Here is a 144,179-nt window from a genome sequence, read left to right on the forward strand (position 1 = left end):
ATATTCATACAATGGTTCGACGACATTGCGATTGTGGCTCGATCAAGAATCGGCGGCATGCGAGCTGCATGCTAGTGTTGACATACAGATGGATGGATGGATGATTGAGGCTCAACCCTTCGAATCGGGCGGCGGCGCGCGCCACCTAGCCTTGAGTGGTACGCGCGTTGTCAGCATAGAACAGTTTACACCCTTTGGAGTGCCCCTTCTGATAACGCGCGTGCCGTTCGTCACTGGAAAGTTCCGGGCTTGCAGCGATAAAGAAAGGAAACGCATCAAGGCAGATGACGATTATTGTTGCGTGGCAGAAGGGGCAAGCCAAAGGGTGTCAACTGTTCTTAGTGTGTATGTATTAGGCAGTTATGTTAGGCATTTAGAGTTATGCATACCGAAGATACTGGGCAGTTTTAGCACCGCCGTGTGGTAAACACGGTAACTTTACGGTAACTGCAAACGTATGTTGAATGTCGCTAAGCAAGCCTATACTCCATTTCATACCTCAGGTGCAACGCTGTGGAAGATACGCAAGAAGTCCGGCCACCAAAATTTATTACTCCGCGCGTTTCCGTCTATGCTTCACAGCGTGCCAGCGACGTTTGCTCGCGCGAGCATGCACGTGAAGCTGCCGCGATGGGCTGCAATTAAAAAATACCGAAACGCAAGTTCATTTAAAACAACATGTTAGCAGCCGTATAAGTACACAGATTGTTTCTATGGGTAAATTCTTTTTTTCTCATTCATAACTGAGTTTATATAACGAAAATTTTCACAAAATTCGGATCAAGAAACACCGAATTCTTTCTAGGTGCGAATGCAGCCACTGCAAGAAGTACCTCTAGCCTCCACAGCATTGCACCTGATGTATGAAATGCTAGCAACAAAGCGTTTGCGCATTTGTCTTAAGGCTATCCGGCTACGCTAAAACTGTGTTACCAGACGTTCATGGCTGAAAAATGTTCGCATTTCTCGAGTGCATCAATGTGGGCCTAATCGGGCTTTCATTAAACTAGGGGCACCTGCATGTGCTGCATATTGGTGGAAGATGAAGAGAACTGCTTGGGTGCTGCCAGGAGGTGCAAGAGATTAGGAATACACAGAAGCGCACGCACTGCGTAACAAGTTCAAGACTATTCAGGACTGTGTGCCTCAGCAGGGCAGTACTGGAAGTAGCACTTGCCCAGAAAGGAGTCGAACCAGCTGGACAAGGCAAGAAGTTTACAAACAGGTGTGAAAATTATATAGCCAATGGAAAAAGAGTGAGGCAAAAGCAACTGGTGGTATGCAGCATACCACCAGTTTGTCTGGCTAGTATGGAAACGGTTAGGAAAGAACAACCGTCGAATTCTGCCAAGCTGTGTACTTGAATTGTTCGGAAGAAGTACCCCTCCAGAACTGGCTCATATACAGGCTTCAAACATTTCTGCAATTCCATTCAGGCGAGTGCACATAGATGTGCTAATGTATTAATGAAATGTTCTACAAAATGCAGCAAGTTAGTTTTTCTCTATTTGAATTGTTTTGTGTGTTTCCAAAGAGCATTTCATGAGCTTTTTTTCCATTTCCATTATGTATTCATCAGAGTACAACTCTTTCTTTTGCTGTACTTAAATCTCCCAGATATGAAATTATTTCTTGAAGCTTAAAATTATTCAGTGCTTTGTAGGAGTATGTGTCATAACAGCAGCTGAAAGGTTTCTCCCTTCAACACCCACAGTGTGACTACCATGTAAAAAGATCAACTTTACTTGCACTAATGCACTATGTAGTTATGCTTTTTTAAATAAAAGTGAGGAATAACATTGTTACTATGCAAACATCAATATGAAGCATTTGCTAAACTCAGTGTAAATTGTCAAGTAAAATTGCAGCTTGAAACATTATAACAGTAAGCATCATTCAGCTTTGGTAGGTGCCCACAAAGTTACTTATGTTGCTTGATATTTTGTCTTTACTGTCTGATTACAGATAGTACCTGGAAGAGATGCCTCAAATTAGAGGAATTTTGCAGAGGTCTGTCAGGATTCTCAGGACTGTAATTGTCGTCGAAATCAGAAGCAGGTTCACTGTCACTTAGGCTGTCACTCTCATAACATGGCTCTGCCACTTTCATCACCTGAGTGCAACATCTACCATGAAGTTGCCAACCTGGACAACTGAAAAGAAAAAAAAAACAATTCTTGAAACATTCATGCAATTATTTCATAGCCCACTATTATCCCACCATCATTCTCATAAGGTCTACAGAATGTCCGGGAACACATTCATTTCAAATTAATTTGCAACTCAGGCTATTACTGAAAAACTATGCTGCACATTCTTATTCATAAAATTATCTGCATGAAAACATGAATTGCTTCAATGTGCACAAAGAAGCAGACTAATGTCAGGTGATCTTACCGACTGAAACACTCCGAGGCTTTGTCTGTATGTCTGCTTGTGACACCATGCAAGATGTGACTGGTTGTATCAGAACTTGAAGGCTCTGGTCTGCAGTTTCGGGGCAATTCTGTTCAACACCAGCTGCCTGTGCCACAATGGCTGCCTCAAACTCTTCAACATTATCTGCCTGTGTCACACTGGCTGCTTCAAAATCTTCGACAGGTTCATCAAGGGCTCGGTTCTCAAGGAGCTCTGCTAGTACCTGAGAGTGCACGGCATGGATGTCATGAATTTCAGCATATCAGCATACATGACAGCTGTTGGATTACTTACAATTGAAATAATTTTTCAGTAATTTATGTGATGGATTAGTTGTCTAGTGATTTAGTAATGTGAATTATTTTGTAATATCATGGCTAAAGTAATTTATTAATTACATTAAATAAGCACCAGTAAGCTGTGTACGGCGCCAGAACATTGGTAGTGTGGTAAGGTGTCGTGGAGAAACATGGGGGGAGGGCATGAAATGTTGGCAAGTATGTTACCTTGAAGAAACGTTGGCGTCCCTTTATACTTTGCTTTTTGCATGCATGAAAACTTTTTGGAAGCAATCGTAAAGTAATACCATTACCTTTTTTAAAGCGGTAATTGGTAATGTAATTCAAATCAATGAGCATAATAAGACAGTAATGAGTAATGTAATATAATTACTTTCAAATAATAATTTTGCCATGCATTATGCATTGCTAGTTCTCTAGGCACAAGGGCAAGAAAACATTTTTTGTCCAGCAGCGATGCCTGTATAGGGCTAGACCACGTCGAACGCTGACAAAGTTCAATACCTCACAATGTTACTTCGTTATTTGAGCCCGTTCGCCTTGCCATGGGCGCGGCTGTGCCGACGCTCATTTTTGCGGCATTTCGCTGCTGGTAGCAAGCTGTGAGTGCGAAATCTATGGAATGAAGTTTTTACACGCCGAGTTCAATTACTCTAACGTGAGCATGAAAATGTTACCGTAACGCCTCATGTCGTGCGATTTGAACACGAATGCTGAAAAGCTAAGCCTGCAGACACTGCGTGGTAGGACGAATAACAAACATTGCTGAATGCGCAAGCGTACCCCCGGCCAGTTATTTCACCGTATCAAAACAGCGCCGAACAAATAGATGCAGTACAATGTCCCATGACAAAGCGGAGTGGCAAAACAGTATGAACACTGCAAGCACTTTGCACGCATGTGCATACTCCCGGCTGTGTCTCCACCTCGCTTCGTCATAGGCCGCTGTAAGGCCGTTTGTTCGACACTCAGGTGATCACCTGTTAAAAAAATTGCCCGTGTGCACATTAAACCCTTACCTCACGCTTTCTTCTCTTGGCGAAGGCCGCTCTTGGAGGTGGCGAGGTGTTTCTATTGTGGGAGAATATAGACGGAACAACGCCGGCCTTCAGTCGCGCCGATTTAATTGGAATACCAATTGCCCGCATTGTTGTGAACCTCCAATGATAATCACTGTAGCGGAAATGGTCCGAACATAGCACAGTTGATTTCGTCGGCAGGAAATTATCTCTCCTCACCACACGGACCCACTGCGCTGCAAGTTTCTTGTCCTTCGGGAACATGTGAAACACCACATCGTCTCAGCCGCCTGTGTTCGAGTAGCCGAATGCTGCACAGAACGAGGGCATGTTGGGCGCCTTTGGCTTTAGACACTCACGCAGCACAGAAAGGAGAAGAACAGTTTACGAAAATCGCAAAAGAAAACAAACGTGAGCGGCGGCAGATCTCTCGTAGCGTCGTTTAGTAAAGCGCAGGACAGAAAGAAACATGCCAGGACGCCGGTCCGGCAGCACGATCCCCGGGAATGACGTCACTGTCGCCGGTTCTCTCCGCCGGCTGCCTCCTCACCCGGCGCTCGGGGAAGCGACAGGGGTGTCTCTGCGAGGGGGGATTTAGAAAGCGATTTCCGCCCCTTATATAACCAAACGAAGAAAAAAAATTCATAATCGTAAATTTTGAGGTCTTATGGAATAATGTATTATGGAATACTTTTGCATTGGAAACAAATGCCACCACCTCGTGACGTCGGCCACAAGCACGGAGTAAGACATTTAGGAGGTGAAACTCCCGTCAGCGCGAGCAAGCGCGGGCGACCAGATAAGGTCACAATTGTTGTATGCGCCGACGGGACCGTATACAGTGGCGGCGCAAAGTAGAAGCCGCACCGGGAAAAAAAAAAAAAAAAGATTGCAGCGCCCGGGCAGGCGGCTTCGGCGCGCTCTCAACGGCGGTAATTTCTTTCCAGGTCGCCAGCACGATAACAGCTCCGCGGGCTTGTGACCTTTTCTGGTCGCCGCAAACAGCGGAGTTTCCACTCCTATACGTTTCTCGCTCCGTGGCCACAAGGTAGCCAGAACTGTAATGGCAATGACCATGTGCTAACAATCTGGTGGTGCTAAAGTGTTAGCAGCAAAATTGTTTTTATCACATTGTAGTTGGAGAAATCATAAGATGGCGCTACCGGTGCTGTTGCCATTTCTGGTGCTCCAGAATTCCGCAACATGCAATGTGTTTACGGAGACCATAAAGCCGTTTAATGTGTACTGATGCATGCATTCCCTGACAAGGTGTGTTGCCCGAGATTTCGTATCACTCTGAGAAACAAGCAACAGGACGAAGCTGTTCCCAGTATCACCTTTTGTTTACATAGTGAATTGAAGCGATTCACTAAGGCATGCAGTTAATGAAAGTTGTGCTGATTTCTCCAATCTTTCCAATTCTTCAATTCACCAAAAGTCGCTCTTGCCTGTGTCAATGCATGTTGCGGAAGAGACAGAAGGCCGGTGTAGAAAATGGAATTGAATTAAGTTTTACGTGCCAAAACCACGAGTTATGAAGCCACCCGTACTGGGGGACTCCAGATTAATTTTGACCAGCAGGGGATCTTTAACGTGCCCTCAAGGCACAGGACATGGGCGCATTGTGGAAAAAGGATGTGACACAAGAGTCCCTGGACATGTTTATTGGATACACTACAACAGACACAAGCCAATCTTGTGGCACAAGGAGGAACACGCAGTTATTCAGAGCAGCTTGTATCATCGTGCCTCTGTGGGCTTTTTCAACACAGCGAGTTCTTCCCAACAGTGGGATTTTTTTACTTTTTTCAAAGTTCCTGAATGGGCATAATGCCATCTGTGCGATATTCTCTTCTCTTTGGTGACTGTCGTGACGGCTAATTGGAACATATTCTTCTAGCTGCCAGTCAATTCATGAAAGTTTCGCACCGAGATGTCAAAGAAAAGGAAAAAAAGTGGCACAGTGTACACCAATGACAGTGACCCCCGCATGCCACCTTCAGGGCATGCAGGATGTTTGTAAAGAATTTAACAATCAACATTCCAGTATGAAAACATAGTAGGCAATATAAATAAATAACTTTTAGCTGACAAAAAGGATTCATTTGATCAAACAGCAAAAGTCTAAAACTTAGAAAGTCACTAACTCTAAGGGCAAATAAATGGCTTTGTAGAGAAAGCATGTAGAAACAATCCACGATTTGTTCTATGAGCAGCAGAAAAAGCGCCACTACTACTACTGTGAGTTACAATAATGGCAATAATAACGATAACATTAAAAAAAAAGTTATGCACAATGGAAGATGCTTCTGAACAGCATTAAAAAATGCAAGAACATAAAGATAAGGACACAGAAGGAACTCTCTCAGATTGCTGGCCACCAATTGGTAGTGCGACGACATAACCACACGCACACGAACCTGGCAATCGCCACATGTCTTGCACTGTGTTAAGCTGCACAAACACCCGGTGGCACTGAATTCCCGTACGACACGCATCCGCAAGGCATGAAAGTTTATATAGGGCACCACAGCTTTCTCCCAACGACTTTTCACCACACACTTTTGACGAGCACACAGTAAAACGAAGATCCTATTCCTCTCTCGGCGTAACACACTTATGTCACAACCTCGTTTTCTTTAAGTATGTCGGTGCGTAAGGGTCGAGGATGCTATGGGTCGGCCGCTGTACGGAGCCGGCGAAAGAGAAAACCACTACGTGATGATATGTCCCTAAGAAGAAGCTCTCGGAGGCCGTGACATGCAACCCATGATTATGTGTTGGCTAACTGGCGAGTGTCTCCAACAGACCACGGAGAAGCCCGATTCCTCCACGGTCAAAGCCGAGGAGGGGGGGGGGGGGTAGTTGTGTCGCACAAAGTGCAACAAAGGGATGCAACCTCGAGAGAAGACTTCGTCGTGGTCAGCTGCCACACGCAGCAGCGCCCGAACACTACAGCTCTAAGTCACATGCACAGTTTATGTACAAAAGACCGCAGGCCAGCTCGTTAGAAACTGTCTCCTCTTTTCTACTTTTTTCTTCCTCGATAATTGAAACGAGCGGGTGCAGAAACGCAAAGTTAGCGGGGAGCACACGCAAGTCGGTAAAGCTGTCAAGGTGTCTCCGCCCGCTCTTGGCGTGACGCAAACTAACGCCGCTGCTTCTGGTAAAAATAGCTACCTGGTCGCAACTTACAAAGGGCTTCTCTGTTAATGTAACAGAATTGCGCACACATACAAACCAGCTTCAGACGCAAAAGTACAAACACAGCTTCTCTCTTTCTCCCCTGCACACCACAGGCATGCTTCGCAAAGATACAAGCGGGGCTTATACCACAGTTTCGTGCATATAACCCACCCTTTCCATGCAATGCCACTAACACACAAATTCCTTCAACTTCTAACCACAAAAAAAAAAAAAAAAAAAAAAAAGAATGGATTGACGAGTGGGGGTCGGGAATGCTTACATACTTCTGCAAATAACTGCATACAATGATTTAATCTTTGTCAAAAACAACTAACAACACAAAGCAATGCTCCAGAAACAATATATTTTTATAACGCTCAGTTATCACGACATTAATGGTACCCAGCATTAAAGAAAGAACCAGCTTTGCATTGCTTTAATGCCACACCACGAGGATAAATTCACATACTACTCACACTGCCACTTTGTACTCAAGCTTTTGGAATTTCTGGTGTGGGTAATACGCACGAAAATGTGGTACGCTGTGCTAAACGAAAAGGTTGGGCCAAAAAACGCACACACCTATATGTTCACAACGCAGATGCTAAAAAGAGCTGCAACAGACATAGCAAACAAGTAAAATGAAGTCATCTACCACATCTACAGTACGCAGAAAAAAATGTGCATTCACATGGATCTGCACTCTGTGCAGGCCATAAAAGTTCATTCTCATAGAAGACTGCTGCAAAAGGCAACACAAGAGAGAAAAAGTGGTAAGATGTATAAATAAGAAGAGAAATAAAACACTTGTAAGGGGGCGTTAGCCTCACAGTAGGAAAAAATTTGCTCGTCATAACTATTCTGTCCACGCATACACAGTTACAGCAAGCAGGCTGCCTAAATTGAAACAGTGACCTAAGTAAAAAAAAAAAAAAAAAAAAATATGAGAGTGCACAATTCATTACAAACAAGACTTGCAAAAGTGCAGGCCGCTGCCATATCTGCATGTGACGTGGCGCCATCTGTTAGGCATTCAGCAAAACAATGGTTTCACGCCAGCAGCACCATGTTATGTAACTTGGCCAGAGAGACACTTCGAGCTAGTCCTTAGAGATTAAGTTTTACAGCACCTGGTTGTTACGGTGAAATACAGTCGCTTGTGAGGCATGTCATCACGAAATACGGCAGCTCAGAGCCTTTTTTTTTAATTATACTTTCAACAGACGGCACCACATCTACTATCAGACACTGCAACGGCGTGCCCTGATCAATATTGGTTAGAACTGCTCAACAATCCAGGCCTTTGTTTACCGATTTTCTGTCCGCCCTCAATGTTTCGTGGAAGTCAACGTGCACTGCAAAGTGATCCAGGGTTTGCAGAGTGCTCGTCAGCTCGTGACCATTCTCCTTTCCACCATCGAAAAAATCGAAACGTCCTTCCCACGGCAACAGTTCTTCTTGACCACGCGTGACACAGGTGCACATGACTATGTACAGAAAATCATACTGAGAGACACTCCCACGCTCTCAACACAATATAAACATATACCAGTGTGAGTGTGTGATGCGGTATGATACAATGAAAGATGATGACGTTAAAAAAAAAAGCCTATTGAACATTATATTAGCTTGGCGCCTTGCCGCATGGCTGCGGTTTGTGCTGCGCAGGCTCCACATGGAGGAACCGTGTGCTGATAAAAATAAAGGCGTCAATGTGGATGCTGAAGGAACGCCGCGGAAAGAAGTAGACGCAGGGAGGCGAAGAAGAACGGTCAAACTTGAACAGAAGTCTAAAACGCTTACTTTCTGCGCCTTAGCTGACGGGGTTGCTGAAGAAATCTCACTGCTATTGCCTTGATGAATATCTGAGCAACAAGGGAGGGAAGTAGGGGAGGGAGGAAAGAAATAGAAAGGAAGAAAGAAAAGCATTGGCTTGCAGAGGATGCAAATTAAGGTGACGTTGCCTTGAGGTAGGGACGTCAGGAGGGGGCTCTCGCATTTTTTCCATAACACGCCAGCAGCTTTGGACCGCGCCCCCCTCGCACCATTTTGCTCCGACCAGCTTGAGCGCTGCGCATGTGTAAAACATTTGCAGAGGGGCATTAAAGGGAGAAAGATGAGTCCTACTGGAGGGCTGTTTTCCCTCAGTTTCTTCCAGCCTCTCTTCCCTTGAAATGCAGAAAGTGGTTAACCTGAGTGACTAGGAAGCCAGACGACACCGCTCGTCTTCTATTACTCACAGATTGCCGCCTTCTTTGACCATTTTGGATGCATTTTTTCCCCTCTTTCGCTTTAGCCTGTGACACAGCACTACACCTGACAGTGCTGGGCCACTCTTTCCCACGATGCTTCTTTTGCTAGTGAACACAGTGGTGTCGCAAATATCCAATGTTGCGTGTTAAGCGATTCCGTTAGTGCCTTTTGGGTGTGGGCACAGGCGCAACGACAGCAAGGCAGGCTTTAAAGAAATGAGATCGTACTAGTGGGTGCTCTAAGAATGGCAGCAGTTGAAATACTATTGAATTTAGGAATGACACGTATGCTTCCCAGGCATGAAACTGAAATGGATGCTCAAAATACCACACCAGGCAACATGTTCCACCTCGCTTCAGGACAAATCCGAATATGAGCTTGTCAACATAACCCCACTGAAACATATTGTATGCCTCCCAGCCATATGTACGTTTTCCATGTTCTTCTTACGGAAACGATGTGGAAGCGATGCGGAATCCACAATTTCTGTGTGAATGAAGCAGAAATTTGTGCGGAACAAGCGGAACGTGAACGGAGACGTCTCAACAAGGAAACTAAACGTGAAACTAGAATCTCGCGAAGGAGCAAGTTGTTGATTCAGTGTGTGCGCGGTGTGAAGAGGCATGACCCCTGAACTGCGCCAGCACTTTTCCACAGCACATCCAGCACGCACTTTTTTTTGTCCACACGGCAGTACGTGCCGAGAGTGCACGGGAAAGCATGGGGAGGATCATTTAGGTATGCGGGCCTTGGAAATCCGCAAGGAGCTCAGCTTGTTTGCAAGGCTCTCCGGTTCAATTTGCATAGTGGTCAAAGCTGCTCATGTACTCCAGTGCAGCTCTGTAACAGAACTGGTACTGATCCTGCAAAGAGAAAAGAAACATCCTGTTCAGTCAAGTGATACCATTTAGGATGAGTTGAGGGCTACAGAGCATATGTAATACTTCCATTCAGACAAACATAATAAGGCTCAAAATTTTAATTGATGATATTAGCTTTGTTGCAAGTCCAATCTTACTCCCTCATAAATGTCTTATCAGTCAGTGCAGCTGACTATAACTACAGTAATTTAGTGAGAAACAAGGAGAGGTGCCCGACCATATAACTCGTATTATATGCGGACAAAACTTTTTTTTTTCTCATTTCCCAATCTAACCTCGTACTATATGCGGTTTGCATTATACATGGGTTTTTACGGTAGTACATGTTAGAAATCTATCAAAGAAAACGAAAGGCATTTTCTGCCTTTTTATTGTGTGTGTGTGGTGAAATATACGACACACATGTGGTTTCAGACAAGATTACACGAACCAGTGCAAAAACACGAGTATAAGACGGTATCACAAGTAAAAAAAAAAAAAACAAGAAAAGAAAACAGCATTGCATATAGACAAGCAGAATTGACATGAAATACAAGGTAAACCAAAGCTAAAAGGCACATTGCTGTCATGCTGGGAAAGCGGTTAAGCCACGAAAGGAAACGTGACATTAAAAGTCTGCACAATGAACACATGTGGTGACACAAGTTAAAGTATGGAACTGCGACTACAAGTTCGGGACACTGACCTCACTCTGGACCATGCCCGGGCGCTGGGTACGAAGGGTGCGCACTGTCTGGAATATGTCTAGGACGCCCTCACTTTGTAGGCGCTCCAGTACAATGCTCAGCGTGATGAACACGCCTGTCCGGCCGACACCCGCACTGGAATGGGGAGGTCGGAAAAATACATGTAGGAAGACGGGAATGAATGCTTTCAGAGCTCTTCCAATTAACCAAAAATGAAATTAAAGAAAAAAGCAATAAAGAAAGGAAAAGAAACTGGTGAAGAAAGGAAAATGCCTACTTGCCCCCCCCTCCCCCCCCATCACAGGCTGGCACGATGCCAAGCCTTTGTTACTGCCAAGTCCCGGCCCCACGCTGTAATGAGTGTTAGGAGATGAATCGAATTTAAGGAAAAGAACATAGCTCCAGGAACGCCTGCTACGAAGTACCACACTTCTGTATACGCAAGCCTGTATGCTCAAATCTTGATACAGTAAGCTATCGTCAATCCGATCCCAGCCGAAGGTTCCGGCCTGTGCTCATATATTTCTATGAGCTCAAACTTTCATTACTTCGATCCTAACATTGGCCTTTGCCGGATTTTTCAAACTTCACCTCATCTGTGACCTCAATAGTGAGCAGTGTCGGTCCCGGCTGAGCTTACAGGACAGTGACACACGTCACTCTCTCCCGTAGGAAAAAAGAAAAAATGTATATTTGACCTGTCCTAGGAAGGTTTTCAAGTAATAACAGCAGCTCCCGATGTTCGATTACAGAATTTGCCCTATTCTCAAGTGCAGCTTTTTTTTTTCCCCAAGTAAGTTAGGCTGAAAACCATGTTAGCGGCATTCATATATCTTGCCTCATAACACAGCCGTACTGTGACGAAACTGCCTAAAAAAAAAAAAAAAAAACGCCACCATTGTGCAACACATATTAGACCCTTGTCCACATTTCTTGCTAAAAAGTTGGGTGCCTGCTGGATTTCTGGTTTGTTTGGGAGCTTTATTGTCATTTCTGTGTTAGTTTTCTACCTCGGACAAATACTGCCAAATGAATCAGTAGTGTGTTTTAACGTTTTTTCTGCATCTTATATAAATCATTTTATTTTGTTACAGTTCCTAATGTATTCCTATATTATTTGCATTGTACACATTGCACTTACGCTTGGCCTTTTTCTTCCCCCCTATGTAACGCCCGAACGGGCCGTTAGGGTACTCAATAGATAGATAGATAGATAGATAGATAGATAGATAGATAGATAGATAGATAGATAGATAGATAGATAGATAGATAAATCGGCCCACCAGATAATTCAATCGATTTCGTCAGTCCTGTCAGAGTCAATTTAACGGAAGTAAACTGTAGAACCAACAGATACGTTGAATTATCAGATGCATAAAGGAAATCCAAAACATTTCTCGCCAATATCAGGATGTAACGAATGCATGCTTCTAATGACCACTAGGCATAGTGAAGGTACTTTCATATTGGATCTGACTTCGTTCAATTGTAATGTCAAGCCAGGTGAAGGAATGGGGAAGCGATCACAACGCCCAATCGCTCACCTGCAATGCACCGTGATCGGTCCCTCCTGTCCAAACTGCTCCTTGGTCTTGTGCACCTGGCCGAGGAACTCGAGGTACCCCTCGGATGTCTTCGGAACACCCTGCTCGGGCCAGTCGGTGAAGTGGAATTGCCGGATGGTTCGCGATTGGCCGTCCTGCATTGTAAAGGCCGCAATGAGACCAGCACGAAGGAGCCGCCACCGTTCGAACCTGCCAGCTTTAACATTTGAAAAATTCGTACCGTCGAAACCAAAAGGTACTAAAATTTGGTGATAAATAACTAAGGCTTGTTTCATTGGTTGGGATGATGACTGTTTATGAGATATTTTGCAGACTGTTCTGTAGGGATGCTGTGAACAGGTTCGCGACAAGAATATTCGCAACAAGGAGCATCAGCACCACTAACAGAAATGTTCATGCAATTCATTAATGAAATATTCATGTAATGGCGACTGAAATTGTCGTTCGATCATACATTGGTTTTACACATTTGTGCTGCTGCTGCACAGGTGCGTCTGTATAATCAACAGACCCGAAAAAATGAGTCTATAAAAAATTGGTAGGTGACTGTGTTTGTATATTTTGGAATAAGTTATGCCCTAAAACAGATGCAAATGAAATATCGTTAAATTATTCGTGCAAATACGACAAAAATTGGGCATTTTACAAAAGAATGGTAAAAATTGGCAAATATTACTGCAGTACTGGCATCCTGTGCAATCCGTCTGTTTCAAAAGATTCTGAAGCATTCAGAAGTCAACACTGTCACCTTCTCAACTTTCACTTCTGCATGAATGCCAACATAAGAATGACTTCAGTGGACAGTATGGTTCATACTTAGAAGGAAACAATAATTAGTATTCAAGTCACTTCTTCAAATCAAACTTCATAAAGCTCAACCAAACCAATAGTAACTTCATTGCACACTATGATTCAGTCTTAAAGAGAAGCAAGAATTATCCAAGACAGCATAGACATTTTTTTTTTCAACTTCACTGAGCTAAATGGATGTCATCTCTTTAGTAGAGACACAATGGTAAAATATATTTCGCCAGGCCTTCACGTAAGATCTTACCTGCTACGGGGTTCAAATATTAGTACGAACAACACCCAATGTTTCGGACTCCCTAGGGACTACGAAAACTTTCAAAAAATAGGGCAGTCAGGAAAAACGAATGCATGCCTTTACTGTCCTGTAGCTCTGATCGCTACAGCCAGAAAGTAGTCTGAAGGCCTGCAGTGCGCTTCCAAAGCTGGTTGTCCTTTGTGCCATCTATTACTGTTTGAGATTCCAGACACCGTGAAACTTTTGACAAGAGCCTCAAACGAAACTGCATGCCCCGTGTTCAACATTTGTGCACATGTCGCTTGCAGCAATGCCCACTCAATGAGCCCACAAGCACAATGCAGCTAAACCTGCTAAACAGCACGCCTCAGCACGACTGATACCATTTAGGCATGCTGTATCTATGCTATGCAATTGAGATCTAGTGGGATACGATGATGATGACGATGCCATCATTGGCGAGAGAGTTTAAGTAACCAAAATATGGGCGCGGCCTCTAAGATTGCCGGAGAAATCTTGTAAGCCATACACGCGGGTATGCGCGTGGCACTTAGTGAAACACTTTTTCCAAACACAGTTCAACATCGATATAACAAACTTCAATATAGCAAAATTCTCAATATAACGAAGTGTATCTGCATGTGATTTAGATACAGTCAAACATCGATATATCGGACATGGAGATATCGAATTATTGCATATATGAAACACTTTCTATATCACCTGGAAAATCGCATGCATATAATTTTTTTCATTACGAACAGGGTCGGTCGTAAAATGGATATATCGAACTCCGACATCCCTGACCATGTGTGCCCTGTGGACAGGTGGTGAGCTTTTCCGCAACGCCCTCGAAAATAGCGGTGGGCATTCCCGACTGCTGCACACTGCAGCTGCACACATCGATCGCGCCGAGGGCACCGTTTGAACGTAGTGGCGTACGCGGGGTGGCTTGGCTTGGCTAGTTCGACAACACCAACGCAATGCATTCGCCACGCTGACTCCACTTCGGTGCCGCGCCTCGCGAGAACTGGCGGTTTGCATCCGCAAAGACACGCGATAGTGCGCGCTCACTGGGCTCACTCATAGACGCTTTGACAGATGCCACTTGTTACTGACAGTGTTTCAAAATGCTTCGATTGATGGATGTGGAGATTGCAGCCGAAGTAGCGGCAAAACAAAGACGCTGCCGAGGTTGATCGCGCGAGCGCCGATGTTGCCCCACTCCCAACTTCAACTAAGGCTGTAGCTGCTTTGGCCCTTCTATGCCGCTACTATGGCGCAATAGAGGGCGCCGGCCTATCGCTTGTGGATCATTAAGACTATGTGGAGGACACTGTGTTTAAGCAGGCGGCTGCCAATAAGAAGCAGGCTAAACTACTGCAGTACTTTCAGCCAAACAAATAAATACTTTGTGTGAAGCATCGAGTATTTACTGCACCAGGATTGGGGCACGATCGGGGGTCGTTGTTCGGAGCATGCAATTGGCGTAGACTGCATCGACTTTGCACGGAAAGTCAGAGCGGCCTATGATAATTGCGCGCGGCGCAATCGAACGCATGCTCCTGACAAAGTCCGCGCAGCCTACGCTAATTGCGCGCGGTGCAATCGAACGCGCGCTCCTAACAACGATCCCCAATTGCGCTTTCGTTTCATTGATTTGCAGAAGTTTTTGACGCGTTTTTTACGTGACCTTATATATAGAATTCTGGCTATATTGAATTATTTCGCAATCACTGCGCTGTTCGATACATCGAAGCTCGACTGTATAACGAAATCTCACTGCTGCCGCATATTAATATCAAGCCACTAAACGGAAGCTTCTGTGGACGCAGATGGTCAAAGGATTGAATTAGAAGCGAGTGCTCGCAAACGCACCTCTCAAATCTCGCACTGCCACGACAAGAGAAACCGCAACATGTTTTGTAAAAAGGCCTATAAGATCCCATCGTGCCCCACACGCTGTCTCTTTTAGATGCGATTGATAGCAGGCGAGGGTGAGACAAGAAAGGCGGTGGCTTCATGAGTGCCACCTTCCTGCACGAGCAAAGGGAAAGAGGAGAGGGGAGCGAGCTTGTGGCAACACAAGTGCGCACGAGGGACGGGGAGAGGGGAGGGGGGGGGATAGGTTGGCGCATGTCTCGGCTTCTGGTGTGCGTCTCGGCCATGGCTGCCGAGAGGCATAGCTGTGCTGTAACTGTGGCTGTAGCTGTGCGTATGCGCTCAGCCGTGCCTACAGCACGGCTGAGCTCATACGCACAGCTACAGCCGTGCCTACAGCACAGCTCAGCCAGCTCAGCCGTGCCTACAGCACGGCTGAGCGCATATGCAGCCGCGCACCCTGCTTTAGAGGTGATCTGCAGAGTGTTCAAAGAAGAGTGGGTTTGCCGAAACGGCGTGCCATCATGCAAGCTATCTCCCCTGAGTTTAGGTTTTAGGTTGCGTAATCACGAGTTTTGGTGACCTGTTGGAGCGAAAGGCAGACGAAGCATTCGCTCTCCCGTGCCGTCGCTTTTCATAAAAGCGTCGTCCCAGTGCGGGCAACGCTATCAGCTGTTTGGGCGGATAGCATGCGAAGGAGTGGCTGGCTTCACTTAATTTGTACCGCTGATGTGAAGACATCGTCAACGTGGCATGAAATTCGTTGCCGACTCCCAAATTCATCAAAACAAATTGTTTTCTCATTTAAATTTGCTTTTCTTCGATTGTCCAATTTGGAAGATTCTGCAATTCCCTTCCGTGTAAGGAAAATCAATCGGCGACTCTATTTATTTGCATAAAGGGTAGAATTTCTGTACAATGACATTTCTATATTGTGGGGATGCGCGACTCTCGCGCGTCCCCTGATATGCTTTTCCCGCATGGCGCGTCTCCTGTAATCCGGCTTCGGCGCGTGGCCTGCGTGATGGCCGCGGCGGTTGTGTGGTTGGGGCGCAGTGCGAGAGATGGCGCGAGGGTTGCGCTGCTAACGCCGCCTCACGGCAGGGTTACTTGGGGGCGCAGGGCAGAACGGGCTGCCTCTTCCCCGGCGGGTCGGCTGAGAGCGTGGACGTTCCACGCACGCGGCGACCGATGCTTCTGCGAGACCGCCTCGCGTGGCCGCCTTCGAACGCGCCACGATTCGCGTGACCATACACGCGAAGGACCAGGCGTTGGGATCCAGCATGGGGCGAACATATTCGCTCGCTTCCGGTCGCGGTGAGTCAGACTTCTAGATTTGTCGCGCGCCCATCGGCATGTTTTGTGGATAGCAACTCGGCTAGCAGGCACTGATCTATGAAAGGTGCAATAAATGCCCTTGTGATTGTTTGCACTACTGTGTTGTCGTTCCTTTGTCCCAAGAGTATGGGTGTGAGAGACCCCACAATATAACGAAGCAAATTGCCGATTTTACCGACTTCGTTACATTGAGCTTTAACTGTATTCACACTCCAAAGTGGGGGCGCAGGCCTTACACGAGGGCAGGCCTCAGACGAGTAAATACGGTACAAATCCAGTGCTTCCTTTACGAGTGGACAACAGTGTATGTAACAGTTTCCCATGGGGCCTGCACAGGCAATATTCTTAGCCCTCTGCCAATGACAAACGCAACACGGGAGTGCAGCCGCTAGAAGAACCAGAGTGAGCGCTACGTTGGATTTCAATGCGTTAAGACAACCACAAGTTATACAGACTGGCTCAGACTTTGCCCAACTCTAGCTGTCCCTCACATACTCCACTTTATAGGCAGCAGGCAAGGTCAGAAACCTAGACATACTTCGCTTACTGCTGGCATTTGCACTCTGAAAACAATGCATTACCTGTGGCCGAAGGCTAAAGGCGTGCTATTTGGCATAACATTACCTCTCATTCTTTTTTTGGCATCATAAATATGAACCTATTTAACAGCAAATGAGTGGAGTGGCATGCTTCCGGTACAGCAGCTACAGTGCACCGTTTGCGCTTGTGACCAAAACATGGTATGTCGCGCACTGGATGCGCAGGTACACAGATGATACAGTAGACATCTGTTAATTAGAGCCCGGTTAATTTGATCCCAACCGAAGGTCTGAGCTGGCCCCGATGCATTTCAATGGGTGCAAACATTTGTTATTTCGATCCTAAAATTATCCTTTGCGAGATAATTTGAACTTGCACAGTGAGCACACACACACACGTCAGATTCCTATTGCAACTTCAAGAGTAACCCCCAGTAGCGACCCCTTTAGCGACCGCATGTCTCGGCGGAGCTTAGAGGACAGTGAATGTGTTGAACACACGATATCTCCTGTCGAACAAGGCTGCTAGCAACCTGTCTTAGGAAGATTTTCAAGCAATAATTGTAGTTCACAATGTCTGATTACAGTATTTACCCAGTGCTAATGCGAGTCTTTTTCTTTTTTCTTTCACAGAAATTGAACTATAAACTGTGACTGTGACGTTTGTGCGCTTTACCGCATAACTCGCTGTATTGCGGCAAAGCCGACTTCAACTGCCTTGCGGCAAAGCTGACTTTAGAAAATGAACTGCCACTGTGAGACACATATTAGAACCTTGCCTATTTTTCTTGCTATAAGATCAGGCATGCTAGATTCCTACTTTGCTTAGGAGCTTTAATGTTATCTCTACATTCGTTTTCTATTTTTACACATAGAAAGCAGACACACGTTTGATTCGGGGGCGTGTTAAAATTGGGCAAATACTTTAATTAAGTGAATCAGCGGTGTGTGTTGACATGTTTTCTGCACCTTGTTTAATTTGAACCGACAGATAATTAGACCAATTTCATCGGTCCCGCCAGGGTCAAACTAACAGAACTCGGCTGCATGCGACTTGAGGTAACCTTACTTCCAAATGCCGTTGTTGTAGTATGCAGAGTTGTTATTCGATAGGAAATGTTGCACATAAAAAACAATGCAGAGCCAAAGATGCTGAGTGAGACAAGTGTGATGGCACTACATGTGTAGCTTGCACACTGTTGCTTGGTAAGTTTAAAACAGAGTATAGCGTGTTTCTAGGCTTCTAGACTTATTAGCAGCTTATTTTCGGGCGGAGCAGAATGCAGGGGAATCACCTTGGCGTCGGTGACTTTGAACTCCCTCAGGATGTACTGAGGCATGTTGTACTCTGTTATCGGGTCAACCACGTAGTAGAGATACCGTTGGGAGTGCTCCGACGGCCAGTACTGGTGGCACTTTTCCTGGGGAAAAAAAAAAAAAAAAACCCAAGAAGAAAATAGAGTCAAGTACGGCCAATCAAGAAAAGAAACAACCACATCAATCCCACAAAGCTTAAACACCGTTCCACATCAAGGGAAAAAGAAATTGTGCGGAACCCACACATGTGGAATTCGGCGCAAGCAAAGCTTTCGTGAGCCAGAGAGGCAAAATGGTGCATCAGGACAAGGGATGCGCTGCAGGTTTCAGTGACAAATTCCCGTAACTTCTAGTACCTTCATAGTCAGCTAGAAGGGCACATGTTCTATTTTTATGAGCAAATTGTTGCTATGCGACGCACCTAATGTGCCAAGTGTCTTGAAGTGGTGGCTTGCACAAGGGAAATTCGTAAAGGTGTTTTATTCTGCATCTTAGACATGTATCTGTGACCTAATGGTTAGAGCATTGGGCGTCTGTGCCAAGGGAAATGGGCTCGAAACCAACCATTGGAAATGTTTCTTTACACACGCACACACACATGCACACACGCGCGCACACACAGACACACACACGCACGCGCGCACACACACATGCACGCACACACACCACAGGCATGTGTCAAGGTCACCCGCAAGGTTACATACGGCCAGGCAGCCAGATACAAACCACAAAGTTGAGGGGAAGGGCTAAATAAAAATATAGCTTTCATTAGAACAAGTTGTTCACCTTCATTTTTGGCCGTGGAAGTACATTCCCAATAAAAAACATGATTTAATGTAAATCGAGTAAACATAATCAGTACAGTAATTAACTAATTAGCAAAATGCTATATGATGCTATATGGCCTTTGCGTTAAGTTTCCCAGGTTTAAATCAGCAAACTCGGCATACCAGAAATTATACACTGGGCTTTGCAGGGTAAAAGAATGTTTCTTTTAATACTGCTCAGCTGATTTCACTGCCAGACTATACATTTTTGAATGCATAGTTGGTGCGTGAACAAGTGGCTCGCGATATGTCCAGGGTGCCGGCTTAGTGTGACAGCTGGAGGACACATGCAATGAAGCTCTTGACATTCATGCAAAACGTGTACAGAACCAGGCCACTATCAGTTTGCGCACGCGATTTTCAGGGGCTACAAGTCCTGTTGAGCACTTGGCTGCGAGAAAGAGAAACCACAAATTGGAAATAAGTTTGAAGCTAGGTACTCACCAGTATGAATTTATAAATCCTGGTTTCACCCCATGATTAGCTACATATAAATACTACAATTGTATTTTTGAGGTGAAGCGACAATTTTACTTTCAAAACACATACATACACTCAGACAGGCACGTACACAGGCTTGTTTGAAAGCTGGAACTTTGATACCAATACTTACACCTGTTTAGACTGACCTAGCATTTAGAGGTCAGTTAGTCAGTCAGTTTCCGATGTTAGGTTTGTTTAGACTGACCAAGCATTTCCTATGCTATGTCTGTTTAGGGTGAGCTAGAATTTCCAATGCTAGGCCAGTCGAAACATTTCACATTTGGGCCGCTGTCATGCAGTAAAACCTTTTGAATCTTAGTCTCTGGCTTCTTTAGAATATTATCTTGTCCATCATTACAGACAAATATATTAACTAGGCCCCTCCCTGCAAAAAGACGCCATTATTATTTGTAACATAATAGCACGGTGGTAGAGGAACATCAAGAAAGTGTCTCTACCTGCCTTTCATTTTTACATCTCTTGTGGCCTATGAAGCTTCATCATGTGGTAAGGGTGGCTTTCTTGGTATTGCAGTAGAGTAATTTACTAATATAGCTCAACCTCTAGTGTCTAGGGTTAAATCGGTCCTGTAGCTATCACCGAGGGCATGCTGCAATGACTTACCCGGCCCATCTCCTTGAGCTTGGTAAGCATGACAATGATGTTGGAGTTGTGTTCCCAGACCATCCGCCAGAAGTCGTCTGCGGTCTCTGCCATCGGCCCCTGCGTTGCTATGTATGCATTGCGGTACCGGTAGCCCTGAAATCAAAATAAAGACTGTGAGGATACCGAGCCCACGCCAGGTGGCAGAGCCAGCCTCATGCACGTGCAGAAGGCAGGCAACCATGGTGTAAACGGGTGGCATGCACTGGAAGCCGGTGGTGCATGGGCCGGGACAGAAGATGGTGCAGCTCATGAGTGAAGACTGTTCGCAAGGAAGTGGCCTTGGTGAAGTGAGGTAGGTGGTGCGGCAGAACGGGACCCGGACTATGTGTGTCGGTAAACCTCGGGATCACGCCAGACTAAATAAAATGTATGTGACAAGATAGTTGAAGGGCAAAGTGTTGTTGCAAGCAAGGGAGCCAAGCCAAGCCACACAAAGTGAGGCGATTTACACTTTATTGCAAACACACCATTTGTACTTGGTTGAGCTGTGAAAAGGGGGTTAGGGGTTGCCCAGCTGTGCAATTAAAAAATTCAGTGCCCTTCCACTTTGCAAAAAATGATGACCAGCGAAGCTGTGCATGTGGGCTTCTCAATGCCGAACTGCACCTTTGCCACAGGTCGGCCCGGTAATGCACTATTTTGGTATCGGCACACTTATAGACAGTGCTTAAAGCCTGCTTCGCCTCCGCCGGGGGTCGGCCCGGTAGCGCACTTTTGTCACATGGTAGTGACGGTCGAGAAAACAGTAGAAATAGCCAATGAATGTTGGTGTACGCAGCTGCTTGGACAGTCCTGAGCCAGTCCGAGATGACAAATGGAAGAGCGCCCGATGCGAACTACATATGGAGGACATACAGGGTGATGGACGTGAACGTTTAAGGTGGTGGCAGCAGTAGCTTGCAATGTCTGCAAGCAGCTGTGTTGACGAGGCAGCAGCAGCCGCCGCCATATTGCGGTAAGAAGCGGTGGCGCGGAAGGCGGCTGTCGGCGGTGCCACCGATTCCTTGACCGTATCCTTGTGCAAGCTCCTGCTGGCGCTCATGACGAGTGCATTCCATCTATTGAAACGGCGCGCCACACAGAAACACCTGCCCATAGCCTCTCCTCCTCGAGCCCTGCGCAGCCTGTCATTGGTCACCTCCTCCTTCTCCTTCACCGCCACTTCTCTCCTTCAGGAGAGAGAGCACTTTCCTGGGTCTGCCCATCTTATCGGTGGATCGGACACTGATCCCACTGGTGCATGCCGTGTTTCTCATCTAGGAGTGCACGTCAGAGCACAGGTCATCGCTAGGTGCAGTCAATCCCCTACTGTGCTCCTCCTCACCAAAACACCTGCGCCACGATGCGCGCTCCTAGCTGTTGCCTCTCTATGTCTCGCCTGGCCTTTCCTCCTCTCTACTTCACTTCGCATAGCAGCGCCGAGCTTTGAGCGGACGCCGGGCACAGCTGGAACACAAGTTTAAACAGCTCCGCTGTTAATAGCTGCTGCAAGACGCCTTCGTTGGAACAAGATCCCCATAACAGAACTCAGACACGTTTACCATAGAGGTGTGTGATGCAACATTATCCTCCGGTACCAGAACTCCCACTCCCAAGAATGAAGACCCTTAACAAAACAGCGGGACATGGACCCATTATGAAACTGTAACTAACGCACTCTGTTTTCATGTTAAGGATACAAGAAAGATACAAGAAACGAGCGTGACCTGAAGAACCCTATACACTAAAGAAAGGAAGCAAACAAACTAATACAGTCAACTTACATTATTTTAACACTGACGAGATCGAAAAAAATTGATCAAATTATTTGGCGGGTTGAATTAAACAAAATTCTGCAAAGAACATCAAAACACATAGCTGATTCACTTAGCAGTATTTGCCCAATTCTAATGTGCCTCCAAATCAAATGCGTGCCTGCTTTCGATGTGTCAGAAGTGGAAAACTAACGTAGAGATAACATTAAAGCTCCTAAAAAAATTTGAAATCAAGCAAACCCAATTTTCTTAGGACGAAAAATGGGCAAGGGCCTAATATGTGCTGCACAGTGGCAGCCAATTTTCTAAAGTTGGCTTCGCCGCGATACAGGCGTGTTATACGCTGCAGATGCGGGTTTTGGCCCCATATTCTATGAGGGGGGGGGGGGGGGGGGTAGAAGGAAAAAAAAGGTGCACGTTAGAATCGGGTAAATACCACAATCAGACAATGTGTGCTACCGTTATTGGTTGAAAAGTTTCCTAGGGCAGGCTGAAAAAAGGCATTTTTGATGGGAGATGATGTGTGTTCCATGAATTCACTGTTGCCAAAGCTCTGCCAAGGCAGACGCTTCCAGGTGTATGCATGCTCAGTGGTCAAGTTTGAATTATCTAGCGAAGGCCAAGTTTAGGATCGAAATGATGAAAGGTCGGGGCCATAGCAATAAATGGGCACAGGATGGGACCTTCGGTTGGGATTAAATTACCTGGAGTAAAATCAACAGAAGTTTATCATACTTGAAGGAAGGGTAATCACAGAAGGGATTCAAGGATCAAGGCCGTCAACAAGTTGGACATCCTTCAACTTACATCAATGAAGCTTGCATTGATGTAATCTGACCCGTCCACACCCCTTATAGGCTGTAGACAGACCCGGGTTGATTCATCTGCAATGTACATGAAAAACAAATCAATTGTGAGAACTGCCACAAAGAAAAGGTTTTACTTGGAAACAAAGAAAGCCCCCTGTAGTCTACTAAACCCCTTCGAAAGCAATAATTTCTAATTTACAGTCATCAACAAAAGGAACATCTAGCTCGTAATAAAGATAATATAATTGGAACACTTCTATTTCATTAAAAGATAGAAAAAAGGCTAATACAGTGCATATTAGGCTTATATCTATGCATTAAAAATAATAATCTGACTTCCTTCTGTCATAAAAAGCTATACAATTGGGTCCAAAGTGATATTTGAGTGTTCCCTTATCAAGTGAGCCATACTGTATAGCACAATGCTTAAAACATGGTGCAATCAAAAAGCTTAAAGCAGTCCTTCAGTTGTCATGGTCTTTGAAGAAGGACAAATATGAAGTTGAATCAAAACATGAGAGCCCACCCACGTTTATGTATTTTAGGCTATTGAGGTCACAAGTGCAAATGACATTCAATTTTTTATGAAATTTTGATGTCTTATTGCCGAATCAGTAAATTAAGTAGTGCTGCCTATGCACCGCAACCCAAACGTCGGCGATCACGTTACATTTCCGATTAGAGTACCCGATTTTTTCAACTAGTGCATGCAAACTAAAAACCAGCATATAAAAGAAATTTTTTGTTTGAGATCAACCATCCATTATACAGGAGCACCTTAGCCATTTTAGGATTGCAAGACAACAAGCAGAATCACGGGAACTTACAAGGCAGTATGTTCATCAGCCGGTTCTTGAATTTGTTCACGGGGAGGTTTGCACTGACAAACTTGTTGGCTTGCGTCTTCATGTTGGCCAACTTCTGTAATGACAAAACACAAAACACAGTCAGAGAGACATGGAAGACTGTAATGACAAAACATGAAACACAGTGAGAGATACATGGAAGAAATGCGGCGGTGCAAAATGATTGAAGACGAGGGCAGCAGAACAGAGCACTACCCACAAGTAATAGATGTCGGTCTCCTATAGGTCACCTCACCAGGTTCTCGCATTGCAAATAGCCAATCACGGTGCATGAATCATGCAGTGACGATCAGTGTCTCACCATGAGGGTCACAACCAGTGTACCTTCTAGAAACAGCTGATAATTATAATGAAAGCCCGCAGATTCTTTTCATCGAAGGAGCCAATTTGGTGGCGAGCGAGATTATGTCATATTCAGGAATGTCGCTCAAAGTGACTTGGAGAGAGGCTCCTCGAAGGGAGGTTAGCTTGCCACCTCGTACCACTACTCTATGATATTTTCTTACTTTTATCTTGGCTACTACTAGACCACTTTTAAAATGATTGTAACAGAACACATTCGCATTTATTCGAATATAGGCCGATACTCTTTTCTTCAAATAATCATATACCAAACTCTAGGGTCGGGTTAGATTCAAGAAATTTTAAAAAATATGCACCAGTTTGTAATTGAAAATGATAAATATGGTGCACAGCTAGTGTCATCTAGAAAAGTCAGTATCGTAGGTGCTACTAGCCACGTCAGTAGCCAACCAAAGTACACAAGCGACGCCGCCATTTTGACCTGTGTCGTATCGGTATGGTGGCTAAGTACTGGCGTGCAGCGTGGCGTTATCATAATGGCACCCAACAGGCGATACCTCAAACTTGTACTAGCCGTAGAGGCACTGTCAAATGTTCAAGCTGGGCGGGACATCAGCATCGATGAGAAAAACGTCCGTCGTATGAGGGGGGCAATGGGAGACGCCTGAACGGGAGCGGCTGTTGTACGCAATCTATGCTATCTGGGGTCAACATCTCCCTCCGGGCCGTAACAATGTTGCCAGCCGTCGAAAACAACTTTTCACTTGGTACGCTCATTGCTGGAATGCCTATGTACTTCATGGCCATCTTGCACAGTCCTGGGAAGTGTGGCTTGCCTGTTTCTTTCCAGAATGCTAGAGGGTATCGGTCCTTACTACAAGTGGTCTCTCGAAGGTACTGCTGAAACTCCTCAATGTTGGCTGTTTAGGGGGAGTGTCTTCTTTCTGATGACGCTTCCAGCTTCTCAATGCCGTCCCAGGCACTGCCGATGCGCTCCTTGTGAGCTGTAGATGTTGATGCTTCAGTACAGACACTTGATGCTTCTCCTGGAAAGCTCTGCAACTCAGTTCTTGCAAGCTCCAAGAGCCTTGTTTCCTGGAACGTTTGAGCACAAAATAGGTTTTTAAATCTTGGGTCACAGGCTGTTGCTAACACACTCCTTTTGCTCGTCCTGCCCTTGAAACCAAGTCCTCATGCTTTTCAGCAAGTTTCCTGCAAGCTCTGAGGTGTTATCCTCGGCTGCAATGCAAGCTTTCAGGACCATTTGTGTTCCACAGAGAAATGGTACTAGTGACGACAAAGTTGCATGCTTCTGGCCACTAAGATCTTTGGTCGCCAATGCGATTGGTTTAATAGCTTTGACGAGCCCAGCCACTGCTTTTCACTCCTGTGGCGTCGGGTTGGGCACAGTTGTCTCAGAGGTGGCAAGCTCTAAACAGACGACTTCTTTCAGCTGCCCAAGTTGTGAGAGCGTGTCATGCTCACTGTTCCATCTTGTTTCCACGTCTTGAATAAGTTCCAAAACCGAGAGCACCATCCGTCGCTGACAATCCTGCAGTCTTGCCGCAGCTTGGGCACTGTGTTTGTAATGACCAAAAATTGCGCGACACTTCTTGAGAATGGGAGGAACTACTGCTGTTTCTTCCTTGGCATCTTTTATAGCTAGTTGCAGTGTATGGCCCTTACACTGTATTGGGACCAAGAAATGCCCCTAAGGGCCGCACGAAAGTATTGTACAGTGTGCGACACCACACAGACTGGCACTTTCTGCAGTGGCAGCTCCCAGTTATCCATCATTGCTTGCAGGTGCTCTAGGATGTTGCAAGCAGTGTGGCTCTCGGTCACACTCCGATTGTCCAAAGCAACGCTTCTCATCTTGAAGATGGAGGTTAAGTAGTAGCAGGTGAGGCTCATGCAACTTTGGTCAGACCTCGATGTCCACATGCCACTAGTAAATGAGATCGACTCTATGCCTTCCTGGAAGTCCGTATGCATTCTCTCCTTGACAGCCATGACTGTGTCTTTTGTTAGGAATGGCCTGCTGAGGTGGCAACATGCAAGTTTTCGCTGCCAGCTGCAGCTGCGAGCGTGGCGAGCTTTCCCGAAGATATTATGGAAGCCTTCAACAACCGCCGCGGTGCCTTTTCACGGGCCTTTGAAGACGCCAGACAATGGACAGCGGCGGAGGCCACTGTGCGAGGTCCGCTCTGGAATTTAGAGGCGCTGGCTAGTGTTAGGCGTGACCACCTGGCTACGGGGATGCGCTCAACACGGGTTCTGGGAATCCAAAGTGCGTGAGCCCTCCTCCTCCAAAAAGGTGGGTCATCTACGCTGACGTCGAGTGGAGTGTTTATAAGCAGCTGTTTGTTGCTGCTACAGTGTGCTCGAGTGCTCGTCAGCGTGCTCGTCAATGCACTCGTGATCGTACTCGTGAGCTGTGTGCTGTATGTTCGTCTTGCGGGCTCTCTTTGGGAGTCACGCTAGACTGTCGAATGTCTCTCTTGTTTAAAATGTAAATACTGTAAATAAATCCTGCTCTCCTAAGTCCCGACGAAGAGTCAAAATCTTCCCTACAGCTACGACCGCCAACCCTAATACTCTGTGCAACTCTCAGGGATGACTGTTTTCGAAAATGTTGTCCGGCTGGGTATCTTGTACAATGGCTCCGTGTGGTTCATCAGCTCATTGAAACCTCGATTTTCGACCGACACACATGTAAGGCTAAAGGTCGAGCGCCAGCATTCGGGCAATCCTAGTGGTTATCGCCATTCTCTCGCACTGCTATAGATCCTTGCCGGATTTCAGCACACTTTTGATGAGTGGCTGTGCATCGCCTGGTCTTCCTTGCTCCCTGCTGTCTCAAAAACACACTGTGCAAAGAAAAATGCTTGTTCTTGAGATGGTTCGAAAGATGGTTCGATGGCGTTCAAAGTTTCATTTTACAGCTTTTGCACGCTGCCTCTTGGGCCGAGTTCTTTACAAAGTGTATCCGAATGCACTTTTCGTTCGTTCAGTCATGTCGCCCCTGACCGAGAGCAGGATCGTTGGACTACGTTTTCCAACAGGTAACGCAGATGAAATTCTGGAGCAGAACGCGTCGACTAGGTTTCCGACAGCGTCCAGGGACTTGGTGGTTTCGAATAGCCCGGCGAAACGATGCCAACGAGGCAGAGCACGCCAGGAAAACGAGGGAAGAGCTACTGGCACCACCTCTGTCCCGCTTTCAAAAGTAGGAGGGATATTGGTTGGCTCTGCAGCCGAGAGATGGCACAGGTGCTGCCCGCACTGGCCATGCACCGACGCGACACAGCCAACGCAGCACGCTGTGGTGGCTGTGGGGCCGCAGTGCGCACTTTCACTGTTCGCAATGGTGCGCTTTCGTTTTGTGCTCGCAAATTGCAGTCTCCGATTCCTCTCAAATGTATCTACAACTTTTGCTTCTGAAGGAAATGAGACATGGTGCAGCCTGTGCGAACGGCGCAGGCAAAAGGCTGCTTTAGCTGAGTTTCACGGTTTGGCTGTGTCATGACCACAATTAAATCTACATGCTATCAGGTTTGTGGCATTCAAACTTCGCGTATTTAGAGCCTGTGCGCTAGACCATGATGGAACAGTAAAACTGAACAGTAAAACACGCCGAATACATAGAATATTCGAGTAACCAACTACTAAAGATTTAATTTGCAAATTGAACAATTCGAGAAGTTACAATTAGATTTGTATTCGCATATGCGTGTATTTGCACACCCCTAAGAAAAAGTGTTGCACAAGGGCGGATGGTTTTTTGAAGTCAGCTTTGCCAGGTAATTTTTTAAAAGCCACCTTCGCCACAATACACTTGTGTTAAGCAGAAAAGCATGCAAACGTGGCGAACATGGTTTTGGTTTTGTATGGCAGGCAATCTTCGGCCCAATGAAATAAATTTAAAGAGAGAGAGAAAAGAAAAAAGAAATAAACAGAGAAGAAAAGAAAATGAAAGAGAGGTGTACATTAGAATTGGTTATATGCCGTAATGAAAGATTAGGAGCTACGGTTATTGCTTGAAAACTTTCCTAGGCTGCGCTAAAAATAGGTGTTTCTGGCGAGGAATGGCATGGGTTCAATGCATTCACTGTCCTCTAAGCTCTGCCGAGACAGAACCTGCCACTAGAGGGGCCGCTATTGGGGTGACCATAGGGGTCAGGTGCGTGCGTGCTAACTGCTACAGTTAAAATTATCTGGCGAAAGCTAATTTTAGGATCGAAATAATGCAAATGTGGGCCCATGCAAATGCACGGGCAACAGTCGGCATCTTCCGCTGGGATTTAATTAAGTGAAAAATCAAATAAGCCGGAGCTGAATTAATGAAAGTTTACTGCACTCTATTTTCCCCATTAACTCAAACTGCACCCGGCGTCCGCAAGACCGCGTCACGCACCTTAAACTCGAGCTCCATGCCCGTGCAGGCCTCTCCGGGCACCAGCTGCAGCAGGGACTGGAGGTGGGTCGCCAGGGCACGGGCGGGAACCTCCGTGTTGCCTGCCAGCACGGCCTCCAGCAGCGCGTCGTGGATGAACAGGTACTGGTCCTCCGTCTGGACCATGTAGTTGCGCTGCGCCCGCAGGCACGTCACGTGCCCGTAGATGTCCACTGTGCCCTCGTGCCGCATACGCTCCAGCATCGAGTCGATCACCACGAAGCAGCCCGTCCGGCCTACACCGGCACTGTTGGAAGCATGGAGATGGCGAGAACTGAGCCGTTGTCCTTCTGACGCACCACCCCTTGTCGTCAACGTTATCAATTGTTGATTGATTGACAGATGCAGTTCGACCACTCAAAGCAACACCAGGGCTGACGAGCGACATTGTTCAGGATTGATTTTGACCACCCAGATTTCCTTAACTACTCATTAACTAAGTATGCAAGCATTGTATTGGTTATGCCCTCAATGTAACGCGGTTGATACAGCCAGGACTCGAAACTGCGACCTCATGCCCAGCTGCATCATTAATGATGCAGCTAGATACAATGAAGAACAAAGGCATTTCTTTCTTGTCGATTTGGTGCCACACATCACCACTATGCCTGCAAATGGCTTTAGGTACCTGACATGTTCGCAGTTTCCCACCATTTAAGTAGGATGAAAAGCTTGCTGATCGTGACTCTCATGATTGAGCTGCTTCTGGACCGTCGTGCAGAAAGATCTGTGGGAGATTATCGCTATACGAAGCTGCTACGGGCACAAACAGGAGAAGTGCATGTAGTGTCATCACATTACCTGCAATGAACGATGAGGGGACCAGCCTCTGGCGGGTTCATCGTCCTCACGCGCTTCAGGAACATCAGGAACGGTGTTGGGTGGTCAGGAACGCCGTGATCGGGCCATGCTGTAAACTGGAACTGCCGCACTTCACGGCGCTCGAGGTAACCGGACTGGTGGGATCGAGATGAGAACGACCAGTGAGAAAAGCAGCCAGCGAGTAATGTGGGGTGAAAGCAAGAAAAGGCTTTGAAATGCTCAGCAGTACACAATTGAGAGCTCTCAATTGTCAAACTCAATTGTCAGACTGAAGGCTGAGAGGAAGGTACCGATCATCCTCTACGGCTCTTGAGCATCTGAATGTTTTCAGCGACACAGATGACGCACTGAATGCATGGGTGTTAGTGACAGTGCCGACTTCCCAAAACATAACATCCAGCCCTCTCACAAGCTCTATTACATGCCATACTAATGGAAACTATCTACAGCATGACCCATGCTACCCACTTGATGTCCACCACTGTCCACAACCAACAATAGCATAGAACAATTGTTTTACCCTAGATATAAGACTCACAATACATCCTAAGCGGCCTATACACCAATTTAGAAGGCTAGAGAAATGACAAAGGTTATTAAAAACATCATTACCAGGTGCCAGCCAGCACTCTGGACACAAACGTAAGTAACTAATGGGAGAGCGGGAACAAGCTTAATGTAACTGCAAAGCATCCAAAATATCTATTAGTTTACTAGCAGTAGGAGAATACAGCACATGTGTACATAAGGGGTAATCACTAAGGGCGTGCGAATATCAAATATCATCGAATCGAATGGAATAGCAAACGTTCGAAAAAATCTACTTGCGAATTGTATCTACTATTTGATTTTTTGAATATTCAATATATTCGGTTTAGAGGCCTGCGCAGTACCGTATGTCGCATGAGCCACTGATCCCCTCATGTTCGGTGCAGCCGAAGCGAGCGTCTCACTTATTTTTCGGCACAAAAAGAGCGCCAAGGGCGCCGTGGACAGGTCGCCCCGGCTGACACAATAGCGGACTTCGTCACTGTGGATGCTCCCCAACGTCGGCCAAATGCGGGGATCACACACCCAGTGCCCGAATGGTGCAATTTGAAGAACGGCACTGCATCGGCCGGGGCCGCCTCTGGTGGTACAAGCTCCGTCTGGGTCGACAGGACCGATTGAAATGATAACGTGACACGGAAAGAGGGCACGGCACCAAAAGCAGCACGTGTTTTTTTGAAGTGCGAAGATTGGGTCAATTACAACAGGCACGCAGATTGTGCTGGATACATGACGATGAACTTCGCATCACTTCAACAGCCGTCAATCTAACCTACACGCATGAACCTTGGGACCGATGACATGGTGAGCCACCAGTATAAACATACTAGCAGCAAGCATTCTGTGACAGCTTGTGGCCCGTTCCCACATCGGCTGGCAGCGAATTTTTGTCACAGCCACACCACGGACGACTCAAATCGGTTGCGAAGCTTCGAGCAAAAACTCCAGAATCAATGTTAACAAACAATGTTAAGAAAAACTTCTTTTTAATGAAAAACAGGACCAGAACTTGAATTTATTCAATGAAAATAAAATTACAATAAATTTTGTATGATGTGGCGAGCAAGGAAAATTATTTTTCTTCCTTTATAATTATGAATGAACGCCTGTTTTCTATTCTAGCAGCTGCTGAAAAAAGAAGATATCTATATATATATATATATATATATATATATATATATATATATATATAGAGAGAGAGAGAGAGAGAGAGAGAGAGAGAGATGTTCCAATGCAATTCAGCTGGTGTAGTACGCAGAAAGGTGCACTCGTAGAGTTCACTGCTATGTGCTTCCTTCACATGTTGTTTTGATTGTCAACGTTTGTCTGAGTTCTGGTGGCGTTTTGCTTGCACGTTGTGTTTCATCGTGGTAATGTGTTTAGTCACAAGTACTCAGTGATGGTCGCAATATAATTTTTCACTTAGCTACCTTCATGCAGCTCCGCTGGCCGATGTGCTTGGCACCTGACGATGTGATAAGTACTGAGCTCCGAAAAACTTTCTTCTGTCCACAATGAAACAATGCTCCTTGCATGGTTGTAATTGTGACACCTGTATGGGTGGTGTTTTCCTGTATTATTATTTGCCGCGCTAGACCCTCAAAACGGCCGTCGTGTTGGATTGTGAGACATTTGAAAATGCTGCCCTAACCGCAGGCCACGAAAATAAATGCACCACCTTTGACAACTAAAATGACGTCACATCCTTTTTTAATGGACATGGCACATCCTTAATTTTTTTTCTCACACCGTATGTGTTCCCTTGTCGCACAGATGGCACTACGCCCCATGGACTACCACTGAACCGTGGCGGTTTTGAACATATGGGCTTCTATGGAAGCTTTGCTAAAGTCACGATTTAGCTTGGCTACGCTGGCTTGGCCACGCTGGCTTGGCCATTAGGCCTAATCAGTGCTTCTGTATTGGGCGTCGTCGATTAAAGTTACAGTTTGGTGCATAATCCACACAAATTTATTCACGACAGTCGCATGACACTCGGAAACCTGACAAACCGCCTCGCAAACGAAAGCGTGGGCACAGGATGGGAACAAAGTTGTTCAGGGCCGTCATCTTCGTGAGACATCTCTTGTTAGCAACGCCAATTCTGCGCCACTTCTGCGTTGTGTGCTAAACAGGGGCCACATTATGAAATAATGACATTCAGCGATAATACCGTATTTACTCGCATAATGACCCCACTTTTTTGTCAAAAGAAATTGACGCATATTCAGTGGTGCAATCATAACGCGAGTTAAATTTCCTGCAAAAAAGAAAATTTTTTTTTTCGCCATGCATTTGCTGCGGGATGACAACAGTTCAACAAACAGGCGGCTGCCGCTGTGTGTAGTGCGGGGCACCAAAACAAAAATGGCGGCCGGCGGAGCAAGCCGAACACAATTTTTTTTCTTCTCGTGAGTAGATTGCGTACCTTGAAACTGTTTCTTCCGTATCAGTAATTAATAATATCATTAATATTGGCAAGTTTGCACCCATAACGTAGCCATGTCCACTTTGAGGGGTCAGAAGCAGATGGGCGCACTTAGCTGCCAGTGACATAGGAACACATGGCGGGCATGCCGCGGAAACCGCGGCATTTGTCTTCACTACTATACTAACACAGCACGTTTCCGCTAAAGGTGGGCGAATATCTTAGCTGTGTTACAAGCGTCGGCGTATGAATAGGGTACACTTTTAATGTATCAGTGCAAACGTGGCTACTATTGTTGCCACTCGCGATTTGTTGCGTGCCCACGAGTGCAGACGAGAAGAGTCGAAAGGCGCCTTTTTTGTTGTTGTTGACCACAACCATTATAAAAGCTACACATAATAAAGGCAAGTTTGGTTATAGGTTTCTTTTTTTTTGTCATGGAAGTGCGGAAAGTTTCATTTCATTCCTTTCGTCACTTTCCGCACTTCCATGAAAAAAAAAAAGAAGTTATAACCAAACTTGCCTTTATTATGTGTAGCCTTTATAATGGTTGTGGTCAACAACAACAAAAAAAGGCGCCTTTCGATTCTTCTCGTCTGCACTCGTGGGCATGCAACAAATCGCGAGCGGCAACAATAGTAGCACTGATACATTAAAAGTGTACCCTAGTCATATGCCGACGCTTGTACCACAGCTAAGATATTCGCCCACCCTTAGCGGAAATGTGCTGTGTTAGTATAGTAGTGAAGACAAATGCCGCGGTTTCCGCAGCATGCCCGCCATGTGTTTCTATGTCACTGGCAGCTAGGCGCGCCCATCTGTTTCTGTCCCATCAAAGTGGACATGGCTACGTTATTGCCGCAAACTTGCCGATATTAATGATATTATTAATTACTGATACGGAAGAAACAGTTTCAAGGTACGTAATGTACTCACGAGAAGAACAAAAATCGCGTTCAGTGCGTTCGGCTTGCTCCGCTGGCCGCCATCTTTGTTTTGGTGTCCCGCACTACATACAAAGGCAGCCGCCTATTTGTTGACCTGTTACCATCCCGCAGCAAATTCGCGATGTTTTTTTTTTTATTTCAGGAAATTTAACCCGCCTAATGATCGCACCCCTGAATTTGCGTCAACTTTTTTTGACAAAAAAGTGTGATCATTACGTGAGTAAATACGGTACTCTAACTGAGCTGTAATCAGTGCCGACATACTAATTCAGTGTTCGTTTGAACAAGCATAGACCGTACAACATATCTTGATTTCTGTGTACTTATGTTACTCATAACATGCTACATTCTTGCTATGCCATTGCTAGGAAACTCCGGAGCACATGTAGCGCTGTATTTTCTTGTCCAAAATTAGTAAGCATGAAATTTTGTGAAAAATTTTCTCATTTTTGATATCTGATTTGATATAGGGCTTTTTTTCTTGATATGATTCGATATTCTTTTCAAAACGTACTATTCGGTATTCAAACACCCCCTAGGTATCACGACCAGTAATCATGTAGATGGATTGGGGGGGGGGGGGGGGGGGGCAGAAAAAAAAAAAGATAGCCAATGAAGACACTCACTCTTTTTAGGCTGAATGTCCGAATACAGTATGTTGCCAGCTCCTGAACGTCCTCTAGGGTCACTTCCATGAGGCCATAGGCTTCAGAACCTCTAGACGGCCAGTACTGGTCACACTGCAACGAAATGTTTTGGGCATGCAAACACACGTACGGAAAAACGCTTTGCAAGCAATGCAAATGAATTTGGGAATTTCTCAGTCATCTCAGTTGCCCCTGAATGGTGCAGACACAAATGTTAAGTACCGTTATCTGCCCTTGTTTCCTGTGCTTGCAAACTTCCATGGCTAAGAAGCGTGACGAATCCGCACTGTTTTTATGGCTATGCTTGACAGGTGAAGTGGGATGACTTATTAACTGCCACTCAGGTTAGAAGAATGCGTGAAGTAACATGAAGTCACCTTCATGGCACAAACAAAAAAAGAAGGGGGGGGGGGAACACTGCTCAAGCAAGACAATGATGTAGGCAATGCATTAGAACAAACTTACTACCACCCTTTAGATATATATATATATTTTTTTTGTAAGCCTGTCATAGTCCTTGACAGGACTAAAGAAAACTGATTGCCAAGAAATTTTTGTCAAGGTCTAGCAGTAGGTCCAGACATAGGCATGTCTTATGGCTTTAGGAAAGCACAATGGCTTCTGAAATCGTACCTGCCAACCTGTGAACATCAAAATTCGTAGACATCCCGTGCACATACAAAAAAATAAAATAAAATAAAATAAAACAGGAAGAGGGGGACAAACCAAAGATGTCTTTTTCCCCCTGATCACACACCTTTTGTGGGACATAAAGGCACTTTATTAAGAATTATTTACCTCTAGACACAGCACTAAAGAATCCACAAACTTGGAACAGCAGTGACTCGCAAGCAAGATGTTCACTTTTTCAACGACTGCACTGTAGCCAATGTGCCTGCTTCAAGAGGAGGAGGAGGAGGAGGAGGAGGAGGAGGAGGAGGAGGAGGAGGAAGAACTTTATTATTACAGAAGTCGTTGCGTGGTTTATTCCCGGGTGGTTCCCTCTGACAAAGCTCCACTGGCGATCGCGGCTCGCCGGGCCTGGTCGAGGGTCGCCAGTTGGCTTCCCAGGTCCAGTTCGGAGAGTCTCACCTGCCAAGACCATGTAGTGAGTGCGTGTGCTTTGACTCGTGGCGAAATTGCATCACCCGGACGGTCGGTGCATTCGCGTGTTATGTGCGCGAGTGTCGCTGTGTGGTTGCTACACCAGGGACATGTCCGGGACGTATATCTGTCTGGGGAGATTGCGTGTAGATGAGACAAGTGTGGGTATGTGTTCGTTTGCAGGCGGCGCCAGTCCCTTGCGTGGAGTTTATTGAGAGCTTTGTGCGGAGGAGCGTATTGTCTTCTTTCGAGAACTTGTCAGAATCAACTAGCCCGAAGGAAGTGCCCCACTGTATCTTTTGCAGCGACAACAGGGCAGCGCCATTACCACCGCAATGTGTTTCTTGCATGCATATACGCCTTTTCGTCTTTTAAAACCCAACTTTTTGAGAACAGCAATTATTTTTTGTAAAACTTGACCCAACATTCCCAAAATCATGGAATGAGCTGAACTTCGTAAACATTACGAAAGAAGTTTGGGAGAGTTGGCAAGTACGTGAAAAACTTGCACTTTCAACTGGAACTGGAACGTCTTGTGCCTTTGGCGTTCGTGAATGGTTAAGACTCCGCTCACCTTGACCCTCGTTCGTTCCTCCAGCTTGGTCATCATGACTATGGTGACACTGTGCTGCTCCCAGACCATGCGCCAGAAGTCGCTGCAGGTCTCGGGCAGCGGGCCCTGGGTGGCAATGTAGGCGTTTCGGCGGCGGTAGCCATCGCAGTAGTTTGCGTTTATGTAGTCCGAGCCGGGGATGCCCTCGATGGGCTGCAGCACCACGCGGCTGTGGTCATAGGCGACCACGTTGGCATACCGGTTCTTCGGCTTGTTCGACTCCAGGTTTGAGTGCTCCCAGGTGAACTGCTGGCCCGGGTCGATAGACTGCACGTGTGCAAAGAGTGAAACGTAAGCAAGAACAAGGGATTCTAAGTGTGTTAGCAAGTAACGTTACTAGAATCTGATGCCAGCACATTCTCACTTTAATTTTGTTCTTTCATGACTCAATGTGTGGCTGGAAAACGCGCGACAGCTGAACTATACTAAGCCGAGGCAACAATACTCCTCCCGTGTTAGCAATTGCACAAGTTCACACTACTCCCAGACGACAACGTATTGACGACAGTACTGTCTCTAGAATAAAGTGATCACTTTCGTTCGATAACACCCTACATGGTTACTCGAGAACTGAGCAAACAAAAGGGGCGAAGGACCAAACACTACTTGCACAGCATTACGTTCCTCGCATATTTGTGCAATGAGGGGCTGCTTAAAATTGTCCAAGCTGGCAATTTTTAACAGGTGCCTGACGTGCCTCATTATCTCTAGCTCAGGAATCAGTAAGCAACGTTAGTGAAGTAGCGATTAGCTTAAATTGACAGCCTTCGCCGCCCTCCATTTAGTGGAGCTCAGCAGTTGTGATGTGCTGATGTAGTACATTTACAAATACAGCCGACAGACTCAACAAATGTGTATGACATCACTTTTTCCTTTCTTTTGCTAAACCTGTAGCGAGAGTGGCACAAAAAAAGTATTTAAAAACTTTGACTAAATTTTAACATTTCCCGCGTCCCTTAGAAACAAACAGCTTTCTCGCACCTCGTACTCCTGGGAGAAGCGCAGGTTGTCGTTTGCCTTCAGCGTCTCGATGTGCCCTGCCAGCTGGCTCACAGGAATGGGCGGGTGGCCGACCATCGCGGGCGTCTGGTAGTTGAGGCGCCGCAGCTCCACGGGGTCCGCACCCGCTCCCCCGACTCCGCCGGGGTGGGAGGATGCCAGGTCCCCCGAGTTCATCAGCAGCTTCATGGTCGTCTCCCCCGCAGGCGCCTTGGCCTGCTGTCGTCTCCTGCATGGCGGTCAGTTGACTGACTAATTCGCGGGGCTTAACATATTTAACGTAATGCGGTGGAGTGCTCTGGATTTCGATCGCCTGTTTCTTTACTGTGCACCACAAGAGTTTTTTACTTTCTCCCTAATCGAAATTCAAGTGCCACGGCTGGGGAACAAATCCCCAACCTTACACTCGGTAGAAGAACGGCACAGCGAATGGGCTACTACAGCGGGCGAGAGCCTGGAGTCCTGTGCCGAGGGTAGTAGCCACATGCAAAGTTTAGCAAGTGGACTTTTATAATGGCACCAATGGCACATGCAATCCACGTGATTTGTCTCTGAAATGGCCCCTCACTAGGCCCTATCGAAAGTTTTGCTTCTTCACTGGAACTTGTAAATGGTCCTCTAGGGAGCGTTTTGCCACCAGAACTTTTCAAACTGGCTTCAGGTCTGATTCTGATTACCCAATTTCAATTTTGCCTCTCATTGCTTCCAAGAGGCAGGCTCCACTGTAAACATAGACGCTCCCTGCCTTTATCTAGACAACCGTCCGGAAATGACCGGAGTTGAAGGAGGGTGTCAACCATACGTCACAAGTACTCTTCTCCTTTTTCTATTTCTTCTCTTTGATTTTTTTTTTTTTTTTGCTGCGCGGCACACTTCCGGTGGCAGGGTTGCACATTCTGCATTGGATGGTTTACCAAAGTAACACGCCACAATCGGTGACGTTGTAGGCAGCGCAGTGCAGTGCTTCTGAATTTTTAAGAGGCGTCTTTGCGTGTGAACTCAGTTCTGACCTTTTCATGAGGATGAAAAAGAGCGTGAGGAAGAGGGCCATGAAGACAATGAGCAGCACGGGGCCGACGATCCAGCCCACGTCGGTGCGGGCACGCTCGATGTGTGACACGTTGGGCACGTCATCGGCCGAGGGAAGCCGAACCTGGGGCAGCATCTCCAGGCTCAGCTCGTCCGAGAATGGGCTCGTTGTGAACAGGTTCTGGGAAAGCCAGAGAGAGATAGTTCATACGATCACGTGTGAGATGATGTTGCTCCTCTGATGCAGACAATCAGTTCTGAATGGTTCAATTCACAATGTGCTCACGTTAGTTCAGACTTGTAAGGATGGCAGAATTTTGTTTGAATTATAGGAAGAATGCATTATTCGACATTAGATAAGATACCCTTTTAAATATAATGACTTGTTAAATACATAGGTATCACACTCAGTCGTATTTTACGACATGTAGGGAAAGAACTGCACAAGGTGCATGACTCAGTTACTGGTTGCTGACCTGATCACCAATGGCGACAGACATCGCTGGTGACCCAGTTAATGACCAAAGACTCATTGACTGACCAGTCACTGGGTCCCACAGTGGCCATCAATTACGTGGTCAATGGAGTCATCTAGCAGCCCACAACAACATACATGTATACAAGGAAACCTGAATGTTAACATGTTCTCGCTATTTATTCTGAACGAATGTTTGATCATGGCCTGTACTTGCCTAAGTTGTTCTGCCTTAAGGAGGGACACGCAGCTTTCACATCGCAAACCCCCTGAACCCCAAAAAAACAATGTAAATGTACTTCAGTAACTCTTTTTCTATCTTATTCCGAAATACCTCCTCTGAAAACTACGTAGAAGTGCTTGTATCAGCTAAGGTGGCGAAAACTCCTATGGAAATTGTGAAAGAACGGCGCCTTTCAGACGTTGATATCTTCGGAATGGTGCAACGGAGCGCTGCCATCTAAATCTCGCCAGAAAGCATGTTTCCCTGTGTTCAAATTTGCAGCTTCGGCTATCCCCTCCATACAGACACAAGCGCACAAAAAGCAAATGAATGAAAGCCTGCTCTGGAGTCTCCAACTGGCCGTGCCCGCCACGTCACTCCAGCCTGTTTCGCTATTGGTCTGGTGCTTGCTCTGTAAGGGCATTGTCTGCGCTTTGCACCACGTGAGCTCTCGACGTCTCAACCAGCGTGATCTCAATTAGCGCCGAAATGGGTGTAGCGCAGCTGATCCCTCCGTTTCTGAATGTCTCAGATTTGTGCCCAAGTGTTCCGATCACTGGTGATGCCGCAGTTAAGCATTTCGAGAATGTGTGCTTTGAAAACCGCGTCCAAGTACATTGCGCATGCAATTCTCGGATCCGCGGCTAAGCCTATCGAGTATCGGTGCTTTGGTTGTCGTGCACGTTGTGGTTGAGATCTAGTTTTCCCGCATGGCTCGTCTCCTGCAGGGCGGCTTCGCCCGCCGCGTGGCCTGGCGCCCGCGGCGGTTGGAGTGGTACAAGCGCGGTGCGAGAGATGGCGCGAGCGTCGCGCCGCTGCGGGGTTACTCGGGCGCCGGGAGACAAGGCGCTCGGGCTGTTGGGTTCGAGACAGCAAGCGGGACGGTCGTGCCGCACGTGCAGCGACCCTCTTGCCCGGCGGGTCGGCGCACGGCGGGGACGTCTCCCGCGTGCGCGCCGACCCATGCTTCTGCGAGACCGCCTCGCGTGGCCGCCCTCGAACGCGCCACGATTCGCGTGACCATACACGCGAAGGACCAGGCGTTGGGATCCAGCATGGGGCGAACATATTCGCTCGCTTCCGGTCGCGGTGAGTCAGACTTCTAGATTTGTCGCGCGCCCATCGGCATGTTTTGTGGATAGCAACTCGGCTAGCAGGCACTGATCTATGAAAGCTGCAATAAATGCCCTTGTGATTGTTTGCACTACTGTGTTGTTCCTTTGTCCCAAGAATACGGGTGTGAGAGACCCCACATCTGGCTGCCCAACGTGGGACTCTTGGGGCATCGGACGATAGTTTTAACAGTTTTGCTTCGTTCAAGACCTTTGTTTGAACCGAAGCGTAGGCCTAGCGTGAATTTTGATCGCTAGCGTCGGCGGCGTGCTTTCTTGAGCGAGGTGATGGTGGCGGTAGTGTGTTTGAACATGTCAACATGCTAAGCCTTTTCGCAAGTGTTTTTTTTAATGGCATTCGTCGGTACGAGAGCCACGTGGTCTGCATCCTGGGAGAGCGAGGCTCAGCGCCCGCGGAGCAGTGGCAAGCCTGAAGCGAGTGAGTACGGAAGCCTCGTGGGTGGTCCGAATTTCTCATGTAAATAGCTTCTCCTATCTCTTTGACTCTGATGAAGTTGCGGCTCTGGGAGCCGGGTGGCCGCGGGCCACGGGTGCCACTACGGGCTGACTGGTATTGCGGCCTGGCACCGGGCGCTCCGACACCGTCTGGGACGGTGGGCGCCGTCAACTCGGATGCTTTGTGCACCGAGCGGAGTAGGACCACCTCACAAAGCTGACGTCTCCTCGCGGCTGCCTGTTTTAAAATTGCGCTCATTTTGGGTGTTGTTTTTGGATGCCGGTTGTTGTCAGGGTAGCGACGCTTTAGGCCTAAGGCTTTACGAAGCTGCCTGTCGCACGTGAAGGGACACAACCTGGTGGACCGTGGCGTTGAGGTGTTGCAATTTGCTTCCCTCATTCTATAACCTCGCACGAATTGAAATTACTCGTTCGACTCAAGGAAGCGAGCTTCGTTCACGTGAACTTAGCATCTGAGTAGCTGCCCGATCTTTTGCTAGCCGAGTTGAACATCAAACCACGTGGGCGATACGCATGCAGAATTCCTCTCCCTCGCACTACGTTAGTGTTTGCCGAGTGTGTTGAGTGTACGCAGTGTGAACGGAGTCACCCCTGGTTTTGGTTTGCCGTCACCTGCACATCATCTGCGCTGCTGCCCCGGACTACGATCGAGCCACCCCGGGCGATGGTGATGCTGTGGCCAGTTCGGCGCAGCGACTTCGGCGGCCTCCTGCATCCAGCTCACAACCCTCGGCGGCGGACAAAAGGGCCGGCGGTCACTGACAGCTACGGCGGCTCTTCCCAGCAGGGCGCGTCGGCGCGAACGACGCTTGTTCGTACCGACTACTGCGTCGTCGTCTCCGGAGTCCTGGCCTGGCATCGTGCCGTCGAGTCTGCAAAGCTGCCGCTGTGACCGGCGGACGCCAGCGGTGCACCCAAGGACAATGTCGGCTCGCATGTTATGGACAGCGTGCGGACATTTCTTCGGCGCGACCACTGTTTAATGTTCTACCTTGTTTGCGAAGCACAGTTTGATGTTAGACCGTGTCACATGTCTCGCCGGAATATGTAGTGATTTAAGGTTGGGGGGATGTGGGGATGCGTGACTCTCACGCCTCCCCTGAGATCTAGTTTTCCCGCATGGCTCGTCTCCTGCAGGGCGGCTTCGCCCGCCGCGTGGCCTGGCGCCCGCGGCGGTTGGAGTGGTACAAGCGCGGTGCAAGAGATGGCGCGAGCGTCGCGCCGCTGCGGGGTTACTCGGGCGCCGGGAGACAAGGCGCTCGGGCTGTTGGGTTCGAGACAGCAAGCGGGACGGTCGTGCCGCACGTGCAGCGACCCTCTTGCCCGGCGGGGACGTCTCCCGCGTGCGCGCCGACCCATGCTTCTGCGAGACCGCCTCGCGTGGCCGCCCTCGAACGCGCCACGATTCGCGTGACCATACACACGAACGACCAGGCCTTGGGATCCAGCATGGGGCGAACATATTCGCTCGCTTCCAGTCGCGGTGAGTCAGACTTCTAGATTTGTCGCGCGCCCATCGGCATGTTTTGTGGATAGCAACTCGGCTAGCAGGCACTGATCTATGAAAGGTGCAATAAATGCCCTTGTGATTGTTTGCACTACTGTGTTGTCGTTCCTTTGTCCCAAGAGCACGGGTGTGAGAGACCCCACAACGTACTCTTTAGACCCGCAGCTAGGCACTTTGAGCATCAGCGCTTTGGCCTCGGCGATCGAGCACACCGTGGATTAAAGCCGGGTTTTAATTTAAATTTATTTATTTATTTTTCTTGGTCACGGTTTCTTGAGCTACAGTGCAGGTCAGGACATTTTCGCTTTTTTGGCCTGGTTATTTCAGTTATTTTGCACCCAAAGCGTGTATCTGATGCAAAGGTGCCAAGAAAAATGGAAAGTGCAAATTTGAAAAAAATAATGGAGAGGAGGGGAGGGGACCAAGAACGTTGCATTTAGCTATGCTCACAATATTCAACAAACTTTTCACTGCATTCCGTAAGCTCTCTAGACCCTCACAAGGTTCAAAGAAGAAAGCTCTGTACAATAAAATATTCTCAAAATATGGTAGCTGGTGCAAACATTAGGCTGCAAAAGCACAGGGTAAACCTCCGTTGCTGCCATGTGCCGTTTTAAAAAGAAAAAAAAAGGAAGAAGAAGCTGCTGAAAGCCTTTGTTTATAGTCACTGGTCATTGGTCACAAAAGGATGCAAATGGTCCACTGAATGCAACAGAAACCTTATGTGAATGATGTCATCAACAAGGGAGTACACAAATACAATTCTGGGAACCGCTATGCTTTTGTGGGACATTGTGCAACATTCGGTCTGCAAACTGGCCAACATGCTCTTTACAGAGCAAAGAGAGAAGGATGTCTCGGGAGAAAAAAACTTAATGAAAAGCACTTCCGGCTAAAGGCAGAAAACTCCAGAAGCCCTGCATCTGATAAGATGTCAATGACTACAACCCTGACGCCTTTTAATAATGTAAAACTTAAGGCACAACTCCGAAACAAAGTTTCTCAAAACTGTCTTTTTTGCCTCCTACTCATTTTCCCACTGATTTCTTCCGAGACTGCTAGGTCTATGTCAATTCGTTTTTATTTTAGTATGTTCTTAGTAGGCACTAAGTGCCGTTCAGGGTGTGACATTTTCGCTTTTCCAGTGTGACTTTTCCTGAATAAACGATTCAACTACTTGTTGACAGTCTAGATGCCTGTTGTACAGTCACCTTATAAAGAATGAGCACTAAAAAAGTCACGTTGTGGAAAAAAAAAAGAAAGAGATTGTCACCCCCTCAACCATTCATCTTCGAATGCACAAAGCACTTTGAATCAATGTTCTGTCACATTTCGTAAGTGATTCAGGCTTAGGCAAAGTGCCCCCCCCCCCCAAAATAGTTTTGAAAAATAAACAAATGATAATAAATGGTTTTGGAGATATAAGTTTGAAGTGTCATGCTAATATTGCAGAAACCTTACCACTACATGTGCCAATTTTTTTTAAAGTCCATGATGAAATAAGGCAGCTGATTTTGAAAGCACGTCCCCCCTAAAATGTTGCCCTAAATTATGAATTAGATAACCTAAGGAATTGCTCAAATTAGTCAATTTAAGTATGTCTTAAAGAGATAGCAAGTCAATTAAGGCTCTGATGCTTGCTTGAATTAACTAGACATACACTTGTAAGGTTTAAAGTCCCAAAATGACATAGTGGGCTACGAGAGATGCCATAGTAGGGAGCTCTGGATGAATTTTGACCACTTGGAGTTTTTCACCATACACCTATATCAGAGCACATGAGGCGTTCTTGCACTTTGCCCCCATCGAAATGTGACTGTCTTGGCCGAGAAATGAACTTGTTATACTGTGCTCAGCAGCAGAGTGACATAACCACTGAGCTACCACTGTGGGTAATCAATCGGAATTTTGAATTACCCAAGCTTCAATTACAATGAGATGACAGCACTTTATTTTCAAGCATACAAGATGATCATGAATGCAATCTGGAGGGCAACTTTTTGGGCCTCGAACAGGAGAATTCTGTGTTCCGACAGTCAATAGGTGGCTGTCGGATATAGCCACCATGGCCAAGGTGTTGATAATACAAAACGACGAGCAGACACTAGCAAAGAGAAAGCCAACAGACATACTAAACTAAAATTTTTACAGAAAGGCATGCTTCAGTCACCTCCTCGTCGCAATCTCACCTTTTGCAGAGTGTCCACAACAGCTCGTACGAAAATTCGGTACCGCCGGTACGGTTGTAGCTTGCGGTTTCGGAAACCACCGTTCACTTTCATGTCTCCCAGAACAAACCGTTCGGGCATGTTCTGGCGAACGAACGCTGCCGCTATGTAGGGACCATCTTCGTCCAAAGGTGTAGACATCAACTGCAAGACAAGGCCTCAAAATTACATGAAAATCAAATTATGGGATCTAAAGTGCCTAAGCAAAGCACACGAGGGCAAGCCTCACAAGAGTAAGTACGTAGTTGGTGCGTTGTACCAGTGCTACATCAAATAAATGACATTAATTGTAAGGGGTGGGCATATACCGAACAACAGTAGATCGAATCAAGAAAGAAAATCTGAATATTGAATATCAGAAAATTTAACACAAACATATATGCTTCCGAACGTTGTGCAAGAAACACAGGGCTTCACATGCTCAAGAGGCTCATCCCGTTACTTAACAAGAATCTTGCTAGCTATCAGTAACTCGGGTACCTATTAATCGAGATGTATAGTATGCTTTACTCCTATTAAAGGGAATACCAAATCTGTATGCCAGCACTGATAACAACTCAGTTCGTGTATCAAGGTCACGAAAATGTTTTTTATTGATAGAATGTCTGTCAATAAAAATTAAGTGCTTTTTTCCCTCTGAAGCCGAGGAAATAGCAAAGTGCCTAATGGCAACCTTCAATTGCTTATAAAGTATTGCTTTCCAGTTTTCTTTCCGGAAACAGGAGGGTTTTTCCATCTTTATGGCCGGTGGTTTCTGTGGGTTATCGTAAGCTCGTTAAAGGCCAATCTGCACGACACACAAAAGGGGGAATATGCATCACGTCACCAGGCATCACTCTGCGCGGTCATTGGCACCGCAAAAGGATCGACCGTGGTCGGCATCAGCCGTAAGGAGTTTTCAAATATCGGGAGACCCACGGCAAGTTCGTGCGACCCCCCCCATCCCCCTTTATTTTTTTCTCCGCGTCCATCTGTTGTATCATTAAATGTGTCGGCAGCCAGGCATCTGCACCCTGTCACATAAGGAGGTGAGAGCAGAAGAGAACAAATTCTAGTTAGACATAGCTTGTGAATATTACAGATTGGTGAATCTGATAGATTTTCATCAGAATAATTGTGACATGCCAATTTCGTTTTGACTGTATTCATCCTATTGTATAGGCTGTAATAGACCATAACCTATAGTTACAGAATTACTTCTTCACATTGGCACAGATGATGGCTTTCAATATGTTACAATACTCTGTGGCATTCACCCTGTGTTACATTCTTCGATGGACTTATTTAGCATATCACCTACTGCCTGATTGGTCTGCAGGCACACTGTACATAGACCAACCAACTGGATGTTGCATGTAATAGTCATTTTTGCAACAAGATTAACAGAATCATTAATTGCGTTTAATTTTTTTCAAGTTAGTAAAGTGCTTTCAAGAAGCGTCACATTTATGGGGTAGCCATCATTTTGTTAGGGTGAGGCCTTCCTCCATGCTGGAGGGCCTTCTTCACAGGAAGCTTCCCTCACAGTTCTGAACCACAGGACCTCCCTCTTCTAGTTTTATACTGCTTGATAGCAGATTTCAAACTGCCACGCAAAAGACACAGGCAAGCCTGGACACACCTCTTCTATCTTGTAATCGTCCGGCTCCTTGGTGGCAAACTCTGAAGGGACGACGACAAGGTAGTACTGTTTGATGGGACCATACTCTTCCGAGGCTTTGGGCAGGATGACGGTGATCTCGTCCCCATTGCTGATTGGCCACAGAGCATCCGGCTTCACCATTGGTTTTGGAGCTACAGTAAAGACAGCCCAAATGTCAGTTCATCCTCACTTGAAGATTTTCTGAAAGTTTTATAACATTTTTTTTTCTTTTTTTCTGGGAGGTATAAAGAATAAAGCAAACAAACTTGTTAGCCTTGATGCAGTTATCTGTGCATTTTTGTAGCATCCACACATTTCTGTTCTGCACTAATTAAACGAAACACTTCAGGTAGTGTAGGAAAAATTTCCCGTATAGATTCTCAGTTTTTACGTGCCACAACCATAATGTGATCATGAGGCAGGCTGTAATGGAGACTCCGGATTAATTCTGGCCACCTGAGGTTCTTTAACATGCACCCAATACACAGCACACGCATGTTTGCATTCTGCTGCCACGGTCGGAAGCCAAGGCGCGACCTGGATCTAAGCAGTGCAATGAGCCATAGCCACTGAGCCACCGTGGCAGATGGTGTATGCAAAGATACACTGTGTGCCACTGTAGATAATGTTAAGGTATTACTTTGGAATTTTTCTTAACCTCTTATAGCCTTAATTTTTATCCTGAAGTAAAAAACATTTGATCTGCAGATAAAAAATACTATGCGACGTTAAAACATCCCAAAATTATTTTCACGCCATTGGTGAGTACAGTTAGTAGGCACGTTAAGGGGGGAGGAAAGGATCAGAATTAACTTTTTTGTTTCTTGACAGAAAGGGCTGAAATTTGGCACACACACTGCACATTGCAATAAAAAGACAAATCTAAAATTTCATTAGGATATCTTAATTAGTTTTTGTTTTATAAGAATTTTTAAGTTCCTTGCTTGTGGAAAGCCTGGCACAGTAACGAAACATGATAGGGAGCAAGGAATACTTTGTATGTTTGCACAGATGTCTAATCTACATCAAGACACTGTTCGATTTTTTTTTTTTAAAGCGCTAATAATTTTTTGCTCAACATAACATGCACATGACTGTGCTTCGCTGCATGGAGCCATGTAGTAATTGTGAAATAAGTAAATAATGGAAAGATAAAGAAACATTTCAAGACTGTCTTGAAGTACAGCACAGCTTGTGGATCACAGCAAAACAAACTGGGCCAAAATCTGTCCAGCCACTGTTGTGCTACGCTTTCCACGAGCGAGGTGATTGACAAAAAAAATGCAATTGAGAAAACTGGCTGCAAAGTTTTAACAGCACTGCAAATTTATTCAAAAGCACCAGGGCTGTAATATTTTGAATCATTGCTGTCAGGCATCTTCTTACACCTTTGCCTCATTGTTTGGTGGGCTTTGGATGCCTTCTTCAGGCGTTCTTTATCCTTTTCTTGTGCCGTCTGGAGTAGTGCATGACCACCATTTTCACTGCCAGACCGAGCCTGGTAACGCAGTGTACACCCCCAGAACGCTGTTGGCATCTTGGGCACAGAGTTTTAGCGATCAAAGAGTTCATCGCGGAAACAGGCATAATAATGAACACAGTCACACACACAGTCACAAGGGGCCGAAATTTGTTCTTGGCATTGCTGCTTCGCTCAGTCGCGGACACTGCGCGAAGGGAGTCGCGAACGCTGCATGCCTGCGCTTCTGCAGTCACCGCTGGCACAAAACGCGGCTCGAGGCGCGTCTGAATCGTGCGACGATTCGTCTGGTGAGCCTTGAGTCACCATACAGTATGTAGCTCGTCGGCGGTTGGGGCTCACTCGCAGGCTGCGTGTCCCTGTCGCACGATGCATCGGAAACGCACACCGTCTCTGCCGGCGATGGAGACCTTCGACCCGCGTCGCCTTCAACAACGCGATCTCGGTTACTGACTCGCGCGGCCGTACGCACCGATGCGAGAGTCTCCGTTGGCACGTCTTCCGGTGGCTTGGTTATCAGTGTCGATGTCACAGGGAGATTGTCAGCTTCGCTGCTGGAATCGCACGGTGCAAGATAACGCGGCACGTTATCTGCGTGTTCAGTTGGGTTCTGCGCTTCTCCCGCTGGCCGCCGTCTTTTTCTCGCCGTAGGAGGCTTGCGCTTCCGTTTTCCGAAGGCATGCTTCATTTAAAAGTTCTTTTCGAACGAGCGACGATCCATCACTGACCTGGGAGCTTTCATAAATCCGAATTCTGTGAGTGTCAAACGAAGAAACACGCCGGCGTAGTTTTCAAAGCAGGATGGATGGATGGATGACGGCTATACCCTTTGTAACGGGCGGCGGCTGGCGCCACCTAGCCTTTTGCTCCCCCTCCTATTTTATAATATTTTTTTCCTTTCTTTATATCCTCTTTACCTTACACTAGTTTTCACTCCCCTCCTCCCCCCTAAATAATTATCTAAAAAAGTAGAGGAAACATTATCTCCCCGATTTATTGTTTTATCTCTCCCTTGACTTCCTCCACCAATCCTCTAGCCTCCCCTTCGTTACTGCCACTCTTTTCTCGTCTATTTGCCCTCGTTCCCCGGGAAAACCTAATGCCCCTTCCATATCTGCCACTGTTCCCTCTGCCAGGGTCGGGCGAAGGTCTGTGCATCTCAGCACTATATGCTCAGTGGTCTCCATTTCAGCTCCGCAAGCTGTGCACCGAAGGTCCACGTCTTCAAATTTAGCCCTGTATGTTTTCGTTCTCAAAACACCCGTCCTAGCTTCGAATAATAGTGAGCTGCCCCGCGAGTTATCAAATAAGAGCTCTCTCTTAATCTCCTGTTTTTGTGACCTATACATTGATAGCGCTGGCTTTCCGAGCATTCTTTCTTCCCATATCTTTCTTTCCGTCTCCTTCACCTCCTTTCCCATACTAGAACCACGTTGGACCCCCTCCCTCGGCTGTAGGTATCTATTCCTCAGCGTCCTCGTTCTGAGTGTTCACTTTGTGCTCAAACTTTTCATGTACAGATATTTGTACACTTTTCCTGCCCACCTTTTTTCCTCCAGTGCTGGGAGTCTCTGTTCAAATTTTAGTTTACTTATTGCCTCTCTACCTTCGAATGACGTCCATCCCATGTCCCCCTGCACTCCCTCATTAGGGGTGTTCCCGTGTGCTCCTAAGGCCAACCTGCCTACACTTCTCTGTCTCGTTTCCATGCATGCCTGAACTTCCGATTTCATGCACAGTACTAAATTTCCGAATGTGAGGCCAGGTACCATAAACCCTTTCCATACGCCCCTAACCACCTCGTACCTATTATAGTTCCAAAGTGCCTTGTGTTTCATTACAGCTGAGTTCCTTTTCACTTTTTCAATCATAATTTTTTCCTGTTCTTTCAAGTACTTTTTGCCCTCGTTTAGCCATATGCCCAAATACTTGTATTTTTCAACATGATCAATCTTAGTGTTTTGTATTTCCAATGGTTCCCCCCTTTCTTCATTGTATACTATTATCCCAGACTTCTCTCTACTGAATTGCAGTCCCAATTCATCTGCATACATCAGTCCGGCTAGTACTTGAGCTACCTTCTGCCGTTCCAGCATATAGCTTATGTCAGTTCCTATTGTGCTCTGTTCTAATCTCTTTTCGATTTGGCTCATGTAAATCATAAAAAGCAGAGGCGACAATGGACAGCCCTGCCTGAGACCTCTTCTTATTTTAGCTGGCTTTGTAGTTTCCCCCTCCCATGTTATCTCTACCTCATTATCTGTATAAACTTGTTGTAGGAACTCAATCACCTTTCTATCTAGACCATATTCCCTCAACTGGCTCCATAACTTTTCTCGGTTTACATTATCATAGGCTCCTCTAATGTCTAAAAAAGCTATCCATAGCGGTCTCTGCCTGGCTGTCGCTATCTCTATGCACTGTGTTATAACAAATAAATTATCATCCAGCCTTCTGTTCCTTCTAAATCCATTCTGCAGTTCTCCCAAGATCTCTTCACGTTCTGCCCATTCCTCCATTTTTTTTTTCATCATCTGCATTGCTACTCTGTATATGACTGATGTGATAGTTATTGGCCTGTAGGATTTAATGTTGTCCTTGCTTCCCTTACCTTTGTAAACTAATATAATTCTGCTTGATTTCCAGTCCTGTGGAACATCTCCCCCTACTACTATTTGTTCAATAAGCAGTCGCAATTTTAATTCACTTTTCTGGCCTAATATGCTTATCAATTTCATAGGTATGCCATCAGGTCCTGCCGCTGTTCCCACGGGGACCTTGTGTTCAATTTTGTCCCATTCCTTACTTGTCATCCTTCTGTACTCCTCCTCTAATTCTGTCCTGCTGTTGTCATTGTTCTCCATTTCGCTACCCACGGGCTCTGCAAATGCTGCCTCTATTGTTAACCTAATATACTCCTGAACTTCCTCTCCCTCTACCTTTGTTCCTTCTGGTGTGGTCAGTGAGTGCTGAACCACCTCTGTCTTCTTACTCTGTTGCCTTATGTGTCCCCAAAATTTCTTAGAGGCATTTCTGTCTTTCTTTCGTATCTCTAACATCTACTGTACCCCACCTTTTGCTATCTTGGCTTGAATTAATGCCAATGCTTCTCTTTTCATTGCAAGGTAATCCTCCCATTTTGTCTCCACCTCTTCTGGTGTGGCTCCCCTTATCTTCGCTGCTCTGTGTTTTCTGCACGCATCTTTGCGTTGCTCTATGGCCTCCTTAACTTCTCGGTCCCACCAGCTTTTCGGTTAATATTTTCCCTGCTTACTTCCTAGTTTCCTAATCTGTCCCTTCTCTAGCTCCCGTTTAAAAATACCTATTAACTCGTCGTATGTCCATGCCCTTTGCGGTTGCTTGGATACCATGCTTTCAATGTCTTTTGCCACTTCTTGTAGCTGCCTGTCATTCAATTTGCTCCTACATTTCCTTTCTTTAGTTTCTACCAGTGGTACTGTCCTTCCAAAACTGATTTTGATTCATTTGTGATCACTCCCCAGGCTTTTTGTACCTTCCTCATCAATTTCCATGCATCCCAACCGTTCATACAGCTTGTGGGACATTAGGCAGTAGTCGATTGTCGAGTGGGTGTTATTTCTTTCCCATGTTATTTTCCCGTCGCATTTAATTTCAGTATTAACTATCACAAAATCATGGGCCTCACAAAAATCTACTAACATCTGCCCTGTTGCATCTGTCGCCCCGTCAAAGTATTCCAAATGTACATTCATGTCCCCTAGGATGATTATCTCCCGTTTCATAGCTAACTCCCTGATGTCCTTGGCCATACATTTTAAATGTTTTGCATTCTCCTCTTTCGACTCATTCCCCGTTTTCAGATACACCCCTCCCAGGATTGTCTCAACATTCCCTACGGTGCCCTTGAGCCACATGTGCTCACTGCAGCTCTCCCTTACCCTTTCCCAGTCCTGTCCCTTCACTAGCACCCCAAGGCCTCCTCCTCTGCGTTCTTTCCTTTTTCTGTTGCACCCAACCCAGGTGTATCCCGCAATGAATGGTGGCTCTTCCTCATCTCTTAAATGGGTTTCGGCAACTCCATATACCTGAAAATTTTCCGTTTGTAACTGTTCTTCTATTTCGTCCCACTTAATGCGATTTCTTCCCCCCTGCATGTTGATGAACCCCACATTTACTGCCTTCTTCTTCCTCTTCCTCCTCCGTGCTCCTGTCCTGCCCCCCCTCCCCTGTCCTTCATCTTTTACGTTTTGGCATGCAGGGTCGCCCTGCGTGCCTGCAAAAAAGCCTGAGCCCTACGACCCACCCTCGTTCCTACCTGCCATCCCGCTGGTGTAGTGTAGTGAATGCCATCCGGGCCGAAAGGGGGGAAGTTTTTCCCCCCAATCATTCTGTTCACCTCCACCACATCACACCTGAGGGCTCGCCCCAACTCCCTAATCATTACATTTGCCGCCACTACCTGTTCTTCAATGAAAGGGCCCTGTCCCCTGACCTCTGGGACAGTACACAGGGCAATGTGCACCGCCTCAGAGGTCGCCCTTAATTTCGCCACTCCCTCTTGTATCTGTCTGCCCAGCATTCGCCCCCTATTCTGCAGGACGTCATTCACCCCAGCGTGCAAAATTACCAGGTTTCTTCCCTCTCTGTTTTCATTCAGTTTGCTTTTGGCTCTCTCCGCCACAGCTTCGAATCAAGCCCCCGGCATGCATTCGACCTTCACTCTTCTGTCATACTGCACTGTTCTGAGGAGTGCTGTTTGCATTCGCGATACGTTGGAGCTTCCAACAACCCAGACCTTTCTGTCTTCAAGCAAATCTTGCCTCCCTCCTGTCTCTGTCGGCTGGGTCTTCCCTGCCTCCTCGCCTTCTCTGCCTCCCGTCGTCTCATCCCTCTGAACCTGTGTCTCCCGCGGTCCCCACGTTAACGTGTCCGCCCCCAATTCTGCTCCACTGGGTGATCCTCCTGCTTCCTTTTCCTTCAGTTCCTGCTGTACCTCCCTCTCAGCTTCTCTCTCTCTCATCTCTTTCAATTGTTTTTCCAATTGCTGCCCTTTCTCTCCCTCCTCACTCCATTTCCGTTCTACAGCCTCCATTCTTGAGGCCCACTCCCTCTCAACCCTTTCCTCAAACTCTACGCGTTTCGTTTTTTCTTTCTCGAGTTCCTCCTTTGTCCTTGCCATTTCACTCTTTGGCTGCTTCTCCAAATTCTCAATCACCTTACACAGCCTGCACACGAAGCCGTTCCCTTCCGCCTCCGCCACGGTTTTGAATGTCGTTTCATCCAAATAACACCATCGTTCACACCTCTCACACTGGACGAGGTCCCCACCTTCCTCCTTGGCTTTTCTAGCCGGTCGTCCCATGAATTCTCCTGTCCTACTGTTATTTAACAGTGTAAAAGTGAGGAAAAAATTTAACTATAATAAAGACTACTGGGAATCTCTAGAAGAATAAAGCGAGCTAGTAAAATAACTAAACCAATAACCAGGGGAAAAAAGAAAAATAAAACAGAAAAAAGGACAAAAAAAGAAACACACTTTTAGCCCTAACCATTAAACCTTTAGTCCTAACTGTTATGTGTTGGCCACGACCTACTTTATTGCCCTACTTTGGCTAAGTGTTCGCCTGGCTTCGCAGTGCTCCAATTCTCTGCAACCTACGTTTCTATGCTGGCCCTATCTCCATTCAGATTTCCCGCCGCTGCAATTAGAAACAAAAATAGAAATAGAACTTAGCTGTCGGCATCCGTCCGTCTCGGCTCCGTCCACCTCCACCAGAAACAGTAACAACTGCGGTCCGCTGTGGTTGCCAGCTTGCCCGCTGCTACATCAGCAACCAATCGCGAGACGCCTTTCAGTACGGCAACCAATCGGAGGCCCGCTTTCATCGCAGGGCCCGTGTGACCGCCTCTAGCAGACCAGCGCTTCTTTTGTGTTTGTGTGTTTGTTACAAGATGGCGACGACCGAAGAATTCAGAAAGGGAATGGCGAAACTTCGAGCTTTCGAACGATACCAAGAAGGCGGCGTTCGGTGGCGGGAAAGACGAGTTAGGGCTCCGCGAACTGCGGTGATTTTACGCGATTTAAAGCTGTTTTCTCGCCCTACGAACTCATAAATTAATTTTTTTCTGGCACTTTTAGTGCGTTTTCAGTTAAACCATTTTGATACAATGTAGATTAGGCATTGCAGATACCGAAACGCGTTGTTGCCGAAAATTGATCTTTTTTGCGATTTTCGACATTGATCTCCGCATCCCCCCTTAAGAGAAATTGAAATGGTTGTTTAGCACGAAATAACGCCGTAATATTCGCAGGTCATCGCACTGTACTTAACTCAACGGGTGCACCATCTCGCATGTTATGGCAGCCTCCAAAACAGTCAGTATTGCAGAGACGACGACCACAATATGCGCACCTGAATGAATAAATCTGTATGACTCTTTTGGAGTGTTTATCATCGTTGGAAGTACCAAGTGCAGAACATTGTTTTCTGAGTACAGTGCTTTCGGGAAAGGGGGCTGGGGGGAAGGAGCAGCGTTTATGAACAGCAAGTGTTGCAATGTGGGCTTGTCGGTTCACGAACAGTACCGTGCCTATGTACTCATGTGCCTTCTATTGTCAATGTCTGTATGTGCTACACTAGTAGTAGAACGAAGCATTGTTCCCATCCAACAGCTTCGACTTCACCACCCTAAACCCCTCTACTTCATGAGGGTTTGGCAGTGAATGCGAACAATATATTACCCCTCGGTGACTAGGTTGTGGGGTGTCCAAGAACCAAGAAAAAAAAGAAAAGGAGAAATTTTAGGAAAGCCGGGAAGCACACTCCTTGTGCCTATTTGGTGACATGAGACAAGCGAAAACATTTTGGAGTGGAGGCAGGATTACCCCAATCGCCACTCCTCCTCCTTTCTGGGACAAACCACTGTGACATGCTCACATATAATTGCAGGATGATGAAATGACGTCAGGATGCATGATTAAACATGGCATCAAAATTCAGATTCGGTATGTCTTGAAATTGTGACAACAGGCAAGAAAAGTTTGAAGGGAAAGGGGAATCCAACAGCAGCCGCTTCCAAATACATTAAAATAGAAACCTGTCTTAAATGTAATATTTTGGCATTATTTTGATGCAAGCAGGACCCTAGTTTAGGCAGAAGAACATGGGTGTTCAAGCAAAGCAGGCGTTGAAATTGGTGTTCCAACACAATGTGCCTAGTCACGCTAAGGGGCTTGCAGTCTGAATGTGACTATGATAGACATACTCTAAAATTAACTGCCACATAAGTTGAACACTTTCTGGACCTTTTTCTACCTTCTCAGATTAATAAATTCTCTATTAGCCCTTTAAGGACGAGACATATAAATACCAGAGAAAAATGTTTATTTCCTATCTAAATGTGGAAGACACACCAAGAAAATTTTTTCAGCAGTAGAGGGGGGAGGGAGGGGCAACACAAGGCAGAAAACTGGAATTGGGCTTCACTCCAAGCCATCTATGGCTTCCTTTGGAACTTGTACAGACGGCTCTTGTCATATGCAAACCACAGGTGTACATTGCATTTGCTTTACATTACATGTGATACTACTGCAGCCGGAGATCTTGCATTGACCTGTCGCCTCTGATCATGCTTTCAGAACAAAGCGATTAGTGTGCCGAACTTCCCTTTCTCATCCTGCGTCCTTGCCTAAACTGAAAAATGGCACTTCCTGCCTATTTAGCCAGAAATTCTGTACTCTATACTGAAACTTGGCAATATATATATATTCTTTTTCTGCTGTGTTGCCTGTAGGTAACACTTGTCCATTTCTCAAGCTTCGGTAGGAACATACTTTCATCAAGAGTGGTATCTGCTGGAATTAGGGTTCATTCAAGCTGATGACCGACAGAGGTCATGGGACCATGTTGGTCGCTGATGGTCGCCTTTCTTCAAAAGCAATGATTTAAGGGGGGACACTGTACTTCAAATAATGTCCATGACGTCTTCTATCAATATTCATGAAACTTTCTATTCTTGTTAAGACTTTTGTGCTGATTTCAAATATGTAATTATTTTTCCAATAGGCCATTTAGTTCACAAGGTAAATGAAATTCATTGTTCATAATCTGCACAAACAATAGGGGAAAAAAATGCGCTACAAAATTCATATTGGCACATGCCTGGGTACTAGAAAACATAAGGAACACAATGGTAGGAATACTATTTTGATACAACAAATATTAGTAATTTTATAGCAATTCAATCTTTACTGTTCGAATTGTGGCTACCCCACTATCTGATCTAAAGCAGAATTGAAAATTTTTAAAGCATAAATTCCAAAATCTGACCCTACCACTGTGTACCTTGCACACTCAGCTACAAGCCAAAACAAAAATTATGGCTCTATCTGCTTTGAAGGCAGAGATATCGCCGCGGCAAATCAGCAACAAGTCAAAAGTCGGTGTTTTGAGAAAACGAGAAAAAAGGAATACATTCACTTTTAATCAAAAGTACAGAAATAATTTTGCATTATTTTGCAGTGAAAGTGGCAAAAAGCCACCAGGAATATAGTCGCTCTGACCACGGCCACCGAAATGCGGCAAAAACATCGTTATTTAGCGCCGTTCGCCGATTCCCGGTGGCTTGCATCGCGCGCGCGGCAAGGTTGTCGTTCACGCGGGTCGAGCTCCGCGCCGACGCGATATCGCCGCAACACGCGCAAGTGATAATGATCTTTATGGCGAGGCCAGATTACCGTTCGCTTTTGCCTCCTGCGACGCTGCCGCCGCACACCTTGCACTTGACAAACGACATCAGTGCGTTCACGGAGTCCTACTGAGGATAGCGAAGCCTGCCTCGGCGTCGACTGGCGCGGCTGCAACGCCGTCGGCGCGAGTGAGCAAATCCGACACCCGCTTTGTTGCTGGCGTTGACGCAAGAACTCGAAGTTCTTTTGAGCATTCATCTCCCTCTGCAACAAATCCGCACGCTGCAACATTGCAGTGTCACGCCGAACGCGGCCGCTGTCTGTAATGATTTCACTCATTTGTGAGCTGGCTAAGCCTACTTCGGCATCGTCCGCGGTTTCGGCATCATTTGCGGTTGGTGGCGAGCTACTCTCGATGCTTTCAGAAGGAATGGAGCGCTTTTGAAAGTTGTAAGCTGATCGCTTCTTCTTTTTGCCGAACTTGTGCCTCGTGGCGAACTTTCCCGGTGGATCGGACATCGTTGGGCATGTGCCAACAAACCTACGAGACGCGCGGTCGCGTTGCCTCCGGAGTGGAGCAGACGATGGGAACCTCGCGCAGCCAACCACAGCACGCGTTTTTGGTCATGTGCGCTAGTCAACGAATCGGATCGCGCGTTCGGGCTTTTTTCCTCCCCGGATTTCAACGTCACTGGCGTACCGACGGAGTCACTTTTGGCGGGAAATTAAAGAAGGAAGGCTCCTCTTTCCAACGAGACCAAGATGGCTGAGATCGCGCGCATAGAAAAAGAGCTACGCGCCGCGATAAAAAGGGCTGTTTTTGCGCGGAATTCAGCTCCCAGTGATGTTATAAATTGATATTGCGGACGAAATACTCTTCCCTGAGATTCGAGACTTGGTGAATTAAAGGAATATTAGCTGTAGATATCGAAAATTTCATTTTCAAAAAATCGATTTTTTCGTGATTTTTTCGCCGCAAAGACCCGTGTCCCCCCTTAAGGCTAGTCGCTCACTGCTCAATCATTTCAGTCGGAAAACTGCAGAAGTTATCAGAAGCGCAGCAACAGGACGTCTGTATACGCCGACGCTTATATTACGTGGTGATGGCATGGTGAGCAGACACGAACCGCATATCGCGACACATTTCAGTGAGGTGACTGGCTGCTCGCACTCGCCGGTGTGAACATAGGTCGCCTTGAGTCACTTTTAAGTCGCCAGTCGCGATTGTTTGCGTGACCTCCTCAAGTCGTAAGTGTGAATCAGCCCTTATTCATTTCAACTTCAGGAGCCCCACTACCCAGTTTCACCAACCTGATGTACCGAAGAACTGTTTGTGTCAGTCCTGACCTTACCAAATTCTTGCCGCTGTGTTCCCAAAAATGTGCTCATTTAGTTGGGCTTTTGCAAGCTAAAGTTAAAGCCCTGTGACACTCCAGCTCTCCGTTAGTCAATACTGCATCAAAGAAGAAAGCAAGAAACTAAGAGTATCGAGAAAGGACCAGTCACCGGCCATGGCTGTGGTGACCATGATCTTGGCAGGTGGCCGGTACGACCCGTCCCGTGGCACGGCCGTCAGGTTGACCTTGTAACTTGTGAATGGGATCAGGTTCTCTATGGTGCAGTTTGTCGTGCCAACGTCCAACAGGACACTCTGCGGCGGGATCGGAAGCTCCTGCGGGCTGCCTCGGCTATCATAGAACTCCTTGTGTGCGCTGTACGAGATCTGTGGGGCCAAGACGTGAATAAGCACTTGTCATATTTACTCGACTCTAATGAATACTTTTTTTCTTTGCAAGAAATGATGTGAGCGCTAGAATCTAGAGCGAAACCGAGAACTGCAATTGTGACAACCTACCATCACTGGCATAAAAGATCGCCGTTATTCAATCCACATGCTGCTGCAGGAGCTTCAGCCGGTGTACACTACACGAGTTTATCAGGCTGCCATGGTCTACGACGTGTTTCAAGGAATTCGGTACCTCACATGCTGTGAACGGCATTAGGAGATGAGATCCTCGTGGCTGATGACGGTAATGACAAGTTCTCCGACAGTGACGATATGTGGTGCCCACACTCCTCTGTGACTTAGATGCAATAAATTTACTGTTCCAAGTGAGACCAAATTGTCATTTCATTCTTTCTCTTACAATAAAATTGTGGTAAATGAACTATCAAAAAGTATTACATTCTTCATTTCTGGCAGTGAAAGTCTAGTGCGTGTTGCAATCGAGGGCATGTTAGAATTGAGCAAATGTGGTATGTGCTAGGCCTGAACAACACCTTTGATGCATACATTCATGCGAACTTGGATTACAGGTAAATAACAAGTGAACATGAAATACAAAAAGCTCATTTCCGTGCAGCATTACTGAATGTATGGCAGGTTAATCTGCGCCTTCTATTATGGCTGATCGCTGTTTACTTCGTGCATATTCTAGAGTTGATTGCTCGACTAATGTTTGTATTATGCTTTGCTTCGATATTTGCACAGAAAGCTAACCTACTTAACATAATTAGCAATGCCACAACCCAATCACCATAATGTCAAAGCTAATTAGCATAATCAATGACATCAAAACCTAAGTACCAGAAAGAACACCACCTAGCCCGCTGAATTATATTATACATTTATGTTCGCCAAACAGAGTGGGCACTGGGAAATATACGCCATTACTGATACAAATGCCCAAAAGTGTCCCCAAATGCACATTGAAGAACCAGTAAATGCTGTTAAAAAAATGTACTGATCTCAGAGAAACAAATTGTGAAGGTATGTGATGGACTTGCACCATTCTGCACCCCATAAGAAAACCAGAATTGACAGCAAGGGCTTACGTTAAACTTTATGTAGTCCAGACGTGTAGGAGGTCGCCAAGACAAAATCATGCCGTGGGTGGTCACGCCATACGCTCGCAGCTGTGTTGGAACATCTGGAAATTATACAACACACAGTGTTGAGGGACACATTGCAAAACAAACAATGTACTCTGCAAAGCCAATGTAATGGTTTCATCACAGTAACCACCGCACAATACCTGAAAATGTAAGGGCAAAACTGAGGAGCACTGTGTTAAGAATGCCACTTGCACATAAAAACAGTTACTATAATGGTTTGACTAGATTTTTTTTTGCAAAGCCCGCCTTGAGTTATAAGAATACTGTACAACCAGCGCTTCAATTTAATCTGGACCAGTGCAGGGTTCCTTAGTATACAGCAGAGCCTCAAGTTGGGCTGGTAATCTAATGCGAAAAGTGGAAGAGTAGCACTGGAGTGGTACATCATCGATTCCTCCATTTCTTTGTGTTAAATTGCAAATTTAAGCCGTATGTTTGTACTCTGTCGAGTTACTTTGCATTTTTATTACCCCCCTTACTCAATGCCCTGTCAAGGGGCCTGTAAGGTATTTTCAATTAATAAATAAATAGTGCAGTGGAATAGGTGACAAAGAAGGAAAATGAAGCCAACGGTGGCAGACGATTGGATCGAGCAATGCGATTAGGAAATTTGCAGGCTTAGGATTGGGTGAACTGATGCAACAGAAGGGTAGTAGGAAAATTTCTGGGAGAGATATTCGTTCTGCAATGGGCTTTAGCTGAACTGGCTGGTGGTTCAAGCCTTAATACAAAGGCACATTTTGCTCCGGTTAAAACAAAGCAACTTTAGCAGACAATCAAACCCGTCAGCCCGTACTATGCAGCAGAACACCATAACAGCTATGCCACTTCCGTGGAACTTAGCCTAAAGAAACCCAGTATTAGCAGCTTGCATTCCCATCTAGTATATCGCCTTTCCCAACAGGTCTCTACAATGTGCACTTATAGAAAGCTCAGGACCTCTCATGACTGTAGCTTCTAATGACTTGTAGCAAATGCACATCTCGACCACTTTCTCGAAATACCAATGTAACAGTGATCCCCTGCACAACTTGCCGGTCACAAATAAGAGATTACTCCGATGGCAGGAGTGCCTTCGAATTATTTCTTGTCACATACAACTTGTCTACTACAGCAATCTCATGGTCTCGCCGACGACTGCAGAAATACACAAGAATATGCAATCCTGCTACTGATGCAACGACAAGCAAGCCTGGTGCACGCACAATGCATGACTGACCTGTAGGTGTGACTTTGACGGTCACGAGGTCGGAAAGCTTGCCCAGGGATTCCCGCGTGTAGGCGGCCACTCTTATGGCGTAAACTGTGTGGCTTTCGAGGCTTGTCAGCTCGGCTGACCACGTGAGCGGCACTTTCTTCACAGCCCACTGATCCAGGTCTTCCACGGCCGTCTGAGCATACAGCACCTGCACAGAAAGAAACCAAAAAGAGGGGGGAGGGAGAGGGGGGGGAGGGTTAGACATGAGTCAGGCCACTGAATAAAAATTACATGCTGCTGAAAGACAGTGGTGTTCAGTTCGGAACACCTTGAAATGACATAAATCAGACACTCCATAAGCAGCTGTCCATCTTCTTTATTGTGCACTTGTCTCAAGGTGTTTGCGCTAGCATCAATTTACATGGCGTAGGCCATAACTCAATACAGTAAAACTTCCTTATAATGTAGTTGACGGGAGAGCCAGAATTACTTTGTTACATCCATTACTGCATGTACTGCATCAATGTCTCTGAGGATTTCAAGGGGAATTTCACTTACTTTGTTATATCCATTATTTTGTTATATCCTGATCCTTTATAAAGCGATTTCACTATACTTGCTTAGCTACAAGAAAGTTTGAAAATGGGTTTTTGTCCCACACGAAGAACCGTGATGGAATAAGACAAAGTTAAAGAAGGTAAAGAAGGGAAAGAAGGGAAGCCTTTCTGCACTTTGGAGGAAAACTGGGAAACAAAGCTTTCTATGAAGTAAAAGATTGCCATAAAACATGGGTCCACCATTAAATTGAGAACCTCATTGGTAATCAGCACAACATATTGTCACAAGTTGTTTTAGCTTCAGAGGGAGAGAAAGCATATGAATTTTTTTAAAAAAGATATACTATTGAAAAAGAAATTTACAGACCTTCATTTACTAGAACAGAGGTGTAATCGGTGCTGCAATACTGATTTAGAATTCATTTTAGTCAGAGCAGACTTTACTGTATATCTTGATTTCTATGCACCTAAGTTGCTGCTAGTTTCCAACATTTTTGTTATGCAATGCTATGAGACTACCAAGCAGCACTGTGTTTTCTTGCAGGAAGTTTGCAAGCATTAAACTTTGTGATAAACTTTCTGATATCTGACATTCAATTCGATATTTGGCTTTTTCTTTTTCCCTGATTTCATTCCGTGTTCGATTCGAAACCTACAATTTGGTATTTGCACACCCCTGCTTTTGGGATGTATGAACACGATTTAGATAAAAGGAGGACTGAATTAGGAAATGTTGAATAATTACAGAGGTCTACTGTACACAGTAATATTATTTATCTTGTATCACAAGAAGACACTAAATAGAATGAAGTGCCATGATGAGGCAAAGTTAGGCAAAGACAGCTGCAAAATCATGCAAACACAACAGACTCCACCTGATAGCCGAGGATATCTCTGAAGTAAGGCATCTCGTCCCACCAGACCTCGACTGACTGGTCAGAAGTGGCCACGGCCTGGACGTTGGTCGGCGCCGACGGAATGTCGCCCGGAGTGCTAGCCGTCAGGTTTTCGCCCCAGGGACCGCAGCCCTTGGCCGTACAGGCACGCACACGCATGAAGTAGTCCGTCTTCTCATCGAGGGAGCTGCGGCGGTCAACGAAGGTTGCTAACTATTACTGCAAACTAATAGTAAAACTAAATCTCCCTCAGCTCTGGCCTCAAGTCTACCATTTCCACGTTGACTGTCAATGCATTATGCATGATAATTGCACACCTAGCGTTACTGCAAGGCTGGACTAGCGCTGGATCATGCCCGAGGCCACACGGCATTGCAGATTCTCACTTTCAAGGTCTTCTGTTGCTGCTGAAAAAAGGTCACTGCATTCATAGAGTTGTCATTAATGTCATTTTACTTCATTGCTATGTAATGTGTGCCATTGCAATTACTTCCTTCCAACCAACCTCCTGTTCAAAATGTTCATGCGAAGTTAAGTACGTAATAACGTTGAATTAGGATAGCGATTTGGCCGAGTTGATCGAGGTTCATTATATGAAAGTATTACAAAGAACTGAACTGCAAGGAGATAAGTGTGTTTAGTGGAACTGGGTACAAACACAAGCACTAACTACCAGATTAATTTTATTGGTTAAAGAATGTGTACATAGGAACATGGTTAGAAGGTGAAAGGGTTACCACACACAGTATTGCAGACATGTGGCAACATCGGCAGATTCAAGAAGTAGTTGAAGCGTTTTGAAAACACATGTATGGCAAAACATGAATAAATAAATAAGTTAGTTTAAACCATTGCAAATTAACGGGTACACAGGTAAAAAATGTTGAAACTGCTTTTGTGTAAATGATGACTTCCACAACTGTCAACCTATTTTTTGCTACGAAAAGCACTGGAGATTTCACCTGTACCTTAAATATGATGTCAACCAGACTATATAAATAGGAACTGTCCATGTTTCTATGTATAAGTCCTGCGACCAATAAATTTCATCTGGTAGTCAGTGCCTGTGTTTGTACCTCTTTCCACGAACCACACAGCAATCTTCCTGCATTTGGTGCTTAGCACCACATTCATCTCATGAACACAATGACAGCAAAAAAAGGTGTTGCCTGAAAAGGAGGTGTGCCTGTGGCCTCACCTGAACACAACCCGAGTGTGGGAAGTGTTCCGATCATCGGCACTGAAGTCCGATGACCGTCGTCGAAACTGGACGCTGTAGTGGGTGATGTGACCGTTGCGATGCAGGGGGCTGGGGGGCTCCCATGTGAACACCACGGTGGTGGGGCTTTGCAGTCGGAAGGTCACATTTTGCGGGGGTGATGTGGGCTCTGAAAGAAAGGTAGGCAGCGTGCATTCATTACAGATATTCAGTTCTATCCCGATGCAAATGCGCTAGGAGTCAAGACAGAAATGTGCGAATAAAATCACCTGAACCTTTCAGTGACTAGTAAAAGTTCGGTGGTCTCCAAAGAAGTTGGTTCCAAAACAAAAGCAAATAATAAAAAAAAAGATTAAAGCAGGCAATAAATCTGAGGAACATTTTTGAAAAAGAAAAATGGTACAGATCCTATGCACACGAGAATCTATGTTATGCGATAGCATTCGTAACTGGACACACTTGAAATTTCCATTGTCATCAATGTCATTGGCATGCCATCATCATTCGCAACCTTGGCATGCCTTCAGTGACGTCAACATCACGCTTTTGTTGTAACGATGCCACAGCCATTATCTTGCCATCGTTATTGCTCGTGCTTCATTGTTATTATGGCTCCTCGATGGGGTTCAACAAGTCGGAAAAGCATGAGAACGCATGAAGAAAACACGGAAAAAGTCTGGACAGGAGCACGATAGTATTTTTTAATTATTAGAGGTGGTTTTGAAGAAGAAAGAAACAAGGAAATGAAAATGACAAGTATGGGCGAAGATGTCTGCATACCTCCTTCTGGTGTGCTGACAAACGTGATGGCTTCTTGTCCCCATCCGAGCAAGTTCCTGCCTGAAAGGCGAAACTCGTACCTTGCCCCTCGCGCTGGAATGACAAAAAGGCACATTGCATTCCTTTAAAGGAGCACTGACAATAGTACTGAAGCTGTAGAAACTCTACCACAAGCTTCTTACGCGTAGAGAACGACACTTAGCAAGTATCAAAGTTGAGAGACACCCATATTTTAATTTGATAATAAAGCTGGTATTGAAATGCTAGGCCTGACACCACCGACATTATCATGACGCAGAGCAAAATTTTACAGACATGTTTTGTAAAAAAAAAGTTAGGGGAAGTGCTGCAAACATTTCTTCTGGCTGCATTCTCTCAAAGAATGTCACTACCTTTGCTAACACTACAATTAGAGTATGTTCCTTGCAAGCTCCTCGTACCAAGGTTCTCCACGGTGATGTGCTGGTCCATGGGCTCAATCTCACGTTCTTCCAGAGCACCCCCATCCATGCGACCATAACGCAGCCTGTACTGAAGCAGCTCTCCATAGGTGTGGTTTGGCCGAGACCAGTGGAGTTCAACACGAAGGCGTTGGTCCTCCGTGTGGATTCGGGCTGTAAGCTCCGGGCGAGTAGGGACTGCAATTCCAATCAAGACATTGAGACTCGTTAGGAGCTCACGCCACCTGCATACCTGACAACCTGTGATATTAAAAAAAAAAAAAAAAAGAGCAGAGAGAAGAAGAAAAAAGGAGGGAGCTGATACTGCACATTTTTTCATTTGTTCATTTTTTTAAAGCTTGTCCTGAGCACATGCCTTTTCAGAAATACACACTTTATTAAGGATGACTGACCTCCTGACACAGCATACAAGGACACCCAAATTTGACACAGAAAATACTGACAAAGAACACATTGTTTTTCAATTGCACTAACTTTTTCAGCAACTTTGGCATTGGTAATTTAACTTGAGGAACTTGCCTGCATGAATTTGCACGAAGCCAGTACCATGTCTGGCATCTTTTATGCATTAGAACATTTCAAATAGAAGTTTCAAATTACGCCTAGTTAAATTTTTTTGTGAACAGGATTTTGCAAGCACAACAGTGTGCACTTGATTATGCTCCTGAAGAATTATGAAGGCCCTTTGGAGAGATTTTCCCATTTCCTTATTCCCAGAGGGGAGCTACTACAGTCTTTGCTACAATCAGTCAGTGCGTTAGTTCATTGGCAGCATATCACTGCGCACAAAAAAAAAAAAAAAAGAAAAAAAAAACAAAAAACAAAAAAAAAACAACAACATTACAGTGTATCAGTGACCATGCTCACACGTGTTATCAAAGTGCCCTAACAGACAGGCGACTGCTTAAGCAAAGACCAACTACCAGTCTTCGAGGTGACGGAAACGTATGAAATTACAACACCTTCACATATGCTTCAACAGTAAAAGTGGCAGTTGCAGCATGCAGTGCTTAAAGAAGACTCTCTGGAAAAATAACCAGTGTGATGACAACGCATTTGACCGCACATGTACAGATAGTTCTTTAGAAACTTGCATACCGACTATGCGGACATGATCTGAGCCCTGATATGCTTCAACTGTGCAGCTATATATATATATATATATATATATATATATATATATATATATGTCTGCTAAAGGAATTATCTATAAATTAGTGAATTTTTTTTTATTATAGTTCATCAGTGACTGCTGCATGATTTCTGATGTCTGCAGGTGTGTGGAAAAAAATGCATTAGAGGGTTTTGCATATCATCCAACCTGGCACAGCGCTGAGTGGTAGCACTGGCTCACTCTCACCTCCGCCGTGGGTACGGGCCATCTTGGGACGGCTGCGCGAGCCGTCACCCTTCCGTGTGACAGCAGCCACTTGGACAGAGTACTCGGTGTCAGGCTGCAGGCCCGTCACGTTGTATTCCTCGGCAGTCTCGTCGGCGACGTCGTATCGCAGGGGCTCATTGATGAGGTCCCCGTGACGGTTCATCTCCTGCACGGGAATGGCGATGGCTCGCACGGGAAACAGGTAACCCAAAAGAAGACTTTGAGCCCTGCTCGACGTGTCACAGAACTTCAGAAGGGTAATACACCAGTTGTGCAAAATTTTGTGCGTGGCACTACAGGAAGTACAATTCTATGCACCGCCAACACTCTTGTTGTGTTTACAAACATTGCATGTGTCTAGACTGGTGTTGGTTTTTTATGCTGAGGTCGTTGGCTCACTGGGTTTCGACTGCACAATAATTGTATTTGCTAAATTGTAAAAACGGAAGCCATTTATACTCTTAAAATTGCAAAAGAAACTTGAAACTAAGGTTCATGTAATACAAGTGAATGATTTGAGAATAAGGTTCTAGCATAACTCTAGTGTTACAACTTTTTGTCTCGACTACTTCCAGCTTCCTCTTACGAGCCTTGACAAACTGCCCTGCCCACACATCTGGCGTGGCTTAGCTTTGTCACATGCAAAGCTAGCAGTTGGCCAGCAGTACAACCGTACAGTTGTGGCAGAATGCTAAAACTGTCCAGCATGGCATTCAGTTTCTTTTAACGTTTAATTATGGATAATGTAGGGTTCACAACTACAGCCAGCCAGAAAACGTGCTAAACGATTACTTCTGGCTAAATGCTGCCAAGTTGAACACACTTCCAGGGCTGCTCAGGAAAGAAGACTAATAACTGCCAAGCTATGAACAGATCATCAGACAAGCAAGCACTGGCTCATAAGTGATAAGTTCGCTAAGCAACTAGAGCAATTTTTACGCAAGCAGGTCAACATTTGAAACCAGCAGTGCCCAAACATAGGAGTTCAGTTTGACTGCAGAACTTCGCTATTTGAATGCCTCTCATTAGAAAGATATACTGACAAGAACCTGCACTGAAACAAGCCATAGAAACAATATGTATATGCATATATATAGTCCATCATTTGCCACATTTATTTGCTCTTCAACTGCACACTTATGTGCACGTTATACCAAGTGTCTCCTCAAGCCCGCTAGATAGGTTATCGATTAAAGTGCACCACTGCTGAATTCTCACACAAAAATACTCGCAGGAAAATACTCTGAATGAAATGCTCGTGGAATTCTCCTGGAAAATCTCTCACACGTGCTTTGTGAAACACTCTAGATTCATTCAATGTGAGTGTCTCACGGATATCATCAAGTGATAGAATCCTCCAAACGCTCTCGCATTACAGCTCTCTGAAACGATAACATGAAAGGTTTGAGGAAATTTTTTCCTTTATATATTTCATCACGTCATTTTTGTCTGTACATTTGATAAAACAAATGCTGTGGCAAAGCTTGCAATGAAATTTGCCAAAATTTCAAATACCATCAAATAAGTTGATCAGAAATCAATCAGATGGTGCATTGCGAAAGAGCCCATGTCCACAAAGTGTCAAAACGCGTCAAAAGATTTCCAACGAGTCAAATGATTCATAGATGAATTGCCTCCATGGCTCCCACCTGCACGTGAATCTGGTAGCCGCGGATGAGCCCATTTCGATCCCGGTTGGACGGTGGCTTCCATGAGACGGCCAGTGCCGTGCTATTCAGCGCGGTCACCTTCACCGTCCGTGGCTCTCCAGGAACTGCACAGACATCCAAGTGCGCAGGACGACAAAGCAAACATATTAAAGGAATGCGTACAGGCAGGTGAGTTCTTTTTTTTTCCCAAGTGTGCATGACCAACCGCATGTTGCAGCGAAATGTTACCTGCTCGTGTGCGTGAATTTTTGAAGCCTACGGAAACAATACCTTGGGTGGGTTAAGAACTAAACTGCGCAAGCTAGATGAAAACATAAGACAAGGCATAGACTGGATGGTATACCTCCCATCTTGAATTCTCAACTGATTTCCAATGGTTGGCCTCCCTCAAGCTGCCGTGGTGTCACTGGTTTGGTCAATGTCGTTAAAACCTAGGTGCCGCTTTTGCAGAGAGACTAACACTATTCATTCTGTCAGCTTGGGTATATCTTTGGTTGACATTCAGCCCTTACTGCGACAGGGCCCTTTTTGAGCTGCAAGGTGTTGCTGCAGTTGCTATGACCCGTCTAAGTGCTAAAATTTTCACTATTCCAGCTACTTTGTTGTACCCATGTATTTATTTTATGAATTGTTTATGCATACATTTGTTACATACTGAATAAAAATTTGTTTACTGCATACTGCAGATACTGCACAGGGTCTCGTCCAGTCCCTGAGAAAATTGAAAGCACAATGCCTAAGGGTCTCAGCTTGAAGCACAATCTCATGTTAGCAAATGCAGTTTGATGTGACAGGCATGTCGTGTTGTTGGTGGTGGTGAACACACTGTGTAGAATCGATAGCAAGTGTGCTTTCAGAAATAAAGACAGGAATTTGAAGCAAGCTTTTCCTGCATTTTGTGCATAGATACATAATGTTTTTCATTAGTTCAGAAGGAAAATCATACGCGTAGTACATCCAGAGTAAATGAATTAAATGGCTTTCCTTTGCAATTTTTCAAATTTTATTTCACTGGTCTACTGACACCCTCTATTTCCAAATGATTTCAGTTATTATGAGTCCCTGTTTTGTGTCCCAGCGCCAACGAAGTCTTCCAGCAATTTTCTTACATGTTGTGATATTTGCTACGTTTCAACTAATTGGCATTAGACAAATGCTTTGTTGAAGGGACGTCCAAATTATGCACGTTGGCCAACTCAACACTTCTTCCCTTAGTGTCATAGTATCAAGAAAATTATCTTACAACTTTGTTGCATGTTGTATTAAAGCCGCTGCATTCCAACGTACTGGCACGTGAGAAGTGCTTTGTTGAAGGCATATACAAATTGTGCATGTTGTCCAGCTCACGTTTCCCTTAGCACTGGTCTCAGCTGCCTGACAGAGTGAATTGACAGAACATTCAGGCACCCTTGCAAGTATGTAAGGGAGCTTCATATAGGGGAGTGATAACATTTAAGCCCGTGGATGACATTTGTTAACTGTCAGCTCATTATTTTATGAGCTTTTGATTTTGCATTGCCGAAGAGATAACAACTCGATCCCACAATGTTTAAAGGAAGAAAGTTATCTTTCAGATATTGGATGTGATAATGTAGGCTAGTCATGGCAAATTTTTTTTGTATACACGTCTAAACGAAAATTGCTACTGAATGTCTAGTTCCCAGATAAATGTGCGCCTCGTAAGGGTTAGGGCATCAAAATGGCGCCTCATGTGAACTCGCACAACTGAAGAGTGATTTATATGCGCGGCACAGATACCCCATGAGATAGAAGCAGCATAGCATTCACTGACTGGTGTCGCACCATAAATTTCATAACTGTGATAACAAGATGGGCGATGATAACTATGGAAACTGATATACTTTAGTGTGAAATAAAAAAAAATGTAAAAGAAAGAAAGAAAAAACAAATGTCTGTTTTACAGAACCGTTTTGCAGACCTTAGGCTCAGCCACTGCTTATCTAAGGTTACGACTATTCAACATTAGACACAGCTGCACCGCAACGCTGAGAACTTTTCCCTATTTAACAACAATTCCAGCTACTCTTGTGTGTGAAGGTTGTGTTCCTTCATGAATCATTGGCCTGTTCTCACGATCGACAAATCTGCTATAGCTGGTATCTTTGTAGGAGTTAAGCCTGTCAAATGAATAAGCAAGCAGACGAAAGTTTATTCTTGTTTCCGTGCAATTTTAGCAGACTGCAGCTGCGCAGCTTGAATGATGCAGTTTGAATCAAGACGAGACTCTACCATCTCCAGAAGCAGTTGTTCTTTAATTAAGCTGGAAATGCAAAACCCATTCCAACAACCTTATACTCAGTAATTCAGCAAAGCAATATCTACTCTGAAAGCATACCTTAAGTGATGTTGATCAAGTGTTTGGATGCCCAAGCGCTTGGTGTAGCTCTCCTAGATTAATTTCAAACATACTATTTTGGCTTTCCAATTTAGCTTTAACCATATGAGGGATGAAGGTGTGAAAAGATAACAGAATGCCTAAGATTGTCGATTACAGTGGCGTAAACACATTGCAGAAGGTACAAATTTTTTCCCAGATTCTGTTGTAACAAAATGACTTCTGGCAAATAATAAGACACATCAGACAGTGTCTTGCCACTGATACAAGTTGTACGTGACAAAGTAAGGAGAAAAAGGCTTACCATAAACACCACACCTCTCATGATTTGAACAAATTTACTCTTTCATAGATGCACGTTCATGAGCATCCGTGCCCACAAAGTGGCCCCTTAATGTTAATACTACTTATGTGAAAGCTGTAATGTAGTAATATTAGCTCCAGTTAGGCTGCATTTAAATATGCCAAGCGGTGCTATAGCACACGGAGACTTGCTTAGATGGTCTGACAACTTGAAAATTACTTCTCATATAACCCAAGCATGCATGCACTTTTGGTTCTACATAAAGATGTAACCTCCCTAGTGCGTTTCACTCGTTTGCTTGGTAACGTATTCGGTATTTTGTACTTTCTTGATATGTTTGAACAGTTTGGAGGCCAACTACTGATAAAACCTGGCCACACAGGTGAAAGTGGTACTTATTGCTAAATAGATTGATTGAACATATTTTAATAACTGACTGATTAAAGTTGCTTGTTTGACTGATTAAACAAATGATTGATTGACCAATTGGTTGGCCCTGCTGCCAAAAAAATTAGAACGCAGGCATCACAAGTCACTGGTTCAATATTTCACCCACGAACGATTAAAGTTGTCTATTTGGCTGGCTCTGCTTGACTTAGTGTGGCTGAATTGCAGACAGGTGTGTACTCCACAATGGTTTCCCACCACTTTCAGATGGGCCAGGCAGGTATTTGCCCTCACCAAATAAGTTAGCGGGCAACGGTTAGTTGCCAAGTTACCAACTACCCCCCTTATACAAGATCTGAGTGCAAACAAACTACAGGTTTCCAGAAAGTTCTTTCTTTTCAAAGTTTTCAAGCCGCAACTACATAACTCCCGGTACACAGAATATGCTGACAATGAATTTAACAATAAATGAGATGCTCACGTTCTAAGAAGCACCTAAAAATGTTCACAGGGGCACGTGATGGTTGAACATCAACAGTAAACGCTGAACAGAGTGATTAACAAAATGCGAGATAGAGTGTAAGAAAGAGAGCAAGAGCTTTTTTTCTTTCTTGTAAATGATATGAAGGTGGGAAAGAAATTCGGAGGCGAGAGTCTGGAAAAAAAAGAAGTCAGCAAGGAAGATGGCACTATAAAAATATACAGGTAAGAGCATAGAGCAGCAAGATATAGGAGAGCAGAATGCAACACAGGGAGTGTTCACCGAAGAAGGTCAAGACAGAGATGCCTATACAAAGTTCAGCGTACAGTGGCCAGGAAATACAGAGCATATCATCTCACCAATGCAACCAGAAAGAGAGGTCAGCTGCACAGCGTACAGTAAGGAGCAATTAGAGGCTATGCACAAATACAACTATGGTTACATGCCCGCTGTGTACATATACACGAGATAGACAAAGAGTGTAAAAGAACAATAGGACAGATAAATAGAAAGAGACAACCACTTTCCCGAAAGGAAACGTGCATCAACTCTGCTGGCGTGCGATGTGGCAGACCTATGCATGAGTTTGACGCTGCAAATACAGCGTGATAATCGTTTCAGAGTTCAGTGTTGGGGTTGCAGAAGCACTCGTGCAGTTGGGTTCTCAGTGGTAACCAGCACTTTTACTTTACTCGTAGAACCTGGCAATTGTCACACCGGTAATTACAAAAGCAGAACATATTCACTGCAATCTACATAGGGTGAAAAGGGGGAAGCCTTAGACTGGAGACAACATTTCAACAAGCAGAGACATTGTTAGGGCTACAACTGCCCCGACAACAACTGCCAAAACTACAGCCTTGCCATGACAATCACAAGGCCCCTTGTCAAAATGTTGGCTTCTGTCCAAGGTGTCCCTTGTAAGGCCGCTGTAGATATCTAAGCCTCCCTCTTCCTGTGAATGCTTTGTATTGTTTGAAACAAATTTGCTATGTCTATTCAAAGTTATTTTCAAGATTTTATGCACTCATTAAGCAGTACTGACAAGGTCACTCCCCACGACACAGTGACACTGTAGGCTGAAGTGTGTCGCAAGGAGAACTGCACTACACTAAACATAGACCCCCATTCCTAGACCTGTATATTGAAGCAACCTTCAGCCATATAAGGTCTCCAGTTGCTTGTTTAAGCCCCCTTTCGCCAACTATTCTGGTTTGCATTACTATGCTACTGCTATTATTTGCTTGTTACGATGAACCACTAACATGAATGTTCTGCTCGCTATGACGATAGTACTTCTTTATAGGTCACGAAATTGGCCTTGAACAAGACACACCTTCTCTGTAATATCCAATTTTTTGCAACCCTTTCTAGCACCGAAAACAGAGTGCTATGGCTAATTTCTAAATAAGGTCTGCCACAGCACCCCAAAAGAGTCACAGTGAAGCAAAGAAGTACTACTGTCCACATATAGTACATCCACCAAACAGAAGTCAGCATACAAAAGCGGTGCTTGCATCTTCCTTGTATGTAAGGTGTGAACTTATGCCTAGCATACGTGTGTTGTCTGGTATGACGGCAGCTTTGAGCAGTCAACTGAAGACATGCAATAAGAATGTCTCAATCGCCAGTCTGGCGGCGCACCATAAGAAACCAACAAATAAGAAAGAGAACAAAAACGCTTCAAAAGCAATTTCCTTTTTGATGGGAGTTTTCTCCAGTCTTCATATCTGCTGTGACATTAACAATGTACAAGAGAGCTTTAGCCTGAACGTATGGAAGGAGGATCAAACAAAACACAATGACAGCAAATAAGCACTGCACAAATCTTCAAGGCATGAAAATCTTTCAAAAAAAAAAAGATAACAGTATGGGTTTCCTTCGTAGGCCTCAAGCTACTCTTAAAGTCTTACTCTTAATTGGGTCAAAAAGATGATGATGATTTGAAGCTAACGCAGGGCTGTTACCTTTTGGCTACATGCTACGTATGCATTTGTAAGTATACTTGTACATAGCCTCTCATCTAAATATTTTTTCACCTAACACCTCGGTGAAGGTGTGCGTTCCCTGTCCTTATCACGGAACTTCACAGCAGACGCTAGCTTGAGTTTCACTACGACTCTAGGTGAAGAAACCTAGAGTAGTAGGTTTCTTCACCTAGAGTCGCAATGTTGGAGCCTCTGCAATAACTCCAACACTGTGTCTGCACCTTTCTACCAAACAGTGTGGTGTTTTAAGACTCTGAGGAATAAACTATGTCTCTCTGGGCAGTCCGAAGTTTTTCTGCTTCCATTTTTTACATCATTTTTTTGCTTCGAATGGTATTTTTCGGATCCCTATGTGCTTAGTTTGTCGAAGAATCCAGCCAATGGCCCCAACATACACTCGGCGCAGCAGCCTCATCAAACCACCACGAAGGCAAGAATACATTAAGGCTAAAACTCTCTCATAAAGAAAGGAAACTATAAAGGAAATAAACGGTGTGATGCTGAAAACGTTTGAACACCTTGTTGTGGTATTGGAAAAAGCACCTAGCTATGTCTGGAATGTGTTTAGAGAGAATGAGATGGCAAAAAAAAAAAGAAGGTGAAGTGAAGTGAAGTGAGTGCAGACGTCACAGCAACTCACTCCGAATGACAAACATTTGTCACGTTCAAAATTGTTCACTCCATTTGCAACCCGCACACATGATGAGACAGCTGGAGCAGCAAGTACAAGAAGCACCAAAAAGCAAGAACAAGCTGCTTGAAAGTGAAAAAAAAAAAGAAAAAGAAAAACAGATAGCAAGAGAGTTGGGCACAGTAGACAAAGCCACAGACAGAGCCATGAAGTAGAAGACAAAGACAAAAAAAAAAAATGACTTGCAAGTGGCAGTACGTCTGTGGTGCATCTGCTTCAAAAGACCCTCTATGCCTGAACCCCCATGTCAGACAAGAGACAGGCTGAAAGAGGCAGTAGAAAAAGAAAAAAAACTTCCAGAAAAAAGAAGTGTGTCAGTTGAAGAAGCACTGTCGATGAAGAAGAGCAAGAAGCTGTCAGTGAGGAAGAAGAAGTAGTAGAAGGCTGGGCCAAAAAACACGGCCGTGTCATCGTCGTGAGCCCCTCCTGTGGGGAAGGAGTGGGTCGGTGAAAAAAGGGGGAAAAAAAGGACGGGTTTCCGGTGTGTTTGCTAGCTGTGCATGGTGTGAGTGGTGTGAGAGGATGGTGGTAACTGCTACTGCTACTGGAAATTGCAGGCATGCTTCGGGGAGGAAGACGTCAGACGACATTAACATGCAACCGCAGTGCAGACGACGGAGGCGTGCAGCAATGCGAAAGGGCAGGGGCACACAGCTAGCAAGTAGGTCAAAGTGTTTTGCAGGAGGTGCTGAACTGTTTTATCGTTCAACAATGTTGAGAAGGTTTTTCTCTTTCCATCATTTGTAGAGCTTGACATACAATACTATAGAATCAGTGTGAGATCAATGCAAAGGGATCATTTTGAAGACTTGTTTGTTTCACAAGGCATTCAGAGAGTTGGACACAGCAGCCAAGCTCGAGACAAGGCTGAGCTTGCGCCAATGCCAGAGCCAATGCCAGAGCCAATGCCAGAGCCAATGCCAGAGCCAATGCCAAGCCAGAGCTGAGCTCAACTGAAGTGGCACTGAAGCTATGGAAAATCCCATAAAGGCCCTTTGGCTTATTAGAAAATTTGCCATCACAGGGCATGTCTTAAGTGTAGACTATTGTATTAAGCTCTCACACCATGGATAATTCAAGAACTCTGGTGGTGCTACACCAGTGCCAAACACTTTGACCAAGGTATATTGTGGCCACAGAAGACGCAAGAGTTAGCCAAAGACAGGTGCAAGGAAACATGGATGGGACAGATAGAGAATGCACAGTGGTAAAACTAGGTGTGAAATCAGTGGGGTCATTTCAGTTTCTTGCACTGTAAGAGTGACAAAAGTGATAGAAATTTGCAGTCTTATGTGTCATGAAGATTTGGTTACGTTTTTGGTTCAAGGTGAGATTTAGAAAAGATAGCCATATCTCATGGTAAATCGATAACTACCCATGATAGAAACGCTTCTCGAGGCACACTTTTACTATGGCAACACCCTTGCTGGATCCTTGCTGATGAATCCCTTGCTGTCTAGCGCCGGTCAGGCTGGCAAAGAGAATGATTCAGCTTTCTCATAGAAACATACCTCCCAGTGTACTTTCAACTACCCTGGATCGATCCTGGATAGATACGTCATCTGTTCTATCATCTGTCAAGGCGAAGGCCAGCAAAGTTATTTATAAACACGACTAGTTAAATGAAAGTTGCATAACCTCCACTTTTATGATGGATGCAAATAATTTACTGGGCAAGAATATGGACAGATGGTTCTAGATGGATAACATATGTATTGGATGTCTTGATGTTTTCAGGCTTTAGTCCTTGTATAAAACATTTGTGATAGCATATAATAAGCCTTGCATTCGCAGAAGATTATGATGCGCACAATGGATTTTCACTTGAGCATTCATATCTATGCTAAGTTATAAGAAAAGGTAACGATGTTCAATGATGATAGTTGCAAAATTTCCAATCAGCATTGTGCTAAATAGCAAATGAACTATGATGTAATTGTTAAGGCTTTAAAAATATTGTGCCACTGTGTGTTTATATAGACCACAACTTCAATAAGGTAACTCTGTAACCCTCAGTGGTATCAATGTGTATTTGATACTAGTATAGCACCATGCCGACGGGTAACCAAGAGCCTAGTCACGGCTGTAATGCCTGCCCATTTACTGGGTAGGGTCAAGAGAATCCTGGCTTGGCATGGTTGAATAACAGACACAAAAACATAGCTCAGCATGAACAAGGACACAATTACAAGTGACCATACAGATGCAAGCCAACATAGAAAAAAAGAAGACAATCGAGAACTGGCCCAAGATTCGAAAAAAAAAAAAAAAAAAAGAAAAAAGAAACACCTAACAACGAATGTTTTTTTTTATGAATTCCCTGTTGATAACTTGATACACTTGATAACTTTTCAAGGTAAGGATAACATTCCCCAAGTATATTCCCCATGTCCTAATTCTATCGTCTATAATCATGAATTCGGGTCTCAATAGATTTCACACCCAGCTGACCATTGCATACTCAAAGAAAAAAAAAAAAGAAGAAGAAGAAGTAAAAACTTAAAGATAGCAGAAGGCAGTTGAGAAAGACATGGCCAGAAAAGAGAGGCTGTTCAACTCATAAAAAAAGGGGCAGGAGAGAAATAAGGGATGTAAAAAACAGAGAACTAACATCTTTTGGATCAGAAGTGAGTGGAAATAAATGCCCAGTGAATTAAAAGGTTTGGGACAGTAAATCAAGAGGTGAGAAAAGTAGGATAAAAACAAAAGAAAAAACACGTGAGCACCTAAAAGAAGAAGAAAACTGTTTAGAAACAGCAAACAAAGTGGACAACATAAGAGGAAGACGTCTAAAAGGAGAACAAAAATAAAATGATGATCTGCAAATGACAAGAAAGAGTGCAAAAAGGAAGTGAAAAAATAAAAAAAAGGACAAGAATGCTTTGAGAAAAACAGGAAAGTAAGCAGTGAACAATGAGGTTCCAGAACAAATCATACACTTTTGTATAACAAGGTGAATGAAATGATTTCATGAGAGAGAGAGAGAAGGAAAACTGAAAAGGAATGAAAGCGCAGCCACCGTCAGACTTTATCCTTACACAGGATGGCATCTAGCAAAAAAATTTTGTTTTACAGCTATAGATCAAAGCGCCATCGTTCCCAATGAGCGAATGAAAAAGCAGTGCGAGGATCTTTTTTGAGCAAAATTTAATTCAAACACCATGAAGCTGCTAAATGCAACTGACTAGCTTCACTTTTGGCTTGCACCACCTTTGTGGTCCAAAACCCAAAAAGAAAATTGACAAAGCTATCTGGAGGTGAAATTCGAGGACCTTTTTTTTAAATATAGCATTTCATGGAATTTCTGGGCTTCCAAGACTTAAAAAAATATGTTTTGATATCAAATGGTTTTTCAAGGGTCTCAAGGGCTGCTGTTAACCATGCAAACGATCGCAGCAACCCTGTAAGTGGCCGTAATGCTCCTTGGCAATTCATAGAATGAGAAGCAAAAAGCAAGAAGAATAGCTCAGAATTAATGAAGGACCATTGCTGAGCCTCACCAACTACTACTCCTGCATACTGCATAATTTGCAGTGCTGAGGTCTGGTTTGAACGTATAGGAGCGTATAAGAATACAGAGCTAAACTGTGTTTGCGTAAAGTATGATGGAGGCTGCGCCAATGTGGAAAGGCCGGTGAGCAGTGCACTTGTGAGAAAGGGCACAGTGAGAAAGAGTGATGCAAAGGGCAGGAGGTGTAAATAGCCTTGGGAGAGGGTTGAGGCTGGGAAGAAATAATGAAAGAGGGATGGAGATGCCAACTGAAAAGAAGGAAGTAAATGAAATAAGGAATATAGTATGAGGGAACTGTGAACGAAAGGGGAAAAGGGTGGCTAGAAAGCGAGATAAGTTATTCGAGCAGGGTAACCTCACAGTTGTCCCCAAAAGAAAGCTTAAACAGAGAAAATTGTAGGTCAGAAAAGCGAGCAGGAGAGAGAGAGACAATAGGGTGGTTAAAGAGACCAGCCTTTCTAGCAATACTGTCACTTAGGTTCAGTGCAAGGTCTGCATAGCTAGGCAATAATCAGAATCCTAATTGGTCTTCCCGCAGATTCGGCAAGGTTCACTTGCCAACTCAAGTACATGACTGACAAATTCTGAATGAACTTCGGTATCATTTTTTTTCATGTACCGGAACATGGAAACAACTGAGTGCACTGAGGTCATACTTCAATTGTACTTATTGAGTGTAAGCGACAGCTTAGCTAACAATGTTGCATCTGCACGGTCAACTACGGAAAAAGGCAGAGCTGACTTGTTATCTGTGAAAGATGCATGAAAGAAGAAAACAATGAGAAAGGCTGGTCAGGGATGGCTTTCTCTGTGAACCAGTAACAAAGCTTCCACGTGAAACTTGGGCTTTTTTGTGCACACTGTTTGCAATACCCAGATCAAAAGGCGGAGCGATGTCTGTTGCTGAGGTTTTGAGAGTGCAACTCGCAACATTTAGTATCGAAGAGCGTTTAACTAAAAAAATAAATATGAATAATTTTGTGCCTACGCACTAACAAGTGCGGCACACCAATTCCGATGAGCTATCGAGTGCTTGCCAATAATTGAGCATGCCACCTATTCATGGCTCACTAGTGGATGAAATGTATCGGACAATGATTGATATGTCTAGCAGTTCACTGTGGCTAGCACCAAGATCACACGTTTCATCATTGCACTGGCACGCACCAAACACGCTGAAGATATGCAGCATGCTGAAGTGCTACAGTAAAATGTGCCAGCTCTTCACTTAACACTGCTACTCTGTGTGTGCTGCATAAGCTGTTCAGATAAGGAAATTATTGACGCCAGCAACATGGCTCGAAATCCTTATATGACTGGTAGCTGGCTTCGAGTGGGTTGAGAACTCCAGAGTATAAATAAAGTGATGAACCTAGTCGAGTCAGGGTTGCGTCTGGGACACTAGCTTTAGAGAGCTTTCTGACTGGTAGCATTGAGAAGCCACGAGGACAAGAACGAAGAGAACAAAAGCAGAAAAAAGGGGAGCGTTGGCTTGCAATCAAAGAGAGAGAGAAAAAAAAAGGGGGGGGGGGAATGTGCAAAAGGCAAGTGAGGAGGAAGGAATGAGGTAAGGGAGGAAGGGAAAGGGGCGTCCCCGCCGGATGACGTACCGTCCTCATCGGTGCGCACGAGAACCTGCGGGGAGGCGGGGCCATCGCCGACAGATGTGCCGGCGAGCACCCAGACGCGGTAGGGGGTCCACTTGTCCAGTCCCGTGATGCTGTGCGACAGCTCGGCGGGCCCCTTGAGCGCCTCGTAGGGCGCCGCCCCCGGGGCCGCGTCGGCGCGGATGTACTTCACCTTGTAGTATGTGATGGCGCCGTTGTGCAGTTCGCGTGGTGGCGGCTCCCAGCTGATGCGCAACGAGCGCGAGTCGAGAGCAACGCCGCGTACCTGCTGTGGCGGCGCACCCGGAACTGCAAGGGCCGTACGCGGGCGCCCCAGGAGGGGCGTTGGGGGAAAAGGGGGGAGGTCACGTGATGCAACGGGAAGAAGAAGGAAGTGCAGAGGAAGAACAGGCGGTCGAGAGTGCGCTGTGCGATGAGCCAAGGAGATGGATGACACAGTGGAATGGGGCCACGTACAAGACTGCAACCCCCCTCAGTGAGTTGTGCATAAAACCATCTTCTTACGCTTGGCTTTGCATCACTTTAATGTACAGCCGAAGATCAGGGCTGGTAGCACATGCTTCGGCCCGTTTCTTCACTTAAACAAACAAAAAAGGAAGACGCGAGCCAGTTTCATCACGAACAGAGTGATTTCGGCTGCAACACGTACATTTCTAGCTTCAAAATCTTTTCGGAAGTGAAGGTGCACTTACTCTGAACTACGGTTTAAGACAAGGTTCAGAGACCAGAATAGCACAAAAAGAGCAAAACCTCCGATTAGGATTGACATTATTAGTAATATAAAACAAATGAACGAACCCTTCGAACATTGAGGAGTTTGCTCCCGTCGATAACCTCTGAATAGATGACGCGCACCTATCAAACATGTATTAACATGGCAGGATGGGCTAGTTAATGTCTCACACTTTCAAAAGAATGGCGGAAAAAAATAAAGCCATGTGTGAGGTAAGGCCATGCAACAAGAACAGTGGCGCGGACTGGTTTCGTACAGATTTTGTCGGCACTTCCTTGCACAGTTCCCAGGCTACGAAAAAGAAGAGCATGGCCAGGGATCTTCGAAAACCTTCGGCTCGCTGGGCTAGGCCACTAATCAAGACTTTGCAACCTAATGAGCACTGCCATATAAACAAACACACATAGCGAGTTCATGCAAAAAAATACGACAGGAAGAAAGGGCAGAAAAAGTAATGTGTTTGCTTATTATGTCCTCTAGCTATCCGGTCGGCACAAGTGAGCCCAGGTAAGCTGCCCTACAAAGATCAGAAGTGAGGTCCATTCAGTTCGCCCAGCACTTCACAAACTAGTTCATGCTAGTTCAGCTGTTCATGCCGACGACTCCATATGCCCCTGTAGTTTATAAAGCTAGTAAAACTACCAAACGATTAAACTGGCTGGAACCGCTTGCACGAACTCTTCTTGTGGCGCTGTGTAAAACGAAAACACTTGAACCCCGATATAACAAATTATCAGATATAACAAAGCAACTAAAATTTGGTGGGCTTTATTTCACGAAGTATTCTACTGCTATAATGAAACTGAGAATGAAATAATTGAGACAAGATTGGTTACAGTGGAGCGAATATTTGCTTGCTCAGCAGCTCAAGTTCTGTATTCTGGCACCGAAAATGTCACTAAGCATGAAAAACTTGAAATCATACATTCTATATGGACATGTTGGTAATTTAGCGTAGTTTATGTGTCACCTATTGGCACAGCAAGAAGCCGATAGGCCATCAAAATCAACAGGGGACTCTTTGGGCGTGTTCCAATTATGGGCAGCATTGTAGACAGCCTACGTTGACACCTAGGACGACAGCTACGAGTTCAAGCACTGGAACACATCACGAAGACGTCGCTGTGGCTTGACTCCACTTTGCATTTCTAAGAAAAAGCTAAAAGCACACATTATTTGCAGCTGTTTAAAATTGTTTTACATGTGGAACTATGAAAAACACGATGTAGCTTACATTAGGCACATTAGAAAAAGTGACTAGTACGTTTTCTTGCACGCAGATAAATTCCCTACAGAGTTTCCAAGCATCCAGCTCAGCCACCATCTTGTTTGGAATGCAAAGTAGCCAGCATAAATTTTTTGCTTCAATGCTGTCATCGCAAAGCCGTCTCTTTTGCCCATTTCATCATATATGGAACAAGAATTAAGAAAGCCACTGTCTATTATCTGCCTATTAAGTCGTCTAAGCCGAGTATTGAAACACAGGCTCTGTTTCCCCATTGTCGGCATCATGATTGCATTTCTTTTGCATAGACCAGATTTCAAACTTCTTTTTTCCCGGTGAAATCAGCATGTATGCTTACGACAAACACTGAACATATTGTTACGTTGCAGAAGTCACATATAACACTGTAATTACGAAATTTACAAGAAAGACAACACTGCATAAACAGGATGGCTGTTGAGACCGATTCCACCTACACACGTTAAATCGTCTTCTTCTGACTGGCTGGCGGCCCTGTTGTTTGCACCGTAGCAATATAAAGAAGCTGGTTTTGTGTAATCGAATGCAGCAAAGCTTAATCCTTCCTAACCAAGTTCAAGAAGTGCAGGTGAATTGAATGGGCCTGTGATCTTCACCAAACTGTCACGACAAGAAAGCAACAGTCTAACGCTTTCTTTAGCAGGCGAAGAAATGAAAGGAAAGTGAGATAGAAAAGAGTAAACCAGCACTGCGGCATTACTACTCACCGTACTGGTCCGTCCGCACAGGCAGGGGTGGCGTGGCAGCGCCCTCGCCCGTGCCCGAGCGGGCCGCCAGCCAGATGTAGTACACGGTGTCCGGGTAAAGCCCCTCGAGGAGGAAGTTCTGGCCGTCGGGCAGGGAGCGCTGTTCCTGCTGCTGAGTGAACGTGTCGTTCCAGTAGAGCTCGTAGCCCACCACCATCTCGGCCGGGTCCAGGGGACGCGTCCAGTTTAGCTGGATGGCCGTCGGGGACACTGCCACCGCCTTCAGGTTGCGTGGCTGGCTTGGCACTGGGAGGAGCAAAATCGGCTGGCCTGATGAGTCTCTGATGTGAGACCTCAAATGTTTGGAAGACTATAGAAACAGCACAAAAAAGATGACAGGCAGAAAGGCAAAGGAAAAACAGAGAGGTTAATCAGAGACGACAGGCGGAGAAAGACGCAATACGCAGCATCCGTATTGTGTCTTTCACCATCCGTCGTCATTCTTGCGCTATTTCTAGTCTTCCAAAAACATATCAACTCGCTCAGCTATCAATTCTTCTGCAAAATGTCAGCCGAGTTGACATCTTTGTTTTATTGGTGGTTATACAAGAGTTTTTGATGTGAAGGCTCGAGGCCTAATTGCCCTCATGATTTCGGCAGCGGCTGGTCTAAATTAATTCTTGACATAAATCTCAAAGAAGAAACGCGAAATCATATGTCATGGGATGATATCAACGAGGTTCTTCCAAATGAATCAGAGCCATGTTTTCGTGTTTTTTCTGCCTGCTGCTTTATTTGACCCACCAGATAATTGGACCAATTTCTTCTGTCCCTTCAGAGTAGAATTAATGGAAGTCAACTGTACTAATACCCTTGTGTTTATTATTCAATACAGCACAGACCGTCTATAGCTAAGTTGTTAGAGTTGCGAATATCTGCACTATCAGTGGTACCACACTATAATCAATACAACATTTTCCAAAGGCTCCACACATGCAAAACATGTAGACGAAACAGCTGTGTGTACCTGAGATTCAAAGCACGTGACCTCGATGTTTACATTCACTTAAATAAATTTACAAATGTTGAAAGGTTCATGTTCGAGGATTCGCAGTCTTTGCATGAAGCAGACAAAGTAGCACAGACAAAAAATACTGTATTTATTCGAATCTAGGCCGATAGTCTTTTTCAAATAATCATATTCCAAACTCTAGGGTCGGCTTAGATTCAAGGATTAAAAAAAAATAATAATAACGTGCCAGTTTTTCATTGAAACTGCTAAATATGGTGCATAGTTAGCGCCATCAAGAAAAGTCAGTATCGCAGTCGCTACTAGCCATGCCAGTAACCAACTGTACATAAGCGAGGTCACCATTTTAACCTGTGTCGTGTCGGCCGTATCAGTGTGCAGCGTGGTGTTATTGCGATGGCACCTAGCCGCAGAGGCATTGCTGAACCTTCAAGCTGGGCCGGACTTCGGCGTCGACAAGAAAAACATTCGTCGTTGGAGAGGACGACAACAGCTCTTTGTGTGCGCCTCAACAAGGGTGGCATTTAGCAGACCAAAGAAAGGCCGTCACCACGAAGTAAAGACAGTTTTGGCCGACTTTGTTCAGACACAGAGAGCAGCTGCCCTTCCAGTGACAACAGTGCTCCCAGCGAAAGCTAGGGAACTTTCGAGGGAGTGAGGTCGAACACCAAAGTGTTTCAAAGCCAGCGGGGGCTGGCTTCAGAAATTCATGAAGCGCTTCAGCTTCAGCCTCCGACGTCGCACTTCAATCACCCAGAAGCTGTCAAGCGATTTCGAAGAAAAGCTGATAGCTTTTCAGCACTATGTGCTGTGAAAGAGAGAAGCGGCAGGCTACAACCTTGGGTAAATTGGCAACGCCAACCAGACAGCTGTGTATTTTGATATGCCAGTGGCGTACAGCATGAATAAAAAGGTGCCAAGGAGGTGAAGGTGCGCTCTGCGGGCTACAAGAAGCAGTTCGCACGCTGTGATGCTGTGCTGCACAGCTGATGGACATAAACTCTCTCCTTATATGATACAGTAGAACCCCGCTGTTACGTTCCTCACTGCTGCGTTTTCCCGGCTGCTACGTCGTTTTCATCCGGTCCCGGCATAGCTTCCATAGGATTCAATGTATAAGGAACCCCGCTGTTACGTCGTAGCTGTGAAAACGTTCCCGCATGATACGTCGCAACTTGGCACCCCGAACCCGCCTGGGCTGAAGTAGGCAACGCGCTCCAACCGCCATTTTGGCTTTTGACGAGTTTTGGCTGGGCTTGGCCGGGCTTGGCTATGGAACTGGCTGCACAAAGCCGCACGCCAGTTCGAGAGGCAGCACTAAGTGGCCATTCGTGAAAAATGCTCTCACTATCATCACTGTGATTAGGGTCACCGCATGGTTGTTGGACGGGTCGACTCACGGAGGAAGGAAACTCGGGAGAGGCCCTCACGTCACTCTTTGTGAAGCAAAAGTGAAACCGGAAGTTGGCGTTGCTAGTGGCGTTGCTCCGCCTACCGGGACAGCTCTCCTCTCTTGTTTACATTTCTCCCACGCCGCGCCGCGCGCAACCGGGCTGCTCGGACGCGCGCGCTCCGCAGCAATACTAAACAGTCGTTAGCAGGTTAGCATGATTACGCCAAAGAGGGCAAAATTTCCCGCGGATATTCCTTCGTCCGTTGCCATTGCCGTGGCGCGGTGACGACGAGGAGCACGAGCCGCATGATGCCGGGCAGTGGCCAAATCCTAGCTTTGGAGAAGCCGTCGGGGCTCTAGACCTCTGCAGGTACGTCGCACCTCACAGCGACGCTGACAGCAATGCGGCCTTCCAGGCTATTGAGAAACGTGTGGCGATTTCTACCGAGCGAAAGAAACGGCAAGCCATCATTATAGGCTTTTTTAAGTCCTAAGCGCACTCTGTGGAAATAAATTGTCTATAGTTGAAGCTGCCCTTTTTTTCATTCATTTTCGGAGCTTTCCTCACTGTTGCGTTTTCTCGGCTGTTACGTTTTTTTCCCCCGGTCCGGTGAAAAACGTATGAACGGGGTTCCACTGTATTTAAAAGGAAGACACTGTCTGCTCGAGAAACTTTCCCAAGAAATGTCGTTGTGCGGGCAAATGAGAATGGGTGGATGACGGGTGCGATAGTGGAAGAGTGGGTTAAGATTGTGTGGCGACGGCGTCCAGGAGCCCTTTTGACAAAGAACTCGCTCCTTGTCGTCAACTCTTACAATGGGCACTTGACTGACAATGTGAAGGCTGCGCTCGCCCAATCGAACACGGACCTCGCTGTCATACCGGGCGGCATGACAGGCCAGTTGCAGCCACTTGATGTCTGCATCAACAAACCTTTCAAGGATCGTCTGCGGAAATATTACACGGAGTGGTTGACTGACGAATACCACATGCTAACGGCAACGGGCTGCATCAAACGTGCATCGCTATCGCAGCTGGCGAGCTGGGTAGCTGCAGCATGGGACGACATCCCAGGTACTTTGATTGTGTGCGCCTTTAAAAAGTGCAGCATATCTAATGCGCTTGACGGTATTGAAGATAGCACACTGTTTGAAGGTGACAGTGACAAGGAACACAGCGACGACAACGTTGAATGAGCTCTGCACGTTCAGATTCAATAAATGCTGTTTGTATTTTGTGAATGCTGTCCTTGCTTTTTTTGTTCGGCCGACATTCGAGGTAATATATTTTCTTTTTGTTGGCTTCAGACTTTAGGGGGTCGGCCTAGATTCGAGTAAATACGGTACATACAGGGAAGTTGCCAACTAAATTTTCAGAGTTGAGCGATTACTTGCCATTTCCCACAATAACACCATCAACTTTAGAGCTAATGTAGAACGGTGAGTGAAATTTTGGATGCTGTACAGTTTCGTTAAATTTGTTGGACTGATTCACCTGCATGTGGTGTTGAAAACATGGCAACTGTGAACCAAGCTGCCGCCATTCGAGTGTTGTCCGTGCCCTCCAGAGTAAAGGATTATCAGTCGTGTGCCCGCCGTGTTGCTACCACTTTTTTTTTTCCAGAGCGATAGCTCTACTACTCCAGGTACAAACCCAGAAAATGCCTCGTTTCGTAAACCTGACCGTCAAGCTCAGCCAAGGTCCAAACTGGGACTTATTCTACCGCTACCGGCGACTGTTTCGTACGCCACGTGGGCACTGATATCTTGAAAGCGATATGCGATGTGTACCAAGTGTGCCGAGTGCTGGTAGCTTAGTACGCGCTATGCTTTTGATGCTTAGTTCGCGTTGAAGTGAGATGCAGCATGAAGGTCGGTTCACTCGCTGCTGCTGCCGCGCCGAGCAGCATCTGTGTGTTGTCTTGTTGCAATTGTAGATGCTGTAGTTTCCGACGGCGCCGAGCAACATCTGTGTGCGTTCCCAAAGCAAGCAAACTCATGCTATCGCTCAACAAACTTGGTTTAACCAGGTTCAACCATGGCAATTTTTTTCTCTGTTTCCTTGCTCCATGTCTCCTCCTCCGTTCCTGTGTTTCCCTCATTGCTCTACCGTCCCATTGGCCGCCGCACCTTGTTGAGAAACGCGCTCGCTACCGTGCTTCTGCGCAAGATTTTCTCGCGGAAGCCAGATTATAACTGGCATTCCATCTCGCAATGCTGCGCTATAAGCAGTATGTGTATATATTGAGTTAAATGGGAGGGTGAGCGGGAGTACAAAAGGTTGCATTATAGCCTGTTCTGCAGTATAAGCAATCACGTTATAAGCAATCTAACCTGCATTATGTAAAAAATAGACCTCTTTTTCTGAACAATTGATTGATTGATTGATTAATTGATTGATTGATTGGGTCACCAAGTTTTAACCTCAGAAATGTTGCAGAAGTGTGGACAGCCATGCTCACCGCCCTGCTGGGTCTTGACTTGCACGGGCGACGAGAAGGGACCTGGGCCGCGGCTGGTGAAAGCCTGCACCCGTATGGTGTAGATGGTCTGGGGGGTCAAATTGCTGATGGTCGTCAACTGGTTGTTGTCAACTGTTTGTGCATTCCATGACTGCGTCGGGATGCTGGGCTGGGTCGTGTAGTACACATTGTAGCCCTGAAATGAACGGCAAAGGCCATAGAGCTTTAGCAGTGTGTTTAATGGGGCTGGTTGGTGAATCTTTAGAATAAAAACAGGAAGAGCGCAACACAGAATGAGCGAGTAAAGAGCACAGGACAGAGCGCTGACTAGCAACCTAGTCAGCGCTCTGTCCTGTGCTCTTTACTCGCTCATGTTGTGTTGCGCTGTTCCTGTTTTTATTCAAAATGCCATAGAGCTTTGCACAGGCTTACTGGAAAAGAGCCTGTTACAATCATTTAACACTCAGAAAAATGAAAGTAAAAATTCTTATCCACCCAACTGTAGCACGAAGCTACAAAGTAGCTACGTGCTACAGTCAGATGGATGCTGCAGTTGTAGCAGCTCCATGCTACAGTTGAATGGATGACAATAGAATCACAACTTCGATTTTACCCTTTATGAAACTTCCATGTGCTTTGCGGCTACTGCAGCACAGATTCGTTAGGGGAATGGTGTGACATTCCTCTAACATGGGGAATGGTATGAATTCGGATTGTGACACTTCACTAAGTCATTTGCCTTACTACTGATTCACGAGGATCTGCTGTCGGATGAGTTGGGTAAGCATTCCTATGTAAGAAAGTTAGGCTCAAGAAGCAGACATACACACGAAAGAAGGTGAATGTAAGGCTTTTGTCGTTACTCATACCTGTTTTTTCAAGCTCAGCTTCTATGCAGAATGATAATACGAATTTGGTGCTTAAGCTCAGTAAATTTAGGTCTCCTGCTGGTCAGGGTGATCGCTAACCTGTTTTAGTTCGTTGGCTTTCTCGCACAAAACAGTTTGTACGTTTACTGATATAAAGCCCTTCATTTGAGTGTGTGCTCTCAGATGCATGTCTATTGTGACCCCGAGGGAGGAGCGCAGTGTGTGTTTCCCTATCATGACTCATGCAGGGTGTCATGGTAACTGCATTTAGGTGTTACGTTTGCTATCTAGCAGTAAATTGCTCGCAAAATATGCAAAATGTATCCAAGGCACACTTATCAGCAAAAGTTTAAGTCCATGTGCAATGGGTTACACAAGTGAGCAAGTTCGTGAAGGACTTGTAAGAAGCTAAAGGGTCTATGACGGTTAAACATGTACCGTATTTACACGATTGTAAGTCGACCCCTTTTTTAAAATTTGAAAGTCTGAAGTTGGGGGGTCGACTTACAATCGAAACCAAAACATGGCCGCGCCAAAAAAAGCGATACAAACAAGAGCTACAACGTAGTTACAATTTTATGTTTGCTCTATGGCCCTACCCATATCTTTTTGCTATCCCGCGTGTTTGTTCGCTTTTCGGAAGGGTTTTTCAACATTTTGAGAGTCTTACAGTGCGTGCAACACTTATGGGGGGGGGGGGGGGGGGGGTATCGATAGTTGATGGAAGCGCCGCTGTTTCCATTTGCGGCGGCACCCTCAGAACGGCGGCGCTTGCGGGGGGTATCGGTAGTTCATAGAAGAGCAGACGCCGCTCGCGGGTTTCTCTTTCTCTGTTTAAAGGCATTGGAATTGGTTTGACCAACTTTATGACGCGTTCCACTTGACTGCCGGCTACGTGCTACTTCTATGCTTCCCCAGTCGTCATGAGTGCTGCAGGCCCACTAATTGTTCGGCACTCGTTCACAGCAGCGTTCAAGGGGGCTGCCATCCTTTACGCCGAAGAAACAAATCACTGCGCAGCGGGCCGCAATTTCGATGTTTCTAAATGGGTGGTGCGAGAGTGGCGACTGCAGCGAAGCGAAATTTTCACCCTGTGACGGCAAGTGACAAATTTACCACGTGCCGAAGTCTGGACGCTTTCCGGAGCTGTAGGCTAAGCTTGCGGCGTACGTCGCTGAAATGCGTGATCGGTCCCTGCCATTGAAGTGCGACGTGGTCATGAAACAAGCCCGGACCTTCGCCTTAATTTAAAGGTTCTGCTCCGCCGTGAGTACAACGAGTGGCTGGCGGCAGAAGACTGCGAAATTACGCCAACCGGACCTGTCAAAAGAGCCTCCGTGATGGCTGCGTGTGGTTGGGTGCATTTGGCGTGGGCTGCTGTTCTGCAAGATGTCCTGGTGCGGTCGTTTGCCAAATTTGAAATTTCGCTGGACCACGACGCGCTGTGGGACCGCAGCAACGATGACGATGGCAGCACTAGTGAAGACGAGTAGTCGAGTGACCATGTCAGCTACTAATAAATTTTCGTTATCGAATGCGCCCTCGGGTATGCTCTATTTTTTTTTTTTTTTTTCCGGTCAAGCGATATGGGGGGGTCGACTTACATTCGAGTCGACTTACAATCGTGTAAATACGGTAAAAGCTGCTGCGACGATCAGTGCCTCATGCGGAAGAGAATGTGCTACCAAAAATGATTGACCGGCGTTACTGTGCATGCTAGCACTTTACTTCTGGATGTGATTTTCATCAGGGAAGACATGTCTACATCACCCACCAGAATATACAGTTAAACCTCGATGTAACCAAGCCGGCAAAATCGGCAATTTGCTTTGTTATATCGAAATTTTGCTGTATTGAAATTCAACCTTTTATGCAAGTAAGTACAGTCGCCAGTCGATTTTTCACACACGAAAGAAGGCCACAGAATTTTGCAAATTATCGAACAATCGAAAAAAGCAAATTTGAGTAAGCAAAAAAATTCCTTTTGATGAATTTCGGAGTCGGCGACAACTGATACGGCTTCACACCACATCGATATCTTCACATCGGCGGTACGAATTAAGAGAAGCCAGCCATGCTTTGGCGTGCAATCCTCTCAAACGACTGATAGCGTTGCCTGCATTGGGACGACCCTATCATGAAAAGCGCCGGCAGCGAGCAGCAAATGCTTCGTCTGCCTCTCGCTCAACGGGTCCTTGAGACTCGAGATTACGCAACCTCCAACACTAAATGTGCAGAAAGATAGCTTACATGATGCCATGTCATTTCGGCACGCCCACTCTTCGCACACACGACAGATTATTTCTGAAGCGGGGTGCACGGCTGCGTATGTGCTCAGCTGCGCTTACAGCCATGCGCAACCATTGCCAAAACGTGCGCCAGAAATCCAGACGTGCGCCAACTTGTCTCCCACTCTGCTCCCGACCCCCTCACCCACCACCCTTTCATGCGCTTGATTGTATTACCGCGAGCTCCTTCTTTCTTGTCTCACCCTCACAAGCTTTCACTGGCGGCTAAAGCACACAGAGCGCGGGCTGCGATAGGATCTTGTCACGGTTGGACTCTAAACTGAAAAACCTGGGGCTCCACTTCCGCGGTGGCTCTTGACGCAGGGCTCACGATTTCAGAGGTGCTATTGCGAACAGCCGCTTGTAATTCAATTCTATGACCATCTGCGTCCACGGAAGTTTCTGTACATTTTCTCAGTATTACTTTGCGGCGGCAGTGAAATTTCGTTATATTGAAATCACCTACAAACATACTTCCTTATATTGAGGTTCAATATACACAGTGTTCTACGGACAAGAGGTTAAGAAAAGTTAAATACCTCATTACATCGAGAATTTCATTATATTGAAGTTCATCATACTGAGGTTTAACTTTACATCTTTCCGTGACAGTATAATAAGTTTCCAAGAATCGCATGAACCTTGGCTGCAAATGCTCACCATGACCTGGCCATTTGGCTCCTTCGGAGGGTCCCACTGAACGACCACAGTACTTGAGCTCAAGGTTCGTGCTTGTAAGTTTCGAGGCGCGCTGCCGGGCTCTGAAAGTCAAAGTGGAAAATGGTCGGCTGAGGAAAACAAGTTGGAAAAGAAGCTCACTACAATCAAGTTAAATAGCACAACAGAAAAGTGAGCTCATATCCTTGTCTTAATTTGCGAGGGTTCTTCTCTGCAATTGCAATTTGGATCGACTGATGGTGACTACAGGTCACTGCTCAAAGAAAGACAAAATACAAGCTGTGCACGCTAGAACTTCGCTTCTGGATGCGATTTTCATCAAGGAAGCCATGCCTACATCATCCACCACATTACACTTCTTTCTGTGTTAGTATCATAAGTTTGCAGACCACGAGATCTCAGAAAATATTCCATTTTCGAGCAGTTTGTGACCATAACCAGTAAAAGCATGAAACACTAAATGTTGTTTACATAATATTACAGGTTGGAAATCTGTATGCGGGCTATGAAAATACTAATTAAGCTTTTCCTTTTTAGATGCCATGGTTCGTAAAATTATGATGCTGCTGTACATAACCAATCCCTTATGGCTTGATTCATGGGGTTTAACATCCTGAAGCAACAGCAGGGCAAAGAGGCTATTTTGATCACCTGGGATTCTTTCAACGTGCACATCATATATGTATGTGAAAATGTTTTTGTGATTCCATCCACATGGTCAGGAACTAGCTAGGCCTTATTCTCCAAGACAATGAGCCACTGCGTCAGCTCCAATAGCCCAAAATTTAGACTTTTGCACTATTCACCATAAGGTAGGCAATATGTCTTGTAGAAAAGTTGGCTTAACAGTCATGAAAATGATCTGTTATAATATGCTCCTTGCAAAGCTGTTCACAAAAAAAGAGATACCACTTACTGCTCTAATTTTGCAACTGGATGCCTGTACATAATTTGTGCGAGTTCTACGGAAATTTCTTTTCATCTGAAGAGTCTAACTGGGTTTGTGGACTCTATGTAATGGGTTATACTACATATAAAATTACAGTACTTAAATGCCGGCAATGAGAAACTGTTCAGTGTGTTCATGGAGAAACGTCATCTATCTCGCCAACTTTGACAACCAACTAGTACAGCATAATACAATGTTCCGCTGAAACGGCATGAAATAGTCTTGTGTGACCTTTACTTTTATTGGGAGGAATAATCTGGCAGTTAACTTTGAGCATCAATCAGTCCCTGAAAAACATTTTAAAAATACAGCCAATTTCAGTTTTATGTCATCACCGCATAATGCACAAGCAAGAGTCACAGAATTGTAGCAGCCCACCGAGTTCCACATCCAAAAGATTGTGGATCGAGAGAATGGCCCATGTAGGCTTTTTCTTACTCAATACAGCCGAGTCAAAGAGAAAAATTAATGTCAATGAGGAGGAATTAGGAACAACAGGGATATAGAATCAGGAGAGGGAAAAAAAAAAAAAAAGAAATCCGCATGCACCTGGGGCTAAAATTGAAGCTACAGAGTAAACTTTCTTTCTTCGCTTTTTGAAGTGCTTGTCAAAAGTGTATTCTAGCACAGTGATAACATACCAAACGTGCACCAGAATATTGAAAGACGTATCAGAAAAAGCAGCACTACTGGCCCCATCTTGCGGCACTGTGATCAATCATAATGTACTAGATACATTCCTGTGTCGCCTCACCGATATGTTCAAAAAAAAAAAAAAAGAGAGAGAGAGAAAGAAAGGAGTGAAAAATTCCTTTGGGAGGATTGCGTTCCCATCGACAAGTTTACAAGAACAGATAAGCGGAATCTGATGGCGACAACTGTTCTATGCAGTTCAGTTAAGCATAGTGTCAAAAGGTGCCGTCATCAGAGCTACTCTTTATGTGCACATTTTCTGGCATAAGTCTGCGCTGGTATGTCTCCACTGTGCTGACACAATCTATAGCTCCTACAATATGCTTTGTCTTTTTGTCTTGCTTCTTCTTTTTTCCCTGACATTTCTTGTCATCCTGTAATGCATTAAAGTGCTGCCAAGAGCTGCCTTGCAATTCGCAATTGCAAGCGTATCTTCATTGTTACTTAAGGCCAGAAGCCATTCACAGCAAAATTGCATTGCACATTTCCTATCCTCGCCTACAGGCAGTCACATCGATCTATTTTCTTTTTTTCTTGATCCATACCATCAAACATTGCAATTCTCCATCAGACAACGTTGTGAAGATCAGTCATCATTGACGATGTTGCACAGATGAGCATATCACAGTGATAACCAAAATCAAAGGTGATGCGAGCCGTTATAGCGGCCCTTCGTCAGCTCAGCAACAACTAGCGTTGGGAGGAGCAGAGCACTAACGCAGCGCTTTTGGGGTGTGCACTGGCCACGCCCTGCTAAGACTATCCAGCGCTACCCTTGTCTGCTGCACAATTGATTAAAAGAACAGCAAAGAAAGAGAAATGGAAGGGGCTCCAAGGGAATAAGGAAAAAGGGAGAGGGATGGTTTGAGAAAATGCGAGACAAAGCATCTGGCCCAAGCAGTGCTGGCACTTACTGCTCCCTCCAGCCAGATCCGCTGATGTTTACGGGAGGCGAGGGAGAACGACAAGGCAGCCAATGAGACGAGAGAGGGGACGAGGACACAGTGAAAGGGGGAAGCGAGAAAGAGAGAACGGAATGAAGGCGCAGTCATTACGGCAGCACACACACACACACACAAGCAGAAGCTAGCTGCAGCAGCGGCAATGGCGGCAGCGGCAGCAGCTTCGCACATCAGTCGCTCGGCACAACCGAAAACAGCAAATGAAAAGCAGTGCTTTAGATCCTCTGAGGCAGCAGCAATGCAATGTGGCGTGACTTTTTGAATGGTCAACAGTGGCCAAGCAAAGAAAGCCTCAAGCGCAGAGCCACGGTTTGGACAAGAGAACTTGTCTTAGTCAGGGCTGCACACCAACGAAGACAGGTTCCCTTGTGATAACGTCGACTCCAGGCCAAGGCTTCTCCTGTTTGGCCACTGCTCCTTGTCACTTCTTCAAGCCTCCAACTTCCTGTGAATACCTTTATCTTGTTTGTATGACTTTCAGACAACACATGGAACCAGAGAGGCAAGAGGTAACAGGTCTCAAATGCCACAACACACATTAGTATGGGAGCTCTTACAGAAGAATGAAGGCAAAAGTCAGGATTGAGGCTCTTTCAGAATAATATTTTTCAGCTGCATTATATGAAAAAATAACGAGGTTACTGGATCACAATGGGAATATAAATACAGAATAAACCTTTTTAAAAGTAATCTTTCCCTGAACCAACCAAATTTAGGAGCTTTATCTGCTAGGGTCACTAGCTAAAAAAAATCGCTTGTCATATTTCTTTCTTTTTTCTGTTTGCTTGTGATTTAGAAGTTGTAACTTAATGCAAATGCAACATTTTTGTATGATTTCCATAGTAAGATCGTGAAACCGAATGCTCAATGATTAAAACTAAAATAATACAACTTTTCAGAGTAGCTGGTGGTAAGCGGTGCATGCAAATCTCACGTGACTGCAGCTCTGAATTACATGACAGTGACCACTTAAACTAGCAAGAGAGATAAAACATTTTACTAGTTCATGAAAGCACGCCAGGTTGAATTAACCAGTTCTTAATAAAGAAGCAATTAACACAAGTGGGTTATCTCAAAATTAAAGTGGACTGTGCATAATTCTGATTGTTATAACCAAGGACCAGACTATGAGCAGGAACACACAAACTTGAATAGCAGACCGGTTCATGCCCACAATACTGACTAGAAGCAAACCATGCTTATCCACTCTTAAAAATAAGCCATTCCATTCCACAGTGATAACTAACACTTGTCAGGTGAAATTCTTAAAACCCCACTTAAATGCTCCAGCCTCTATTCTACGATTTGTACAAAGGTGTCAGGTGACAAAAATTTACTAGTGTTATCACAGACAGCACAACCGTTTTCTGTGTCAGGAAAAGTTCAACACTATCCCACAAAGCCAGAGAATTAACAGACTATACTTGAAAAAACACCTCCATGCAGCTGAAGCAAACGAGTAACCCAAACTTTAGATGTTCTAACAAAAACTGTTTCACATCATTAGTTCAGATCAGCTTGGCGAAATTCTATTTTTAACACATTGATAATGAAACATAAGAATACCTCACCAAAAAATGCTTATTTTCTGTATAAATGTGCAAAACACTTCAATAATGAGCAAAATCAATGAAACGAAGAAGATGTTCCGAAAACTTATTCGGCAATAGACGGAAAACACCAGGAAATAAACCTAAGAGAGGGCTTCACTCCAAGCCACCTATGGCTCCATCAAAATCTGTCGAGGCAGCTCTCGTCATAAGTGAACCATAGGTGCACATTTTATTTGGTTTACATCACATGTCAGATACCACTGCAGCTAGAGATCTTGCATCGATCTTTCTCCTCTGACCATCACAACAAAGCAAGTCGCGTGCCAAACTTCATCCTTGTTCTGTGTTCGGGGACTAAACCAACAGATCACACTTGCTGCCTTTCTTACGGTGCCGGCCGAAGACATTTAGCCAGAAACTTCGCACTCAGTACCCAGACTCATCAAGAAAAAATTTTCTGGTATGTTGCCTGTAGGCAACGTTCATCAATACTAAAACGTTATTGTTCCTCAGGCATCACAAGTTGCATTTCTTCTTCTACAAAAGTAGTTTACCAAATCGCCATGTGTTACAAAAGGCATATAGTGTAAGACAGAGACCATAATCTGTGTAAGACAGAGTGTAAATCACTCAAGCCTCATCTCCACGGACATTATTATGACGTGGAGAGTGCTTCGCGACTGATCATTCCGAAAGGCCATAGATTTGCTCGCAGGGGCACTTTTCTCACGTTACAGAGGACACAGGCCTGGAGTTCAAATGGTAACATGATGCGCCTTCTGTATGGACAGAGGAACATGGGTGGGACAACTGCCTGCATGTCTGCTAGGCTAAATTTTCCCACATGCTACTGGTATTACTACACTCACCCACGCACGCACCTGTAATAAATGTCAAAGTTTGGCCTTATCAGCAGCCTCTATACCCATTCAATCACAACTAAATTCCTGCCAAGTCGAAGCCATTCAAAGCCAACCTGTTTCCCCCGTCGTGACGGTGACCGGTACGGTGGGGGAGCCCCGACCCAGGTCGTTGACGGCGATGACGTAGAACTCGTACTCCGTGTAGGGACTGAGGTCCCTGACGTGGTGATACGGCATGGTGATGCCACTCGTCTCGCTGTACTCGCGGTTGGCTTGACGTGGCTTGTATTGCACCACGTAATAGCGAATGTTGTCCGAGCCGCTGCCCTCGTACGACCACGACAACCGCACTGAAGTGGCTGTTACATCGGAGACGGCCAGGTTGGTAGGTGGCCGGGGCAGTGCTGATGTGGGAAGGAAGAAAGAGCAGATAATGAAACAAACTGATGCCTGGCCTGGCGGAGCTTGAGGGGAGACAATGCTTGAGTGACGCTGCAGCAAAACATTGATATAAGGAACATGGATATTTAACAAAGTAAATCTATTAGGCTCCTTGCTGCTATAAATGCATACTGAATATATGCTTATAGCTAATAGAGGATATAACGAAGCATTCATATTTAAAACAGCGGCAAAAAAAGCACGGACAAGGGAGGACACAGGACGAGCGCTCAAACCCTTCGTACCCAAACCCTTCCGAGTCATATAACGACGGCAATTTCGATTTATGTTACCAGTGAAATACAAATGGAACACAAAGGACAGGGATTATGAACACTAGAGACCACTACCGCTGTTTGTCTTGTCTGTGTGTTACTCTTTGCATTCCATTTTTACTATGCTGGTAACACGAGTCAAGAATCTAGTGACCAACTAGCTCGATTAACTGCACTACCAAGGTAAATGTCAATGTCGGAAGTTACTTTATTATAGCGAGGTGTATTTAAAGGGACATTAGAGAGGAATTTCGAGTTAATCTCTGTTATCAAACTACTTTTCTGCAATAGAAAAACAGCCACACTTGTCATGGGGGGGGAGGCTTGGTGAGCCAGAAAGGAGGCGAAAACCAAAAACTAGTGGCACTGCAGCTTTGAAGTTCCCAAAGCAGCTTATCGTTGATTCAATCGATTGCGACAGAATCTAGCCGGGTCTACTCTTACTATTCATTGTTAAAGGAGGACTGCATTTTCATATTCCCGAGGACTTAAAGACCCCAACTAGCAAGTTTAAAAAACTTTCCCTGAGCTACAAAGAGAGAGAGAGAGAGAGAGAGAGAGAGAGAGAGACCCAAATGTGAGAAAACACTTTGAAGTCAGTAACATCACACTGACTTATCAAGCACAGAACGCTTCACACGAACTTCATGAGAGGAATGTTCGGCCTTTATTTTTGGCAGTAAACAATTAACCTTTCTTTTTTCCATCAAAATGAATGAATGAAAGTAGGGTTTCAAAAGAATGTTTTACGAGACTAAATTGATTTAGTGTCTCTTTCTATACTTAGTTTCGTACATAGCTGGCAACTCTGTGAAGGCTAGGTATACTTCTCTCAGTACCCACATTTGCAACCAAGACATAGTGTAACTTGATATAACATTAGGTCTTGTACTTTTATGTCACAAAATATGTAAGTTGAACCCAGATACATCGAACCCACATATAACGAATTACTGTGTAACGAAAAGCAGCAAAATCCCCTTGAAATATTTTGTATGAAATTTTTATTTGATATATCGAATTATTTATACATCGAACTTTATTGTGACCCCCTTCAGATTCAATATACCTGGGTTCGATTGTAGTTACCACACTGAAGGCGTCCCAAGTCCGAACCTATCTGCCACTGCATCAGTAGAGAGAGAGACATTTCTGTGACTAGCGGCCACAATGCACCGGTTGCACTAGCGACTAAAACATACAGTCTCGATGATACGATTACGGTTGATCCGAATTTCACGATGATACGAATTTCTAAGATGTTTCGGACCGACTACTTTATATAGAATACGCTATGGTTCGGGATTACACAAACAGTTTCTCAAGCATTTGCGGATGATACGAACGTGCCAATGACTGGCGCACAGGAGCAGGACGACGCGGTTGGTCTCGGAGAGGGAGCGTAGCCACCGTGGCTAAGGCGCAGCTGCTGGCCGGGCGGCAGCGGCTACCAGCCCTCCTCTCCAAACCCACGTCCCTTCACCTCAACATCTCGGCCGCCAGTTATGTAGCGTACATAGTGCGCTCGGCACGGAACCTGCCAAGCGCAAGCCAGGGCGAGTCACGCGCTTGACGAGGCTACGTCACCTATTTCTTGGCAGCTCATTGGCATACGCTAGCTTTATTATTTTAAGCCTTTTTTATTGCTACGCCACGCTTTCGCACAGGGTGACTCTGTGCAACTTCAAGGTATAAAAAAGATTTAAGTACTTTCATTTAGCCGTCGTTTGGTAATTCAACAAAAGTTTGTGGCCCCATAGGGGCCGAAATAATGGGAGTTGACTGTATATGAAATATTTTTTCCAAAGAAAGCGTCACAGATTAAATACAGCTGCCCTAAACAACATGCGAAGTGCGACTTCTGTGACCGCACTCGCACTACTTGAGTAGCTCCTGAAATGTTGCATGCCAGGTATGAAACAGAGCACAAAGTCCCCTGAACTCTTTCCTTACCACTAGAAATGTGCCCATTTTTAGTTCCTTTATGTCTCAACGCTTCATTTCAAGACGTAGTAGTTGCAACGTATACTGTGATAGATGGAATTATAGCCTGATCACTGGTATACTGAATACATGTAAAGCAGTAATAATTGCTCAAACAGTTCTTGGGAACTGATATGTGAAACATTAAAGAAGCATCTCCAGGAATATGAAAGAAAGCAATAAACTACTATTTTAAGTATAAATGCTGAGAGTAAAAAAATCTGAAATGCACAAAACATGTGCCTGGCTCCCAGTTTCCAACTTTTACTAGCCATAGTGATGCCCATGACATGCGGGAAAGCAGTAGCTTCACAAACAGGAAATTGGGCAAGTTCCTGTTGTGCAGTGAGCATTTGTTTCTAATCATTGCAGCAGGCAGCTGGTTCGTTTTTTACTGCATTCTTTATGTACACAAAGCAATTGTCGTTAGGTGGTGGAGCATGCAAAATCCTCCTCATACATGATTATTGTGTTCAATCAGTTTTCATGTGCAAGCAAGCTGGTCTACTGCACATTGAACTGATGACGAAATACAAGCACATGGAGCTTGTATTTCGAACTAGGCACATGGAGGCTGGAGCCTCCATGTGGGTGGTTCTGTTTCTGTATAGTGAACAGAAATGTGGAGTGTTGCACAATATTGTAGAATAATAAATAAGGGCACTCGCACAGGCCATGTTTAAAATGTAAGAAATTGGAATGCTAGTCAAGCTTTGGTCGAAAGTTGGTCGAAAATCTACTGCACGTTCCTGTGTGTGTGAAAACTCCACACACTGGAAAGTATTGCTTGTAATATGCAATTTGTGTATATGCTGTTGAAACACTGATGGATAAAAACAATCCCCGAGAGGAAAAATAAGATTGCACTTGACATTAGTTGAATGCAATTATCAAAATAGCACACCTTAATGAGCACCTACTGTTGTTTGAAAGATCGTTAAAACAGCCTAGACGTCAGATAGGAAAATTAAGACAGTCCGACAGTATCATTTGTGTCTTCACTAATGCTGCCATTTAAAAAAATTAAGTGGCTGAGTCGACCACAGCGAAAATTTTGCATCGTCTGATTGCAGAAGTGCTAGTGACACTGGAGGCTAGTTCCAACGATGCCTCCAGCCTATGTTTTATTTTTCCAGGCTCCCCCCAATCTGCCAAATATTGTCAGACCTGACCAATAGTTCAATTGTCATTTCAGACAATGCATGGTGTTGCTTTCAGAAAAATTTCAATGGAACTGTTTAACAACGTGTACAAAAATTCTCGCTCAACTTGATTGATATTTATAAGCCTGGTAACAAAAGAGTTAACGGCCTCACCTTGGACGAGCACTTGCGAGACATGTTCAATGCTGCCAAGTGTGGAGCCAGCCACACAGGTGTAATTGGCTGACTCGCGAATGTTTTCCAGCACCAGGACGTTGCGGCCCACAGGGACCTCACTGTCGGAGGTCAGGTCAACGGACCCCTTGCGCCAACGCACAAATGGCATGGGGGATCCCACGGCCACGCATGTCAGGTTCAGCGTGGCACCCGGCGACACTTCGTAAGTCGACTCCGGCGGGATTGAGAAGTATGGTGGAACTCGCCGCACTGCAGGGAAACGAAAGCATGCGCAATGTGAACTCCTCTTAGTACTTCTTCCTGATCATTCCTTGTGTACAGTGCTCACGAAGTGCAATTCTACAGGGAGACATTAGGCAGGCATGTATGTGTGCAGACATAGAGGGCTCCTCATGTAGAAACTGCAGTTGTGGCTTAGCGGACTCAGCACACAGGAGACAACACACATCTGTTTGATCTGTTCATAACTTGGCCGCTCTTGGAATCCTCTCTCGAGTAGACCTTGTTCCTAAGACAAGAGCCACAACAGGTGGTGAACGTCCGCTGCAGATCAAGGGTAGCACACTTTGGGCACCTCGTAGGGTCTCCGGGTGCGGGACCGCAGACCCAGGTCACTGAAGGCATTAGGGCCACCCCAGCATGTGTAGGAAGTCTCCAGAGAGAGAGACTTCCTCCACACGAGAAAGATTATGGGGCAGGGAGCAGACAAACGGAGAGACTAAGGAATGTGTGTCCCAATGGAGAAGGAAGTTTTAGGCTAAAAGGATAGAGTGGGGATTTGAAGAGCGGCCACTGGGGAACAAGTCCACTCACCACGAACGAAGAGGGTTGCCATTGGCGAGATGGCAGTGCCAACACTGTTCTCTGCAATGCATTCGTAGTTGCCCTGATCTTCCTCCTGGGCATCGAAAATCTGTAGGGAACCTGCAAAGCGAGCAATACAAGGGGCAATGTGAGAATAAGCTCTTCGTCATATTAGTAGTGCAGATAGCAGACTATGCACAGACAACGAAACAAAATAGACTGGACAATCGTTGAGCGTCAATTGAGCTTTACTATTGCTACAAATATGCATGGAGGCATGAACATCTAAATAGACAAGATGTGGACATTCTAGACAAACCCCTATGAAGAAAAGAGTACCACTGCAAGCACATGAAGCATTTGTCCCAAGTACTATGACTCTTTTTGTGTGCCACTGACGTCGATGCCACTAACGGCCAAATAGCTTGTTTTTCCAAATTTCCCCCTTGATAGCTGTGAGAATAACAGCCCATTCCTCTGGCCCACATAGTGCATTTCCATCTCTTCACATTGAAGCAATGCCACAATAAAACACACCACTTTTCATGGCTGCCACAGCAAGAAAGAAAATTAAATAAGAAGGAGCAAAATCCTAGAATGCACAGTAACCAAAGTTAAACAAGCCATGTGTTCAAGCGGCACCCTTTTCCAGCCAGACCTGCCATATCAAACACTTTTTGAACAGCTGACAGGCGATCGAGCATTGAATCAAAGTTTCACTTCCTTGCTCACTGGTGACGCATCACACAAGTCAGTAAAGTTGAAGGCAGGCTTTCGGAACTGCTGTGACTGAGTGAGTCGGAAGAAAATGACAAACCGTTTTGTTTTGTAGCGGCAACCATTACTCCAGTTCTTCCCGTAACCCTAGAATGTAGCGAGGAGACCATGAAAATTTTATGGTCTTTACGATCCCAGGTGTGGTGGTGCCCAGTGATCCACAGCACTGTAGCCTGTAGCTCGCAAGGACGGATGTCTTTCAACTACAGTCGGGGACAACCCAAGAATGCCACCGTCTATTTCAAATAAAATTTGTCTAGATGAGTCAGCCAATTATGTTTGTGCTCATTTCCACCAGGTTAGAAGAAGAGTCCAACTTTGGCAAGGTTCTGAATGGTATTGCAAAAGTTCATTGCCTGAGACATCTTGAGACGTTCTGAGGCGTCGCCAAAGTGTACTAAATACGGGCATGTTATTTGCACTTAGTACTTGCATGAATTCTCGCGTCGCTCGTGGCCGGGCAGAGAGGAGATAGTGGGTTGCATAGGCAACTCGAGTTACTTATGTGATGCCAGTCAAATTCTTCAGATGCTTAATGCGGCGTTTGGGACACTGTATGCATTGAAAAAAGCACCCCGGAAATTCTTCAGCACCAGTCAGAACCTTGCTCAAACTTCTTTCATTATTGCCGTCCCTTAGAGCGTACGTTTCGGAACATGGATGCTCAGAGGGCAAGTGCAGCGTGGTTTTGTGGGCGGAACATGTACAGAATTCTTAGGTCATCATTGAGTGTAGTAAGAGTATAGTAAGAATTATGAGGTTTCACTGCTGCTGCGTGGATTGCTGATCTACCAAGAGACATTGCTGATCTACCAAGACACAGAGACAACTTGCCAGCAGCTGCGAGGGAGTAGCGTGGGTTGGACATGTCAACAGGGATGTCATTTCGTAGCCAGGACAGCTTGGGTTCGGGGTCTCCCTCGGCTTTGCAGGGAAGCAGCGCGCTGCGGTTGCGCTCTACGCCTTGAAGGTTGGGCAGCAGCTTGAAGTGCGGGAAGCCTGGTGGGATCTGGTTCTCTGATGAAGTGAAGAAAAAAGGAGAAACAAATGGTGAGCCATTGTACAAAACCAAACATAACCAAACAGCTTGAAAAGCAAGGCCAGGTGAGCCTGGCAAAGGACAACAAAAGCAACAATTCCTGCCAACACAAACTTTTGTAAAATCCAGAATCCCAGAAGTGTGAATCCGAATATAGTGCGAAACAAAATGCAATTCTCGGACCAAGGAAGAGAAATAAATTCGTATTCAAACATCTAAAAAGAAGTCGGTTTTTAATCATACAAAACCAAAGGACAATTATAAAGATAAAAAATCAGGTACTCAAATATAGCATGACAACCAAATTCGATGTGCTGAAATCTAGCACAATATGCCAAATCAGGTGTGGAAGTTTCAGCAAAAATCGGAGGGTTCTTTATTCCACCACAATCACCGGGGTCGGTCGGTCGGTCAGTCGGTCCGAATTTTACCTCCTGGGATTTCTCAAATGCAAGCCAAAAGCTTGGTGCACAGGGTACAAAGTTGTGCAAACTTGATTAAAAGTCACACCTGTACTACAACAAGAAAATAAAGAGCACAAGGCTAAGATAGTGTGGGTGCAAACTGACAATAAAGACAATTCCATGGCAATAAAACAAAGACCACACGGCAAGGAGTAGTGTAAGCTTAATTTATAGTTATATGAATTGAATGATAAGACAAATTGTAAAATTGACTAGCTAAAAGCAACATTGAAGTGCTTGAAACCGTTCACACATTATTTCATTTTATTTCTTTATTCTGCTATCAAGGCCTATGACATTATAGAGAGGAGTGGGTAGAAACTGCAAACCATATAAGAGATAAATAATGGAGTGAATAATAATAACAATCAAAATTTAATGTAATAGGTTAGTATGCAATGATCGCTAGTGCATTGTGACACGCTATCATTGTTGATCATTGCAAAACATTTATTAAAGAGAAACACTTCCTCATTTCAGGCTGATAAAGAGTGCTTTTACAACTATATTTACGTGAATTTTGCAGGGATAAACGGATCAATCAAAGGATCAATGAAGGGCAAAGTTCAATTTTATGAATTTCACGCCTGAACCCCAGCATCGGCACATCAGTGTGACGTTACAAATTTCAAAGCATTCTTTTTTTATTTGGGTCTCCTCGGCACAGCAAAATTTTTTTAAACTTGCAAAATTCAGCCTTTGTCTCTTTTAGAATAGTGCACTACAATCGACCTTTACCAATAAAAAGCTAACTGGAGGTGTGCCGAGTGCATCAAAATGCATGATGTCACGGCAAGAATAGACATTTGGGCAAGTTGGTACTGGTTGAACATCTTCAAGGGCAGTGCAAGACAACAAAGACAAAAGGCGGCAAACACACAGGACAGCGCTGAACTCACAATTAACTTGATTAGAAGGCATACACAAACTTCTGTACTACGACCCATATCCACGTGCTCTCCCATCGATGGCTTCATTATCAGTGCACAGGCAAAAAACACAAAACCTTGTAATCTAATGCTACACACTATGAAGCAGTTTAAAAATTCAAAGTCACCGTCATACAAATTTAATGACGGCATGCTTACACAACGCAATCCTTTTTTTCCTAATATGGCAGGCCTCAATAATCTTCCTCGTAGTCTGATTGTTATGCGCGGAAAGTATTGTGGTGTCTTCATAGATTGCAGTGCACCCGTGCTCAGCGTAATGCCGCACAACATGTGAGTAGGCATTACCCATTAGCGAGCGCCTACGCTCTGATAATCTAATGTTCAGGCATCGACCTGTTTGGCCGATATACACGTGACCGCAGGAAAATGGAAGCTCGTAAACAACTCCCATTCTGCAGTGTACAGGTAGGGACGTGTGCTTAACAGTGCAGCCTTTCCCAGCATGAGTGTAGCAGGCAGGTTTGATGTAAAGGTTCTTTTTTCTGCCTGTAACAAGATGATCAAAATTTGCGGCAAGATTGATAGGAAGTTGGCACAGGCTGCCTCCCCTCATGCTGGGAAAGGCTGAACTCTTAAGCACATGACTCCGCCTGAGAACTGTAGAGTGAGAGTTGTTTACGAGCTCCCGTTTTCCTGCGGTCACGTCTATATCGGCCAAAGAGGTCGATGCCTGAACATCAGATTGTCACAGCATAGGCACTCGCTAACAGGTAATGCCTACTCACATGTCGTGTGGCATTACTCTAAGCATGGGTGCACTCCCCAATCCATGAAGACGCCACAATACTTTCCGCGCATAACACTCAGAATACGAGGAAGATTACTGAGGCCTACTATATCAGGAAAAAGAAGGATTGCATTGTGTAAGCATGCTATTATTAAATTTGTATGACAGTGAATTTGAATTTTTAAACCGTCTCATAGCATAGCATTAGATTACAGGGTTTTGCGTTTTTTGCCTGTGCACTGAAAATGGCATCATCGATGGGAGAGCACGTGGGTATGGGTTGCAGTACAAAAGTTTGCATATGCCTTCTAAACAAGTTAGTTGTGAGTTCAGCGCTGTCCTGTGTGTTTCATGTTTTTTGTCTCAGTCGTCTTGTGCTGCCCCTTGGAGATGTCATGGCAAGCTGGTGTGGGAATTTCAAGGCGTTGTCACCACCCACTTTTCATTTTTGGTCTCTTTTCTTGCATACCAAGCCCCTCATCGCGGCAGGAACTGGCATTGTAGAACGCATTACAGGTATGGTAAAAAGTGATTCACTAATACTGCTGAAACCACTCTTCTCTGTAGTGTCCTTTAGAAAGCCATCAGTCAAAAGCACGTGGCATGACCGACCCTCACCTTCAAGCACAGTGAGCGTGAACTGAGCCCTAACAGGCTCGCCAACACCATTTTCAGCGAGGCACTCGTAGGTGGCATTGTCCTTTCCGGCGCGGACAGGGTCGATACGAAGCACCGACCCGCCCGTCATCTCGGTCACCGTGTAGCGGTTGGTGGAGACGCGTTTGCCATTTTTGCGCCATTCGATCTGTGGGCGCGGGTTGCCAACAGCCGTGCAGACAAACACCGCCACCCGTCCGGTCACCACCGTCTGATCCCGAGGAAAGATGACGATGCTTGGCGGGTCTGTAAAAAAAATGCGATAAGGATTCATGAATCGTCGGAAGGTTACGTGCATAAAGTGTGTACGCAAGAGGGAAGAAATAGGCTTTCAGGAAATGTGAGTTTGGGATGCTTGTACGAATGGCTGGCCTAACAGTGCGAGTAAGACTAAAACAGAAATGAGAGAATGACTGGAAAAGCACCGACATTGAACATCAACTGTTATGATAAAGTCAATGCTTGTCGGGTCATCTGCTTGTCTCTGTTTCCATCATACTTTTGCTGCTAGGCGAGCGAAACATACTACACAAATGCCAAAGTCAACTAAGAGATCACATAGTGGCGGAAAAAAGAGGAAGACACAAAAACTATTTGTGAATTCTTACGGGAAGGCAGCTGAAACATGTCAATCAGTGGCAAGCCTGTGCGCTTTTGACAGATGTCAGTTCCAACATGAAAATTCCTTTGTGTGTGCGTGCGTGCGTACAGGATAATTGAAGGCTGGCTTATGTGCATGTCACTGCAATTTCTTTAATGCCGAATCTTTCACCCCACAAGTGTTTACCAACTTGCTCAGCTTTCTGTCCTCTAAACCTTCCGAAGCTGTACTGCGGGCTATATGGAAAACTGTAACGTAAAACTCCCAATTGATTTTGAATGTGCAGCTACATAATTATACACGACTGCTTTCTGCATTCTGTCCCCATCGGATTGTGGCTGCCGCTGCCAGGAATCGATGCCATGACATTTGCTCTGCGAAAGGACGCCATGCGCCATCCCTAGGATAGCAGTTAAAAGGTTGGAACTTGGTTTGCTGTGTCCATCTATCTGTCCGTCCGGTGTAAGCCTGAGATACTCTTCGTAAATTCCATATTCAGTTTGTCAGAGTTACTGTTACGCACCAAGAGGAAGAAAGTATTGTGGGCCATTTAAATGTACGAGGACAAAGTGGTTCATATGACCACACGGTACAGGGTCTCCATATGTTAAAGGGGCCCTGAAACACTTTTCCAACTAATCATAGTATGACATCAATATTGAAGTACGTCGCCTCTCAAATGTCCTACTGCAAACATTTTTCGAATCCTTAAATCACAAGTGAAGTTAGACATAGTTATCCAACTAATCAGGGGTTTTCACAATCCTTTCATTTCTTCCAGCACGCTGGAAGCTACGCAGGGCAGCCGGCTAGGGGGCGCATGGGAGCGATGCCCCACTGGCCGTGACTAAAGGTTGAACACGAGATGGCACCTGTGGACCTAAGCTTTTCATTCCGGAGGCCACTCCCAGCAGACGCAACAACGCGCAACTGTCGTGTTTAGACTGGCAGTGCAAATATGAAATGGAATCTCTGCCTTTTTGAGCTTGCAGACACATATATTTTGTGCTGACCTAACTCAAATGAGCTGTAATTGTATTACCAAGAAGGCACTCATGATCACAAAGTCAGCTAATAGCTGTTGTAAATATACCTGCTTGCGATGACACCCCGTGACGACATTGTGGAAGCCAGAGCAAGCAATATTTCACAGGCTTTGACGCAAGACTGCAAATTCTCTGCTGCGTGCGGTGCCACAATATTTGGCTCACACGTTCACAGGAGCCTTGTTAACTGATAGGCAACATTTTTTTGCTATGTTCAAGAAGTGTTTCAGGGTCCCTTTAATGTAATGTAAAAGCCAGTAATGTTATTAACAATATTCATGGCAGTCCCCCATATTAACAGGTAAGTGGAACCAGCTAACACAAAACCAAGATTACTTTCCTCCAAATAACTTTCACAGGTAAGAAAAGCTGAAAAGCCTCTCTTCACAACTTGTAGATCAGTCAATTGAAGCCATAGCGCACATCCTGTCGTCTTTTTTTGTCCGTGTCAATCCAGTGCTATGGCTTCAATTGATGCAACTAACAAACTAGCCCAAAAATCTCAACTCCTGGATTGCAGATGAGGCTGACAGCAAATAAAATTTTTTAGGTTTCTACGTCTAATATTCACTTTCATCACAACTCTCCTAACCCTTCAATGTAGTCTGCTTTGGAGGTTTCTTTCCACCCATTTTCACACGAAAACAGCTTTACTCGTATTGTTGCAATTTCTGCGCAAAGTGACTTAACTGCAGTTTCGAGCATGCTCCTGCCAAATTGTATAACATGGGTGTTCTCCTGTGCAACATTCTCCTGTGCACCTAAAAACCAAGTAAAATTACAAACACCAATATATTTTTTTTTTTTCCTGTCCAGTGGTGCTTTCACTGCATGTACTTCAATCAGAAACCACATCAACTTTGGCGGGTTTTCCAGCAACTTCTGACCTTATTCTGCTGATTGCATAAGGTTAAAACATAATGCCTTCGTCTTTGTTCTTTACGATGATTGTATTGATTGGTTCCTCATGAGAAACATTCCACAGGATATCGCTAGTACAATAACCTTCACAATATAACACGCCTTGAATGCAGGATGCTCTCATGGAATGTTCAGAAATAAATAGGAATCAATTTTATACCACTGCAAATTTTAATGTTGCATTTTGTGCACTTTGACACAGTGTTCAGGATATCAATATATTTCTGCTAGGCTGTTCAATGTCCTTGTAACGTCAGAAAAAGAAAGGACAAACAGCTGTTGCCAGCTTAGCTATATTGTGGTCATTACAACCAGAAGGAGACTTTCAGATGACCTGCGTTAGATATCACACAATGCAACACATATGGCTGAAGGCTGGGCACACACACCCGTGTGCTTAGATTTAGGTGCACGTTAAAGAACACCAGGTGGTCAAAATTTCCGGAGTCCTCCACTACGGCGTGCCTCATAATCAGAAAGTGGTTTTGGCACGTAAAACCCCTAATATTATTATTATTAAGGCTGGGCACATTGATTCAACATGAATGACAGAAAGAAAGAGAACAGTACGTTTAGAATTACTGCAAGAATTGATTTCAAAAGTTGCAAGGAAAGGAAGACAGAGAAGAAAACTTTGTCTTTTGAGTCTGCATGCAACATCTGTGCTACATCCTGTATCCACCCGGCATGAAGGCCTTCTAAAGCCAAATATGCAGCAAGTAGACACCTACGTTTTCCGCAATACAGCCACGCACTGGCAAGCATGACTGAGAGTGAGCCACATAGTTGAGTACTCAACTCGTGACCAGTCAAGCGTGAGTGAGGTTTTCAAAAAACCAGCAGTAAACAACACCTGCCGACTGCCAAGGTGTCTGCCAAGGCGGGTTCAACCGTTGTGGAGTTATATTTAGTACAACACGCGCAGTGCCAGAACCAGCTCGAAGGCCTTCGGATAAATTTTGTAAAGACCCACAGCAGCGCAGAATGACCCAGCAGAACAGGCATGCATAACTAAAAGTAATCTTACGTTTCCAGCGCACACTCCTGTTGCCTAGGAAGTACATTGAGCGATTGCACAGGTATATGTGCAAGCCCTCTAAGTGATACAAGGCAAATAGAAAAGTATGCCTTAAATCGCCCGAAAGGAGCACAAGAACAGATTGAGTTGACGGACCACGCAATCCATCAGTTTCTTAAATACTTGCTAAACACGTGTAATGAACTACACTGTGCAGCTAATACAGCATCATTACCCTGTAGCAAACAGATCAATGCAGTATTCGCTTGTTTTTAGCTCCCTTTCAGCGTTCGACACGAGCGTTCGAGGCAACGTTAGCGCATGACCTTAATGCGTAAAACGTGCAAGCGCTGTAAGTGCACGCAACACAAGATGACAAATAATGCGGAACTCAAGAAAGATGAGCAACGGAAGAACAATGCCGGCCATTGTTTTAGATAGCTGTGATCATTAACGCGCCCGGCGATGAAGGGTAGTGAAAGTACCAACACGTTCATAATTTAGCCGGTGTAATGGTAGCACTGTATGGTGCGCGGAACTTCGTAATTTTTGCCACAGTGAAGCGTTTCAACATTGCGACAAACGGCTTTATGTTACTACCGTAGGAAACGCAAGTGTAGCGTTAAGAAAGACAAGTATACTAAAAAGAGGCAGGGATGTAACGGTTTTGATGAACGATGATAGCAGCGCGTCGGGTTGTTTCAGGTCGACTCGCGTCCTCCACGGGATATTTGTTTACGTCGGCCACTTTCAGCGCAACGTACGTCACGGAACGTATTTCCGTGGGTTATTTTATCATTCCCGCTGCTGAAAACACTCCTGTGTAGCCACCGATAAGAAGCCTGTGCTCGGACATCGGACAGTATGCCCGCATCTGTTCGGCGCAACCGGCGCGACTCCCAGATACGGCCCAGATAACAGTACCGTGCAGTATGATGCAGACTACGCCCGGCAAGATCGCTTAATGCGCGGTCCGTCGATACAAACATTGCAGAGAATTTGTTTTGCTTATCAGGAGGCAAACAGTTACAAGAAAACTTGTAGTGGACAGCGAGCAGGCGTAAGCAACTGGCTCGGTGGCAATTTGCGGTGCGAAAAGATACGTTCCCCAAAAAAAGAAAGAAAAAAAGAAGCGAATTCTTACTCGAATAAACTACCAACTGCAAGAAGCCAGTTTGAGCTAAGGCTTCTATTCTCTTAATTGCCCGCGCAAAACCAAGTCTGGACCGGCGCTAACACAGAGAGCGCCCGTATAAGCTGTAGCCGTCATCGGCAAGTGTCAACCGCGAGCAGCTCCTGAAAGGTGCTCCGCGAAAGCGCTCGGGGGATTTACGGGCGCCACATTATTGCACCGTAATAAAGCAACGAGCATGTATTTATATGTGCGTGCATGTGCGCGCGGGAACAATCGGGGACAAACAGAGCGCAACGATGGCTCCAACACCAGAACCGTTCGCTTCTTTTTCTTTCTTTCTCGTGTGCGCGTGCGGTGTTGCTTCCAATGGCAGCGGCCGCGGCGATGAAGGATGTCCCCAGCGCCGCACGGACGACAACGTCTCAAAGGAAATCGAAACCGCGAACAGACGCGTGACACAGCGCACGGGGTTCGGAAAGGCCATGCGAGGCCGAACTGACCTTCGGTGGGCAGGACCGCGGACGCTACTTGCAGCCAGACGAGCGCTTGGAGGAGATGCCAGAGCATAGCGGACCCCTCATCCGAATAAACGTCCACATCAAGAGTCCACCGCGGCAGTAGTACTACTACGACCCTCCACACCGACACACCGCATTTCTGGCAAGCGCTATCCTGCGTGCACTCCTAAAATTTCACATCGCTGGCTCGTGGAGGTTGTACGAGGAGGTGAAAAAAAAAGATGGTTCGTTCACGTCGGCACTTTGATAAGGCATACGCCTAACGCTAGCCGCGCCAGTGCTAGAGGTGCTGGTGGTGGAGGGGGGTGCCGTTTCAGGGACTTTTTCTTGTGTGGATATTTTGTCCCCACCTCACCTCCTCCAAGCCAGCGAGCGAACAACCCAGGCGGGGGGCCGGAGAGAGACGCGGAACCCCCGCCAACGCCAATTGGCGGAAGGTTACGCGAAACCCAGGCGACTAACCGCGGTTACACGGAGGCAGTTTTTTCCTTTTCAACGACGGTTAGTGCGAATCGTTTAGAAAGCAATAATAAAGGAGAGAGGTACGGTTAGACGAACTTTACGACCTCTTAGAATGACGACTGAGATTGCACTCTTTTGCCGCTCGCCGGAATCAATAAACAGCCGGCGAGCACCCTTCTGCACAGGGTGGCCATTCGCCGAGACGGCGTTTTTCTCTCGCGGTTGCCAGACGAAAAGAGCAAAGGACCTGACACTGTCCAGAAACGCCCGCTGAAAAGCAATCAATAACGCTGTCACGCCCGAGTCTAAGGGCGTGTGTGCTGTACCCTTCGGGGCCGGGACGGCGTGTAGCGGTGCATATTTGATGACGGCCGCTTCAGTGCTCCGTAATTGCGCCTCCGAGCTCTTTTCTGGAAGCGCCCGAGCCCACGGCTCGTTTAAGTGACCATCAACGCGCCGTCGGTCGAGTGCTTTCGCATTTGTTCGGGTATGGCTTTTAAAAATATATGGGGGTCACGGCGAAAGGAGGCGCATAATGCAGGAATTACAGAACGTGCAAACGACACTTTTTTTTTTGTGTGTGTTACGCGCTGAATGCAAATTGTGGCCTGCGATCATGCATATAAACTAGAGGAGGGTGTGCATGCATATGGACTTCTCTACAAGATCTCGGGCGTGCAAAAAGCGCTCAGCTCAACTTATCTGCTTTATTCTCGTGGCAGATATTTCCATAAAGTTTCATATTGCAAACACTCGTACCACAACGTCCTGCACCCATTTAGAGTAGAACATACATGTGTATGTATGTATACATATGTTACAGAAGGTCTGTCATTATAATCACAAGGCGAATAAGATATAAGGGTTGCGAGAACGGTTTTCAAGCTTGACCCAGGCGTCCTAGCGACATCAACGTTAAGCTGTGACTGGTCTAACAATTTAAAACGCTAATCCCACCCCCACCCCCTCCATATTGCTGTCATTTGCACTTGAACTACGTTCATTTGAAATATTTACTGCACATTTAGGTTCTTTTTCAAAAAATTCCAACTCCGGTGACCACGCTTGTGGTTAACAAAATACAACGTCATGTTTCCAAATCAAGCCACATCCTCCTGCTTATCTTTCTGGCAGGCGTCTTTGCCGCATGCCAACTCGACAATGCAGTGAAGCCAAGCTTAAAGGCAAGATTGCGCGCGCGCGAGAGAGAGATACTTTACTGAGAGAATAATCGGAGCTTCTGTGGGTGGCCACCGAAGAAGACATCACTATTGGACGGTACCCCTAGTCCAGGGCTCGCTGGCTCTCGCCATCTTTTCCGCTCTCAGGATCAGCTTGAGCCGAGCTGGACAGCAGTGCCTCCCATTGCTCCATCGTGGTACTCCTGTCGTGGTGTTCTGTGTTCTGTAGCGTGCACTCCCACGTAATGTGGTATACGGTTGGTGTGGCCCCGCACCACGGAAATATGTCCCTGTAGGCTTTCGGGTGCATGCGATGTAATATGAGTAAGGTTCGTGTAGGTGCCCGTCTCGAGCCTACGCCACGAATCGGCATGCTTCATCCTTAGTTTTCGATGGAGTGGTGGATAATACGGTAAAAACGAAGCATGTCGTAAGCCAAAAAGTTCAGTGCCCTTCCACTCTGTGAAGAAGGATGACCAGCCGAGTATGTGGGCCCCTTAATGGCGAACCGCACCTCCACCGCCGGTCGGCCCGGCACTGCACTATCTCCGGGATCGGCCCATGCATGAAAAATAATTGGCCTATGTCCAGAGACTAGATCCGCCAGAATCTAGCCATAAACAGCTTCGCTGTAAAATAACTACGAACAAGACGGCAGCTTTCAAGAGAGAGAGAGAGAGATAATTTAATTGAAAGAAGGCAGAGAGGTCGGCCTGAGCTAAGGTGCTCTAGCCTGCTCCTCTGCACAGGGGGAGGGGCAACGGGGACATAAAGATGTGATGAGGGATGATGATGACATAGCAAGAGGGATGCGGAAAGTTGAAAGCAAGTTCAACACTCTGATGATAAACATTCACAAAAGTCATCCATGAAGCCACAATCAAGTTTCGCCTCAAGTCTGTAGTCCCCAATTTGAGTGAACTAAAATATGGAGGCGTTAGGACGAAGCTGGTCTCGGCCTCCCCTGCGTGAACAGCACAAGCGCCAAACAAAATATTTATAGCATATAAAGAGCTGCGATAAGCGCTTCTAGCACGGCGAGCACTTGTAGGGCACATTTAGCGGCCGGAGTCTCGAGACAACCGAGAATCACGCGCATTGATTCTACTAGGTGCTTCAGCATTTTTGTACACTCTCCTTCTCATTGTGTTCATCTTCTTGCTTGCCCGTAGTGTCACCGGTTTCATTGGCAGCTTTCAAAAATTACATTCAGACGAACGACGTTTAATTATATAGTTTCGTCAGGATATGGGATCGATATCCAGTCATTGCAAGATTCTAGAAAAGCATATACATGCCACCTACGTGAACATGTCTCGTCGCTAAGCCCTTATTTGCGACTTCGCCTGCCACCCTCAGGGCACACTCTCCTGTTTCGAAGCAACTTTGGCTGCTTTCGGCTGGAAAGTCGCTTTCACACATGCATCTTCATTCCTAATTGGAATGACCACATCTTATTCGACCGCGGAGGTAAAACGAGGAAACTTGAGACCGCATCCTTTGCCACTGTGCTCGATTCCACCTACGGTTAGCGACAATCTATGTCTGCTCGTGAACAGGCCCAGAGTGGCCTGCTTTATCGCACCACCAGCGCGCCTATCTCAACGCATCGGCCGGGCATGCCATTCAAGTTGCCCGGTGACGGGCCCGGGCTCCTTGCGTTCTACACGAGCGCCTTTGCTCTGCTGTTACTCCGCTTACTTTATGCCCCTGTTACCTGCCCGTCAGCCAAATTTTTTTTTCAGAATGTAACAACTCAATACTGAAATTTTGTGGTTAACACTGTTCATTATTTCTGTGTATACGCACCTTAGTCATAACTCCTGGAGAGCCGCTTAATTAAAGGCAGAGTAACGAGAAATAATTTGACACTTCAGATTGGTAAAGAGTTCTTTCAAGCCTCTATATTCATTTATTTGGGGGTCATAAGAATTAGCGGAAGATCAAAGACAAAGCCTTTTTTTTTCTTTTAAATTTCGCGTTGACAACTCGATCAGCACCGGTACGTCAGTGTGAAGTGAAGAGATTTCAAAGCTTAATTTCTCTTATATGGGTCAACGTGACTCTGTAAAAGCTTGAAACTTGCTATATTCAGTCTTTGGTTATCTTAAAATACGATTCAGCCCATCTTTACCGATAGCAAAATTAACTATGCCCGAGAAGATGACGTCAAGGTCCGTTACGTCACGGCGGGCTTGTGCGGGATCCGAACGTGAACGCGGCCTGGCTACTCGTATTTCGTTCATTTTTAGTATTTTTTCCGCTTTCTTTTTTGCGGCTTACAAGGTCTCCTCTCACAGTAAGAATCATTTTCGTTTTTTTTTCCCTTTTCGGTATTACAAGAGGGATGGCTTATTAACACAGTTCAAGTTATCTTTTCTATGCGCAGTAACGCGAGGCAGATTGCAGAACACGCGCATAGAAGAAAGAGCAAGTCATCAGCGAATTATCATCATTGATCTCCCATTTCAATTGAGTCAATAGAGCTGTGGAACAAGCTGCCTGCAGAAATTGTTCGCAGTTCTGATACTGCATTGTTTACAAATGCAATCAAGGTTCTTTAATAAAACTGTACCATGTGGATATTGTAAAGTGTTTTTCTTTTCTCTTTTTCCTTTTCTGTTTGTGTGCGTGCGGCAGCTGGTTGAAAATTTGAATACATGTCTTACATAATAATAATAATAATAATATTTGGGGTTTTACGTGCCAAAACCACTTTCTGATTATGAGGCACGCCGTAGTGGAGGACTCCGGAAATTTTGACCACCTGGGGTTCTTTAACGTGCACCTAAATCTAAGCACACGGGTGTTTTCGCATTTCGCCCCCATCGAAATGCGGCCGCCGTGGCCGGGATTCGATCCCGCGACCTCGTGCTCAGCAGCCCAACACCATAGCCACTGAGCAACCACGGCGGGTTACATGTCTTACAGTCTGTATATCGTATATTGTACTGTATCCGTAGGACACTGTAGTGCACGTGCATATTTCTTTTGTATCTGGCTGTCTTGTATGAACGTATATGTAACATCCCTCCCTGTTATGACTCTCAACTGAGGGTTGACAGTATTTCTAAATAAAATAAATTTAATGTTACTACAAGGATGAATATCCCTCCCTCCCAACAATTTTGAAACATGCGAAACATCGCGGCATATAACTGGTGTAGCAATAAGAGTTGAGAAGACAATGACCATGAGGTCGTTGCACACTGGTGGGGGTACTCCAAGGCAGCCTCACTCCGTATATGCGTATCCCACGCACATGTTGAAATATATGCGAAGCAAAACTTTCGGGAAACCGTTATTTAAACGCTATTAAAACTAAATGCAACGCGTACAATCAATTGCCTCTGTTGTCATCCTCAGCAACGTCGTGTTTGTGCTTACACGCAGGTTCGCAACGTTTATTATCGGCGCGCAATATTTTACGTTTATGCGTTACTGCCCCGTTCGCAAGCTCTTCCAAAAATGCAAATCAGCAGTTCGTGAGAATGCGCACCGCGAGATGTCGACGCAGTGACGTCACGGGGATGAAAGGTGCGGTTTGTCGATGGAGGAACGGTGAGGAGAGGTATGTGCATACGCAAAAGCACGCACGAGACCAAAGGCAGTGCCAATGTTTAGTATATCAATCGTCCGTTTCATTCCTGCATGCGTCTGTGGCCTAATGATAACTGACACGCGTCCACGTGTTTTTTTTTTTTTTCGCATTCTCGTAGTGCGCCTACAGTCAGTGTTTAACGCTTGTAGGGGGCTTTGGAGCCGGTGATTGAATTCATTTGATGAAAAAAAGGAAAGAAAGAAAATAAACGCAGCATGTCTGATTACGATTGTGCAATTGCACAAATTATGAAGACTTTCTAGGAAATGCACATGATATGATGTGTGGTGTTTTGTGGCGCAAGGGCCAATGAGTCAGTGAGTGAGCAAATAAACTTTTATTGGGTCCAGCAAAACGCGATAAAACGCGCACCTCGCTAATCCCATGACGGGACTGAAAGATCTAGTCTGCCGGCCCAATCACGGGCGCGCTGAACGGCCAGGATTTGGTCCTCAAAGACAGGAGTCCGCAGGAGCGCGCCCCCCTCGTCCCTGGTGAACTTCGGGCCCAGCGACCCGCACTCCCAGAGTATATGAGGCAAAGTAGCAACCGCATCACAGGCCACGCAAGAACAATTCGATTTGGGTAGGAGTTCGTTTGCAAGAGTCTGAGCGTGACCGCCTGCGGTCTGCTTAGCTTGGAGTGAGGCGGCGGGAAACCCCTTCTCTCTAAGTAAAAGAATTCAGTAAGTTCATTGCGCGTGATAGGAGCGTCTCTGTGTCCGGGGAGAGAGTCGTCCAATCCAAGGGCAGCGCGGTCGGTAAAACCACGCGCAGCCTCGAGGGCAGCCTCGTTGAGGCTCAGAGGAACACCCTCAGTCGCCCCGACGTGGGCAGGGAACTAAAGTATGGAGTGTATGGAGGTGTTGCCGCGTTTGGCGCCTTTCCGAATTTGAGTTACCTGCCGGGCTACCCGGCCTTTCTGGAATGCCCTGACGGCCACTTTCGAATCGCTATACACCCTTTCTCTCAGACCGTCTTCCATGGCGAGTGCAATGGCCACTTGCTCAGCCACCTCGGGGTTCGTCGTCCGGGCGGAAGCATAGTTGATGACTTTGTCCAGCATGTCCACGACGGGAACCGCAAAAGCCTTGCCGCCTCGTTATGCAGCTGCGTCCACGGAGCTTGCTTCGATCTTGTACTTGTTTATTTGCCTCAGTATATTCAATGCTCTTGCCTTGCGACGACCTGCATTGTGAACGGGATGAACGGTGCGGGGCAAAGGGGGCGACCACGATCTTCTCCCGCATGTCTCTGGGGATTTGGGTGTTTTCAGCCAAGTTCTGGGTTGGTGTGAGTCCGATCTCCTCGAGGATACGTCTGACGGCCGGCGTGGTGGACAGCCGAGTTAGCTGGGCCCGTTCCTGAGCCTCGGCTATCTCCTCCAGGTTGTTGTGTATGCCGAGCCGAAGGAGGTCCTCGGTATGCGTTCTGACGGGCAGCCCGAAAGCTCTCTTGACCAATTTTCTAATGAGGGCATTAAACTTTTCCCGCTCGGCTCTCAGCCACTTGTGCATGGCCACCGTGCAGGTGAAGTTACAGCACAAAGGCGCTGATGAGCCCAATCAGGTTGTCCTCCTTGAGGACACGATGTCTGTTCGTGACCCTTCGGACGAGGCGAAAAGCATTGTCGGTCTTCGCAATTACCTTGCGTAACGCAATGCCGTTGCCGCCGCGTGATTCGATGAACATATTAAGGACTCTGATGGTGGTCGACCCTGGGTATCGATTGGGTCACCGCTCCGAGTAAAGAGGTGAATGTCACTTTCCGAGACCGGTTTCCAGCCCTTGGGTCTGCCGCCTTTTTCTTTTCTATAAAGCAGAAGCTCAGATGTGGTAGGGGAGCATCTGAGTCCGGTGGGTAGCAGGTACTGCTCCGTGACGTCTACCGGCTCTTGCATGGCGCTTTCCACTTGCCCTTCGCTACCGTCAGTGCACCAGATGATGATGTCGTCGGCGTAGATGGCGTGTTTGATACCTTCAACTTGGACCAGGTTCTTCGAGAGGGCGACCATGCAGGTGCTGAAGTGAGCAGGCGAAAAGGCCGAGCCTTGCGGCGTGCCCCGTGGGCCCAGGAGCACCTCGTCAGAGACAAAGTCGCCGATCCGCAGCTTCGCTATTCTCCCTGTCAGGAACGAACGGACGTAGTTATATAGTCTGGGGCACAGCTCGAGGTCTGCGACGGAGGCCAGAATGTAATCGTGGAGAACGTTGTCAAAGGCTTTCTCGAGGTCGAGTCCGAGCAGAGCCCTGGTGTCCCTGGTACTGCCGTCGATGATTTGATGTTTGATCATCTTCATGGCATCCTGCAACGAGAGGCCGGCACGGAAGCCAATCATGTTGCGAGTATAGATGTTGTTCTCTTCGAGATATCTGTTTAGTCTGTCGAGATGCTCCGCGACTTTCCAGACGCAGGAGGTGACAGAGATGGGTCGGAGGTTGTCCACGTTCGGAGCCTTGCCGGGCTTGGGGATAAGTACGACGTTGGCGGTCTTCGATTGCTCTTGGAGGCTGCCGTTTTTCCACGTCGCGTTGATCTTCTCGGTGAGGTATCCGATCGAACGGTCGTCAAGGTTCCGCAGCATCTTGCTGGTGATTCTGTCGGCACATGGCGCACACTTGCCTTTGAGTGCAAAAACGGCTTGCCTAATTTCCCCCACGGTGAAGTCTTCGTCCAATTCCGGACGCGCTGGGCCGAGGTAGTCGGGAAACCGGTCTTGCTCGTATCCGTGCTTTACGGGAAGGTACTTTTCCATGAGCTTGGCAACCAGCTCGTCCCCGGAACAGGATGTGGTAGCTTCGTGCAGGGCTCTGGGGAGCGTGTGTCTCTGACTGGACCTGGTGCTGCCCTCGTTGAGGAGAACTGATGTTTTAGCATGCCCCAGACTTGCCGGTCTGGCCAAAGAGCATCGTGACAAATGGTAATGTTATCGATGAATTACAGATGGCGTAGACAATGAATTCCTGATGGTAGATGTGACATGGGTTTAAAAGGGCCCAGAACCTGTCACTGTAAATGACATAAAACATGTAGGTACTAAACTAATGCTAGGAAATGCACAAAGCGTCATCCTAGATCATCTTGACTCTCTGGAGACTGAGTCTGCCGCGTCTAAGGATAAAAATATGTAATTTACATATACTAACCAAACGTTCCGTCATAATTGGCTACCAAAGGGAATATACAGCGAAATGAGTGCTCAAAGTCACGCAGTGACGGCTCCTTGTTTCATTTTGCGGAAATGCGACAGACCTCTCTCTCTCTCTATATATATATATATAAATATATATATATATATATATATATATATATATATATATATATCAGGATGTCTACCAATTGGGAAAACCGGGAATTCTCAGGGAAGTTGAGTAGTCTGGAAAAATTCAGGGATTTTGTAACTATTAGGGAAAATCAGCTGCAATTTCATTGAAAGGGTCGAAAGTCGCGGTAATGCTGGCTAGAGTAACAGAGAGGAATCGTAATGAATTGTCTTTGACGCCATGTCGTCAGCTGGAGGAGTTGCCAGTGTACAGTCAACGACCGACTTTCCGGACACCTGATAATTTGGACAGCTTGACGGCACCACCACGCACCCCATAGAGTCAATGTATCAGATCGTCCGAAATTTGGGACGCAAGAACCCTTCGCCGTCCAATTTTACGGCACTTTTTGCCGTGACCGCAGGTCTGAAACGGCATTAATCAAAGCCACCACCGCGGCTGTTTTGATTACCTCACCGCCTCGAACCGGCGATCTCGCACGCAGATCCGCTAGCACCGGTAGCCACCACTGCGGCAGCGCTAGACCTAGGTGCCTCGACGTTCGCTATTAAGCTTCTTGCCGTTGGATGCCGTGTTTTCCATTGAAAGAATTCGCTCCTGTAAGCAATGGCACCGACTCCGCCTTTGTGGTCCTCGTGATTGGTTTAGAAGCTTGGAAAGCACGGTTCGTTGCATAATGCCGGTTCCCGAAAGTCAGCTTCGCCTCCGTACCCAAGTGTTACTTGGTGAAACATATGCTAAAGTATGGCAGTGAAGCGTAACAAGCGTGGGAAGGGGCTATTGCCATGGGACACAGTATGTGTTCCTTAATTATACACGCGTGCACCCGGTATCTCCTGTCACAGTACGAGCACTGATATGCCTAATACGTGTACCGACAGGCCTTCAGAGCGTTTTAGAATGTGCCTGGGGTGGTTTCAGGTCTTAAGGGCAGTAAATGACATGCATTTATTTTTTCCAACTGGCCGATTTTTCGGACGTTTTCGCGGCCCCTAGGGAGTTCGAAAAATCGGACGTGGGCTGTGCAACTGACCAAGAAGATCCTTCAAATGGTCCGTGGGGCGTACGAGTGGCGGAAGGAGGATAAGAACAAAAAGGAAATACGCACTCAAGAATGAACGGGAAAGGAAGCGTGCTGCCGCCGTTTTGAAGGAGCTTGAGCTCAAAAAGAAAATGTTTTGGCTGATGCCGAGATGCAAAGTCCCTCATCCAAACCAAAACAAACTCTTTAAAGCAATGAAACACAACTCTGAGGTGTCGTGCGCGGGCTGAGAGTATGTCAGGACAGTTGAGGTTGACTTACCAGCTTTTGAGAGAAAATCTCGATTGTGACAAAGTTCGGGCCTCATACCACTGAGCTTGCTATCAGTTGATAGAAATAGCTTGTATTCGAAATATTTGTTTCTGTATGCATCTCCTTTTTATTTGTATTTGAGAATGTCCGACTCGATTTGCAATTTTTTCGAAGACATTTTATTTGCTCTGCATTTTACTAACCCCTCCCTTCTATTCTCTTTTTGAATAACATAACCACTACTCATTAGTATTAAAACTGGATTAGGTCGATTTTTTAATTTGTTTTTCATATGCTTACTAGAGAGTGACCGCATCGGGCGACATGGATTCAGCCCGCCTTGACATAAAACATAGTTCTGCGTCACTCAGGAAATTTTTCAAGGGCCCTCAAAGAAAACCGGGAAAACCCAGGGAATTTGGAAATGTCAACTTGGTAGACACCGTGATATATATATATATATATATATATATATATATATATATATATATATATATATATATATATATATATATATATATATATACAAAGAACTTTTGCGCACAATTCGCTTCACCAATAACTGTTCATTTTATTTTCCGCCGAATGAATGCCGGGAAAATTCGATAACATCATCTCATCAGTCTAACGTGATACAGCGCTTGAATTTTCCGCTCTTTTTAAAGGAATTCTATATGTATTGCGCTTACAACGCACCTCAAAAGCCGTCTGAGCAGAAGGATTTGTTGCCCTGCACTCTCGAGTACAAGTTTTCTATGGTGATTGCATTCCGACGGGGGAAGAACAACAACAACAACAACAACAACAATAATAATAATAATAATAATAAGAAAAACAGCATTATACTAGCAGACTTCGGCTGCGAAGTGATTTTCATCTACTGAGACAGCAGTTTAGTCGAGTTGGTAATTGTACTCGATCTAGGGCGGGCTCTGCGCACAGAGAAGGAATACATACGAACACACGTGTCTGTCATGAAGCACATGAATAACTCCACTAAGTACAGCATACCCGACATTAGGGCGTCAATCAATCAATCAATCAATCAATCAGTCAGTCATCAATCAATCAATCAATCAATCAATCAATCAATCAATCGTTGTCCCTGCGCGCTTGAGTGCGCCAACAGCGCGCGCTGCTTTCAGAAAAGTGCACGCCGAAGTTGGCTTCTCCGCAATAACGCTCTTCGTGTGGAGAAACCCACGCCACTCAATGCTTTCGTCGCACTGAGGATAGCATGTGCGTATTTGAATTAACTACGTAGGGTTAACTGGGTGGTCAACTAGAGAGGCTTTTAGAAAAGCATGATCGGTTCAGCTGCTTTACATTTGTACATTTTACGTTTCCGCAACGTGCGCTAAATAAACAGACAAAGAAAATGATGCGCCGGAGTTAGTCATGATATACAGACACACACAATTATAAAGGCGCCGAGGAGTTCGAGGCAATGATTTGTCCCAGGAATCCTTCTACAATCATTCCTACTTGCGCCTTAGTTTCAGGACTAGGGAAGACCTCTGGCGAAGCTACGACGCAACGAGAAATCGATCGTACGCGCAGGTGCGCTAGAGTATCGACAGGTGGCGCAACACGTTCATGAATGAGAGGCGGTTGCCCAAAGCCTCCGCGATGCGTTGAGCGCACTCGCAGATCTCGGAGGACATAATTATTACATAGGTTGTGCGGGATTTAAGCGTGGATAGCATGGAGTAGGGTTGCGAAGGACGGCCGCGTGATGTAATGCTCTTCCCTAGCCCATTTCCTTCCTCTGAATTTCAGGCGCTTCTACGGTACTCTACGGGAGCGAGAGGTTTGAATATCGGTGAACATGCTGAATGATGGTGAATACTGGTATCTGGAATACTGATGGGACAAACGGTGCGCACTGTAGAACATGTCCAAGTGTATAACCGTAACAAAAGAACCAAGCATGCTTGAAAACTATTCCAGTTTGTCTCGAGAGGTCTCGTCAAGCAAATTCTGTGAGTGATAAATACAGAACTCGAACGAAAATTGATATTTGTATGGTATTATACTCGGTAAAGTGATGGTAAGTGGGGAAAATGAGTATGCCTCCAATCACTTAGAATGGTCCGAGGCATTGAAGGGGAAAAGGGTAGAAGAAGGGGCACATGAAGACTATTACTACTACGAAAAGTGCATGGATAGTAATATCTATACTATCGATAGATGGTGAGGACCATAGCTACATAAAAAAATTATTTTAACGCGAAAGCATTACATGCCCCAATGAGCGAAAATCCGTCGTAGTCAGCGTGACCCAACGCCGCAAAAACGGTCATGTGTAGACCCAGGGTGTCTACCAAGTTGACATTTCCAAATTCCCTGAGTTTTCCAGGTTTTCCCTGAGCACCTTTGCGAAATTCCCTGAATGAGCCAGAACTTTGTTTTATGTCAAGACAGGCTGACACCACGTTGCCCGATGCTGTCGCTCTCTAGTAAGCATGCTGAAACAAAAAAATTACTTAATCCAGTTTCAATAGTAAGGAGTAATATCTATTTTATTTAAAAAGAAAACAAAAGGAAGGTGTTAGTAAAATGCACAGCGAAAGAAATGGTAAAGCCCATTCCAAATTGAGTCGTACATTATCAAATACGAATGAAAAGGAGATGCATACATCAGTAAATATTTTTTAATATCAGCTATTTCTATCAACGGATAGCAAGCTCATCTGTATGAGGTCCTGAACTTTGTCACAACTAAGGTTCTCTCTCAGCAGCTGAGAAGTCAACCTCAACTGTCCTGACATACTCTCAGCCCGTACACAACGACTCAGTGTTGGGTTTCACTGCTTAAACAATTTATTTTGGTTTGGATGCGGGACACCTGTGTCTCAGCGTCAGCCAACACTTAGTTTTTTTTAGCTCAAGCTCCTTCAAAAAGGCGGCGGCACCCTTCCTTTCCCGTTAATTCCTCAGTGCGTCGGTCCTTTCTGTTCTCATCGTCCTTCTACCACGCTTTCACCACATGGATAATATGAAGCATCCTCTTGTTCAGTTGTACAGTCAAAATTTGATTTTTCGGGCTTCCGAGGGGCCGCAAAAAAAATTGAAAAAAAAAACGGGCAGTATGAAAAAAATTAATGCATGTCTTTACCTGCCTTTAAGGGCTAAAATTACCACAGGCACGTCTGAAAAAGCTCTGAAGGCCTGCCAGTACGCTTATCAGGCATCAGGGCTTGTACTGTGACAGGAGACGGGGTGCACGCATGTGTAATTAAGGAATACACACTGTGTCCCGTGACAATTGCCCCCTTCCCACGCTAGTTATCCTTCACCGCGCAACACTGCTGTATTAAGGCAAAGCTAACTTTCGGAGACGCATTACGCAACGCGTTGTGCTCTGCGAGCTTCGAAGCCAATCGCGAGGATTACAAAGGCGGAGTCGGTGCCATTGGTGATAGCGGCGAATTCTTTCAATGAAAAACACGGCACCGCACGGCAAGAAGCTTAATAGCGAACATAGAAGCAGCTAGGCCTAACGTTACCGCGGTGGTAGTTACGGCTGCCAGCGTATCTGCCTGCGAGAGTGCCGGTTCGAGGCGGCGAGATAATCAAAATAGCGGCGGTGGCGGCTTTGATTAATGCCATTTCAGACCTGCAGTCAGGGCAATATACATTGACTATATGGAGTACGTGGTGGTGCCGCAAAACCGTGCAAATTATCGGGCATGTCCGAAAAATCGGGCGTCTAGAAAATCGGTCGTTAACTACTCTGGCAATACATCGTGCCGATGACACGGCGTCAATGACCATTCGTTGCGATTCCTCTGTTACTGGAGCCAGCATTAACACGACTTTCGTTCCCTTTCAATAAAGTTACAGCTAATTTTCCCTGATAGAAGCACAAATTCCCTGAGTTTTCCCTGAGTCTTTCCAGACTGTTCAAATTCCCTGAGAATTCCCGGTTGTCCCGGTTGGTAGACACCCTGAGACCGGTACATAATATGCTCGCTCGATTGCCGGAAAAAGTCGTAATCAGTCAATCCGCGAGATCATCGAACCGGAAATGATTGACAGGTGTGGTGACACGTGCGTGTCAAAACCGTTTATCGCCCTTTCCAGCAAAGAGCTATCATTCTTGCGTAGGGATGGGAATTTTCTGCGGGCGGTGCACAGGCCCGCAGCACAGGCCCACAGGCCACATAAGTTGCCATATAGGTGGTCACTTTCTTCGAAATAAAACACTGCTGTGAGTCTGCGCTCCTGTGTCTTAGCCTCTTCTCTGTACGACGAAAAAACAATGTCGACACACACGATATTACGCACAGCACACGTGCAACTGTATTAATCTGTGTCACGCACGGATAGCATCTTGCGAGGCAACTGCAATGGCTGCGCGCCCGCAGCAACCATTCGGCTTTCCGTTCGTATCTTTCGTGCGAGTGGGCGAACGCCTTTGCAGTAAGTTTGTTTCCTCGTATTCCGAACCACATCAGGCTGTCTACCAAGCTGACATTTCCAAATTCGCCGAGTTTTCGCGGTTCTCTCTGAGTGCCCTTGCAAAATTCCCTGAGTGACACAGAACTTTGTTTTATGTCAAGACGGGCTGACTCCATGTCACCCGATGCCGTCACTCTCTAGTAAGCACGGTAAAGAAAGAAACGACTTAGTCAAGTTGAATTGCAAAGAGTAGTGTTTATTTCATTCAAAAAGGAAAAAGACCGGAAGGAAAACCCATCGCAAATCAAGTCGAACATTTTCGAATACTAATAAAAAGTAGATGCAAACAGAAACAAATATTTTCGAATATGAGCTATTTATATCATCTAATAGCAAGCTCATTGGTATGAGGTCCGAGCTTTCTCACAAATGAGATTCTCTCGCAGCAGCTGGTAAGTAAGTCAACCTCAATTGTCCTGACATGCTCTCAGATCTCCGCAAAATGCCTCAGTAATGCATTTCACTACTTTAAAGGGTCACCTGCGTCTCAGCGTCAGCCAACACTGTGTTTTTTTGAGCTCAAGCTCCTCCAAAGAAGCGGTGGCACGCTTCCTTTGGAGGAGATTGGAGCTTTGGAGGAGCTTTGGAGGAGCTCCTGTGTTCCTCAAAGCGTCGGTCATTTCTGTTCTCGTCCTCGTTCCGCCAAGCGTTCGCCCCACGGATTATTTGAAGCATCCTCTTGGTCATTTGTACAGTCAACATCCGATTTTTCGGACTCTCTATCGGCCGCAAAAACGGCCGAAAAATCGGGCAGTTCCGAAAAATTAACGAATGTCTTTTACTGCCCTTAAGGTCTCAAATCGCCAGAGGCACATCCAAAAAAGCTCCGAAGGCCTGCCACGTACACTTATTAGGCATATCGATCCTCGTACTGGGACAAGAGACGGCGGGAGCATGCGTGTATAGTTGAGGAATACATACTGTGTCGCGTGACACTTGCCCCTTCACACGCTGGTTAAGCTTCACCGCAGTACTGTACGTACGCTTCACTGCGTAACATTGTAGTATTGTGGCGAAGCTGACCTTCGGGAACAAGGATTGTGTGCAACGCATCGTGCTTTCCCAGCTTCGAAGCCAATAGGGAGGACCACAAAGGCGGAGACGGTGCCATTGCTGACAACGGCAAATTCTTTCAATGAATACACGGCACAGAATGGCAAGAAGCTTAATAGCGCACGCTGAAGCGGCTAGGCTTAGCGTTGGCGCGGTGGTGGCTACGGCTGCCAGCGGATCTGCGTGCGAGAGCGCCGGTTCGGGGCGGCGAGATAGTCAAAATGGCGGCGGCAGTGGCTTTCATTAATGTCGTTTAGGAACTGCTGTCGGGTGGTGAAGTGTTCTTGCGTCCGAAATTTTAGACGTTCTTATGCATCTGTGCAGTACGTGGTGGTACCGCGAAGCCGTCCGAATGATCGGACGTCCGGAAAGTCGGCCGTTGAGTGTGCACTGGCAACTCATACAGCGGACGACACGGCGGCAAAGAAGATTCGTTACTATTCATCTCTGTTACTCGAGTCACCATTACCGCGACCTTCGTTCCTTTTCAATAAAATTACAGCTAGTTTTTCCTGATAGAAGCACAATGAAATTCCCCGAGTTTCGCCCGAGTATTTTCACTTTTCGAATTCCCAGAAAATTCCCCGTTTTCCCGGTTGGTAGACGCCCTGCGTGACATAGTCACAACGGACGCGGCCGACCAGCCGCGGTGGCTTAGCTGCTAAGCACGAGGTCGAGGGATCGAATCCCGGCCGTGTCCTGTGCAGTGGGGGTGCGTTAAAGATTCCCTGGTGGTCAAAATTAATACGGAATCCCCCGCTACGGCATGCCTGTCAATCACTTCGTGGTTTTGGCACGTAAAAAACAAAAACAGAATTCATTCATTCGACGGATGTGGTAAGCGCGAACGCTGCCAAACCGCCACATTCGGGAGCTTTCGTGGATGTGCTACACAGAGCACGTGCTAGAGAGTCACGTGCTGTCGCGCGACACCACGTGACTCTCTAGCAAAGAGCTGGCGTCCGCCGACGAAACCACTCTGCAGCTCCGTTACATGTAGAGCTCTCGGGCGCAGAGAGCGCGAGTCGGTATACACTGTAAAATAACTTATATCACTATATGTTAAAAAGGGTGCAGATGAGTCTATAAGTGGCACCCTTAGGGTGTAAGTTATATAAATCAAACCCTAAAGGTGCCAGTTATACACCCATTTACACCAGTTTCTTCAATTTTAAGGGTGTAAATTGTTATACGGTGTAGCTGCCTATCCCGAATTCTCCCTCTCGGCGGTGCAGAACCCTCACTTTCAGTTGGGAAACCCGGCCGCCGCCCAACAAGGAAACAGGCCGGGTATAGTCAAACAAAGCTACTGGTTCGAAAAGAAAGGGAGGGAAAGCTCAGCGGGCTCGGACATCTTGAGCTGAATTATTTTTTTTCCTCTTTTCCTGGCATTGTTTCCTTAGGAACGCCCTCTCTTGGACGTTGCCGTATCCCTAGGGACGCTCGGTCGGCCCTTTAAGGATTTCTGTCCGATTCGGGGCGATTTTCTCGATAAATTCTTAACACGCGTGCATTACTTTATTTCTCGTTTCTTTGATTCTTCCCGTGCGCTCGCGTTTCCTAGTAAGACCTACACGTCTTTTCTAATCACATCCGACTCAAGTGCGATCACCCCGCTTAAAAAAGGAAGTTCATAACGTAATAGTGCAGTGCAAACAATCTGAAGCTGTCCGGTAGGAAAACCCAATAAAAGGTTATTGCCCATGGTGGTCAGTGAGTGATATAGTTTTCTGGAGCTTACCGCAACGTTAACATCGCAGTTTAAATTTTAAGCCGTATAATGCCATAGTAGCGCAGCGGACATTTAGAAGAACACTATCGGCGAGTTTGATCAACAACGGCGATAATTTCTACGGCAATTTTCTTCGTTCATCGCTGCTTAACGATCACGATAACATGCACGTATACGACGTAGACGGTGTAGCTTCTTTATCTTTCGGCACTGCACGTTTCTGGTCAGATTCCCCCCGGGTACCTTAGAGGGTTCTTAGTGTAAAGTTTATATCATAAAGTCGACGAACCGATTCTAGGCGAAGTTTCCACATTTTCTATAGAAGCACTAAGTACGCGTTCCGGAGGCATCTTTGGACAGATTAATTACACAATTGCACGGCACAGAATTGTGCAGCATTGATTATTTAACAAAGTGGCAGGACCGTCGCGTTCCGGGAAGTAATTGTGCTTGTGCGAAAACCACTTCGATGGTTTGCAAAAAAGAAAAAGGTATTTGCTAATGTTTAAGAAACTGAACGCTGCATTCCTCTGTTTGTCTGTCTGTCTCTCTCTCTGCCTGTGCGTGCGTGCTTGTTTGCTTTGGCGGTGCTTGCGCTACCGTCGGCAAGTAAAGCAAAACAGTGCAAACCTCCGCAGTTAGTTTCGCTCCCACGGCGACCGTGAAGAAACTACTGAAACTACTCGCTAGCTTTGTCCCTTCGTACACACACGAAAAAGTTCGGCTACGTGAAGCAGCAGTACAAACGCCTCTCGGCTAAACGACTTCTCCATGAAATGAGGCTAAATAACCCATCGCTTCTGCTACACGTCGAGGAGAAAACGAACGGTAATTTAGAAAAAAAAATGTAACTTGAACGTCGAATGCGCGTGCCGTATCTTTTTCCTCGCTAACAAAGAAACGATAAGGCCCAGTTAACATCGTGGTTTGTTTTAATTGTAATTCCCCGAGCGACCGACTACCGAATGGCCGCAAGTTAAAAGAACCGCACTCACTACCTATTCAAAGGAATAAGCAATAGTAAAAACTCAGTACGAAATTTAATCATCTTAAACGACCGAGCGCTCTCGCCGTGCGGTCTCTAGAAGGTGAACGATACCTAAAGATGCGAATTAAGCGTACAGTCAGCCGACTTCTTCCAAATGGAATTAAATTTAACGACCGGCAACACCCGTTGCGTTTGTAAGGCAACGAGCTACATTTAAGCTGCTGAAAAATTCAGCCTTTCGTACTACGAAGGCGGTGTCGGATGAACGCACTGTCAGCCGCAAACCGCGACCGCGTGTTGCCGACCGGCGGAGGGATACGTCATTAGGCGAGCGGTATATTTTAAATGATGAGAAACGACCACGCACCCGGAACGCGAAAGGAATGCCTCGACGCCGCGTCTAATGAGAAAGCGAGGAGGAAGGACATCGAGAATAGGCGATGCGGGGAAGGGGGAGAGGGGCAGCTAGCGCTCGCCTCTCATGCATAATGCAGTGCTCTTAAGGAAAATGAACGCCATGAAGAATGAGCGCTTTCCTTTCGAGAGACGCATGCAGAGACGGCGCGCGTAGGCGCCGCAGGTAGCGCCATCTGTCAACAGCTGGCGGAAGAAAGAGAGTGCGCGATCTAGGATAGCGTGCTGAGGTATAGGAAGAAAGCCGAACTCGAAGGGGCTTTTGTTGAATTTTTTTTTCACTTTTTTACTTTCAATTTGTCAAAGTGGGGCCCACTGAAGGTGACAGCGAATGCGCGGTTTTGAAAGGCGAGGGAGCAACCAAGAGAAAAGGAAAAGAAAATGAAATGACGCTCACGAGACCGCGAAAGTGACAGCGATGCAACGGTACCTTGCATGCGCCGGCAACAACAAAGAAAAAAAAGTCACTGCAAAGTGAAGAACTGTGTACACGTTGAAATGCATATATATATATACTTTCTTCTTTCATTCTATATATATATATATATATATATATATATATATATATATATATATATATATATATATATATATATATATATATATATATATATATATATATATAGAATGAAAGAAGAAAGTGTCAAGGAAGCGATGGAAAGATAGTTTGTATGAGAAAAAAAATTCTTAGCGAAAGCATGACTGTGTCAATATTGGAACCCACACAAAAAGGAGAAGGAGAAGTACTCACGTCTAAGAAAGTCGACGTAGCCTCTTTGTCGGTAAGGTCCTGCAATATGAAAAGAAATAAGACACAAGAGTGAACAGGAGAAAAGTAGAGCGAAGAGAGAAAGAAAGAAAAAGAAAGAAAAAAAGTTAAAAGAACGTACGAGATGTGCGACAACAATGGCATGTAATAAAGGCCACTTCCATTAGAGAATCGAATGTTTCCAGCATTAAGCCAACTCTATAGCGGCAAGCTCCGCTTTATCTGTCTGTGCGCTCCCCCTAGGTCCTCTTCCCCTTCTTTCTACCCGACCATTGTCTCTCTTGTAAAAATTTTCTGTTCTTTATTTTGTCGTACACAGTTAGCTGGCCTTTCTTGCTATATGCATTTTCTTGCAAGTACAACATGACCGGGCTTTACACCGCAGGCGTTTCAGAAAGTTGTCTTAGCGAATGGTAACAAGAGCTCAAAGAGGCAGTGGTCATTTAGCGAGAGCTCCATTAGCGGAGGGTGTGCCTTCTTTTTTCGTCTTCCCCCCCCCCCCCCCCCCCCATCTCGACCCCGACCCACTCCACCGCAAGGAGGAGCTCTCGATTGCTTTTAGTGCTTTCGGGTAATCACGAAAAGTGGTTCGTTTGCACAATCGTTCCTCGGCTATATCGACGCTTTTGCGTAGCTTGAACAAAAATGTGGAACGAGAGAGATGTGTACAAAGTATGCAGCTCTGGAAATTAGTTGGCTCTGCATCGATTAGCCTTTCCCCAGATTTGAGCCGGAGCGCGCCTTTACGGCCTTCCTCGTAGCAAAGGCGTTGCTTAGCGATGTAAATCAATCGGCTAGTTTTGTGCATACACATCTCGTGCCACTACTGGACACTTATGTAAATTGTCTCGGCCACATTCTTCCAATTTTACATATTCCTCATGTACTTGTACACCTTCAACATAACGTATGTGATCTGACAATTCGATTACGCGTAACACAGTGTTTCTATTGGTGCAAGCAGTAATATGTTTGTGGTGTCCGGTCGACTCGAACATTTCTGTGAAAATGTGACGTGGATATAGGGCGTTCCGGCCAACGTTAGCCAAGCCACTGAACGAAAAAAAAAAAGGAAGATTAAAACAACAAAGTGCTAGATGCGATCTTAGGATACGCGATGTTTGGTTTTCAGACCTCTAACAACGGAACACCGTAGGTTTTATAATTATATATTTCACCGTGTTCTTAAAGTCTTTCTTTTGTCGTTGAAGAGCTTGGCTAACGTTAGCTGGGACATACGGTAGAGCGCTCAGTTCTTTGAATGTTACCGTACTCGTGGTATTGTGCCGTCATCGTGACTCAGAATGTTCGTATCGTCAGTGGTCGGAACGAACGTTTTCTAAATACAGTCCATCAATTAAGCAGCATCACTTAGCTTGTACTGGGTTGTCAGTCAGTAATAAAAGTCAGCTAGTATACTGAAGAAAAGATAAACGGGTCGGTCCGTCCGGTCACGGTGCACTATCCACAATAAGCCAAAAAAAAAATGTGCCGAGAATTATCTCCCTCGGTAATCTAGTTAGCTTCGATGCTATCTTTTGATGTAGTTCGCACTGTGCTGAGAAGTCTGCACGCTAATATGTTTTGTTGTGTTTATTTATTGATGCAGTCAACCTCAAGAAGGACATCACAAGACCTGCAGCGGTGGCGTAGAGGCAGAACACCCGCATCGCGCGCATTCGAATCCGTGGTTCGAATCTCGGTGCCGCGCAATTTTCCACCGGATTAAAAAACAAAAAAATCCGCGTGTTGATAAAATTGCATAAACAGGCCTGGAGTGTAGGCCTGATCCCGGTGACCAGAACTGGTAACGCACTCCCTCACCAGAGCAGGATTGGCCACCCTGGTGCAGCACTTGGCCAACACCTCCTATATGAACACAACAATCGAACCCCGGCCCTCAGTCCCCAGCAACTGCGAAGCAACTCACCACGGCGGCGGTAACTGCAGATCTGCGACGCAGCGGAGGGTACTAAGAATCTCTGGCTCCGGACAGGCCGCCATTGGAATATGAACCTGGCAACGTTTAACGCTAGAACGTCATCTAGTGAGGCCAGTCTAGCAGTGGGCTATTGGAGGAATTAGAGGGCAGTAAATGGGATATAATAGGGTTCAGTGAAGTTAGGAGGCCAAAAGAAGCATATACAGTGCTAAAAAGCGAGCACGTCCTGTGCTACAGGGGCTTAGCGGAGAGACGAGAACTAGGAGTTGGATTCCTGATTAATAACAATATAGCTGGTAACATACAGGAATTCTACAGCATTAACGAGAGGGCGGCAGGTCTTGTGAAGCTTAATAAGGGGTACAAAATGAAGGTTGTACAGGTCTACGCCCCTACATCCAGTCATGATGACCAGGAAGTCGAAAGCTTCTATGAAGACGTGGAATCGGCGATGGGTAGAGTGAAAACAAAATACACTATACTGATGGGCGACTTCAATGCCAAGGTAGGCAAGAAGCAGACTGGAGACAAGGTAGTGGGGGACTATCGCATAGGCACTAGGAATAGCAGGGGAGAGTTATTGGTAGAGTTTGCGGAACAGAATAATATGCACAGGATCGGATTATATAGGTCTAAGTGGGCATTGTCTGTCTGTCTGTCTGTCTGTCTGTCTGTCTGTCTGTCTGTCTGTCTGTCTGTCTGTCTGTCTGTCTGTCTGTCTGTCTGTCTGTCTGTCTGTGTTCTTTTTTTGCAGCAAGAAAGTAACGACCTATTTACTGGGCAAGGAGGCAGCATCTAGCGCAGCAGCCAAGTTAAAGTAGAATATGAAATCTGCGCCGTGATATCTCCTAAGAAGCGGAAGCGAACCGCTGGGCCGTTTCACCTGGCTTATGAAAACGGAGCAAGTACGCACACTTTCCCGGATGAAATCGGCGTAACTGGCTCTCGCAGCGCTTTGACCAGAAGATTTCCACCCCTATTAGAGTTAGGCGACATATTCCGGAGTAACTGACGGGAGGAGCTCGGCTTTAAGACTAAGTGGAGAGGCCCGGCACCAGTTCGTAGTGCAAGAAATTCATAGTGAAATGTTTAACACACGGACACGCTTCACACGCCGTTCAGTACCTTCTCGTGCCAGTATGGTAGATGTTGCGCCGTTTTACCGCCATGAATTGGCTTCAAATTTTGCTTCAAGAACATCTTTCTTCTGTAACAGTGCGCAACGAGGGAAGAAAGAGGCGCGAATTACTTGGGAGCAACGCAAGAACAAGAGATACAGATGAACAAAAGCATTACCGCTCATGTTTTGGTCAACTTACAGACACAAAACGTAGAGCGATGCCGTTTCTTCGTACTGCAGTGTTCAATCAAGGAAGCAAGAAATAAGCAAAAAGAAAAAAAAAACGACTAAATAGCACACGAGAACAAAAGCATAACCGCTCACGCTTTGATGAACTCACACAGACAAAACGTAGAGCGACGCTGTTTGTTCGTACTGCAGGTGCTCAAGCAAGGAAGCAAGAAAAAATAAAAATAAAAGCTAGTAAAAGCGCGCAAATCACTTACGAGGGCGAAAGCTACGCACCTCTGCAGTAATGCGACGCTGTGCCGCTGTAACGTGGACAGCCCGTCAAAAAAAAAAAAAAAAAATAAAAGAACACACATCCTAAACCGACTTATCTGGCCCGGCCAAAGGTGCACAAAGCCCGCGTACTATACGGACCTTCCCATTCCTTCCTTTTCCTCGCTCACTTCCCGACGCGCTCCGCAATAATTCAATCCCCCTGCGGACTGGGAGCACCACGTGGGAGTTCTCTCGGCGCCCCCCGGCATTGCAAAAAACAAGTAAAAAAAACGACTAAAAAATTACGATGCAAAGCCGAGTCCTCCGGCCACATATAGAACATGCTTTTACTTCTGCTCGCCTATTCCATGCAGTACGAGAGTGCCGCGTCGGCCATGCGTCATAGAGAATCGGGTAGCTCTGCTTCAGAAAGAACTCTCTCTCTCGCTGAGAACCGTATCCCGCATGGATTAGCGGCAGACAATAGGCGAGTCGTTGATCGGAACAACGGCTCACCCATTGTGTGGCGTTAATCTACGCGTCGGCCATCCCGAAACGAGATCCGGCTGCGCTTCACGTGCGGATTAGCGGCAGGCAATGGGCAAGCCGTTGTTCCGTTCAACGACTCGCCCATTTTGCATCACTAGTATATACGTGATCTTTCCGTACAACAAGTGTCATCCAAGATACATTAGCGACGGAAAAGGGGAGAATCGATATTGTGGCACTTTCTTGATAGGATGTAGCTGCTTCGCATAGCTCGAGAAGTGAAATATAGTTTCCCTTTTCAGGTATAGTTATTCACGACACCCCTAGAACTCACGTGAGCCAGTCAGAAGAACACTCGCGATATGTTGGCGTACGTATCAAAACTGAGACCATGCTTTTCTTACAGGTGATCTTCCTTGCGAGGAGTCTAGGAAGCTGTCCTCGCGTTTGTGCGTACCTCGCTGCAAAGCTGGCTTCGCCACTGCAAACCTCATTATGCAGAGAAGCCCGCTTCACTGAACCAGTTTTTTTTTTTTTTTCTTTAGAGGTAGCTCGCATGATTGACGTATTTAAGTGCGCAACTTACTATAGCAAAAAGCATGCCACGCTTAAGCTTCCCTAAACGCAGGGCAGGCGGTGAATTTCAGCCGTCATAAATTTAGCCTCAAGACGGGCTTGCTCTGAACGCAGCTCGTTGTATTGGAGGCGGAGAATAAACGTTTGGTGCGAAAGCGTCAAGTGGCTCGTTGAGAGACAAAACCGGCTTCTGTTGTCTGGAGCAGCAAGAGAACAGCTGGATTCCAATTGGCTGCGACGCCACGTCTAGAGCACGCCTCGACGGAGCAGAGCTGGCGAGAGGGAACACCTGCTGCCTCGTCAGCGCGCCAGGTGTTGCGCGAGGGGAAAGTCTATCGTTGCGCAGGACGCCGGTGGCACGCAGCGTTGGTACCGCAGGCTGCTGCTGCTGCTGCCTCGGGCAACATGTACCGCTGTGGTACATTACTCGCAGCGCAAAATTCGATCGCACAGCAGCGTTCGATTCGACGGTAATGCTTTCGCTTTCACGACTCATAAGGGGTGCTCATGTGTCCTCGAATTTTATTGAAACGACGGTTGAAACCTTGGCAACGAGCCGTCCACTTTGGCCGGTCTAGAAATCGAACGAACAAGCCGCTACGTATTATCCGTTCTGGCACGTGTTATTGAAGATAATTTCTTCATTGACGAGTTGCCGCCGACGAGTTCAATGAACTTTTTCTAAACGCAATAGGATTTTATTCATCTATGTAGTAATATACTTCTTCAAAACACGCACACAAGCCTTCCAAGCGTAACATTGTGTCCGGTATGAGAGATCTTGTAAGACTACCAGGCTATCTCTCTAATTAGTTTAGGAAACGAGCTTGAAGTAAGGCTACTACAGTCTTTCTCAGTAGTTTCTTGCAGCTCTGTGGGCGTTGGAGGACTTCTTAGCCAAAAGGAAGGCCGAATGCCTCTTAATATTTGTTCATCCGAACCACGTCGTCTGCTCAACGTCTGCTAGCTTGCCGTACTGTCGATACATGCTCCAAGGTTGCTGAATTGACGCGACAAATGATTTGGAGTTGTAACCATAAGCTGCGTTTACGTGAATGCGACAGCGCGGCTTCACTTCGCTTATACGCATTGTCAGAAGTTCCTTGCAGCCTTAGAACTTCTAAAGAACAGCGGCAGTTCTTTGCAGCAATCGTGACTTGGATATCTAGAGCTTAATGTACGGGAAGGAAAAATGTAGACGTAAGCGGGCGTTGCAGCATCTGGCGTCGTTGTCAAACACGCCCAAGCCAAGAGAATCCATTAGCCCTAACATCACATTTACATGCCCACTTGCCTCGTGAGGCCTACGGACGCCTGAATCGCGGAATAACTTAGGAAGTGGGAGGGGCTTGCATATTCAAGTGAGTAGAGTCTTTCTTTGCCAGAGCAAGACCTTTACGCTTGCGTACGCTATTATAAGCCTGTCTAATAATTTGTCATCGTTTCAGCTCACAAAACTCGTATCGTCATTTCTTCAAAATGAATATTTAATGCATCAGCATTCTGTACAAATTGGGGCGCCATGAATGTATCCGGGTTGTAATGAAGGCATGGTCGGGCCGGTTGGACTTACGTGAGAGAGAGAGAGAGAGAGAGAGAAGTTTTAATGGCAGAAACGTAGAGAGGTCGGCCTGAGTCAAGTTCCAAGGTCCTCACAAGGTTTCTATAGGGAGCGGCTGAAACATGGCGTCTATAAGGTGTTCCCGGCTATCAAATAGCTTGCGGTGCACGCCGCTGCAGCAAAAAGCATAGCCTTCGAGATTTGTTTCAATTACGTAGGAGGAGCCATTGCTGGGGGCGTAGATTTGCACACCAGCTATTGGGGAAAATGTGACCGTCGGCGATGTAGGGAGTATGTCTTGACGGAGCAACCGGAGGGGTGAGAACAACGGAGCCGGAGAGAAGGAGCAGCGGAGTGATGTGACGCAGAGATTCACGTGACAACAGTAGCGGCGGCGGCCATGCGGTAGGCACGCTGTAATGCGCAATGCTCTAAACCACACTGCTGCTCTGCAGGGCGCTGGTTGCAACAACGCTAAAGCTGTGCTTCGCATGAGTATATGTATGCGTGCGCGGTTATATGACGATAGGTATGGTCAGTGTTAGTGAGTTATATAACAAAAGTTGCATGGTTTGTTACGCAGCGATAGCTGTGGTGTTTAGAGGCACCGTGGTTATGAGCAGCGAACAGAAAACAGCCCAAAGTGCTGTTGTGTACAAGTTTATCATAGACAGATAGAACGACCTCTTTTATCAGCCCGGAAACTCTTCACCTTGACTATCCCTGATCATCACCATACGATGGTGGTGATCAGTCATCACGTACGGGCGAGGAAGAGGATAATATACAGATGAGGAAAAAGTGCATCACACACACAGACAGACACAAACGCACACATATAAATAAATAAATAAATAAATAAATAAATAAATAAATAAATAAATGTGTGCATGTGTGTGTTTCTGACGGAAGCGGTGCGGTGAAAGCCACAGCAAATTCCGAGGCTTCTCCTCCAGTGCACGGTTTTGCAGAGGCAAAGTACAGCTTTTCCGGAGCCCACTCCACCTTCCCCCTCCTCTGCATCTTTTCACGCACTTCGTCACACCAACTCTTCGCCGCAGCGCTTTTTTCCCATTTTCCCATCTTTCATTTCTCCCACATCGTTTCCTTTTTTTCATTTTGTCTCGGCTCCTCATTTTTCCCCCTCTTATTTCTTTCTTCGCACCGTTCCGCTTGGCCTCTCGCCCGTGGAAGCTTGTTTCGCCATATCTACATTGTCCCTCTCTCCCCCACTCCCTTTCTCTTCCTGTTCCACACATTACAATGTTGCTGGCGATGTTTTGCCGAGTTCTCGGGATTTAGCGGTCTATCTTTAATTTTGTAACTCGCCTCTGCGCTAGTAACTATCCTTTTTTTTTTTACATCGTGTTCTTAGTTTCTCGCCTCTCTTAAACTTCCTCGCCTCCACGCTCTGTACTACAACGAGCTTAATGTCCCCCGCTTGTCTGAATATGTAAGAATGGCAGCAGGAAAAAAAAAAAGAGTTTGGTGTTGGGGTGGCGCAGAAGAAAGGAAGACAAAAGGACCGAGGTAAAACGGATTTGAATGCCGTCATCGGGGCAAAGAGAATTAGCGACTTGGCGCGTACAGAGGAGGGATGCGAAGAGATGAGAAAAAAAAAGGAAGAAGAAAAAAGAAAAGAGACTAACTCGGGAGACCGACGCAAGGGGGAAACAATGACATCGCAGAGCTGTTTCGAAACGCGTGCAAAATGCAAGGAGTGCGCGAGGCTCCCCGATGAGGGCAGACAAATTTGGTACGTGCCAGACTACGGCGACATCCTCCCTGCCTACCGCACTGATGTTAGGGAAAGTATGGACAGGAATAACGGGAGCGATTTATCCGTTTATCTATTCGCCGAATAAACGTGAGGGAAACGGCGAGGCATTGACCAATACGCAGCCGGAGACTCGAATTTAGAACCTCCTCCACTGCACTCTAGAGCTGGGAAGGAAATCTAATCGCCGTTCCTTCGCTCAGGATGGAATCCAATTTATAAGGACTCCGCGCAAGCATCGAATAACTAACTCTCAGGGTATATCATCTCTTTGTTTCGTTCTTGGAGGCCTTGTTCATGGAAAGGTGAACGCTGCTGATTTGAGTTTTTTCGCACAACGGCTCAGCACAACCACGTCTGCAGGTGCCGAACGCCAAGTCGTTTAACTACAAAACGCTGGTTGTTCTTAGAGCGCGAAGTGCCTTTAGTTCTCAAAGCTGGCGCTGCCTCGTCGGTCGCTGAAATGATGAATTCAGCAAGCCAATAAGGCTGACATTCTTCTGTGTCGGTGAACTAGCTTTCTTTTTCATTCTTCCATATGTGTTCGGAGGCGTTCAGACAAAACTGACAGACATCGCAAGCGTTGAGTGAGCAATTACTGGTAAACAGAGTTGTTTAAAAAGGCCCCTCAATATGTTTGTCCATTTCCAACGGACAAACGTAGCGTATACGCCACGCGCCTAATATCGTGTCTGCGAAGTATTACAGCTCTGCGTCGTGCTTTTCTCCCGAAAATAGCCGACATTTCAAACCGAACACCGCACGCCCTTACTCTCGAACAAGCGGCGCTCCTCAGCCAGAGTCAAGGTCGTGTTTAGTGAAGTCACTAAACACGACGCAGGACTTCGCTTCCTCATCCAATGCGGAAGGCGCAACGCGAACGCTGTAAGTGCGCCGCGCAGAAAAAATAGAAAGAAAGAAAGAAAGAAAGAAAGAAAGAAAGAAAGAAAGAAACGAAAGGGAACTGGGGAAGAAAGGGAGGCGGGGCTTCACGCCGCGGTACCTCCCTCGGCTCAGACGTGGGAGAAGGCAGGGAAGAAAAACCTCTTGGGAATATTCCAAAAGGACTTGGGCAAGTTGGTGCGCAGATTTCCTACGCATACTTTGTGGCGCAAAATACATTTCTTGAAAAGGGACAGAGGAAAGTTGGCGCTTCACTGTCTTCCTTTCGTCTGACCCTTTTCAAGAAATGTATTTTGCGCCACAAAGTATACCCAGGAACTCTTGGGAATGCTATGTCGATGCAGAAGGGAGAGAGCGTCCCCGTTGGCAAAGACGCTCGTCTTCTGGCCGGCAGTCAAATTTCTTCTGTTTCCTCCAATAATGAGCCCAGTCGAAAAAAAAAGTAATTGGGTAAAAACACTCCTCAGACAACGTTTTAAAGCTTCTACAATCGAAATCCTCAGACGGCGTTTTACAATTTCTAGATTACAACCAAAATTTGTAATGGGGACTGGTGATGGGCCCGTTAAAGGACCCCGTGTGGACGTGGTGAAAATTAACATGAAACCTTCCGTTACAGCGTCTATCACAATTCACCGTGCAGCTCAGAGCCATTTAACACCACCTTTTTTTTCCCAACAACCGAAAGTTGCATTAATAAGGGACTGAGGTACAAACGCCCTTCTGGGTTGAACCATTGAATCTTATCCGCTGAAAATACGCGTATAGGTCGTAGGTTGCGGTGTACTTAAGAAGAATACCATATGCGGAGGAAGTCCTCGTTTTCTCGTGAATAAACTACAGCTGCACGTTGCATGTGGTGATGCTGGGCTGAAACCGCAGCAGTGAAACGAACGGGAGCGCCATCTATCTGGGTTCAGCCCAAACGTCGCGCGCGCAATGTTCCGCCACAACAGTGAAAGGTGGCGCCATCTTGCTATTACTGCAGAATTATACACTCTGCGTCCGGTATCGTCACAAACGAAGCGTATATTTCTGATTTATTTTGGACGAAACGAATAAACGTTGCATGTAAACACAGAAATAAACCAATCACAGATCAAAATTCCACCTTTGTGTGGAATTTGAAGGAGAACGAAACAACAGTATGGGAGAATGATTCATACTTGTCTCACTCCCTTATTCACGCAACACATTGCATCGAGGCAGATATAGATGAGTAATTCAGTTTTAGCCTGTTTATATGCGCAACGGAGTTTACGGGACATAGGAACATAGGTGACGTGGACGGAAGCACGCCTTGTGGTGATTTGTTGAACCACAAAGTGACAGAAGCGTTAACGTGTTTCCTCCTTTTACAGTCGAAAAAGAAGTATCATTCCATGTTAACGATATCATCATACTGTCGCCAACACCCTAACGCTACCGGCTAAGTTGTGCACGTCCTCTCATTAGCAACAATTACTTTGCGCTCTCTGGTTGAATTCAACTTCGCGAGATGGCGCCACAGCGGTGCATGCTGACACAAACAAGCTATATTTGTAACGCGACAAGTTCACGTCAACCAAAGTTGAAAGAAGAAATGGATCAATAAAAATATTATCAAATTCACGCACAATATAAAACGCGTGAATTATACGAGCTGGAGAAACGACAGTGTACGACATCATGTATTCATGGTCAAGGAATGTATCGTTCAAAGCTGAATGACAGCAATGTTTCAGAGAAACTAGGGTCAGGCCAACTCAGAAACGCTACCGCAATTGGAAACAGCACGTAGAGCTCACGTTTTCTAATTTATTTTCTATGATGTAATTATAGCCGAACGAAAATGTAAGGAACGCTATGAAAACAAGTGGTATTACTATTGAGTATTTTACTTATTTTTACGACAAGTTATGCATGCTGCTTATACAAACGTACATGACAACTCAGTGCGAATTGTACAAACAACTGAGCGCGACATATTATATGTATATATATATATATATATATCCCAGCGGCGCCGTAAGGGTGAAGCAATGACTGCGATAGCAACATATTAGAATATTACACGAAGTACAAGACTTATGGCCGTAGTGGACGCATGAATTCCGTGACGTAAGTTAAGCAAAAACAAGTTGTCGTTCTAGAGGTCCCCTGTTTGAATCCTGTCATCAAGCAATTTCATTCGCGTTCATTAATTGAAGCCGAAGCCTTTCTTAGCGACTTTACTGCCAGTCTTTTCGTATCAAGTATGTTTGAAACCTATTTCCTGGGCCGATCCTGGATGGAGAGTGCACAACCACGCTAATAAAATTACATAATTTTTCACGTTTCAGCTATGGTAATGTTTCGCACTTTTAATATTTAAGTCTGAAGAAATTTAATACAGAAAGGCGCGCGCTGTCGATGTTTTATTTCATGACATCTGTTTGTGGGTTGACATTCTCGAAATTCTGAGGAATAATCTCGTCAGAAATGTAAGACGAGCAACTTTAGAGATAGAATGGTGTGGCGATATAACGCGTATATGCCGCGCATATCATATAGAATAGCGTGACATATAGCATACTTATGCCTAAATATATACAAAATTTCACAGAGACGCTGACACCCAAAATTTGCTTGGAGTCTCCATATAATTGCAATATATAACAAAAAAAATATAGGAGCCGTATAATGTTTAATTATTAGGCTCTTTCGTGCATGGCTGAGCATCGACGTTCAAAAATGAGATCTTAACAAAAAGATAGAGGCAGACGACCCAAAACCTCGATCTCGCAAACGTCTTTCTAGCAGTATAAGGACGTATGGCACAACCAACGGGAGGAGTGAACCGCACAAAAGGCAGGCAGAAACGTGGCAGACAGGTAAAACCTAAAGCTATCGTAGGAATGTACACAAGCGCCTTTCGCAGAGGCCTGCGCGAGCAATATGTGTCGTAGCAGACGACAAGCTAAGACGGAGAACAAGCAGAACAAAAACAGACGAGCAGACGATAAAACACAAATGCAGCAAGGCGGAACGATATCGCCCGCCAAGCCACCTTGCGCTATTTGCTCGCGCAAAAAAAGAAAGTGGACAAATACAAGCCCGAAGCCGGCTAATGACGGCTTCTTTCACGTTACGTCATTCCCGTGCCTCTACTTTCCTCCTCTTCGTTCCTGTCTGTTCCACGACAGGGGTGCGCAGCAATATCATTCATCTAGGTGCGCTCCAGCGGCAAGAGGAAGCGATCCGTACGAGGGGCGAATCTTTCCTGGTCGTCTGCTCGCACAATATAGCAAAGCCATTGCAGCAGGTCGGCTCGGGTTCCGATCGGGTTTGATTTGCAAATACGATCCCCCGCTCGGGGTCATGCGCGTAGAACCCGAGCCAGGTCTTTTCTCTTCAAACGGCAACGCGGCAGGCCTGTATTGAGGAAAATAGGGATAGAAGGAATGTGAAAGACGCTCCGTGGTCCCCGCTGCTTTTCTTTTTCGATCTCTCTCTCTCTTATTTTATCTTGTCGTCGTTGTCAAAGAAGTCGTGCGGGCGCAAACACGAGATGGGAGTGATTACCATCGATTGAGCGGTTCGATGGCGGAGGCCCAAGTACGAAAACTTCAGACGCGACTCGTGAAAAGGGCTGGACGTTTTTTTCTTCTAAGTTTTATTTTCTTGCGGCTGAACTTCGAAGTCCAGGCAACAGAGGCGGATTGTCGTTACTCGCGGCGTCTACTTTAAAGTCTTAGCACGTTGGTATTTTCCCTGTTCAATGCGTTGGGCGTATTCAGAGCAAGTGAATATTGTATGCGCTCCCTATACTCCCAATGAGGGTACGAGAGAAACATTTCGTTGCCTCAATATCAATAGGATGGATGGATGGATGCTATGAGCACCCCCGTTGAAACGGGGCGGTGGGTTGCGCCGCTAGGCTCACTTTCTTAACTTTCTAAACTTTCTTAACCACCGATGGGAACTTTGGTTTTGTACGCTCGCATTGTTTGTGATATCCCTACTTTTCTGCCACGAAACTTCCAATCACCTCTTATTAATTTGCATAGCGGACATGTTAACTTGTCCACTGCTATCGCTGAGTCCAAGGGGCTCAAGGAGGCCAGAGAAGCCTGAACTGACCGCTAACTTGATACAGTCACCGTCTAACAAAATATGTTCCATCGTTTCTCTAGGTTTACCGTACTAAGCACGTGCTTCTCCGTCCTTGGTGTGCCTCGCTTTATAACTACGCGTTCGAAGGCATCCCGATATCGTTTCGAAAAGTAAAGAGCTTCCATATGAGGCATCATACATAGTTTCTCTCCTGATTTCGTTTTTTTTTTATGAGGAAATTACTCATAGCAGGTTTCTTTTCCATAGGCGCCACCGTAAATATTGTCTCAGCCTCTCTCACTTTGCGTTTGGCGTTCTTTGTTGCCATGCTGCTGACCATACTGGTCGCATACTTGCTGGTAAGCTTCCTAGTTCTTTTCCTCCACTCTGAGTCGATGTTTTTCCTGTACAAAATCTGAACTCTCACAACCCCTTTACTTTCTTCTATATTCCTCAGTTTATAGTGTCCCTCTGTATAGTATCCCTCCCACACGCATTCGGTGCTTACTCTCTCCATGTTTTCCTCTTTCTATTTCCCTTTACCACACTCCCAGTGTAGGGTAGTAAACCGGGTGCCGTTCTGGTTGACCTCCCTGCCTTTTGTATCCTTGCTTTCTCTCTCTCTCCTCGGTCGCTCTTCATGATCAACTTTACTCTGAGCTTGCCTCAGTTGAAAACTTGTCCAGCCCATATCACCTTGCACAGCTTCATTTGTAGTCTTCCCGTGAGCGCCCATGCGAGGCGTCCCACTGACGTTTGGCTGCCATCGAGCCGTGATTGTACCCCTGGCTTTAAGGTAACAACCTCATTTCCAAATTAAGTCCTGGAACCATTACACCTTTCCACATGCCCAAAAGCACCTGGTATACTGATTGTACCCCACAGCGCCATGTGTTCCATTCTGACCGCATTTTTCTCCCCCTTTGCTGTTATTGCTTTTCCCAATGTTTCCATATATCTATTGTCTTCTTTTATCAATATAACAAGGTGTTTTGCAATACATTTTTGTAGTACAGTCAGACAAGCCACTGGAGGACAACTACCTACCACCCACAGACGAATGGTCTTACGGAGCCACTGAACAAGACGCTCGGCGATATGCTTGGAATGTACGTCGACGTCGGACACAAGACGTGGGATGCCATCCTGCCGTACGCAACCTTCGCTTACAACACGGCGGTGTAAGAAACAACGCAGATCGCGCCGTTCAAGCTGGTTTACGGCAGGAAAACAACGACGACTCTCGACGCCATGCTGCCGCACGTCACCGACGAAGAGAATGTCGGCGTCGCTGCTTGTCTCCAGCAGGCCGAGGAAGCCCGACAGGTCGCCCGCGTGCGCATCAAGGATCAGCAGAGGACCGATAGCCGGCACTACAATATTCGATGACGACACGTGGAATACGAGCAGGGCGACTGTGTTTGGGTTTGGACCCCAAACGCCGACGAGGTCTTAGCGGGAAGCTTTTACGCCGCTATATCTGACCCTACAAGATCATCCGACGCACTGGCACCCTCGACTACGAGGTCGTGCCAGACGGCATTTCGCTATCACAGCGGCGCCACTCACGACCTCAAATAGTCCATGTTGTGCGACTTAAGTCGTTCTACCAGCGCTAAACGAACTTTGGGACTTTGCATAGCTGAAATTTGGACTTTCTTCAGATTTTGTATCTTTGTTGTTTTGTTACCTTTTCTTTAATAAGTGTACATTAGGTGTACTTTTGTTTTTCGCACTTCTTTTATGTTTGCAGCATCGGTACGATGCTTTTTGAGAGGGGAGTGTTGATAAGTGTACTCGTTTATCCGGTCGCCCCATTTCATCGTGTAACAAATGTTATCGCTCAGCGCAGGACGCGCCTGCATGTATCGGAAATTTCCGGAATGTTATCGATGGTTCTATCCGCTGTCTACTGTGACCGAACCTTGTGTAATCTGATTGAAGGTATGCGCGACGCGAATGTTGTAGAACTTTCTGGAAGACACGCGGGCACCAGCGATTACTCTGAAACCTTCGATGACTGATGCATGAAAAGCCGACGATCCGCCGACCAGGTTGTCGACGATCGCCGACAGTATTCGCCGCTATTGCCGCGCGCGCTTTAAGTGTGTGTATATATATATATATATATATATATATATATATAAAGTTAGTTTCGTCATTCACAGTTTTACCGCTGTGTTTATTCACCGTCACTACCACGCGACAATAGTGTCACAAGCAGACAATCGGCCAATTTTTAAGGCATCCAACAGAAAACACGACGATGTGCGTTGAGCGTATACGCGAGCTCATCACGGCTTGTACGAAATCGCACGTTTGTAAAATACGCGAGGCACGGAAATGTAAGCTCGATAGACGAGAATGCGCGAGGTCAGCGGCCGAGACTCATACCGCGTGTCGGAGGAATTGCCACTACGTTGTCCACCAAGTTGACGTTTTCAAATTCCCCGAGTTTATCAAGTTTTCCCTGAGTGCCTCTGCAAAATTCTCTGCGTGACACAGAACTTTGTTTTATGACGAGACGGGCTGACACCATGTCGCACAATGCTATCACTCTAGTAAACATTAAAAAAATCCAGTTTGAATAATAAGTAGGAGTTTTTATTTTATTCCAAAGAACAAAAAAAAAAAAACAGAAGGGAGGGGGTAGTAAGATGCACAGCGAATAATATATCTTCGAAAAAAGTATGGTAAAGCTAGCTCATTGCAAATCCAGTCGAACATTTTCAAATACGAATAAAAGTAGATGCATACAAAAGCGAATATTTTTAAAAACGAGCTATTTCTATCAACTGATCGCAAGCTCATTGATACGAGGCCCGAATTTTGTCATAAGTGAGATTACAGCTGGAAAGTCAGCCTCAACCGTCCTGACATACCCTAAGCCCTTGCGCAATGCCTCAGTGTCGCGTTTCACTGCTCTAAAGAGTTTACTTTGGTTTGGATGAGGGACACCGGCATCTAGGCGACACCCAACCCT

General features: G+C 45.7%; 1 protein-coding gene across 4 annotated transcripts; it reads right to left on the bottom strand.

The window, feature by feature from the left end:
* Positions 1 to 5,385: 5,385 nt before the first annotated feature.
* Positions 5,386 to 109,458, bottom strand: Lar (tyrosine-protein phosphatase Lar). Of its 4 annotated transcripts, XM_075672248.1 has the most exons (35): positions 109,051 to 109,458; positions 103,791 to 104,075; positions 100,824 to 101,006; positions 99,222 to 99,332; positions 98,385 to 98,657; positions 94,483 to 94,773; positions 91,906 to 91,926; positions 89,332 to 89,432; positions 85,515 to 85,710; positions 80,652 to 80,936; positions 77,930 to 78,235; positions 66,581 to 66,705; positions 64,911 to 65,097; positions 63,530 to 63,727; positions 63,090 to 63,182; positions 62,289 to 62,478; positions 61,070 to 61,277; positions 59,659 to 59,845; positions 58,380 to 58,474; positions 57,051 to 57,267; positions 45,373 to 45,545; positions 43,713 to 43,895; positions 37,711 to 37,910; positions 36,683 to 36,929; positions 35,663 to 35,968; positions 33,964 to 34,077; positions 29,393 to 29,547; positions 28,553 to 28,838; positions 23,794 to 23,887; positions 22,965 to 23,041; positions 20,362 to 20,496; positions 18,406 to 18,531; positions 12,287 to 12,441; positions 10,742 to 10,877; positions 5,386 to 10,038 (listed from the first exon to the last, which is right to left on the bottom strand). In XM_075672248.1, the coding sequence occupies exons 1-35, from the start codon at positions 109,115 to 109,117 to the stop codon at positions 9,970 to 9,972; spliced, it is 6,075 nt and encodes a 2,024-aa protein (XP_075528363.1). In that variant the 5' UTR covers positions 109,118 to 109,458; the 3' UTR covers positions 5,386 to 9,969. The 4 variants fall into 4 exon arrangements, with proteins under 4 accessions (XP_075528363.1, XP_075528365.1, XP_075528366.1 ...); XM_075672250.1 differs by lacking the exon at positions 91,906 to 91,926; XM_075672251.1 differs by lacking the exon at positions 77,930 to 78,235 and having other exon boundaries at positions 109,051 to 109,457.
* Positions 109,459 to 144,179: the final 34,721 nt, after the last annotated feature.

The sequence above is a fragment of the Dermacentor variabilis genome, chromosome 10 (assembly GCF_050947875.1).
Source record: "Dermacentor variabilis isolate Ectoservices chromosome 10, ASM5094787v1, whole genome shotgun sequence".
In the NCBI taxonomy this organism is placed as follows: domain Eukaryota; kingdom Metazoa; phylum Arthropoda; class Arachnida; order Ixodida; family Ixodidae; genus Dermacentor; species Dermacentor variabilis.

What these genes read in the sequence shown, in the direction of transcription:
- Lar (XM_075672248.1), bottom strand. Translation starts at nt 109,117, where the DNA reads ATGCTCTGGCATCTCCTCCAAGCGCTCGTCTGGCTGCAAGTAGCGTCC. An exon ending in GGTCACCACAGCCATGGCCG is followed by an intron (nt 45,546 to 57,050) that starts GTGACTGGTCCT and finishes TCTTTACTGTAG; the next exon opens with CTCCAAAACCAATGGTGAAG. An exon ending in CCCCTCATCGTTCATTGCAG is followed by an intron (nt 28,839 to 29,392) that starts GTAATGTGATGA and finishes TGCTTCCAACAG; the next exon opens with TGCCGGTGTAGGCCGGACGG.